Consider the following 106,223-nt stretch of genomic DNA (forward strand, 5'->3'; position numbering starts at 1 on the left):
TTTTGGTCTTAGTCACCTAATAACAATGTTTTTACTTCAAGGTATGATTCAGCTACTGCAGGTGGTTCTTCACCTGAAGTTCTCTGTGAGGCTTGGGAGATGATGGCAGAGAAGGCTTCAGGAGAGTTACATGGTGTGTGCTTTGTTTGGGCTTTGATATTTAGCATCTCCTTGGCTGTTAAACACAAGCAAAAAAACTTAAAAACAAGTCCAAACCTCAGAGTGCTAACAGTCTAGGCCGGGAGATTAGCCACTCCCTGAGGTTTCCTTTTCTTCCTAATGGAACTTGACTACATTAAAAACATGTTTTTCTATCCAGCTTCCTAGCATTAATTTTTTTCTTTGCATACATCAGTCTCAGAGTTACAGAGCTCTATCTTTTTGTATGGGTATATGTGATTATTACTTCTTGAGTTTAATGACAGCTTTGACAACTAACTGCTGCTCTATTCCTTGAAAAAGGCAGTTAAACCCTCTGTGCATTGTGAGAGTGCTGCATTCAGCCCCAGAAACAGCCAGCTAAATATGAGCTGAAGGGAGAGAGCACCAGCTTGTGACAAATATCAAGCTGCAAGGCCACAGAGCTCCAGACTCTGCACTGAGCTGGTTCCTGAGAGGTTGTTTCCCTGCCAAAATGTCACCTTGACAGCCAAGTTCCCTGTGTTACAGCAGAGCAGGGCTGTGTCCTCATTATTAATTTTCACAGTGTGCCATGCAGTTTACATCATCTTGTCATTTATTCGTAGAATCATAGAATACACTGGGTTGGAAGGGACCTTTAAAGGTCATCTAGTCCAACCCCTCTGCAGTAAGCAGGGACGTGCCCAACTGGATCATGTGGCTCAGATCCCCATCAAGCCTGACCTTAAATATCTCTAGGGATGGGCCTTCCACCACATCCCTGGGCAACCTATTACAGTGTTCCACCAACCTCATAGGAAAGAACTTCCTCCTAATGTCCAGTCTAAATCCACCCTATTCTGCTTCAAAACCATTGCCCTTTGTCCTAGTGCTACATTCTTTGAAGCTGGGTGCAGGCTGTATATGTGCTTGGCAAATTGAGCTTTCACATGAAATTCATTTCGTGTGCACATCATCCCGAGCAGTGGAGTCTTGAATCAGACTCTGCTTTGATTAAATTCCTCCATGCTTTGACAATATTTGCAGCTGGGAGCAGATCGAGTTGCTGTGCCTGATCCCACTGCTGCTCTGTAGCTGTAGTGATGCTGGGCCACAAGCTGGGGCAGTTCTTCTGGGGGGGCATCTTGCCCTGGGTTTGATGGGGGTGTGCTTGTGTGTCTATGTGAGGTGTACCCCAAAGTGTAAATCATGCCCAAGGTTGTGGAGGAAAACAGGAGCTGAGTGCAGGTCCTGGGGCTCATGCAGTGCCCCATCCCATCCCTTCCAGGTCCTGTGGTGCTGGATGGATTCATCTGTGCTGCAGCTGCATCAAACTGGGGGTGTCCCAGGGATTTGGGGGAGGGACTTGCAGCCCCCCAGCTGTGGCCAGGGCTGCTGCCAGTTGTGCTGTTTCCTATTGCCCTCCTGGTAGGGGGCTGTTGTAGAGGTGGAGCAGTAGAACACCCCCTGACATGAATCCTTCCTTGGCTGTGGAGCACTGTGGTGTGCTGAACTTGGTAATGTGTTCCTCAGGCAATGACTTTCCCTCTTCCCTCTGACTCATCCCATCATTGCCTCCCACAGATGTATGTATTGCTTTCCCAGACACACAAACAGCAGAGTCGAGTCTGCTGCCCTGTGATCTGCCAGGGGTGGTCATTCCGACTCGCTTGGGGAGTCACAGACTGAGGGTTTGCCTTTCTCAGGAGCCCTGCGCAAGCTCTCCCCATGCTGCTCTCTGTGCCTGGCTCTGGTCTGGAGATCTGTGCATGCACATACAGCACATGGCTGTGCAAAGAGTACTTGGCATCCCAGGGTGTGCCCATTCCCTGGTATGCTGTGGGAGACAGCCCTTGGAACATGGGCTCCTCTGCTTCAGGGTGCAATGGGGAATGGTGGGATGCTGGATGGGTCTCCGGCAGAGCTGCAGGGGGCTGAGTGGGTCATGAGGAGGATGAGAAGTCATAGTGTCACAGTGGACACATAAAACCTGATTGATTTTACTTTCTGTTAATAACATAACTGTTGGGAAATGAGGACTTGTAGCATTGATGGTGCTTTGGGGAGCACTGCTGCTGAAGGCAGGGAGGACCAGCACTGCCGTTGATGACAATTCCACCTTGCCTTTCACCTGCCTTCCCCCTGCTCTCTCTCCACCTTCCCCTTTGGCTTTAGGAGCATAGGGCAGTTGTGACAGCCCCAAGACAACACCCTGCCCCAGCCCTCTGACATCCCTGGGGCTGAGCAATGATTAAAGATGGTGTTAAATGATGGCAACTGGGAAGGAAGTCTTTATCCCAGGCTGCAACCCCGAAGACCTAAAAGATAGCTTTGAAAAATAAGTGAATTTTACTGCTGTTGATCATGGAAGAGTAGAGGGGAAGAGCAGCAGCTCAGATGAGCAGGTGGAAAGGGGAGAGAGTGAAAAGAGACACCCCCCCCCAATTACCCAGAGGCTGGAGAAAATGCCCTGGGGAGGAGTGAGAGCACTCAGCTCTGGGTGAGGCAAGGGAAGAGGTGTTTTGTGTTGCAGTGTATTTTCCTAGGGAGAAAACGCCAGATAAAAGCAGAGTGGGAAGAGGCTTTGCGGCGGCTGGGAGCTGCAGGCAGACAAATGAATCCTCGTTAGTGGGAGGGGATGCAGCTGATTAACGAGGGAGGCAGCGGGTGGGGAAGCCATGGGAAAGCAGTACCAAGGGAGGGGCACGTGGTGATCTCAGCATCCCTAACTGTGTCTCTGGAAGTCAGATGGTCCCAGAGCTGGCCAGGGCCATAATGCCACCACCTCCATGTGTTGGGCAAGAGACAAGAGGGTTGGAACAGCCTCTCTAGGCTCTGGCACAGCCAGGTGTCCTCTGCCAGGGAGAGTGTGAAGTGGTCTTTCCTGGTACCACAAGAGAGTAGAAATGCACCATGGACCCTGGCCTGAGCATCCACCTGTCCTAAAGGAACCCAGCTCCCAAATACATCCACCCTCCAAATACACCTACCTGTGTGGGCTCTGACCTGGAGGTTAGGACAAAACCAGCCTGTGCTCTGCTGAACAGTTGAGGAAGAGCAAACAACCCCAGCCTGGGGTCTGCCACTGCTCCATGACAATACCAGAGCATGAAGAACCCCCATCCCCTGGCCTTCTCTGCTTTACAGCACACACTATGAAATCCTTCCTGGAGTTGAATGATAGCAGGGCAAGGAAAAATAACCAGTGGGGAAGGAAGGACGGCGTTTTGCTTTTTATTCAGTTAACTACAGGTTGCAAGATGGTTTGTTATGGAGGACGGTCTTGAGCTGTGTTCAGTGGGAGAAGTAAAGGCTGGAAATTCTGCAGAGCAGTGGAACTGACCCATGCTGCAACTGGGAGCAGTCCCCAGGACAAGGGATCTCCTTTCTCAGGTAGGATCCCACCAAGCACCACCACCAGCTTGTGTCTGTGCCCAGTGGTCAGGACTCTGCCTCCCCCCTGCTGTGTGGCAGGGCTGGGGAAGCACCAGTGCTCTTCCAGACACAGCTCCATGACCAACCCGTCACCAGTGGCTGTGCTGGGTGGGACTGGGCCAACCTCACCGCTCGAGCAGCAGCATTTGGATGGGGAGGTTCTCTTCTCCTGGCTCTTGTTCATTTGTCATTTCTTGTTTCTCACCACCCCACCCTCCCCGTAACTGTTTTAAATAATTCCTCCTCCACTCCTGTGTTATCACCTCTCATGTCAATACGCTGCTGTGCCACCCACCCCTCTCCTCTCAGTGCTTCATGTTAACATTTTGCACCCGATAATGTGAAGCAATTAGTGAATGAAGAATAACTTTGGTGCTTAAAAGCGTGACGGGTCGGGAAGCAGCTCAGGAATGGATGGCACGGGGAGCATTAATTGCTTTTCTCTCAAACGACTCCTGGTGTAGGAGAGTCCATATGGAGAGGGAGGAGGAGGAAGAGATGTTGTGGGAGAAACAAAGTCTCTGGTCCTAGTGAGAAGTGTAGAGCCCAGCCCGTGTGAGTGGGCATGTCCCTCTGGAGTGGAGGCTGCGGCAGTCGACGGGCACCGTGTGCCAATGCATCACACCAGCACTAGAGCTCCTGGGAGCAGCTGCTGGGGAGGGCGAGGGTTAGGGGCAGCCTGAGGGCAGCCTGGAGCTGTTGGAGAGAAACCATCAGTCTGGAAGTGGTGAGCTCCTGACCTGAATGGCATCACTCTTCCCTGGGGACTGACTGTGAAGGCTTTGGTGTTTTGGGTGGCTGAGGTGGCAGAGGAGCATTATGCAGGTCACAGGAGCTGCCTGGCTGCTGTCTGCAGGAGCAATAAATAACAATGTAATAAATGGTTGTACTAAATGGTTCTGGCTGGGGATATCTGCTCACCCACACAGCCCTGGGATAACATGGTGAAGTTTGAAGAGGATGGGACTCTTTTCAGTGATGCCCAGCAACAGGACAAGGGACAATGGGTATAAACTGAAACCCAGGAGGTTTCACTTGAATTTGAAGAGAAAATTCTTTGCTGTGAGGATGCGGGAGCTGTGGAACAGGCTGCCTGGAGACATTGTGGAGTCTTCTTCTCTGGAGAGATTCCAAACCCACCTGGACATTGTGATCCTGAGCAATCTTCTGTGAGTGACCCTGCTTTAGCAGAGCAGTTGGTCTAGATGATTTCCAGAGGTCCTTTACAACCCCCACCATTCTCTGAAGTTCCCAGCACCCACACAGCAGCGTGGTCTTCAGAAGAAGGATAAAAACAGGAGTAAAAGAGATGGGGAAAGTGCCAGAAATGGGGCTCTGCTGCCCTTGTGTGCTGCATGGCCACCCTGCCACAGAGCCATAGTCCCCACCATGACCGTGGCCCAGCTTGGCAATGGGCACTTTGTGCACGGTCACTTGCATCTGAGGGAAGGACCTCATTTTGGGGTGCTTTGGGCTTGGCTACGTGATTGTGGAGGGCATCTCCTGACTCCTGGCTGGAGGGGAGAGGAGACAGCTTGGACTCCATCCCATTAACCCTTTCCTGGAGGCATCTGGCTTGTGTCCAGGCTGTTCCTGCTGTCCCTGGGGCGGGTACCTTCCCGCAGCGGGGAGGTGTTATTGCAGCAGGGCCCCCCTGGAAGATCAACGCTCCCAGCCCAGCTTCCCAGCATGGCTCAGGAATTCCCCAGCAGGCTGGGGCTCAGGCGGCCTCTTTGCTTTCGGCATGGTCAAAACACAAATATTTGTGTGGCTAGAAAATTAAAATATAACATAAAAAGGTTAATGAAAGGGAAAAAGGGGAAAAAAAAAGGAAATTTAGAAATGGGAAGAAAAGGGAGAAAAGAAAGAAAAAGGTGAAAAGAAGGAAATAAGGAGAAAATAAGTAAAGGGAAAAATGGAAAATAAGGAAAGAAGAAAAAAGATAAAAAGAAGGGAACAGGAGGAAAAGAGGGGAAACAAGGAAAAAGGAGGAAATGTGGTAAAAAAGGAAAACATTTTAAAAAGGAAAAGGGGGGAAAGGAGGAAGAAAAAAAGGGGATAAAAAGAAAAAGGGGGAAGAAATGAAAAAAAGGGGGGGGGGGGGAAGGTGAGGCGGCGTGTAGGAAACGGGAAAATAAAAAATAAAACCTAAGCCCCAGGGAGTCGGGCGGGCAGAGGGAGTGGCCGTGCTCCGTGCACCCGGTATCGGGGTGGGCTTACGGCCCGGCGCACGCAGCCCGACGGTTCGAGGGGTCCCGGGGCCGGTGAGGGGGGCGGCGGGAGGTGCCTGCGGGGCCGGCAGGGGGCGCCGCGGTGTAACGGCAGGACCGGGGTTAGGGGGGAGGCGGTGGCGGTGGCAGCGGCAGCCGCACGGTGTCGGGTCCCGCCCCGCCGCTTCGCACCGCGGGCCTCGGCGGGCAGCGCGGTAGGGGGAGGAGGCGAGCGGGGCCGTCGGTACGCGTCGGGCAGCACCCCCTCCCCCCTCTCCTCCCACTCCCGCTCCGGTGCATCACTCCCCGACCCTCAACTTTCCGGTACCTGTTGCTGCCCGCACGCCGCCGGGCTTCCCCGCGGCGGCCGCCTAGTCCCCGGCATGCAGAGCTCTCGGGCGGCCCGCGGGCTGCTGCGGCGGCGGCGGGGCACGCCGTGATGGGCTGCCGGGAAGCGAGAACCGGACGGCGGCGGTGGCTGTGCCCGCGGCAGGCAGCCCCCAGCCAGCGGCTTCGGCAGCCCGGGCCGCCCATGCTCTGCTTCGCCTCGTCCCTCCGGGCACCCGCGCCGCTTCGCCGATGCCGTTCTCGGGAGAAGAGAGGAGCTTGCAAGGCATCTACAAGCCGGCGGGACCGGCGGAGGGCCGGGCGGGTGGCGGGGCGGCCGTCTGCACCGAGTGCTACACCAACCGCTCCTTCGTCTACGACGATGGCAGTGCCCACAGGTACCAGGTGGCGGGACGGGGGGTGTCTGGGTGCGGGAAGGTGTCCCCGGGTCTGCCTGTGCCGCTGTCGTGGTGAGCCTCGGGACTGGGGGACGGCAGAGTTCCTCTGTGCAGAACCGAGGGCAGCCCCTTCCCCTTCCCCCTCCGCCGGCCGCGTCCGAGGGGGCTGGGACCCCGCGGGGAGAACAGCTCGGCTGTGTGGATCATGCAGTGATTTGGAGGAGCTGCTTTATCTGAGCCCTGAAGCCACCCCAAAGCAAAAAGGCAACATTTACATAGGTGCGTAGCAGCCCATGCGCTGGCATTGGGCTGGTTTTGTGCCAAACTTAGGATGTCTAGTATGAGGGAGGGGCTGAAGTGAAGAGCTGCTCGAAGGGGATGACAGAGACCCAATGCCATTTTCCTTCCATGCCCATGCAGCAGCAGCAAATGTGTCTCCCACAAGGGACAAGCCTTGTGCTGAAATATCTGAGCTTCCTCTGACAATTTCTTTATGTTATCATTGCTCTGATTACATTTCCTAGCATGGCTCTCCTGAGTGTCACATGCATCAAATGTCAGCTGGAATGAGCAAATGAAGTGTGTGTATCAATTAATTCTTGGCAGATAACGACCTTAGCTGTGTTTGTGCCCTGGGCTGGTCAGCTGAGGTGTTCTATCTTGGCATTGGCTTACTATGATTTAGAGTAACCATTCTTTATTCCTAAAAGCCTAGGTGGAAAAAGAAGGAACATTCTATTTGGTGAACTTACAGTACCTTGCCACTGACCTGGTAATTGGTAAAATCCTTGGATATTGGTTTTTGGGATGAAGTCCCTCATGATTTCCCTTGCTATCCTCTGTGTCAGAGGCACAACATCCAATGTGGCCAAGGCATTGTGTTGCCTCAGGAACCAGGACTACCTATTTTGTGAGAACACCATTCAGCTGCCTTGGGCTGCTCAGGGAGGGCTCTGGAGCCACAGGCCCTTCACCAAATCCAATTGCCTCATTTTGCATCTGTACTTGATGTGTTTGCAGAAATGACATCCTTCAGGAGGTTATCAAACATGACTGTGAGACCAGGCCAGAGATGGCAGCTTGCAGTGGGTTTGGGCTCCAGCACTGTGGGAAAATGATGAGTTGCTCAGCATGCCCAGCAGTTATTGCTCCTTAGTATTTACACTGCAGTACTGCTCGGGGTCATTTATCCTCATCTTATGTGCAACAACAAAATGCTTATCCAAAGGTCTTCCCCTCTGTCTCTTTCAATCTGAATAGAAGAGCTTTGTTTTCTAATTATTATTATACAGCTCAATGTGTTTCTAACCCCTTCTGGCTCTAGAGAGGTTAAAATGCCATTGCTTTTTGTGGCTCATCTTGCCTTTGTGTTCATCCCCTTTGCTGCCCTTCCAGAGGTACTGAACAAGCTGGTTGGAGCCCTCAGGACTCGACAGCTTCGCCTGTGGCTGCCTGTTTGCCCAGCTCAGAGCAGCCTGGATATCTAATGAACTTTTCCAGTGCTTGTTCAGTTTTAGAAACAGAAAATGATTGTTGTAAAATGGCTAAAGAGGACTGTGCAGGAGCAGGCAGAGAAATAAGCACCATCTCCTGCATTAGAAGATCTCAGGAATCCACTCAGGAGCCCCCTGATTTCCCCTCTGCAGCTTGGACTGGGGGTGCTCATCCCCTTTCATCCCCATGTTTAACAACCTGCTGTTACTCAGCCTCAGCCTGCTACAAGAGTTTCTTCCTCACCTTCCATGGGTTTTACCTCTGTCCATTTGAAAGGGCCATGAAGGCAGCATCCTGCCTGTGTCTGACGTGGGCTTTGTGTGTGATGAGTGTGCGCTTCCCAGGGGGAGGGACCAGGGCTTGGGAGTCCTACACAGGCTCCTCAGCTTGTCTCCACTCTGTGCTCCCAAGTGTGTACTTTTAGGGGTAGGTGTGATGGCAGACAAGCAGACCTGTCACCAGAGGTGTGTGTGAAGGATGGGAAAGCCAGCATGTATCTGAGCAGCAAAGATGTGGAATGTGTTCAGTGTGCCTTCTGCCAAGTGTTCAAGGGGACTTTGGCTGTGCTGGCCCCATTCAAATAGTGGAAGCCTCAGTTATCTCCTTTTTTAGCAAACCTAGATTTGGATTAAAAGCAGTTGAAGAGAAATTCCAGCTTCTCAGTTGCCTGAGCATGGAGGTGTGTGTGTAGACATCTGTGTGCTTTCCCTGGCCCTCTTTGTAAGGTGACAACGGTCCTAAAAGTCCCAGAAAGCAAGGAGTTAACTGTAAAAGCACTCAAAAGTATGTTTGGAGAGCAAATACACATTTCTGGGCCCCAGAGGGTACAAATAACCTAAATTTTCCTTTCCTACCTCATGGGAAATCTGGTAAATGTTTGTGTAAGGAGCCAGCCTGTCATTTAGGGGAACAGAGGATTTCCTCTGGCCAGCCACTCCGCTTCCTCTGCCTTGCCCATGTAAGGGCACGCCGAAGAACAGTGATGGATGAGCAGCCATATGGAAGGGCTCACACAAAAATAACCTTCACAAACGAAGGGGCCTGTGGGAGAAGCAGGGAGACACGAGAGGAGGCTTGGGTTTGCCATCCACTACCTCCTGCCACCATGGCTTATTTAAGAAGAAAGAGGTGAAAGAAGGCGACATGCACAATGGCACCTGGAGAAGCTGTTTAGGAGGATCACATCTTGTTGTTAGACGTATGTGGCTTTTCTTGTGTGTCTTGTGTCTGTCTGCTAGCTTAGTGCTGCTGTTTATAATTGGAGCAAACAGTAGATGTTCTGTGCTGAGCAGGGTGGGTCCAGGTACCTTGAGATGGATTTGGGAGCAGGACATGGAGGGAAGGTGGGTCTCAGCTGGAGCAGCTGCTCCACTGCAAGTGCTTGAGAAGCTGAGGTTGGAGGCAGGAGAGCAGCAACCAAAGAGACCTGTTGGTAAGCAGATCTGAACATCCTTCTGCAGTGTCAGCTAGAAAGGGCTTGGATTATTTGGGCTTGGCTTATTTGGGCTGTGCTGTGGTGGGGTCTGTGCTCAGTCCCACCCATCTGGGCAGCCAGGTTATACTTCCTGGCCTTAGAAATGACAGCAAGATTTGGAGCAGTAACAGCAAAGTTAAAAACGCCTTATAGGCACTTTCTGCTGCTCTGGTCAAAACTTCTGAGTCCAAAGGCAGGTGTTTGCCTGCTGTCCTTGCTGAACTCGAAGTGAGAGGTGGGTTCTCAGAGCTGTGTCTATATGAGAGAGCTGATCTGGATCCTTGAGGGATATGAACACCAAAAAAAAAAAAAAAAAAAAAAAAAAAAAAGAAGCATTGATTCAGCTAGAGTCTCATCCAGACATGGGCTGGCTCTCCCACAGTTTCTCTTGGCACACTTCAGATGGACCAAATGGACTGTCTCAGTCTAGCACAAGGATGGTTCCTGCAGCTGAGTGCCTGTTGTTGTCTCTTTAGTGTTCCATTTGGTGGAAATGAATGGGAAGATGCTTCCTTTGGCAGAGCTTGTGCTGAACCAGACTCTGTAGATAATTAGTAACCAGTTCCTCCAGGCAAGATCAGTCGTTTATCAGCTTCCAAAAAGTCAGCCTGGTGGATTGCAACAACTGCTGCTCTGACTGCCAGTGGGGATCCTGGCCTCACTGTTCCAAGAGAAATTGCAATAGGAGCCACAAAACTGCAGGGCCAAGCACCTTGTATTTTCAGAGATAAGGAATTCTGCTCTTGTTTTCCTCAGCTGATTAGGAAAGGGAAGCATGCAGCTTTGTCATGAGTCTTGACAGGGTTGTTAGCAAGTTGTGCTGTGAAAACTGCTGCAGGAGAGTGTCCACCTGGGTCAGTGGGAAGAGGTTTTCAGGACCCACCCCTGCTTTTCAGTTTAAAAATTGACTTCTACCATTCTGAATGTCTTCCTTAGAAGGTGACGTTGGGTTCTGGCTTGTCTGTGTCACCCTTTGCTAGAGAACAGCAAAGTAGGTCACTGCCTATGCTCAAGGCTCTTTCTGCTTTGCAAAAATATTTACAGCATCTATTTGAATCCTCCCTGTTCTCCATCAGTGACCTTTTTCTGACCTCCCCTCCATGCCTGGTTCCCAAGTGCTGTATGCAATTTGTTTTGGAGCCTGTTAGCGTTTCTCTTGCATCCATGCCAAACTGTGCTGGAGTGTGGAACATCTCATTCATCCTTCTTATGAATAAAAACAGGCAATGAGCCATCCTGGGTCTGAGCACAGGTGCCTCTGGCCTGGTGTCCTCTGACAGGACAGCCCCTTCCCTGGGCTGTGCTGCTGCAGCCTGTTGGATTGGGATTCTCAGCTGGCAGTTGTACGTTGTGGTTGTGCTTTGAAGACCTGGCTGGATGCTTCCTCTTGGATTTGCCTAGTTCCTCTTGAACCCAGTGGTACTTTCTGCCTGTATGAGAGGATGTGACTTCTCTCATGCAGCTGCTCTTTGTGCAAACATGCTGCTTTTCCTTTGAGCCTGCTGCCCTCTGATTTCCCTGGGCTGCTGCAGCTCTTGTGATGTGCTTGCTCCCTGGTTGCCTGCTCTGATTTCACCTGCCTTTCATCATGTCTCTTTCCAGGCTAAAAACTCCTCCTGCTCTATTTAGTGTCTCCTTGAACAAAACACTTTATAACCCTGAAGTTATCCCTGTTGCCCTTCTCTGTGCCATATCAGCTCTGAAGAGGGGAACCAGAACTGTGTGTGGTTCCATGGTGGCTTTAGCTGAGCCTCTCCTAACACTTTGGGTTTTGACCACCACTGACAGTCAGCTGTTGGCATTTGTCTGCTGTGACTTTAGCTCTTTTCTGAGTGCTAATTTGCAGACCTTCTAGTGCCTGTGCAGGAAAGTGATTCCCCCCTCCACACTTCTGGATTTGTTGGCATTTATTGATGCTGATTTTTGGTTTATGTTTTATCACTGGGTCAGTCAGTGCTGCAAGCTCCTCCTGCAGCTGTTCACAGACAGGTTTAATTTGATCGTGGTGGATAATCTGGGGTCATCAGCATCACTTCTGAATCCGTGGAATAGCAGAGAGCCTTGTGGGATCCCTTGGGAGATATTTGCTTCAGCATTCTCCTGTTTGTCTCTTGTCTTCTAACCCAGGAGACATCCCCCTCTCCATCCTGCTGCATCCTGGTCTGGCAGGAGACAAGCTTGCCTCTTGGGGTTTTTTCTGTAAGTCTTTGTATCCTTGAACAGCGTGAAAAGACTTTTCCTCCTCCCACGTCTTGCTATTATTTTCTGCTTTCAATAGAAGGGAGTGTTCTGCAGTGGTCTGAAGTGTAGAGAAGTTTCTTCTCCATGCCTCATCCCTAGTGGCTCACAGCAGTCTGGGGCTGTGCAGAAAGGACAATTTTCCCAGCAGAGCATTAACAGCAATTAGCACTTTCCTGATATTGCAGCCTTTATTTTTATGGCATGAACCTGAAAAACTCTGGCCACTGGCAGGTTTGGTGGAGGGTGTAACAGCTTGGAGTGAGGGGGAGTAAGGCACTGCCAGGCTCGTGTGCAGTGGGATAAGCAGGTACCCTCCTGTGAATAATGATTCTGGAGAGCCATGAGCTCTGCCTTGGGAGCATCTCCTTGCTCACCCTGATGAGAACTAGGAAATAGGTAACATTGTCCTGCCTGTGATTGGTCATTAACTGAGATGAGGGTTTGGCTGGTTCCCAAGCTGGAGAGAGTGACATTGGTCCCAGGCAAGCTCCGTGTCAGAGGGAAAGGCCCGGGAAAAAAAAATTGGATTGGGCAACAGCAGGAGGGCAAAGGATTTGAAGTGTCACTTCAGCTCAGGGTGAGCTTTTCTGTCCCCTGGGTTGGAGGCAGGAGGCAGGAGGGCTGCTGCCACCTGGAGAAGGATGCACTGGCAGGAGCCAGACTGCCATGGAGCGATAGGATTCATAAGGACTACAAAGATTCCTCATGGGGGAATTCTAACTGGCCAAGAGCCACTTGGCTTTCTGGCCTTCCTCATGATGCCAGCTGTGGGAGCAGGGACCTGTGGGATAACTGAGGGGTCAGTCTGAGTGGTGAGTGGAGCTGCACTGGGGTTAGATACCTGATGTCTGTGAGCAGAGGAGGGGCTGAGGTGTAGAGACCTGCTGTAGTGTGGACAGGAATTACATTCCCCTTCTTCAGCAGGGAGTAGTGGAGGGTTGGCTGTTGGCTCCCAGAGCAGAGCTGAAGGCTGTGACAAGTCAGTTGCTCTGTTTTTAGTTTAATAATCTGTTTAGATTTAAGATTCTTCACGGTTGCTTGGCATGAATCATGAGCCTGGTGTTATCACTGTGTGCAACAGCACCCTGTCATTGAAGGCTGGGGGATTTCCCAGGGAAGCCTGATGTGCACAGCCTCTGAAATCCCCAACAGGTTTCATGTTGGCTGTGAGGGATCACTGCAGTGAGGGATCACTGCTCACTCCTTGAATCCCCTTTTTCTGGTCCTGTGCTGATGGCTCTCCCAGGCAGATGGTGTGCTCTGGTCCCTGGTGTTTGGCACAGCAGTGACCTGTGGGTGATAGATACTGCTCACAAAACTGAAAACCTGGAGAATTCAGTGGCATGTGGAAGCTGCTGGGCTTGGGAGCTGGAATTCAGGCTGGTTCCCTGCACTAGACACTGCAAACACTTTCTTCAGCTTTTTCTCTTGATACTGGTTGATATTGCCAAGCAAAGATGAGGAGATAAGTTCCTCATCCTTCCAGGAGGCTCTTTGAGAGAGGCTGAAGCCTGTTTGCTGCCAGGAGCTGGGGGATGTTTTTGGATTTGCAGTGATAGCTCCAATGTACTCTTGCAAAAGGACAGGGCTTGAGGTGGCTCTGGGGTGGCCCTTAATGCATACTGTGCTCCTTATCCTCCTTTCCACCAGCCCTTATCTCCCATGTCCAGCCTGTTCTTTGCCCCATTTGGTTGCAACTCTCTCACAAACCTCTACAAAAGGGAAGGATGGGACATGCAATGGCACAATTAAAATAGCAAGGGTTAAACTGGAAGCTTGGTGCTTGTGTGGAAAGAGCTCTGAAGGCTGCAGATGACCCTTCTGTCACCTTCCCACCATGGCACATACCTGTGCCTCTGCCAGAGGAACAGGAGTGCAGGGGCTGGGTGCTCAGGAAGGCCCTGGAATGAAGGCAGTGTGCTGCAGAATGAGTGGCATGTCAAGAAAGGAAACCTGGCTATGTGCTGCTGTTTTGCTTCACCAGTGTGGCAGCCCCAGCCCAGGCTTGAGGAGAGGGAGCTGATCCTCTCAGCCACCACTAATCAAGAGTTCCTGCCTCCATTATGCCAGCATTAACGAGGCTTTGCAGTCACCAGGGACATCAGCACGAACTTCTCTTCTGCTGGGACCCCCTCAGCACTGCCTTGCAGAATGCTCTTGAGGAGGGGTCTGGCTGCAGCTTGCTCTTCCCAACTTCTTCACCCTTGGCAAGGCCACCAATGGATAACAACAGCAACCATCCAGCCGCTGGGGCTGGATTTGACCAGGGCACTGCCTGCCTGTGCCACCTGTGTGCTCTGTGTGCTGTTGCTGGGATCAAAGAAGAGTGAAAAGGCTTCTCAGCAGGGCTTTGCTTTCTGTGAGCTTTACCTTGTTGTACAAAGTGTATGTGAGCATCAGGCCAGAAGGGAATGGGGAGACGTGGGGCTGAATTGCTAATACAGGGCTGTCTAATAAGAAAAATGGCTCTGGACCTGGAAGGTACAATTTTGACTTCTATCTTCAAGAAAATAACATTGCCAGCAGGGGGAAAGGCTTGTGGAGCTTTGCACTGACTCACGCTTCCTGTTCCTTTTCAATGAGAAATACACAAAATGCTAATTTTTCAGTGGGGCCTGTGGTGCTAAATTGCCTCTGCTTGTTGAAAGCGAAGAGATGGATGGATGGATTTGTCACAGGGCTCACTGCTTCTGTGGAAGTTTAGAGCAATAGCAGCCCCTGATGTGGACAGTTTGGCTGTCCATAGAGGTGCAAATTTGGATTTAAGTGTTTGATCTGGAAGACAGAGTGCTTGAAAGACTTCACAGAATCACAGAATGCCAGGTTGGAGGGGACCCCCAGGATCATCTGGCCCAACCTTTCCAAGTGAGGTGGCTCAGTACCCTGTCAAGCTGAATCTTAAAACAGTCATTGGACTACTTCCCTTAGGAGATGATTCCAATGTCTGACCTCATGGTGAAAAATTTTCATATGAAGTCCAACTGGAATCTCCTCAGGAGTAACTTGTACCCATTACCCCTTCTCTTTTCCATGTTAGTCCTTGAAACAAGTGAGTTTCCCATCTTCTTAGTAGCCACCCTTTATGTGTTGGTACTTAGAGATGTGATGCTGGCCTGGATTAACACAGCCCTGGGTTAGCACAGCCCACTCTCACAAGCCTCCATCTGTCCCCACACAGATGGGGGGGAAATTAACACACAACTCCCCCCTCCCTCCTGTGTTGAGATAAAGAGTTTTTCTGGGAATGATCCGGTGCAGAATTACCTGGGCCTATTTGCATGTTGCAATCTGAACTTCAAGCCCCATGATACTTTGCCCCAACCAGCAGTTTCATTTTGAAGCTGTTGTGATGGCAGCATGGAACTGAATATCATCAGCAGATTCAACTAACCCCATGACAGATGCTTAGGGACATGGTTTAGTGATGGACTCGGTGGTGCTGGTTTTCTGGTTGGATTCAATGATCTTCAAGGTCTTTTCCAAACTAAATAATTCTATGATTCATGTATTTTGTGTGTGTGTTCTGCAGCTGTTGTACCCACCAAACAGGACTTGGGGCAAAGCTGCTCAGAGTATCTGGAAATAATTACTGGGATGCCATGATGGGCCCATTCACATCCCTTGGAGCACTTTAAACTCTTTGAATCAAGAACTATTAAACCCACGACCATTGTACAAGTGACAAGAAGCTGAGAAAACAATTAAATGAAATGGAAGGCTTGTGGACACAGAAGTGTTAGTGAAGTAGAGAAAATGACCCTATTAAAGGAAATAGACCTCCCCCATCTTTCCCTGCTTCCCTTTTCCTGTACCAATTTCAGAGCATTAGTGCCTGGGGCTTTAGTGCTGGGCTGTTTAGCTCTTTTCCATACATTACCAGAAAGTAACTTTGTGAGTTTGATCTGTGGATTGCCATGCAGGTGTGGCAGGGACAGGCTCTGCTCATGCTGCTGGCGGCATTTCTGCTTCTTGTTGGTTATCTTTAAGGTTGGAAGTCATTCTGATTGCAACAATTTATCACTTGGTCTTGGGACTTATGCTGAGAAAATGGGAGAGGTGTTTTTAGTGTTGCATTTTTTGGGGAAAGAATCCTGCCACATAGCCTGGGTGTGTGTTTGTCCCCAGCATGGCCCCACTCAGGCGGCCACTCAGGCCACATCTTGATGCAGAAGATCCTCCTGTGTCTCTGTGGTTCCAGGACTGCTGATCTCTATAGATGACATCAATGAGTTACTGTATCACCTCTGGGAAGGGAGAAGGGATGGTGGGATAAGAATCTGGGGCTCTTCCTCCAAGAAGCTGGGACATAGCCAAGAGTGATGTTGGCTGGTGCTCACAGCGAGATGAGGAACACATGCTGCTGAGACAGTGGCAGGGAGAGCAGCTCTGTGCCTGAAATGAGCACCCCAACTCCTCCACAGGGACATCCTAACAGGGAAATCCTACCATGAAGGCCGCTGAGGTGTGGTTGGTGTCTGGGGAAGGGTGGTGCTGAGCCGGGGCATGAGGCATGCCCATCGTGGGACCTACCCTGCATGCGTGTTTGGCCACTCCTCTGCAGATCTGCTGCCTTCCTCCCCATGGTCTCTACCCTGCCTTCCATCGGGCTGTGCGATGCTGCCGTGCCAGCTCGCTGCCCCTCCGTGCCAAGAGCTCAGTGCCAACGCCCACAGCAGTCGTGTGTTGCCGGCACAGGTGGGGGGTGCTGCTTCCAGCCTGGCTCTGGAGACCGAGCATGCGTCTCCCCACGTGCTGGGGCCATTAGGAGACCCCACAGGGATGTCACTCAGAAGCAAAAAACAAAAAGAGAAGGGGAAACAACTGTAACCCGGTAACCATAAGAGTGTGGGAGGAGAGGCAAACAGAAGATGATTGCATGTATTTTAATAAATATAGCAAAAGAAAGGGCAGAATTTCCTGTGCAGCTTCGCTCATCGGAGATGCTCTCAGAGCCTCTCAGTGGCTGAGCTTCCATCTTCGTGCATGGACCAGAGATGCAGGGCCAGACTCCCAGCCATAGCTGGCAGGAAGGAGAGGACACAGCAAGGTCCTTGCTGTCCTGAGGCAGCCAGGCTCCAGGTGAGAATTGTCCTATCCCTTAAGTGCAATCTAGACACCATTGCCCTGTGATAGGTCTTGGCTGCTTTCCTTCATAAGACAGATGTTCCAGTTCCCTCATCATCCTTGTAGCCTCTGTTGGACTCTCTCTAGTATTTCCCCATCTCTCTTGAACTGGGGAGCCCAGGACTGGACAAGGAGGAAGCTTACTGAAGAAATCCAAGGTTGATGCATCCCTGAGACTCCTGCTAGAGCATGCTCCAAGAGGCAGCTCTGTTGGCTGAGCTGGGATGGTGATGGAGTCTAGCTGCAGTTTAATAGTAGGAGAGATCAATGGGAAGATCTGATTTGGTTCAGACTCAGCTTGATCCCAATTCCCATGTTCCCAAGAGGCTGAGCAGGAGGGTGTCCCCCTCCCAGCGTGCTGATTGCTGCCGGGGAGCTGGCCAAGCTGGGGGAGAGACGGTGTCGTAGCGAGAAAGTGGAATAGTGTTGAGGTTTCCATATGCTGATTGCAGCATGCAGTTTTAGTGGTACATGGTTCTGGAGGAAGGAAGGAAAAGGAAGATAAAAATAAAGCTGCAGTCCTGTATTTAGCTATAAACCACTCTGGGATATATTTTTTTTTCCAGTAGTATTTGAAGACTATGCAATAAACAACTTGTTCATGATTTTTTCATTTTATACCACTACTGCTTTGAAGAAGTAGCTGAGTTGCTGTGGCATTTTTATAGCTCAGAATCCCAATGTTTGGGCGGAGAAGAGGGTTGCAAATCCTCTGTGCCAGTGTCAGGAGATCTGTGAGCACTGCAGGAGCACTTTTTTTCTAAGACTCTCATGTGCAACATATCTTAAAGTCCCTGGGTAATTGATGAAGACATCTCTATCAAATAGATTCCTTATCTCTCTTAATGAACTTTTTGTCTTACTGAACTTTTTTGTCTTACTGATTTCTCTTAAAGACCATATTTTGAATCAGTTCATCCAGAATAAACAAATGTGCCAAATCTTTAAAATTCTGAATGACTTCATATGCAAGAATAAGAGATAATATATTCAAAATGTAGCTGCTGCCGCAGCAGGAGAAGAGATTCAGATGCAAATACAAAGCAGAAATTGTGTTTCCACAGATACTGGTATAATTGGATTTTACTACAATTTCTTAATGCTAATAAAGGACAGTGGTAAATATTTGCTTTGTTTCCTGAATCTGACACATTGCCTGAGGCCAAAAGAGGAGGATTAATTTGGTTTGAAAGAATTGTGTAGAGTTTAAAAAAAAACCCAACACATCCAAGCCCCAAAGACAAGTGTTTGACATTTGAGGAGGGTGGTTTGGTATAGATATGAATGTCCTTGACTTTTGGTGGGTGCAGGGCTATGGTGGTCCTGCCTGCCTGCACCTCAGGCTGTGGGAGCTGTGAGGAATGTAGGACAGGGTGGCAGCTCTGTGTAAAGGTGCCCTTTCCACATGGCAGTCAGTGTGTCCGTGGCTGTGCATCCGTAGCACTTGGTCTTTCCTCCAGGAGAGGAAACAATGTGCTGCTTTAAACAGGCCCTTCATAATCAACGGAGATCACTGTGTGTGGCAGAGTCCTTCAAATGCAGTTCTAATGCCCATGTTTGGAGTTAGACACCTGAAATTATGTGTTATAATACAAGAATGGATGAATGGATGATCTTTAAAATTTATCTTTTTATCTTCCTGAAAGTCCAGTTTTATGATGCTTTCCTGGCCTCTCAGCAGCAAGAAATCCCAGCTGGGCTAGAACTTTGCTGGAGCTGGCCTGGAGAAAGTGTGCTTTTGGAGTAGTTTATCATAGTTAAGCTCTAAGAGGAAAGATTTAATTGTGGCTTTTTCCTTTGTGATTAGATGAAGGTTAGATCCTCCTTTGCGATGTGAGTTAAAGGTGGTCAGCTAACTTTTGTGCTTATAGCACTTGATCCAGAGGGAGTCCTTGAGTTGACAGGAGTTTGGCTTGATTTCTCTTAAAGACCATGTTTTGGATCAATGTGTATTGTAGAGTAACATCCCTGATGCCCAAGGCCCTGCACAGATGTGTGCAGTGTGCATATGGCAGCTAAAAAGAATTGAAAAGCTCTGAGGGTACAGAATTAAGTGGTGAATAACATCAGTGAGAAACATCTGAAGTGCTGAGAGTGAGCTGCTTTGTCTTCTGGGGCTGTGTTCAGCAGAAATTTTGCATGCTGGTTGCTCTTCCAGAAACTCAGGAACAGCAGCTGAACAGGACTTTGGAGCCTGGTCAGCTGGGAACTTATTTAGTGGGGCTTGAGTTGTTAAAGGTAGAAGATGATCTGAGGAGCCTCAGATCACATCTCTGCAGCCAGCAACAAAAGCCCTACATGTCCACTTATTGCCAAGTTAGTATTCAGCTGTTTGAAGCTCTCTCTTTTTTTTTTTTTTTTTTTTTCTGCATATAGCTTATGCAGTATGTACTGGAGGCAAAGCTGTGGGAAGGTGGCAGGAGTGGGTTGGAGAGGGTTTGGGTGAGACCCTTGGAAGTACATCTGACAGGAGTTGGAGCCTTTCAGCTATTTGCCTGATTCACACTCCAAAGTTACATGTGAGGGACAAAGAACCATCTCGTTGCAGACGCACGTCTCCCCTTCCAGGATTTCCCTATCCTTCCCACTTTCCACAGAAGGTCTGTGAAACTGGAGTTCTTTTCATGGCACAGATAAATTCCACTGATGAAGCCAAAACTCAAAGGATCAGGAGCTTTGATCTTTGTGTGTCTGCACACTGGCTTTAGGGCATTGAATGCCTTTGTTGCCTTGCAAAGGGAAGTTTTAGCTTAACTCTGATTTGCTGAAATTAGTAACTCTAACTGGCATGGGACAGCAATACCATACCTGTGTTCTGGTTGGTAAATGTTGTTTGAAAAAGGAGACCAAAGACAAGCTCTTAACCCTCTGAAATGTTAATCTGAGAGCTGGTTGAGTTTCATCTCCTTTCTGTGTGGCAGGGCAGACTGCATGGAGCAGGCTGTACATTGCTGTCTTTGAGTTATTACCTTGGGTCTCTCCCAGGCGTCGCGATCCCCCCACCCTTGCTCAGAGGCATCAGCATGCCAAGGGATGGGTGATACATCCTCCTGGCCACGACACTTGGCAGCTGGACAGACGACTGACTCATCAATGTTCACGGTTTCTCATTTAATACCAGGACTGTTCAGATGATTTAAGAACTGGCAGGCCGGAGGGGAGGTTGTGCTTTTGCCTCTAGCACAGCTGTGGAGCCGTCGCCTCGTTTGCCTCCCATCCACACTTCTCCTTGCGGAGGGAGGCTGGGGGTGGATCTGGGTTTGGTTCTCAGCTGTGGATCTATCTTGCGAGCGGTTTTCTTTCCTGCTGCTGATTGGGCTGTTCCATTGGCTCCTCTTGCTCTCTGTTGTTTGCCTGCTGAGGAACAAATGTCCTGTGCGCAGCGGGCTGCGGGGCGCTCCGGGGGACCGGGCTCTGCGCCGTGCCCACCCCGCCGGCCCCTCACCTGAGGCTGGCTGAGTCCTCGGCTACTCATGCCCCCGGGGGGAGCTCTCTGCAGTGGGGGCACCGCCGCCTGCCCCGCAATGTAATTGCATTTGGGGGGCTGCCAGCCTCTCCCGGTGCGGGGGGCGGCGGTGCGGGGCGGCAGCGGCCGGTGCGTGCCGGGGTGCGGGTTGTGCGGGGCCGGCCCCAGAAGGAGGTGCCGAGGCGGGGGCGGACGGCAGGGGCGGGCAGGGCAAGGAAGGGCGTCCCCCCTGTCCCTGTTTTATCCCCCCACACACCATTGCCACTGCCCCCTTCTTTCCCTCAGGCTCTCGTCGCCCGGCGGCTGCGGCGGCGGGGACGGTGGCGGGAGCCGCAAGAGCGGGGTCATTCTGGACATCGCCGCCTTGAAGATGACGGAGCTGGAGTCCGAAGTGCTGCCTTTGCCGCCCCGGTACCGCTTCCGCGATCTGCTGCTGGGGGACCAGTCCTTCCAGAGCGACGACAGGTTCGGGGGCACTAAAGGGACACACCCCACCCTCCCCAACACATCCTCCGCGAGTGGGGTAGGGAGGGAGACGCATACCCGGGACAGGCAGTCCCCGGGGTTGGGAACACACAGAGCTTGGGTGGAGGACACATACCTGGGGTTGGGGACACATACCTGGGACCCCCACTCTGCTGGGAGGCGGGGGGGGGTCCGCGCCTGGGGTGGGTGCGGATGCGGAGCTGTACGCGGTGCTGAAGCCCGGCCGGCGCGGAGCTGTCTGCGGTGCTGATCCCGCCGGCGCGGAGCTCTCCGCGGTGCTGGCAGCCGGCTCGCACCGTAGCGGCCCCGGCGGGCCGGGCTCAGTGCATGCACAGAGCGACCGGAGGGCATCGGGATGCAGGAGTGCTCGGGGTCTGCGGGCACCGGGCTGTGTTCGCAGGTATCAGTGATCAAGGGGCACTGAGATGTGTGTGGGTGTGCTGGCACTCGAGGCCGTGGGGGATGCATGTGGGTACATTTCGGACAGTAGGTACCAGGAAAGTGTGGGTGTTCCAGGGTTGGTGGACATGCCAGAGCTGCTTGGTAGCGGCAGTTCTGGGTATACTGGGCCAGCAGAAATTGAGATGTGTGGCAGCTTTCTGGGCAGCTTGCTGAGTCCCATCGGGGGTTGGTGAGGAGAAACATGACTGCTGTGTCAGAGATGCATGGGGGACAGCTGGTGAGGAGAGGGGCTGGTGAAACTCCATCTTAAGCCACCTGCAGATTTTAGGTTGAGCTCATGCATTTCTTGGGGAGTAAGGCTCATTCAGGCTATTCTCAGAGGCTCTCTTTGCAGAAGGGGGTGTTGATGGGAGTAAAGTGTCCCTAAAGGGATGCTGTGGAAGTGGCACAATTCTCCCTTTCTTGGGCTGTCTAGAGAAATGGCCTTTATAGGTTGAGCACTAAGCCTGATATTTCTGACTAGCTGGCAAGGATTTAGTATCAGGTTGAGTGAGCTGAAGCAAACGAAGGAATGCCATGAGTGGAAAGTGAATTCCATGAGCAGAGCAGTTACATGAAGTGGAACAAGAACAACCCTGCCTTCAGCTCTGTTCATAGCAGAATAATCAAGGAGCTACAGTGCTAATGGGGAGCCAGTAAGATGGTCATCTTTTCCCAGCAATTAATTGCATGATGTATACAGAGAGAGATATAGCTGTATACAGATGTAGCTCTTGCTGAAAGTAACACTTCAGTTGCTTGTGATTAGCCTTTGGGTAGCTGCTGTGCATCTGGTACACCTGCATCAAGGCTTTTGTGCATCTGTTAAAAGGTAATTTCATTTTTTCTAATGAGTACAAGGTGCCATGCCAAAAAAAAAAAAGAGTGTATTTGACTTTGAGAATGTTAGATTTACAAGTGTTCTAAAGAAGTGTTCCTAACTTTTATAGCTGCATTAAAATTGAGCTGTCTTGGAAATGAATCTGTGATCCTCGAGATTATAAAGCCTGGATTTCCTCAGCAGGCACTTAAATATTAATAAAGTTTTCTCGCACCAGATGAGAGGCTGATAGGAAATTCCTGCTGCAGAAAACGTTTAGATTTCAGAATGGTGATGGTGTGGCTCATCTGAATGAACGTGGAGTTTACAGGCTTAGTAGTTTTCATATTTAAGTGATTGAATTGATCTGAAATACAGAAGATAGCAATTGCAGACTGTGGGTTTTCTGCATTTCACTGGTATAACCCTTAACCTTCATCTTTCATCTGGATTTGAGTGCTTCTGATCCAGAATCTCTCTTTAATTTTAGTGTGGGGACACTCTGTATTACTTTGTTGAATTAATTACCTTTGTTATTCATGATACCTTTATTTCATTTTCTTTATGTGCTGCTGTCTTTAGTTGTTTGACTTTCCCCTTCATCCAGCAAATACTGAAAACTTCACAGTGTGTTTGGAAATGCAAATCTGTGAGCACACATTTGTTAGTCACATGGAGTCCTCTTGCCTTCACTGGGAGGTGAGCCACTGCCTCAGGATTTTGGAAATGGTGCTGTTAGGCCTCAGTTTCAGTCCAAGTCATTAATGACACTGGCTGAAGCAAGCTCACTGGAGTAATTATGACTAGTAGATCAGGCTGTTCCAAACCAACTGAATAAAGAGCTGATTTAGGCTAGCAGAGAAAAATCAGAAATTGGCTTTGCTGTGCTTATAAATACTAAGCAGCTCAGAGATGTGCTTTGAAGTGCTTTGTTACAGCACTGACAGGAATGTGCTGGGGAAAATTCCCCACGTCAACAGTGTGAATGGTACAGTAGAGTTCATTGGACTTACAGATGTAACACTGAAGGAAAACACCCCTAGCACTGAATATCTCATTTATTTACAAAAGCAATGCTAAAACCATTAGCATCTCAAATAGCTGCTTTTGAAAAGCTCCCCTAGAATGATGGTGTGCTGATGAAAGTGAGGTTTCTGGGGTCAGCAGAAGACTGAAAGAATGGAAAACTGTAGAGAAATCCAGGTTTTGCTGCTTCCTGGGAAATGAGAACCACTTCTGTTAGAAATGTATTAATCCATCCTCATCACAGAGGATGCTGAGGAGACACCAACACTGGCCTGAGGTAAGAGAATGAGGTAATGCTGGAGCTTGAGGAGGCAAGAGCTTGCTGGAACAAGTGGATAATTAGAGAACTGTGGTATGGCAGGAGGAGGGAGTATGTCCAGATAATTCATGGAACTGAAAGGGCTAATCAGTGATTATGAGGTGGAACAGGTATAATAGGCTGTCTCTATTTGACTTTTCTTTTTAGAAAGTAAGAGGTGAAGACAATCAGTCAAACTAAGGCAGGCTTGCTCCTTGGCATGTAGGCTGATTGACATGAGAACTAAAATAATACTATGAATTTTCTGTGGTGAATGGTAATAAATCAGCCAGGGAGCAAAGAGGAAAAGACTGGCTGGAAGAGGAGAGGGGGAGGAAAACGGATTTGTGCACTGGAGAGAGAAAAGCCTAATGACAAGCAAATATAGAGGTATGGAAAGCAATGGAAGTGTTCCTTCCAACATCTTATTCATCTTTAGAAGTCACTACCATGAGACACTGAGAAGGCTTTGGGCTGAGCTGTCTCAGTGCAGTGCAACTATATTTAAATACCAAGCTTGACATTTTTGCAAGGCAAGTCTTTAGGTTATGGAGACAGGATTAACTGCCACACAGCAATAAATTTCCAGAGGGCACAAAATGCAGTCTCAGTGTAAATCTGACTAATGGGGATAGGGAGATAATTTTCCCTTTGGAGAGAGAAGGTTCTTTTTGTGAACATGGAACTTACCTCAGTTTTCTGGCCTAAGTCCTATCTGATTCAGAAGTTTCTTTCCCTCTGTTTGGAAGGTTCTGTCAATGTCAATACTGGGAGAAAAAGAGACCTGTTCTGCTCTCTTGTGGCAGTATTGCATTTCTCATCTCCCCAGTGTTTTTTGTTGTTGTGAAATATTCAAAGGCAATGAAGGCAGAGTTTAAGGTGTTGAGCCTGTAACAAAAAGAAGGTGAAGAACTGAGGGCATGAATGCTGATGTTTCCTGGCTGCCCTTTCACATGCTTGGCATCTGGCTCCTCCAGCCATGGGAATCCTCTGTGCAGTGGTACCTGGTGTGGGAGCAAGGCCAAGGGATGCTGCTGGAAGGGAGAAGGAGCTGAATTCAGCTTCCCCAACTCCCAGCTGCGAGTTTGGGCTGTGTATGGAAGGCTTCTGTTCTCAAGTGATACTGGTATTTGCTGATTGAAGGCAGCTGAGAAAGCACATCTGCTGAATTGATAAATATTGTTCCATACCACAAGCTGTGGCATCGCTTTGATCTTTACTGTCCTGACTATGGCAGTTTTTGATCTGCATTCCCTTTCCTTGGACAATGCTGACAACTGAGTTGGGAGATGTATTAAAAAAAAACCCATAAATAAAATTAAACTGTATTTCAGAGAAGTGCCATTACAAGCTCATTTGAGCCCAATTTAAATAGCCTGAACACTTTCCAGAAAATTGTTGTCAGAAGCCACAGTCCTATTTACAGTAGCAAGAAGTAATGGATGTCACTTTGATTAAGTGCATTTTTCTGAGGCTAATTATCAGCAAAGGATCATTTTGATGGATGAGGATGTTTGGAAAAGCTCCTTGTGCAGAAGAATTCAGCAACATCTGCATGAGAATTGTAACCTCTCCCGTTTCAAATAAAAGATTTTTCAGATGTTGCATAACTGAGAAAAGAGGCTTTGAACAACTGGAGCAATTCCTTTTTAGTTTCTACTTCCAGGTTAGACTTTGTAAGCTTCTTTGGCTTTTAACTGACATTTGGTCTTTGTTGAGTTTGTCACTGAGTGGTGGCTCTGAATCATGGGTTGGATTATAGTTGGCACAAACAGACCGGAATGCTGAAATACCAGGCTTGGAGGATCTGATCCTTGCAGTTTTCATGCTAACATGCCCCAAGTGACTTCCTCATCAAATGCATCATTACATTAATGGATCTCAGCAGTTTTGTGTCCCTCTGTCAGGTTCCTTGAATATGTCTGCAGCTGAGTCCCCACTTCATTGCCATTTGATTTAATGGGCAATTTCTCTCGTTTTATTTGGAAGATGCAGATGCTCATTTGAAAAATCCAGTTTGTGAAGAGAAGTTAGAGAGAGACATTTCTCTCTGTGATGGTGAGGTAATGGCCAATATTTTAGCTTCTGGACTGCAATGTCTGTTTGGGCTGTACCATCTGTGCTTGTGAAGGTTTGTATTTAGGATTTAGGAAATACAACTCTCATGCCCGTCTGCCTCAAAATTTCTCTGGGAAAGGCTTTTCACCTCCCTGCAGTTTGATCCTTTGCTTGTGAAGGCAGGATGGAGGTATTTATTGTTTAATACCTATTCCCTCAATAACAGCATTAAGACCCAGTGCCCCCCAGTCCTGTGTGCTACATCTCTCAAGGGATGGCTCAGTCTCAGTTGTGATGCCTGAGCCCAGCTCCAAACCAAGTGATAAATAACACTGGTGAGGATGGTGGGAGCTGAAACAGAACCTCAGGAGTGGCTGTGTGACCACTGGAACTGAATTGTTCCTCCTCTGCTTTTGCCACCTGGCAAAGCAAAATCAAAACATTTATTAATTTGATTAGGCTGTTTTCCTGAGTCAGTGCTTTGTCAGGAAGTTTCTCTGTGACAGAACACAAGCAAAATCCTCAGCCAGCCTGTGGCAGTGACCCTGCTCCCAGGCAGAGTGACTGCTGCTCTGTAGAGGCTCCTGCTCCTGGGCCAGGCAGCAGAGTGAGCCAGGCAGGTGACACATAGTGGTGTAGCTCTTTCCCAAGTAGATCCCTACAGCTCCTCTGCGTCAGCCCAGGCTGTGGACAATTGCAGAATCTCAGCATGGTGGGGTTGCAAGTGACCTATGGAGATCATGCAGTCCAACCCCTCTGCTAAGGCAGGGTCATCCAGAGCAGCTTGCCCAGGGTCACAATGTCCAGGTGGGTTTGGAATCTCTCCAGAGAAGGAGACTCCACAACCTGTCCTTGCTGAGGCTTGCTCCTGCTCTCTGAATGTGTGGACAGGGGTACCTCAGGCCACCAGACATGGCTCTGAAACGTGGCGTCTTAGGTCTAGACAAGCAGACCTTGTAGTATTGTAGGATAAAAGCACCTGGGGCACAGTGTTGTTGCACTTAGAGCTGCTGCCAGTCCCATTTGCCACCTTGCAGGGAAGAGTAACCAAAAAGACTGCAGTCCTGGGTGGCCCAGTTCTCTCCAGCAAGGGTGACAGCAGCATATCCTCTCCCTTGACGGAGGCAAACTCAACTTATATCACCACTGGATTCCTCAGCCTGGCTCCAGATGGGATATACCTGTGTGAAGAGTGTGTTGGAAGGCTGGGACACCTTTGTAGGGGGGATTTGCTTTTTCTTCTGTTTGTAGATCTTTTCTTTTAACAACAGATAACGTTCCTACCTGCACTTTGCTTTTCCAGATGTTCTGAAAGGTTGCAGGGATGATTACTAATGCAGTGTCTTAATTGAAGTGTTCTTTGGAGTTCTTTAAATGGATGTTTCCTTCTAGCTATTGGTGTGCCTTTGACTACTCACTCTAAGGCAGGAGCCCCTGGACATCAGCAGGAATATTAGGAAAGTTATGAAAGTAATAGACTAAGGGAAGAAGAGCACTTCTTTTATAATTGTATATATTATTTTATTTAAAAAATGTCATTACTCTTTTCAGGGATATTGCTTTTACTGTCAGTAACAGACCCTTGCTAGCAATAAAAGTGCGTGCACGTAGCAGTCTGGTGGAATGAGCAGAGGTGTCCCTGGAGTTCTGCAGCCTGTACAGCTGTACCCTGATGAGAAGGAGAAACAACATTGATTTTCAGTTATTTAGTGCAATTTAACACCATGGGCTCAAATTTCCATCCCTCCCTGGTGGCTTTGCTTGGTTTATTCACTTTCACTTGGGTTTCTCTTCAATTTATTGGGCAAATGGGCTGGCAAGTGAAAGCAGTGTTTCAGATTACCTGAAAGGGAAAGCATGGCCAGAGGTGGCAGAGGGCCATGTCTGCCATGGCCATGGGTGTAATCCCAGCAGAGACTCATACCAGTTGCAGATCTGAGGTTTTTTTTGGCTCAAGTTGTCTGCAAGAGCAAAAGGGGAGAACAGGGCCATGGGAAGGAGCTAGTGCTGGTTCTCCAGGTGCTCTGCAAGATGGGCATGCTGCCAGGGAGGACCTGAGTGGCTGACACAGACCTTACAGAAGGAAAATTAAACACATTGCAAACCAAATATTTTTTACTTCTCTTGACCAAGTTACACAGGAAATGTGGAAAGTCCAAACTGAAAAGTTGCCTGCAGTGAAGCTGAAGGCATGGAATGCAGAGTGGTGTGAAAAATGCTGGAACCTTGGTTCCTACCATGGTTAACTAGGGGAAATCTCTTTCCACGTGTTCCTTGAATGAGCCTGAAGCCTGGTGGGGACATTGCTGGTTGCTCCAGCTGTGTGTGCACCTTTATGCCTGGGGCTTCTTGGAGCTGCTGTGCTCAGATGGGCAGCTACTTAAACTGCCCAGTAAAGAGCAGAGAACAGACATCACATGTTAGCTAGTGGAAGGTTGATTGCATATAAAATCTTGGCAGAGATCACAAATGTGGGTTTCTGTCCACAGATTTGGTGAAAAAAAATTATGACTTTTGTTATCTTTCTTTTTGTTGTTGTTGTTAGGTCTGTTCAGCCTGGAAACAAGAACACTCTGGAGAGGCCTTATAGTAGGCTTTCAGTACCTGAAGGGGCTACAGGAGAGCTGGAGAAGGACTGTTTCTAAGGCCCTGTGGTGACAGGACAAGGGGCAATAGTTTTAGACTAGATCAGGGTAGATTTAGACTGGACATTAGGAAGAAGTTCTTTCCTATGAGGGTGAGACAGTGGAACAGGTTGCCCAGAGGTGGATGCCTTATCCCTGGAAGTGTTTAAGATCAGGCTGGATGAGGCTTTGAGCAACCTGGGGTAGTGGGAGGTGTCCCTGCCCATGGCAGGGGTTTTTAGAACTTGACAATCTTTAAGGTCCCTTCCAACTCAAGCCATTGTATGATTCTATGGTCAGAGCAAACCCCCGTGTCTGCAGAAATCAACGGAGTGCTGCTATTGACTTGGGTGAGGGTAGAAGGTCAGGCTGTCACCACTGCCTTAGTGACAGCATGAAAAACAACTTGGCAGCTGTAGCTGTAATTGCAGAGAATGCATTAAATTTTTCTGCTATGTTTTCCCACTGCCTTATCTCGTCACAGTTGCATCTTTGTTCCCTAGGGAAATATTGCTTTCTGAAGGTGGTGCTCATTCCTTTTCCCCTGCACAACCTGTTCAGTGACTGATGGTGTGTAGGGAGTTTTAGCTCAGACTTCCCCCACTGGCAGCCTCGGGAGAGATGGGGGCCCAGGTGCTGCCCCACCATCACTGCCTTCTGCAGCCAGTCCTGTCCTGACGCTGGCTCTGCTTGAGTAAGTGGCCTTCTCATGGACCCCACTGTGGTCATGGTAAAGGAGGTGGCAAGCAGAGCCTAAACTAAGCGGTGAGTAAACGTCTCCCCCTGTAAGGCACAGCATCTCAGACACTTCATTTGTGGCAGGCTATGCAGCAGAGGGGTTTAGAGAAGAAGAAAAGCCTGAAGTCTGAATCCGAACATCTCAGTTTCTGAGCAGTTCTGCCAATAGAGAGGATTAATTCTTTATTGTCTACTGTTTTCAGTCCTGCTTATCAAGAGAGACGTGAACACATTTCCTGCTGAAGCCCTTCAGCTAGTGAAGATTTGCTTACCATGCTGCATTTGCCTCTGCTTCACTGGCACTTGCCTGGATCTGTAGCAAAGCTGTAGGCATTTGTTTGCAAAGAAAACACCTTGGTTATTCCTCCTGACTGACAGCTCAGTGAATAGGTCACACCAGCACTGTACCAACCTTTTGCCAGCTACCTACAGAGCTGCACCAGCCACAGTTTGTCCATGAAAAGTTGGCACGGCAGGCTGCTGGGCAGCGTGAGGCTGAGCAGCACCAGCCTCCAAGCCCCTGAGTCGGGAGATTTCTTCCATTAGCAGTCTATTAATTTGCTGCATTGCTCTAATGAAAATAATTTTCTCTTCCATTCTTTCTTATCTTTCAAAGAGTGCAGAGTTTAGATCACAGTGCTACATGACACTTGGTATAAAATGCTACTGTTGAAGTTTTATCTGCTATCATGACCTTATTTCCTCTCTCCATCACTGTTTTTCCCTGCCTGCTTTTGTGCAGCAGTTGTGTGGGTGTGCAGACACACATAGCACCATGTACAAGTAGCCATGGCCGCAGCCTCCGAGAGTTCAGAGCCAGACCAGGACGTGGGCGCAGCCGGAGGGAGGGAAGGAAGGAAGGAGGACTTGTGCAGAAGGCTGAGGACAACAGCACATGCTGATGGAGCCCGGGGGTGGGTAGCTTCATGGGGTCAGCTGGGTAACATAAAGACTGAAACAGCATCAAATTAAATGGGTGAGATCAGTGATTTGCTTCAAGGGCAAAGGGCCGAAGTGTGGCTGGAGTGGGGACACAGAGTGCAGTGTCATCTTGGTGAAGCTGAGAGGTTTGTTCAACTCTTGCCACTGTAGGGCTACTGTGTTGATGTATTAGTCTGGCCTGATAAGAGCTAAAAAACACAATGAAGGTTTGTCTTGTGCCTGAAGCTGGTGGCTCAGAAATAGCCTGCTTTTGCTCAGGGTGCAAGTGCTGCTTGCAAAGCTGGGCACCAGTGAGGTACTGGCTGCTGCCTTCTGCTGTGCCACCAGCATGCTCTGATGGGCTGGAACCAAAGCTGCCCCAGCTCCCCGCACTGGAGTTGTTCCCAGCTGGGGTGTGAGGAGCAATGCTGAGCCCTCACCTCTTCCCTCGGGGAGGGGAGCAGCCTTCCACCAGCCAGGGACTGATCTGTGTGCTTGGATGGGCTGTTTGGTGTTGCAAGGAGCTGATAGAGAAGAGCACAGGTACTCATTGTGGTCAGTGCAAACCTCCTTCTGTTGTTTGGGGAGATCCACCTCAGACACCATTCACTTTCTCACCCTTATGGCATTGCTCCTTTGACCCGCATGGGGCTGCCCAGTGCCCGACCCTTGCTCTGTGCCCGACCCTTGCTCTGTGCCCGACCCTTGCTCTGTGCCCCACTGCAGTCGATTTACTGAGGCAATTTCATGTCTGCTGTTGTCAACAGTTTCGTTGCCACAGATGATTTTTGCTGCAGTCTCATAACACTCTGGTAGAGCCCTCTTGAGGACAACACAAACATGACTCCTACCCAATAGAACTCCCTGAACTCAGGGCAAAATTGCGATTTCATTATTCTCCCCAGGACTCTTCACTGTCAGTTGCTGTCTAGCTTTGGTTGTAGCCTTGCATAAAGCTGACTGGCAAGGTGTGTTTGGTGCTGGAGGAGCTGTCTGTAGGGTGGACCAACCCTGAAAGGGTTGTCAAGCCCTGGAACAGGCTGCCCAGGGCAGTGGTGGAGCCCCCATCCTTGGAGGGATATAAAGGCTGTGGAGATGTGGTGCTGAGTGGTCTGGCTTAGTGGTGACCTGCAGTTCTCAGTGAATGGTTGGACCTGATGATCTTAAAGGTCTCTTCCAACCAAAACTGTTTTATTCTGTGATCTCCTGGGACTGATCCGTGATTGAGACTGGCTGGACTTCGTTACATTTGGGTGGTGATTTCTGCTGCCTAGTGAACACTCTGTGCTCTCTCCTTTGCAGGCTGTGGCTGTTTTGCAGGTTGTTTGGACTCTGCACTCCTCAGACCTGCTGGGTCTCTAGCCAAGGGGCTCCATCCACCAATCATAAGTGCTGCAGCTTGACAGGACTGCAGCAGCTTTGGGAAGGAATCGTGGGGGAGTGCGGCAGGGAGGCTGCGGAGCCAGCACCGGTACTACAGCGACTGTGTTTGCATTAGTGACTCTGCTGCGCTTCCTGCAGCCCACGCAGGCTCCACGGCAGCAGCAGCGTTGCTCTGTAAATTTAGCAGCTGCCTTTAAGCAGGGAGCAATTACTTTTGGGGCTGTGGGTAGAGTCATCAAGCCGTTCCGCGTGTCTCAGATCCATTCCCGCTGCGCTGGTGGGGACTGTTCGCTTTGGTTGAGTTTTGCTGCAGTTGTGTTCTGACTTCAGAGCAATACAAGCAGATTTGTTGAGGACTTGGCCTTCCCAAATACCTGACCAGCCCTCTGTGAGCCTTGGCCAGTGCCCCAGTGAATCCAGTACCCGTTGCTGGGGTGCCACGGAGCAGTTAGAGCATGAAGCACGAATGTGGTGGCTCCGTGACAGAGTATGTGATAGCTCCCTGATGGCAGGAGCTGTCAAGAAAAACGTCTCCTCTGTCTAGGAGAGAGGAATGTTTCTGGGGAGCAGGTGGTGAAGATGTTTAGCAAATGTCAGCCTGAGACCTTGCCATCCCGTGGGCAGCAGTGACATTGCTGAGAAATGTGTTATCCTGTCAGGAAGCAGCAAAAAATCCACCAGTGAAATGTTTACGAGCAAGGCAGGCCCTTGCCAAAAGTGGGAGTTCTTCTACTCCTGAGACTCACAGAGTGAGAGCTCCTCAGAGCACTGGGAATCCTGCTCCTGTGCATGTGGAGGCTGAAGGCAGGAGCTGTTGGCAGTGGGTGGACAGGAGATTGCTGTCCCTCCTGGGCCAGCCTCTGCTGACCCTGAGCCATGGCTCCTGCCCTCTCTTTGGAGTTGGTTTTGCTATTTTGGCTCTGGGTTTGAGAAAGGAGCACTCGGTGAGCTTCCCCCTGCCTCTGTGGGGATGGTGGGAGGATCTTGTCTCTTTCCCCTTCTGCACTGATCAGGACCCAGCAGGGGCAGTGCCAGGTGAGCAGCTCTGGTGAGACACAGATGCCTCTGCCTGAGGAGGGAGACTTGGCCTTGCCGCTCGTGTAACTTGGGTTGTGACAGAGCTTGTGTGGCTGGGGCTCAGCCAGCACTGCCTTCACCACTGGTCCCAACATGGTATCTTTATTTTTACTGGAAAGAACAGGCAGCTTCTGCCTAGCTGTAGGCAGAGGGGAAGTGAACACTCTTGGTGTAGCTTGTCTTGAGTCTTCTCTTCTGTTTCAGCTGAGCTGGTCTTGTAGCTGCAACCATCAGGACAGCAGCATCTGGCCAAGCCATACTGCATTCATTCTGGAACTACCTTAATCCACTTCCCCACAACTATTTAATTTGAACTTTGCTGTGTGCATTGTACTGATTTGTATGTGAGCAAAAAGGCTTCAACCGAGAGGACAGGCTAAGGGAATTGGCTTTGTTCAACCTGGAGAAGAGAAGGCTCTAGGGAGACCTTGTAGTGGCCTTCCTGTACCTGGAGGGGGCTACAGAAGAGCTGGAGAGGGACTATTTGTAAGGGCCTGTGGTGATAGGACAAGGGTCAATGGTTTGAAACTAGAGTGGGGTAGATTTAGATTGGACATTAAGAAGAAGTTCTTTACTACGAGGGTGGTGAGACACTGGAATGGGTTGCTCAGAGAAGTTGTGGATGCCTCATCCCTGGAACTGTTAAAAGTCAGGATGGATGAGGCTTTAAGCAACCTTGTCATGCAGAGGTGTCCTGACCATGACAGGGGATTTGGAATTTTTAAGGTCCCTTCCAACTCAAGCCATTCTATGATTCTATGAACTTTCCTGTAGACAGGCACTAAATGCAGCTTTTCAAAGCTAAAACACTGCCTAAAACATTTTCTTGCTGACCAGCTATGGATATGATTGGATGGCCAGGAGTGGGGAGAGCTGCAGAGACCTAAAGAAGCTCCTTTGCCCCGTGCCCACATGTCAGTGTGTGAAGTGCATAATCACATCTGGGCTAACAGCTCTGTATGGGAGTATTGTTTGAAAAATTTCTAATTTAATCAAATGGATAGTAATTGATGATTAGAAGAGAGTTTAATTGAAATAATTGGCATGCACAGTAGAGTGCTAATTTCGTTTGGCATTTATAATGCAGAGTCACAGTGTTTGTTCAAGGACAGAGGAATGGGAATTAGGTGGTGCCCCTATTTCTCAGTGAGAACTTACAGCTGGTCTCTGGAAAGACATTTATTGGGGGAGGCTATTTAGTCACTGTTCTTCAGCTTGGGTTTTGAAGATGGATTTGCTTCATTACAGTTTGATGCAATTACACCCACGCTGCTGAGAGTGAAGACCTTCTCTGACACTTCAGTTCCCACTTAGGATGACTTGAGAGATTGGTCTTTCTAGTCATCTGGAGCAGCTCCACGTCTTTGGCACAGGGACATACCCTGCTCAAGGAGTTCACACACAGAGACTTGCATGAGGGTGCTCGCCCATGTGCTGGTGTGCAAGCAAGGAAGGGGATGCTGCTCCTCTCTATACATCCTTTCATCCCCTCCTGTCTGAAATTCCTCAAGGCCAGTTCCAGCATAGCAAAATAGTACCATGAGGTTTCCCATGTGTAGAAGGACTTTATAGTCTCATTCCAGGGTGGAGGTGTCTCAAATTGCCATCTCAGAACTGTTGTACAGAGACTGCCATGAACTGCAAGGTTCTGCTGCAGAAGTTGGTAATGTATTGGGTTACTGAAAGTGTTACATGGTGAGGAGATAGTGATATGAAAAAACATTACATCTCATCAGCTTCTTCCAGAGCTGACATTCATGAGTTGCTCCTTTTCATCTTTCTCCAAAATGCTTTTAGAGTTCAATATTGTCACTAGGTTTAGGTCCTTCCCACGCAGTATCTGCACTTAAAACTGCCCAGTGCTGATGGAGAGGTTTGTTGCTGGCAGCTACTGAGCTAAAATCAAGAGGAAAAACAATTTCTAGTCAGCTTTTGTTCTAGTCTCTAATGGGAGATATTTCTTTCTTGCTAAGAACTTGTAAATGCGTTTTAGTGCTGGATGCAGTGCTCTGTGGCTAAGAACTGTTCAGCCTCCCAGGACTCAGCAGTGCAAATATTTCTGCCTACAGACATGTACAAAGCACATTGCACTGTATGAAGGGTAGAAGCCTTCCCAATGGTGTGAACTAAAATACCCCAATCAGCAGTGATGAAAAAGAGCAAAAGCCACAGCTATCAAGCCCCCAGACTTGCTATCCAACACCCAGGGACATGCCTTGCTCTGCTTTGTGAAGGAATCCTGGCTGCAGAGCTGGGCAGCAGGCTCAGGCTAAGCCCAAAAGGTTAAGTAAATCCAGACCCATCCTTTTCATGGACTGCTGAAGTTTTTCCAAGAGAAGCTGCCCCAGGAAGGCAGACAGAGCTGGAGGTGAGGGACAGCCTTTGTTCGCCATGTAAGTGTGCTGAAGCAGATGGCATGGTGCCAGGCATAGCTTTGCCTGCTGAATGAGGTTGGCATTCACGCCCCCAGGGATTTCTTTGCCATCCGTGTGCATGTTGCCGAGTTCCTGAGGGACTGCACTGCTTCAGAGGGAGCAAGTGAGAGCCTGATGCTACTTTTCTTGAGCCATCTTTTGAGAGCTGGAACAATGACCCTACCTTTTAAGGCTTTTTCCCCCCTCTAGGCTGCCCTATTTCCCACTACCACATCTTAGGAAGAGAAAGGAGTGCAGCTGAACCTGCTGGTGCAGATATTAACGCAATCATGATCTAATTGAATCTTGATCCCATTAAACACCCTTAATAATCAGAGAGTTTCTCGCTTGGTTTAATGAACTCTTTTCCAGATGACGAGGCTGCAAGATCAGACACTTGGTATAAATGTCTGTTTATTAAACAATCTTTCTTTCTCAAAGCTTCTGCCTGGTCAGAATGAATATAAATGGAGAGGGTGGTGTTTGCAGTTCAGTCTTTAAGGACACACTGGGTTTAAAAAAAAAAAAAAAAAGGGCTTTTTCCTTCTTGTTTTTGTGTGTCTTTAGATGAGAGATGTGTAGAGGCCAGGACAATTTTTTTTTAAGTGTGCTTTTTACTTTAAATGTATGAGGCAGTTGAGAGCTGGTGTCTGTGAAATAGCATCTGCTGTCAGACTGACTCCTGGAGTGGTTATTTCCTTCCCAACAGATGATTTGGTCATGGGAGTTGAACCAGAAGCTGACAGGCAAGATAAGTCCAACCATGTCCAATAACCACGCTTAAAATCCTTTTCTGGGGCTGTAGCTCACCTTCTGCTTGTGCCTGGCCGTGCTTGGCAGAAGGCAATGCCTCTGCTGGCTGCATCGGCAGTGCTCGTCTCCTCTGGGGAGGATTGCAGGGGGGTTTAGTGCAGAAGAGGCCTCTGGAGGTTCTCACATCAGTGACATAGGGTTTAATGCAGTCATCTGCACACTTCACTCCTATATTTCAGAGTACATGAGGTGGCTGGGTACCTGACATTGTAAAAGACCTTCACCATCATGCAACTGCTGTCTTTAAGGCTTGTAGGACACGGTGCCTGTTCTTGCTGGTGGTTTGGATGGCCTGAGTATGACACATGAAACCTTTCTTTTCACAGAATCCCAGCATGGTGGGGTTGGAAGGGACCTCTGGACATCATCTAGTCCGATCCCCCTGCTAAAGCAGGGTCACCCAGAGTAGGCTGCACAGGATCTCGGTGTCTAGCCGGGCTTGGAATCTCTCCAGAGAAGGAGGCTCCTCAGGCTCTCTGGGCAGCCTGCTCCAGGGCTCCAGCAGCCTCCATCACCTTTTCCTTTTAATGTCTTGCTGCTGAGCCTTCGTTTTGGCTGAATGTGTACAGAGAGACCATGCTTGTCAGCTCCCAAATGGCATCTGGGTGCAGTGTGAGCTTCAAGTTGGGTACTGCCCATCCCATGACTGGCAGGACCTCCTGTCTGATGGCAGAACTGCCAGCTACAGGTTGGTAAGCAAATTTTTCTCATTGAAGTTAAAATAAGAAGCATGCTTGGAGATCAATGGTCTGGTACAACCCCTTGTTCTAGTCCTTCCCACACACTGTGATGAGGCTGTCATAGACTCCATGGAGTTCATGGCTCATTTCTGCAGCTCATTGTGAATTTGTTTTTATATGGATTTGCCATTTCCTCTGCCTTATATAATGTCTTACAAAATGAAAGGTGACATTAACAGAAAAAAACATGGCAAATGGTACCTAGCATCATCCAGTGACCCTGGGGAAGTTAAAAAAGAGAGAATTATTATCATGACACATGGTTGGCAGAGCTGCCGGTGAGCCCCAAAGTTTCTGCTTTGAAGATTCATCTTAAAAAATCCCAAGCCAAAGCAAACCAAAACCCCAAACCAAAAATCCAACAACAACAAAGTCCCAAAAACCCAAACAAAAAAATCAAAGAAGAGAAAAAAAGTGTTAAAATTTGTAGATGCTAAAATTCTCCACACTTTAAGCAGAAACTCTTTGAGCCATTTAATAAGCAGCCACTGCTTTGCAGTTTAACAGATCATTTCATTAGAATTTTAATGCTTTGGTAACAAAGTTGTCACAAGAAAGTAATTAAAAAAAAGAAAATCTCAGGGTCCCTTAAAACTGCAAAGTAAGGATCACTTTGGAAGCCTCTGTGAAATTGCTTCCTGGTGAGCTCTGCTGGAGGAGGTCTGTGAGGTGTTCTGCAGCTCCATCCAGAGCATCACAAGCTCCTGAAAGCACTTCACTGCTGGGCTGGAATTAGCAAGTGCTCAAAGGGCTTTGTGGGGAGGCACAAGGTGCTTTTTCAGCCCTTGCTGTCTGTCACAAACCCTGGAGGAAGCCAGGATGAGGCCCAGGGGAGCAGGGTGGCCCCTGGAGTGGAGTGTTGTTGGACAGCGTGCTGCAGGAGCTGGAGCTGAGCATGCTGCTGTGGTCTGCCCTGTCCTTAGCTGCTGACCAGGGATGCTCAGAGCTTCCTTCGGGTCTTGGCTCAGCTGCCAGTGGAAAGAAGGCAGCAAGGGGAAGGTCCTGGCCTTGGAGTGGGGCTGCAGGGCTCCATCCATTGGAAAAGGCTGGAGGGGAAGTTAGAGACACCAGAGAGGTGGTAGATGCCTCATCCCTGGAACCATTCCAGGTCAGCTTGAGCAAGGCTCTGAGCAACCTGCTGTAGTTGCAGATGTCCCTTCTCACTGCAGGGCAGTTGGACTAGATAAGCTTTAAAGGTCCCTCCCAACACAAACCAGTCTGTGATTCTATAACTGCTGTGGTAATTACTCCCCACATGGCTTTATTGCCTGACTGACAGCTTGGGCATGGAGACTTCTTCATCCCTGCTCCTCCTGCGGGTATCATGAGTGATTCCCTGGGTGTTTACAAAGTGTTTGCACATTCCCAGGGGAAGCAGAAACTCTTAGAGTAAGAAACATTTATAGTGTAAAGATCCTTACAGCTGGGAGGCAACAAACTGCAGCTGCTGGCAGCGGAGGGCAGTCCCCAGCCTGCTCATCCCTGGGAAGGTTGCTCTGCCAGCCCCAAACTCTGAGTCAGGGAACAGCCCAGGAGCCCAGGGTGTAGATCCTGCCCTGCCACTCCTCTGAGCATCCCTGCTCCCTGCATTGCTCCGGCTCTCTGCACAGTGCCACGGCTGAGTCATGCTCTGGAAGCTCTGCCCATCCCTGCCAGTGCTGGCTGTCAACTCTGCTGGGTGAGACCCCGATGCTGGGCTCATTAAATCTTGGGAAGCAGCTTGTGACCCTGTTATGTACTCATCTGGAAAAGTGACTCGGCTCTGCCTGACTACTTTGCTCTGCCTGAAGACTTTTCATGCTTCCCTTGCAGATACATATTTAGGTTTCCCCAAGGGCTTTAATTTCCTTGCTGGCTTGAACAGCTGTGACAGGTATACAGACACCTTCCCTTTTCCTCTGGCCATTTTAACCTCTTTCCAGCTTTGTTAAGAAGTGGGAAGAGTTTACAAGTGACTGGAAAGATCCAGGGTCTCCTTGCTCTGCCTGTAAGCACGTAAAGTGCACCCCAGACACAGGAAGCGGGTCGGAGGTAGCGTGGCTCTGTAGGGATATTCAGCATCTGCTCAGGTCTGCTCTATTTCTCCTGCTCCCTGCAAAGCAATCCCAAGTTAACATTCTGGGTTTGCAGCTTTCATGTTTGTCGCTGATGAGCCACACTTAGAGAGGTAAAAATGGGTTTGCAAAGGCTGCGATGACAGTTCTGGGATTCAGCGCGCGAGGCTCCTGCGTCGCAGTTACATAAGGACTCTTGCCAGCTCCCCGGGGAGTTGGGCAGTTTCTTGGCCAAGAGGACCTTCTGTCCCTCCTCTGGGCTGGCCAGGAGGGGACTCGTTGGAAAACCCACCCACAGTCACCCATGGGGGCCAGGGTGTAGCTGTAGGGGGACTGGATGAGCCCCCAGCACTCAGAGCCGTGGGGTGCTGGGGCTGGTGTGGGTGCTGGGGCTGGTGTGGCTACTGGAGCTGGTGTGGCTACTGGAGCTGGTATGGCTGCTGGAGCTGATGTGGGTGCTGGGGCTGGTGTGGGTGCTGGGGCTAGTGTGGGTGCTGGGGCTGATGTAGCTGGTGTGGGTGCTGGGGCTGGTGTGGGTGCTGGGGCTAGTGTGTCTGCTGGAGCTGGTGTGGGTGCTGGGGCTGATGTGGGTGCTGGAGCTGGTGTGGGTGCTGGGGCTGATGTGGGTGCTGGGGCTGATGTGGGTGCTGGAGCTGGTGTGTCTTCTGGAGCTGGTGTGGGTGCTGGGGCTGGTGTGGGTACTGGGGCTGGTGTGGGTGCTGGAGCTGGTGTGGGTGCTGGAGCTGGTGTGGGTACTGGGGCTGGTGTGGGTGCTGGAGCTGGTGTGGGTGCTGGAGCTGGTGTGGGTGCTGGGGCTGATGTGTGGGTGCTGGGGCTGATATGGTTGCTGGAGCTGGTGTGGGTGCTGGGGATGGTGTGTCTGCTGGAGCTGGTGTGGGTGCTGGGGCTGATGTGGGTGCTGGGGCTGATGTGTGGGTGCTGGGGCTGATATGGGTGCTGGAGCTGGTGTGGGTGCTGGGGATGGTGTGTCTGCTGGAGCTGGTGTGGGTGCTGGGGCTGATGTGTGGGTGCTGCTCACTGCACAGGGTTGGGGGAAGCTGCAGGGCATGACCAGGCAGTTTCTGAATCCTGGGTCAGTAAGGATGCTGCTCTTCCCTCTTCTAAATACTAACGTTTTGAAATTGTTAACATTTAAAATGTTGATGCAGAGCACTTGGGGAAGAGGAGAGAAATCAAAGGCTCTTCCAGTATCAGGCACACCAGCCCCGCCCCAGGCTCACAGCCTGCCTGCAAGCTCTGTATGTATTTTCTTACTTTACATAATTTTGCCATCTCTCTCCATCAGCCCAGCTCTTCAAAGGCTTCCTTCTGTTTCCAGCTCTCTTGCTACTGCTAAATATGCTCTCTAAAATGTTCCCTTTTCCCTGAAACTCCAGTGCTCTGGTTTATTAGAGAAGCCTCCCAAACTCAGCTGAGGAGCTGCTGGGTGAGGCAAGGAGCTGCTGCCAGGTGCTGTTCTCCGGGCTGCCTGATTGAGCTGCCAAGATTAAATAGGGGAAGTGAGGAAATAAAACCCAGCCAGTTAATTTCTGCCTGTGTCATGCAAATCTTTCAGCTGCCTTGAGTGTCTGTTACAGCACTAGATGGCCAAAGGTTTCTGCAGCTGTGGGATGGTGCCAGTGAATCTTGGTGCTTCCCTGCTCCAGGCTCCCTCCCGCTGGGTTTCTTCTGTTGGCTGTGGTGCCAAGCACGCCACAGAATCACCATGGGGATGGAGCAGCCCCACAAGCCTACCATGATGGGACAAGGTGCCACAGGGTGGTGCAAGAGGGAGATCCTCCGAGGTTGATACCCTTCCAAAGGTGGATATGGCTGCAGCAGGGACATTGCCTGCACTAAATGTGCTTCTGGAGACTCCTGAATGGAGACAGGGACTTAGGTAGAGTCGTGGTTTTGGCAGTGAGCACTCAGCCCAGTTGCTGTCCCAGCCAGCTGCTGTGACGACAGAAATCCCTGCAGTTTGTGAACTTTTCCTGAAATGCTTTTAATGACAGTTTAATAAGAACACTTAGTGCTTGGTACAGAGCTTCTCACCCCTGGAAATGAAATGCTTTACTGCAAAGGGTAAGGACCATTATCCCCTGTGGTCACAGGGGGGGAATAGCTGGATATTATTTGTGAGAGTAATTATAACAAGTGGAATTAATCAACTTTTCATATGAATGGTGTTGCTTTTTAAAGGCAAATGTTGGGTAAGAGTCCTAGATACAAAGGAGAACTCACAGTGGTGAAGAACCCTCTGACGGCTTCTCGGGGAACTCATCAGTGCCTGTGGTGCAAAGACATTAACCCTGCCAAGGCAAGGTGCAGAGGGAGCAGAAAGCAGTGGAAGTAAAGGCAAGACAGGGCTTGGTATTGGCTTACTGGTGCCCTAGATCTTGATGAGCAGGCATTGGAGGGAGCTGCTCTTACCCCAACCTCTGCGTGTGTCGCTCCCTCTGCACATCGCCCCTGCAGCTACTCCGTGCCCTTGTTACTTGGCAGGACTCTCCCAGCTCTTGAATGTCCCCTGGGTCTTGGTGAGCTCTGTGCAGTGCATGGAGAAATTCCACTGAAATAATGGAGTGTTTCCTGTTCCTTAGCTGGAGGACTCAAAGAGGCTATAACTTCTTGCAAGCTCCTGTGAAGTCATTGAGGGTTGGGCTTTCTTTTTTTTCCCCTCCTTCCCTCTCCTGCTTTACATCAACCTCTTACATCTTGGCTCTCTTCAGACTGCAGGGGGAAAGGGCTTGGTTCTTCTGCTGAGTCCAGGGAAGCAGAGGCTTGTTTTGACTAGGACCTCTTGGTGTGATGGTGATGCACACGGTCAATAATAATATCTCTGTGCACTGTGAATGCAGGTGGGAGGGTAACTGAGATGCTTTCTGGTGCCACTGTCCTGCTGCTTGCAGCCAATTACTGGTTCTGTTTGTGAAGGTGCCAAGCCATGGATTCACCTCAAAGAAAATGAAATCCTGGGAAATCCTCCCATTAGCTTTGGCAGATCTGCTGCTGAGGAGAGGGGAAGGCAGGAGCTGTGATCCATAAGACACAGAGGTGCAGGAGCTTAAATGCAGACTGTGTTTGTCCTGCTACAGACTTGTCTGGCCCTGACCTGGTGTAGCAGTGCTCAGGCAGCACCAGACCCCATCTGCTTGAGGAGATCCATGTCTCTCATGGGGAGCAATCTCTGAGAAGTCCATGTCTCTGTGAACATCAGGTAAGAGTCACCATCCATCCCTGTTTTTTCCCCAGCCCCTTCAGGAAGGATTTGATCATCTGTGTCTTTGAAATGCTGATTTTCACTGCCCAGCTCATCTCTGAGAAAGATCTCCTTGCTCTTTGGCAGCAGCTGAGTGCTGAGGTCCTGCTGCCATGCCAGTGGCCACATGCCAGGGAGGACTTTCTGCTCCATGCTAATGGAAAGAAAACGGAGAGAACTTTTAAAATTGACTCTGGATCAATACCAACCACATTTTGTAAGCACTTTTGTTAATAAATACACAAATCCTTACTGTCCAGAGAGGATTCCCAAGCATCTAATCTATATTCTAATATCTCTGCAGTCTGAAGTAATCAGTGTATTGGGATCATACTTTTGACTGTAAAAGGAACCAAAACTCTTTGGATTCAACCCCCTCATTAACTGCAGCTCCACCTGCTGATCAATAGTCAAAAATATGGGCAGAAGGACCTATCTTGTTAGGAAAATTTTACTTGGGCCACCCTCGTGCAGGGTGTGCTGTTCAGGAGAGCAGGCAAGGGGCCCCAGGGTCAGCATGGTGGTATGAAAGGACATCTGACCCAGTCCAACCACCCTGCTCAAGCAGGGTCACCCTGAGCAGGTTGCCCAGGATCACAATGTCCAGGTGGGTTTGGAGTCTCTCCGCAGAAGGACTCCACAACCTCTCTGGGCAACCTGCTCCAGGGCTCCAACAAAGTTTTTCTTCCTGTTCAGATGGAACCTCCTGGGTTCCAGTTTGTGCCCACTGCCCCTTGCCCTGAGCACCACTGAAAAGAGTCTGGCCCTGTCCTCTTGCCCCTCAGCCTTTAGCTCTTGCTGAGCATTGAGGAGATCTCTTCTCAATCAGTTCTTCTCCAGGCTAACCCATGCCAGGTCTCTCAAACTTCCTGCATCATAAAGATGCTTCACTCCCCTTGTCTTTGTAACCCTCAGTCATCTTTGTAGCCCTTTGTACTCCTAGGCAAAGAATGAGCATGGGACACCAATATTAGGGGATTTTACTTTTTTTTTTTTTTTTCTTGTTGGCAAATCTGTTAAGGTCAGAGTCAAAAATATTCTAGTGAGGAATCATTTCCTCCAAAATAGTGACATTTCCAGCCAATTCTCTTGTAGAAGGTGCTTAGACAGAGCTGCTGTGCATGGCTTGGTGCTTCTCTGGCTGCAGGAGCCTTGCAATGAGTGTGGAGCTGCTTTTGCAGGGCTGAGCCTGAGCCTTGGCAACCTCAAAGCTTTGGCAGCTTTTGCAGAGCTCTTTGGCAAATCTCACGATGACAGTGTAGGGCATTCCCTGGCCACCAAAGGGCAGAACTGGAGTGTGTGCAGTCCTGGAAAAACACTTCAGCAAAGAGCTGGGCCAGAGGGTTTGTAAGGTTTGTCAAAGAATTAGTCATGCTCTGAAGTTTATTAAGCCATTAATGTCATCCTGTTACATTTGTTGGACTTTTGAAATATGGGAAGCCTTTTGTGGTGGTAATACAATTGCTGGGACTCTCCTTTGCCATGCAGTTATTGAATAGCAGGAAGTCAGGGCTGCCCTGAGGCAGCACAGAGCCAAACCTGCCCGATGAGGAGCAGCTGGAGGATCTGAGTGATAGCCCCAGTGGAAAGGTGATTGTCCTAGAGCAGCTTGACAGTGGGTCCATAGAACCAGGGAGCTCGTTGGAGAGATGATAACGAGCCTTGATATGTTGTCAGCTCAAGGCCCCTTACGTTATTGCTGTGCTTGGGTGAACACAGCCCCTCCTGCAGAGCAGCAGCTCTGCCAGGGTGATAGTCTCACATGAGATGCTGGTATGGTTGTGTGCTCAGATGAGCCGAGAGATGCATGGCCAGCAGGTCAACGGAGGTTGATTCTGCTCTCATGAGACCCCCACCTGGATTATCAAGTCCAGGTCTGGAGCCCCCAAAATAAGAAATATGGATCTATTGGAGAGGGTCCAGAGAGGGGCCACAAAGGTGCTCAGAGGGTTGGAGCACCTTTCCTACCAAGGCAGGCTGAGTCTGTTCAGCCTGGAGAAGAGAAAGCTCCAGGGAGACCTTAGAGCAGCCTTCCAGTACCTGAAGGGGGCTACAGGAGAGTGGGAGAAGGACTTTTTATAAGGGCCTGTGGTAACAGGACAAGGGGCAATGGTTTTAAACTGGAACAGGCTAGCTTTAGACTGGACATTAGGGAAAAGTTCTTTACTATGAGGGCAGTGAGACATGAGACAGTGGAACAGGTTGCCCAGAGAAGTTGGGGATGCCTCATCTCTGAAAGTGTTTAAGATCAGGCTGGATGAGGCTTTGAGCCACCTGGGCTAATGGGAGGTGTCCCTGCCCATAGCAGGGGTTTTAGAACTTGACAATCTTTAAGGTCCCTTCCAATTCAGGCCACTCTGTGATTCTTTGCAGAATGTGCTCTCCTACACGAGTTACCTGCTTCTGGAAGTGTCTTTGCACAGCTGATGCCTTTCAGGGTGACTTCGGCCGTGGGACTCAATGATCTTAGAGGTCTTTTGCAACCAAAACAATTCCATCATTCTATGACTTTTCAAGATTTTAAAAGATACTACTCTGACTGTTCTTCCTGAAGGCTTTGCTGACACTTTTGGGTTGTATCTCAACATAACAGGTTTGTTTACCAGGAGAATCTGCAATCAACCCAGTGCCTGCCTGTTTCATCAGCTGGTTAGAATGGGCCAGGTCATGCTTTATTAATCATGAGATGGATAGGGGTATAAAAGGAGGTTTGGCAGTCAGGACTGAAAGCTTACCTGGATCAAAGGAGAATATTTAACAATGCAGTTGCTGCAGATTCAATTAAGACTAATGAAAAATCTGCTTCTTTCTAAATCTTATTTTCAGAAATGTTATTACCACTGCAACTGCTGCTCAGCAGTTGCCAGCCAGCTCTTCAGCCCCCAGCACAGCAGTGGTCTCTGCATAATGCAGACACTGAAATGAGAAATCAGCAGTTTGTAATGGGCTCTCAAACTAAAATTAAGCATTGATTTCCTGGCTTACAGTCAGGTGGTTGGCATCCAGTGAGCCAGGTTGGACCAGAGGAATTCCTGTTTGGACTTTGATGTTACCAAGGTTGGGGTTTGTTGATTTTTCACTCCTGGGTTCCCTTGGAGAATGTGCTGTACAAACAAGGTGTTTGATGTGCATCTTATCCTTGTATTCCATGGGTGGGAATACAGGCAGAGCAGACTCAGAGTTGTACTTTGGATCACCTGTGCAGGTGTGGCTCTTTCCAGGAACACAGAGTTCCTCAGCAGGAATGAGCATTTTGGATGTACAGAGCAAAGTGTTTTGCCTGTGGCATTGAGTTCAGGGTAAGCACACAGCAGCCATGAGTGGGCAAAGGGAGCTGAAATTCATCTTAAATGTCCTTTCCTAAGACACAGCCCTTCACTTGCTGAGTTACAGGGAAGTGTCTGTACCTGTTCAGTGGGATCCTTTACCTTTTGGCAGACAGTGATGTACTCCACCAACAATCCAGCATTTGAGGACTTCTGGTTTTCATTATGAGACCCCAGCTGCAGTGCTGTAGGTCCAGCTCTAGAGTCCTCAGCACAGGAGGTATATGGAGCTGTTGGAGTGGGGCTAAAGGAGGCCACAACAATAATTAGAGTGGGGAACCCCTCTGCTGTGAGGACAGACTGAGAGAGTTGTGGTTGTTCAGCCTGGAGAAGAGAACATTCCAGGTTAGGTTGTTTGGGGCTCTGAGCAACCTGCTCTGGTTGAGATGTCCCTGCTCACTGCAGTGGGATTGGACTAGATGAGCTTTATGGATCCCTTCCACCCCAAACCAGTTTGTGATTCTATTTCTCCTTTTCTTTCACCAGAGCCCTGGCTGCCCATCTCCCAGCTGAGAGGACCAGGGTGCTTTTCCTGCATTGCTGGTGGCTCAGGGACACAGGCAGCTACAGGTTGCCTTTGCCCCAAGTTTCTGCTTTACTCCTTCTGCTTCAGCTGCTCTTACTGTGCTCAGTGACTGGCTGGGAGGTGGCTTGGCAGGACAGATGCTGCAGGGGCTGTAGACTTTTTAGGTGAAGTGTGGAACACATTGCCTTGCCTGAAAGAGGAATATTTTTCTGACAAAACTACAGCAAGGGAAGAGCTTCAGCAGCCCAACACAGACCTGAGTAGCTCTGTGGTATTATCCAGCCTTGGAGAGGTTCTCCTCAGCATCAGGCAACCTCTTTTCTCCCTTGGAAGGGAGGTGGCTGTTCAAACCAGCAGCCTGTTTGCAGTTTCTCATGACCCTTTGTCAGATCATTCCCCTCTCTGCTGGTTTTTGTGCCTTTTACTTTTTTTTTGTGCTTAACAGAAAAGGAATCTTCATGTAGAGGCTCCCGCAGGCAGGAACTAAGTTTCTCAAGGGGTTCTTTGATGTGGTTTTTGTCACCTTCAACACTGCTAAAGTATGAAGGGAGAGTCTCCATTTTCTGGTAGAATTCTCCATATCTTTTCTTAATAGCTCTTCTGTTCAGTGCTGCTACTCAATGGCATTAGTGCTGAGATTACAGTTGAAACATAAGCCACTTTAAACATCAACCCTCAGTCCTGATGTTAATGTTCTGCTGGAATTAGGAGTCAACTTTGCAAATAGCTCTCTAAAAGAGAGACCTGACTGCCCCACTCCCACTGACTCCAGTTGTCCAGTAGGATTCATCAGTCCACTGTAGTAATTGTCCTGGGGTTTGGGAACAATGCCCTGAAGGAAGCAGATAGGGAGCAGTAAGCTGAGGCTGAAGCCTCAGAAAGGATTGACTCTGTTAGGAGCTGATTGCATTGAGCTAATGAATTATTTTGAGGCAAAAGGAGAAATTAAATGTGTGCTGAAAGCTGGCAGAGCAGCAAATGGGCTGTGGGGTTTTATCCATTTTACATTTCAAAATGCTGAAATAAAGGATGTCTCTGGGTGAAGTCCCATTAAGAAATAATGCTCTGAGTGGGGAAACAAGGGGCTGGTTAACAGGAAACAGGGACCTGGTTTCTCTTCCCAGAGCACCAGGGGACAGCCTCAGTGTCACAGGGTAAGTCATTGCTTGTGTACTGATCTTAGGGGACAGAACAGGAGGAGAGTCCTGGTGGGAGACAGGAAGGAAAGGACTTGGCTTTTCCACCCAGAGCTTGGAGCAGGATGGTGGTGCCAGGTACATTGATGGCCTCACAGGGTGGTGGCAGTGTGGTCAGGGCACCTTGCTGGTGCTGGAGGAAAATGTCAGGCTTGTCATTCCATAAGTGAAGTACTTGGGATGCCAGAGTTCCCATTTCAGGGCAACTTCTGCCCCTACCTCAGAGACAGCCCTCACACAGCTGTCCATTCTCAGACCCTGGGAAGACCCTTCCAGCGATCACTGTGGTGACTCTTGTACACCCTGTTCATTTTACAAAAGTCCTGTGGTGAAGTTTAATCATTTCCAGTCGTCTTCTCATGGTGTGAGGGCTCACTGGTGAGCACTCAGCAAATGTACTCTTTAGTTCAAGTACACAGTGGGGCAGCACTGGAGCACAGTGTTGGCATGATGTGGGGTGATGTTGGCATGCAGTGGGGTGGTGTTGACATGCTACATGGTGATGTTGGCATGCCAGGAGTTGGTGTTGACATGGCATGAGGTGATTGTTGTTGGACCATGGGGTGATTGCTGTTAGACCATGGGGTGATGTTGGTGTGTCATGATGTTGGTAGGCAGTGAGGTGATATTTGCTGTTATACTGTGGGGTGATGTTGGCATGCCATGGGGTGATGTTGGCAAGTCATGGCATGGTGTTGGCATGCCATGGGGTGATGTTGGTATGCCATAGGGTGATGTTGGCGTGCCATGGGGTGATGTTGGTATGCCATGGGGTGATGTTGGCACGTTGTGGGATGGTGTTGGCATGCCATGGGGTGATGTTGGTATGCCATGGGGTGATGTTGGCACGTTGTGGGATGGTGTTGGCATGCCATGGTGTGATGTTGGTATGCCATGGGGTGATGTTGGCACGTTGTGGGATGGTGTTGGCATGCCATGGTGTGATGTTGGTATGCCATAGGGTGATGTTGGCAAGTTGTGGGATGGTGTTGGCATGCCATGGTGTGATGTTGGTATGCCATAGGGTGATGTTGGCACGTTGTGGGATGGTGTTGGCATGCCATGGTGTGATGTTGGTATGCCATAGGGTGATGTTGGCACGTTGTGGGATGGTGTTGGCATGCCATGGTGTGATGTTGGTATGCCATAGGGTGATGTTGGCAAGTTGTGGGATGGTGTTGGCATGCCATGGTGTGATGTTGGTATGCCATAGGGTGATGTTGGCAAGTCGTAGGATGGTGTTGGCATGCTGTGGGGTGATGTTGATGTTGTGGGGTGGTGCCAGGCTACCGCTGTCTGTGGTGCTGAGCCCTGTGCCCCTGGGTTTACAGTTCTGGCCCAGCTATGCAGTACCCTTGTGGCCCTCCTGAAGATGCTCAGTGTTGAGGGCTGCCATCAAGCACGAGCAGGAGTGGCTATGGACTGGTGGTATCCCAAGAAGAGAGCAGGATGCTTGACCCCCCACTCTGGTCCCACCTGCTCACCAGGGGACTCATGTAGCTCCTGCTTGGGTCATCCCTGGCCGCAGCAAATTCCTTTTTCTGTTTGATCTCTTGAGGAATCAATGCCAAGTGTGTCCAAGGAGCAGCAGCATTTGTTCTTACCTGCAGAGGGAAAGTTGGGCTGTCTGGGGACACCTCTCCAGGCACTGTTTCAGCTGGGCAGGTGAGCAGTGCCTGAGCCCCATGGCCGCTCAGAGGGAAGCAGCAGCAAGTTCCTCTTTGCTCCGTTCCCAGGGGGTGCATTTCGGAGGGGACCTTGCTTTGCTGCTTTGTGTCTGCGAGCCAAGCTGCTGAGTCTGTTCCCTGGCATGCAGTCCACACTGCTCTCCTTACACAGAGGAATACGATAAAATAGCTTCCTCCCCCTCATGCTGCTACTGAAAAACAGGGATGGGGAAAAAAATAATCCCTCAGCCTCTGCCCTGCTTGTGGTGATAAGAGCAATGCAAGCATTTTGTTAGAGGAGGCAGCCAAGGCAATTACATTTTTTGCTAAACAAAGACAGTTCAGAGCTTCCTGCATTGTGGAGGTTTTCTCAGTTGTCTTGCACCAAATTTGTTGCAGCAGCAAGGCCGTGGAGTTTGCCTTGACTCCCCTCACTACCAAAATAAATGTACAGGGCAGGATTGTTCCACTGAGCAGCCATGAGTGGGGAGAGAGAAGAAGGAAGGAGATGGTACATGCCGACAGCTCTAAACTGAATGCGGTGAGGATTGCTATGTATGAGAGAGTTCAGGGGGGAAAGAGGAGGAGGAGGAGGTTGGAGAGGCAGCCAAAGCGTGCAGATGGCAAGAGCCAAGCTGAAGAATTCCCCTTCAGAGAGCAATTCCCACGTAAAAACTGTCCCACCAGCAACGACAGAAGATGTCCATGGGGTGAGCCCCTTGTTACCAGCTCGGAGGATGGGATCCTTGGGGAGTGATGTCGGACAAAGGTATTGCAGGACTGCAGTGATGCATGGGGCTTTGGGTGAGGGGGGGGGAGGCAGCACCTTTTATCTCTTAAATGAGAGGGAAAGGATTAGTGCCACTGTGGACTGGAGGGATGATGGATCAAATGCTTCCACTAGCGATGTTAAAGAGCCACACCAGCTCCAAAGTTGTGTTATGAAAGAGGTAGCTGGAGCAGAAAAGGGCTAGTTCCTTTAAATTTTTTATAAGTTCTTCTTGGGTGTTTGTTTTTTTGTTGTTGTTTTTTATATGTCCAAAGCATGTCTGAACAGCAGCCCTGAGTCTGTGGGGCTGCCACCCAACACTGCTCACTTGCACTGCGCCTTATCTGTGCAGTACAAGGCTGAAGCTTATTTCCCCTGCCACAGCATGCACAGTACCTCAGCACCATGTTTGCATGGCAGAGGAGATGCTCAGCCTCTCATCTGAGGAATAATTTATTTACAACTGGGGAAAAAAAAAAAAAAAGAAAGGGAGCTACTGTGCAAAATGCTGCAGCCTCTTCCTGCAAGCACACAGCTGATGTGTGGAGAGGGAAATGGGCTGGTTGTCAGGAGGATGCAAATGCTTTCCATTGCTCTTGAATTACAGTGTTTCAGGTCCCCTAGTTACGATGAGGGTGCATCTGTCAGTAATTCAGTTCTTGTTCTGTTCATTTCATTTTCTGTTTCATTTCCCCCCCATCTATTCAGCCTTTCAGCTCATCCATGCTGTCTTCCTTCTTGGCACCAACTGCCTTCCCTGTGACTGTGTACTGTATATCTTCTAGGATGTAATTTGGTGCTGTTTCCAGCTCCGCTTTCCAGTGCAAATTACCACTGTAGGAAAGCTTCTGCTCACCAGATTTTACTCGTTTGGCTTTAGATCGGAAGGAATTAACCACCTCAGCTTCAGGACCGTGGTGTGTTTCCCTGGGAGGCTGGGGGGGAGGATGGCAACAAGCCAGGATTAGCAGGTGTGGTCCCCACTGGGGAAGCCGAGGAGGGAGGTGTGTGTTGCAGGAGCGAGGCAGGGACATCAGCATGGTCGTTCCCCCGGTGCTGAGCTCTCTGCAGGTCTGGGAGGCAGAGTCTTGTGCACTTGCAGAGCTGAGGGTCTGGTCTTGGTCTGATGGGTGGTGTGTCAGCTCTCCAGATGGCACTGATGCCAGTTCTCTGGTGAGCAGACACTTGGATCCTGTGGGTCGTTGCTTTCTGACTTCGTCAGGCGAGAGCTTGGATGTGTGGAGAGCTGCAAATGGGCAGTGTGTGGGTGCGCTGGAGCTAAATCTGTGAAGCTTATGTGGTCTCAGCATGTTTGACAAGCAATCTGTATCTTCTCCCATGATTGATCAGACTGCTCTCATTCTGGTTTTGTGTCTTGTTTTCATTGTTTCAAAGAGACATCAAAGATAGATCTGTCCTGGGGGCACCCCCTTCTCTGAGGGCATGTCCTGAACACTGCTGGTGGTGAAGCTTCGTTCCTTCCCCGTCCCCTTTCAGGTACTGTTGATGTTCCCCTCGTGTCAGCACTCACTAATTAGCCATGAATCAAGACTCAAGAGAGGCTTCTCCTCTCCTGTGCTCAGGAGCTTGGCAGATTCCTGCTCAGGGCCAGACAGCCAAACTTCATCCCAGGGCTGACCATGGCACAAAGGAGGGATGCTGCAGAGTATCACTGGATCTGGGGGGGCAAGGGACAACAATTCCCAGAACTGCATAGCTGCAGTGTTTTAGTGGAGCCTTGCCAGGAGGCCAAGCATTCAGAGCACACCAGGGTGCTTCAGGGCTTGATAAAAGAAACCAGTTCCCTGGGTTTCACCAGAATTCCAGGTGTTTTGCTGCAGTCTTAAGGAACTGCTGCTGCTGAGAGGCAGGGAAGTTGATGGCAACACTTTTGCACTCCTCTGGCGGCGGGCAGAGCCCTGTGAGCTGCCGCTTGTGGTGTCTGAATCCCCAGCTGCCAGGCTGTCCTCCTTCTGTGTGTTGATTCCCAACAGTGGAGCTGACAATTAAGATTTGTGCTCTTCTTTCTTCACTGCCTGTGCAGGCAACAAAGGCAGGAAGATTGCTGTGGAAAGGATGAATAGCATGGCTGAGCGGCTTTGTCTCCTCCAAAGCCAGACACAAGCAGTGTTATCAAGTTAGCAGTGACAATTGTCACTGGGAGTTTGGGAGTGCAGTTGCCAGGTTATGGTGGAATAAGATTCTGGGTTTCAAGATGTTCTCAGGGATGCAAACAAATTCTTCAGGTGATTAAAGCCAGAGAAGTTTGTTCTCACCTCCTTTATTTATCTCCTTACTCTGTCTCTTACTCATTGCAGCATCTCAAAGCTCTTAGGCATTCCCAGTCAAAACAGGAGGAAAAGATTTGAATTGATGTGGAAAGAAACCACTCCATGGATATGTGTGATTGCACACCTGGAGGGGAAAAGGGAGTTCAGGGCTTGCCCTGGGTGTCCAGGACAGTGACACTTTCCTGTGGATGGAGAGATGTGGGCAGACTGGGACTGGCCCAGGTGCTCATCATAGAATCATAGAAGGCCAGGTTGGAAGGAACCCCAAGGATCATCTGGTCCAACCTTTCTAGGCAATAGTGTAGTTGAAATGTGCTGTCCCTCGTAGGAGAATCCACTGCTTCCCCTGCGAGATGATTCCAATGTCTGACTGTTCTCATGGGGAACAATTTTCCTCAGGAATCCAACCAGGATCTCCCCAGGAGTAACTTGTCCCCATCACCCCTTGTCTTCTCCATATGATTCCTTGTAAAAAGGGAGTCTCCATCCTTCTGGTAGCCACCCTTTATGGACTGGTACATGGGAATAAGGTCTCCCCTAAGCCTCCTCTTCTCAAGGCTGAACATAATCCAGTTCTCTCAGCTTTTCTTCATATGTCAGGTTGTGTGGAAGTTGCTCTCACTGAAGATGCTTGGAGCTGCTTCTGTGTATCAGGGGCTGCTCTGAGAGGATGCAACAAGGGCAGGTTCCTGGGTGCTCTGGGTAGGGCAGGCTCTGCTGTCAGACCTGCTGCTTGAGTGCTGGATCTCTCCTGAAACACAGCAATCTTATATCTGGAGCAAGGTGTGAAGGATTGAGTCTTTCCCCTATGAGCTGGGCTTTTCCTGAGGCAGGCTGGTTCCATATAGTTTATGTTGGGAGAGATTTGAAAGGAAAAGTGTGAAGGGAACAAAGTCATCGAAAAACCAAATGTGCTGTGCTGTGCTCTCCATCAAGTGGCCCTGGTTTGGGAGGGAGCTGCTGGCAGGCATGAGGACATGTAAATCTCTGTGTTTGGATGCATCTCATGGGCTGGTGATCTCGCTGTGATCCGGGGGATGTGTGTTTGAAACACAAACATTTTTACGAGATAATCATGTCCTGTTCATGCAGCTCTGCTGGAAGCAGGGGAAGCTCGGAGCACTACCCCTCCTGGGGCACACTGATACTCTTAAGGGATTTCAGACCTTAAGGTATTTGGTTTTGGAGCTCTGCCCTGAGCTGTGGGAGGGCTGGAGGCTGATAGTGCTGCGTGTCCCCTCCATGCCCCACGTTTCCACCTTTGCCTCTGAGTCGCTCTTGCTGAGCTGCCAATAGCTGAAATCTGAACTGCTGAGGTGGGGGCAAAAAATTAGCATTGCAGAAGAGTTGAGGTTGGAGAAGAGCTCTGGAGGGCTCCAGTCCAATCCCTTGTCAAAGCTGGACTAACTTCAAAGTTGGCTCAGCTGGCTCAGGACCAGGCCTGCTGAGTTTCAAACATCTCCCAGGCTGGGGATTTCTCAGTTTCTCTGGGTTCTGGGCTTGATCATCCTCAAGATAAATAAATTTTCCTTTGCTGTATCTTGTACCTGTTCCCCCTTGTCCTTTTGCTGTGTGCATCCAAGAGGAGGCTGACTACACCTCACCCATCAGGTAGCAAAGGCCAGCAGTTAGATCCTTGCCTCCCCTTCTCTTCTCCAGCCTGCACAGTCCCACCTCGCTCAGCCTTGCCTTGTCTCTCAGTTGAGACATTTTTGGCAGCAATAAATGGGACTTGGCTTCAGCCATGTTACAGGCAACAAGGTAGCTGGAGACTACTTAGTGAGGAGCAGCAGCACTTGGCTAGGGTGAGCTTAGTGCAATGTTTCTTGGTGGTGAAGCTCTTTGGAGAGCTAGGAAGGTACCCCAATGTCTGAATACCCCAATGGCTGAAACCAGCTTCTGACCAGTTGCTGTTTGGCCCTCAATAGGGCAGCCAGACCTTAACAAACAGATCTCACTAAATGTGTTTTCATCACCTGACACTTGCACACAAGCAGACCAGTGGAAAGGTCCAGCCTGGCCATTAAAAGCATTACAACCACTCTGCCCTTGCAGCCAGGTTTCCTGGTGACGGTCTCCATCACAGGTTGCAACAGCAAGTGCCTGGTTTCAGCTTATGTTTCTGAATCCCCTCCTGGGGGAAAAATAAGAACTAATTTATTTATTTTTTAAATTTCTTTAACAAAAGCTTTTGCCAAGCAAGAGCTTTTGGAGATGTGTCTCTTTCTTCAGTGAACAGCATCTGCTGATTTGCCACTTCAGCTTTTGGTGAGGTGAAAATACTGTGGCAGGAACTTCCCAAGTGGGGTTTGCCCACATTTCCCCTTGCTGACACATGTGGTCCAGCCTCAATTCTTCTGCTTCTCTCAGCTTCCTGACGAGGGTTTGTATCAGAAATCAAAGGAATGCTGAGGCCAGGGGTATTGGGAGGATTTCTGTGTCTGTGCCAGACCTAGCTCCTGCAATTCTCTCTGAGCTGGGACCATCTGTACCACTCTGTGAATGTGGCACTGCTGTGTTTCCTCGAAATGGGTAGGAACTGGCATCACTGCAGCCTGGGTCTCTGCAGAAGCCTTCATGGAGCAGGCTTGAAAGAGAGCCCAGGGATTCTGGAGGGTTTAACTTGCAACGTGCTTTGCCCAGTGAGGTTGTGGATATGTCCTCCCTGGAATTGCCCAAGGATGGGTTGGATGAGACTTTGAGTAACCTGCTGTCATGGAAGGTGTCCCTGCCCATGGCAGGTGTGTTGGAACTGGATGATCTTTAAGATCCCTCCAACCCAAACCATTCTGTGGTTCTGTGATCCACTTTCTTCTGGCTGGGCTAGGCAGCCCCTCATGGGGACATATTTCTGGTGGTGAATATCCTTGTGTGGGGAGTGCTGAGTCCACATCAGGGTTCACTGTGCTGACAGGGTGCTGACATTCTGCAGTGGTTGCCTGAACTGGAGATGGTATCTCCAAGGATTCTCTCAGCAGTCACCAAGCCATGGGCTGGTCTTAGAGCTGGGGTTCAAGCACCCAGCCAGCCTGTGTGTCATGGCAAGGTGGCCTCTACTTGCAGCCTTGGGTCTGGTTTCCTTGGGCTGCTCTTCCAGGCATCATCCTACAGCTTGGAGGGGGGTGGCACTGCTCACATGCCCTTTCACCTGGGCACTTCTTTCCCATGTAGCAGAGGGCATAGCTGTGTGATGCTGAGCATGCTTTCCTTTAGGATCACTGCAAGGGGCAGGCAGGGGGCTGGGATGGTGCTCTCTCTTTATGAGGGCAATATGCAAATGCTCTGCTTGATCCTGATGAATGGGAAAGGATCCCAAATCCTGCTGCCAGCACAGCCAGCTGACAGCTGGCATCCTTCACACTAAACAGAGCCATCCATAAACACAGCCAGAGACTCCAGTCCAGACTGTGGCCTGGGGGCTTCAGCCTGGCTGCTGCTTCTGCTAGCCCCAGACCTGCACTGAGCTCTAAAGGCAATGAAGTTGATGCAGGTTGGATATTAGAAAAGATTTCTTCACAGAAAGGGTTCTCAGGCCTTGGAAAAGGCTACTCAGGAGGTGGTGGAGTCACCATCCCTGGAGGGATATAGAAGACACATGGATGTGGTGCTGAGGGATGTGATGTAGTGGTAGTCTTAGCAGTAGCGGTGAGGTTGTGAGCTCCAGGTGAGTGGTTGGACTTGATCTCAAAGGTTTCTTTCAGCCTCAACAGTTCTGTGATCCTAAGGGTCTTGAGAACAAGTCTCATGAAGAGTGGCTGAGGGGGCTGGGGTTGTTTAACCTGAAGGAAAGAAGGCTGAGGGGAGACCTCATTGCTCTCTACTATCACTGAAAGGATATTGGAATGAGGTGGGGTTGATGTCTTCTTCCAGGTCACAAGTGAATAGGACAAGAGGAAATGGCATCAAGTTGTGCCAGGTGAGGTTTAGGTTAGACATTAGGAAAAACTTCTGTACCAAAAGGGTTCTCAAAGACTGGAACAGGCTGCCCAGGGAAGTGGTTGAATCACCATCCCTAGATGCATTTAAAAGCTTTCTGGAAGTGGTGCTCAAGGATATGGTGTAGGAGTGTCCCTGGCAGAGTTAGAAAATGTTTGGATTTGATGACCTTGATGGTCTTTTCCAACCAGGGTGATTCTGTATGTGATTCTCTGCTCATCCTCCTCACTTTGTACCCACACAGGGACTAGACCCACATCACCATGGCCCTGGCAGGGCTTAGCTCTGAGCTCCCTCCTGCTGGTTTCGGATGCGATTCAGTGGCTGGTCCCCGTCCTGCAAATCCCTGACCCCAGGCACTCTTGGGCAGAAAGTGTTTGCCCTCTGGGCATGGGGTGATGGTAACCCTTGAGCTAGCAGAGCTGCAGCCATGTGTCTGAGGGAGCAGGCTGGGTTCCTCCCACGGCTGCTTGGTGAGATGCCAAAGCCACTGAAAAGCTCAGTGCCCTACATAGGCAGTGACACACAGGAGCCTCTCCTAAGGGTGCCTACACTCCAGACTTGGGCTTTTGCTCTGTTTATTCCCAATCAGGTCCTGTCAGGGTGTGGCATTATCATTATCCTTCTCCAGTGGAGGCTTTCCTGCCTGCAGTGGGAGCAGGATGCCAGCATGGCCATTTGTCTGAGTTGGCACCAGATGCCAATCTGTCCACCAGGGTTATGTGGGACTGTGATGGAGTGGGGTCCCACAGCCCTACTCCAAGCTCATGCACAGTCCTTCTTCTGCCACTTGACAGGGCTGCAGGGACTTGTTTAGCTCATTAGGAAAGGCCAGAAGATGTGCCTTGCTCCCCAGTTCAAGAGGGACAGGGAACTACTGGAAAGAGTCCAATGGAAGACCATGAAGATGCTGAGAGGATTGGAGCATCAATGTGAGGAGGAAAGGCTGAGAGGCCTGGGGGGGAGCAGATTGAGAGGGAATCTTTTCAATGCTCAGCAAAAGCTAAAGGGTGGGAGAAAAGAGGATGGGGTCAGACTCTCTTCAGTGGCAGGACAAGTGGCAATGGCACAAACTGGAACCCAGGAGGTTCTATCTAAACAGGAGGGGAAATTTCTGTGGTGTGAGAGTACTGGAGCCCTGGAGCAGGCTGCCCAGAGAGGTTGTGGAGTCTCCTTCTCTGGAGATATTCTAAACCTGCCTGGACATTGTGACCCTGGGCAAGCTGCTGTGGGTGCCCCTGCTTTAGCAGTGGGCTTGGACTAGATGATCTCCAGAGGTCCCTTCCAACTCCTACTATTCTGTGACTCTGGACATCAGAACAGCATCTGTAGGGCTTTTTCTCCCCAGCAAACAGAGTCCAGTGCCTTCCCATCTTTCACTCATCTGGGAGAGCCCAAACTCTCTGGAAGGTAATTGCTGACCATGCCAGGAGGTGCTGGGCACAGGGCTGGGAATGGCTTGTCTGGCTGCAGCAGGCAATGATGCACTTGGCACTGCACCTTGTTTGTTTCTAAACTGGATGTATTTCAGTTGTGATGTATCAGCAATAGTGTGGCCAGCAGGACCAGGGCAGGGATTGTGCCCCAGTGCTCAGCACTGGTGAGGCCACACCTTGAGTACTGGGTTCAGTTTTGGGCCCCTCACTGCAAGAAAAACATTGAGGTGCTGGAGCAGGTGCAGAGAAGGACAATGTAGCTCATGAAGGGTCTGGAGAACAGATCTTGTGAGGAGCAGCTGAGGGAACTGGGATTGATTAGCTTGGAGAAAAGGAGGCTGAGCAGAGACCTTCTTGCTCTCTACCACTCCCTGAATGGAGACTGGAGCCAGGGTTGGCCTCTTCCCCCACGTAACAAGAAACAGGACAAGAGGAAGTTGGCTCAGGTTGCTCCAGAGGAGGTTTAGGTTGGAAATGAGGAACAATTTCTTCCCTGAAAGTGTTGCCAAGCCCTAGAACAGGCTGTCCAGGGTAGTGATGGAGTGATTGAAAGCCCTGGAGATGTGGTGCTGAGGGCCATGGTTTAGTGGTGACCTGGCAGTGCTGGGTTAATGGCTGGACTGGACGATCTGGAAGGTCTCTTGCAGCCTAAACGATTCTGTGATCCTGTAGATTTTGCAGAAGAATGCCAAGGAAAACCACCTCTGTGATTGATGAAGAGCCCCCTGAGGTGCCCATCGATAGGAGGAGGCAGCTGTGCTCATGCTGCTTGCCTGCTGCATGGCAGGGCTTGCTGCTGCTGCTGCTGCTGGTGGGGGGTAGTTCGTGTGGCACTTCCTCAGACATCAGACAACTGTCAGTGTCTGCCTGAAGCAGCTGCTGCCTTTTGGTGCCTTTTTTGGTTGCCCATCAGCACAGCTTGCTGAGCTTCCTCTGGAGCAGGGGTGCTGGGAGCTGGAGTGCCTTCCCTGGTGTCATCCCTGCTCTGTCCCACAGCTGGGGGAGGGTTGCCCTTCCTCCATGCTGAGCATGCATGCGTTTGCATCTTCCTCTCCCTTTCCCCTTCCTCTTGCTCCTTTCTTCCTCCCCCTTCTTTACTTTCTTTTTTTGTCTCCTCCCATCTGTCCTTCTCACATCAGGCTATTTTGGGGGATGAGTTTCTCGCTGTCAGTATGGTAGGAACTGTGGTGCATCTCATGCCTTAGAGGAGGAACAATGCTTTGGGAGCCTTCTCAGGCAGTTACCTTGCTTGGTTCCTCTTAACCCCCATCCCCTGCCCCTGTCTCAGAGACGATTTTGAGACCAGGAGCTAACGAGCAGTAAATTTGATGACTCCCCTGTCTCAGTGCTGGAGTGGAGTGAGACTGAATCTCAGAGCCAGAGGAGGGTCATCAAATTCAGTGCTCTTCAGCCCCTAGTTTCAAAATGCCTCTGAGCCTTGCAGGTGGTGATTAAGCAGCCTGAAGTGTGGTGTTGGCAGGTCATTACCTGTGTCTTTGAAACTCCATTGAGCTATTAGTGAAAACAGGAATTTTTTTTTTTTTTAAACTTGAAAGTAGTAGGAACTGCAGGACCCAAAGTGAATTTTTAATGCTTTTCATTTACCAAAATTCCTCTCAGGAACATCAAGAGGCAGTGGTGCAGGCACAGAGCTGGCAGGGAGTTTACTGGGAGGCAGCAGCTCTCTGTGTGAGCCCAGCTGAGCTGCTGCTGTACTTTTCTCCACCTGAGCATCTTGGAGCAGTTGAAGCACAGGGACAGTATTAGCCTCTAATTACCTGCAGGAGGCAGATGAGCCAAAGCCACCCAGATCCTGCAGCACCCTGACAGATCTGGAAGAGGAGCTGGGGCTCAGGTCTGCTGCCTTCCCCTCCCGGGAGCAAAGGGTCACTGGGGCTGCAGCCCATATCCTTGGGGCTCAGGGAGTGCTGCCCACATCCCTGCCCAGGCAGGAGAGCTGCCTTTGCCAGGGTGTGCTGGAGCCAGAGTAGGGGAGGACAGCAAGATCACCATGAGCCAGCAATGTGCTCTTGTGGCCAAGAAGGCAAGTGGTCTCCTAGGCTGCATTAAGAGGAGTGTGGCCAGCATGTGGAGGGAGGTCCTTACCCACCTCTGCTCTGCCCCAGTGAGGCCATATCTGGAGCACTGGGTCTAGTTTTGGGGTCTGCAGTTCAAGAGAGTCTGATGGAGGCTACAAAGATGCTGAGGGGACTGGAGCATCTCTGTGAGGAGGAAAAGCTGACAGACCTGGGGCTGTTTAGCCTGGGGGGGAGCAAATCGAGAGGAAATCTTCTCAGTGCTCAGCAAAAGCAAAAAGTGAGGTGGGAGACAAGAGACTGAGGCCAGACTCTTTTCAGTGGTGCCCAGTGACAAGACAAGGGGCAGTGACACAAACTGGAGCCCAGAAGGTTCCATCTGAACAGGAGGAGAAATTCTCTGTGGTGTGAGGGTGCTGGAGCCCTGGAGCAGGCTGCCCAGAGAGGCTGTGGAATCTCCTTCTCTGGAGAGATTGCAAACCTGCCTGGACATTGTGATCCTGGGCAAGCTGCTGTGGGTGCCCCTGCTTTAGCAGTGGGCTTGGACTAGATGATCTCTAGAGGCCCCCTTCCAACCCTCAGCATGCCATGAGGCAGGATGGGTTGAAAAGGTGGCTGCTCAGCCAAGGAGCTGCTGTGCAGCGTGGGTGGGCAGGAGATTGCTCTCTCCTGTACATAACCAAGTTTTTTTAGTGGCTTTTGTTCTAATAATAAGTGCACCATTGTCTCTTCACCTTCTAATAAAACCTTTCCATTTTGGAAAGGGCTGCAGCTTGAAAGGCACTGACAGGTCTGTCTTTGTAGCAGTGAAGTTTCTTCCCCCTCTGCTCCTCTCCTTTCTGTCCTTCTTCCCTGCTCTGCCCTACTCTCAAGGAGATGCTGCTTGAGCTAACTGGGAGCTAATTGTGGCTTAATGTTTTGCAGGACCAAGACAAGGAGTCTTGACTTTCCTTGTCCTGGTAACAGACCCTGGACTCTAGAGGGGAGGGAAGGTTCAGCTCACTCCCTGTGTCATAGTTCTTATCCATGGTAGGAATGAGATGAGTCAAGGTTTGTCTGCAGAAGGTAATCAGGGGGGCACAGATCTGGTTGAAATTAAAAAGTGGATTTAAAGTAGATTATCTAAACCCCATTAAAAGCTCATGTAACCTTCCTGTCTCAGTTAAGTGGCTTTAATTCTGCCTGTTGTAAATCTACTCTTCCCTTCCAAGTGACACTCTGCACAAAAGGGCTCACCCTGTTCTGCTAATCCCCTCCAGCAGTTAACCTGCACTTAATGGTCAGATAAGTGACTCTGCAGACAAGTTCCCAAAGGCTGGGGTGGGATTGATGAGGAGCAGCCAAGAGAAGATGCTTGTGCAGCCCCTTGGAGGGGCTGGGTTAGACTCCCACTTTTAAAGATTTTTCTGGGACCTAGAAAACAAATCTTCAGATGAGAAGTGGAATTATTTGGGGGGTGTTGGTTGGATTTTGGTTTGGTATGGTTTTTTTCTGTTGGTTATTTTCTGTTTAATGAGCACTTGGCTGCCTGGTGGGAAGAAGGAGAAGTTTCAGTGTGACATCTCAGGGCCAGATCAGCACAAACCAGTCCATTCACTTGGAAGCTGAAGTCACCTTTGTGTTATCATTTTATCAGGTGTGCTTTAACCACAGCACAGAGTGGCCAGAGCTGCTGCTGCAGAAGTTTATGGTCTGTCCATCACTTTGGAGTCCCTTTTATTCATGGTGCCTTTTTGTGAGTGGGGTGTTTATTCACCTCTTAGCTTGCCTGGCTGAGGAAGGCGTCCCAGGAATCACACCAGGTCATCCCAGTGCTCCAGGACCCATAGTGATGTCAGACCTTTGGGGTCTGCAGGACCCCATCAAGCTGTGTGATTAAATGTTCCCTTGCTTGATTAAATGTTCCCTTGCTGTTTGGTTTACAGGATTGTTCTTCTACACTGGGGATCTGCAGGTGAAATAAGCCCCTGTTTGTACAGGCTTCTCAGTTGCCAGCTGGCAGCAGAGTAGGAGAAAACTGAATAATTTGCCGTTTCTTTCCCATAAACATCTCAGCAAGGCTCAAAATGATCCTGTGCAAAACCAAATGTGGAGTGGAGGGGCTTGAAGAGCCCCTGGTGCTCGTGTGGGATAATTCAGCTTGGCAGGAGGGAGGCTGAGCTGGCAGGGCTCCTTCCTGGGGCTGCACTTGCCTCTGCTTTGCAGCTGGAGCCAGTCTGGGATTGTTTGTCATGAATAAATGCCAGGGCTGCTGCGAGGGACAGCGCAGCTGATTGACCCCCCTCAGGCTTGTTATTGCTGGGAGATGATACAAGAGACCATTTGGGTTTCAACTGCTTTACTGCTCTGTGAGGGTCACACCAGCAAGCTAAAAATGATCAGGGCAGAGAGGGAAGGAGGCAGGTTCATGGCTTGCTTTCTGCAAGCAAATTGTTTGTGGATGATCACAGAATTATTTCAGTTGGAAAAGAACTCTTAAGATCATCGAGTTCAGCTGTCAACCTCACACCACTCTGGCCATTAAACCCAAAGTGCCATGTCTACATGGGTTTTCAGCACCCCCAGGGATGGGTACTCTGCTACCCCCCTGGGCAGCCTATTCCATAAGGCTGAGTGTGTAGCTCCAGGGCCACAAACCCAGACTGGGGATGCTGAGCTGTCGGCAGGACCCCCCTTATGCTCCTCAGGGGCCAGGAGCAGTGACAGAGGCTTGGCCAGGGCTAAGCCTGCAGAGCAGAGGTGGGAGTCCCCAGCTCTCCCCACAAGCAGCCCCAGCACCTCCTGAGCAGCTCCCCATGACAGGCTCCCACCCAGGCTCCCTGGGGTGTGGGGCTGCGTGGGGAACCTCGTCTAGACGGAGCAGCTCTGCAGCACCCACGCCGGCTCCCCAGCCGCCTTCCTCCCAAGCTGAGCATCTCCCATGGGTCTTCTGGGTGTAACGTGGGGAGATGTCACTGTCAGTGTCACCCAGGGTGGTGGCTGCTGCCAGCACAGCCTGTGCTCTCTGCAGGAGGTTCAGCTCTGGGGTGCTGAGCAACTCCTTGCAGCTTTTGCACAGATATTAGAAGCAGAGTTGTAGCAAAGTAAATCGTGTTGCAGGGAGGTTGCTCTGGGTGCCTTGTAGCTGAGGGATGAGGGAGCTTTCCCTTGGACTTGCATTTTAGTTGAAATGTGAATTTATTGCTTTTATTTAGTTTGAACTACACTGGAGTGCTGTGCACTCATACAGCACAAAGGAAAAGAAAAGAAAAATCTTCATGAGCTGCAACTGCCCTCTTTGCTTTGGTTCTATTTCTCAATTGTCCAGACTCACATTAGGTAAGGCCAGGAAAGAGGGCATTGGGAGGGAGGGAAGAGCTTCAGCTCCAGCTCAGGCAGTCTCAGCTAGTGCCCATGGTGATGGGAACCCACAGCCATCCACGAGGATGGGTTTGTCTCAAAGAGAGCATCATTTTTGCAAAGGAATTATTTTTCCTTCTCAGCTGCAGTTGCTTTGTTTCCTAGTGCTGTGCTGCTGTCTGTCTGCAGGATGTATACAGTACACCAGCACAGTCCTCTTGCCTCCTGCCTACTCTTGTACATCTTTATGTTGTTCCTTGTCTCCCTGCCATGACCCCCTGTGTCACCTCATGATTAGTTTCTATTATTTTATCTTTTTTTTTTTTTCCTGTTTCCCTTCTCTGGTCATCAGCAATGTCTGTAAAATCCACTCTCTGAAGGTGTGTGTAGGAGAAACCCAATATCCAGCTCCTAAACCAGCCCCAACCAGCATCTTTCAACATCTAAATCCTCCACAGGAAGTGTGACACTGATCTGAGACAGAGCAGTGAAGCCCTTTGCAAGACTCATTAAAAAAACAAACAAACAAAAAAGCATAAAAAATGTTTTTTATCTATGAAGCCGAGTCCTTAAAGGGGCTGCACACTGCCAAGGCCACCAGAGCATCACCAGGTCCCCAGTGTCCCCAGGCTGGGGGACCACAGCAGGGACACAGCCCCCAGCCCTTGGGTGGTCCCTCACTGCCCGTGGCACAGCTCTGGCTGTCCCACCAGTTCCTGCTGAGCAGCTCTACCTGTCCCTCACCTCCTCTGATGCTCTCGCTCTGTAGGCCTCACGCTGAGGACTTCAGCATGGATTCCTCCTTCTCACAGTAAGTTCACTGCATGCATTTCCCTGTGCTGGAACTGGGGAGGGGGTGAGGGCTGCTGTGACACCGTTGGCCCCAGGGGCCATCACTCTTCCAGCAGGGACAAGCCAACCACGTGCTCCAGAGAGCAAAACCTCCTTGCAGTTTCAGGGGTGTGTGGTGCATGCTGTCTCCTGAGCCAGGTGGTTTGGGTAGTTACACAGAATCCCAGAATGGGAGGGGTTGGAAGGAACCTCTGGAAACCATCCAGTCCAACATCTCTGCCAGAGCAGGATCACCCAGGGCAGGTCACACAGGAACACATCCAGGTGGCTTGGAAGTCACCAGTATCCCAGTCATGTTGCATTCTCATGGCAATAACCCTCCCCCCCTCCAGGTTGCTGCAAACACAGCACTACAGCAGACCTGACAACTTCATGCTCAGGCTCAAGCATCCTAAAAGTAACCATGATTGAAAACCTCCAGGCAGCAGCAGAAAATATCCCAGACCAGACAAGGTTGGTCTTTTGCTGCTCTTGGCACCTAGGAGTTATGTATGCAACCAGCAAACCCTTCTGAGACAGCAATGGTTCTCACCATGGGGAGAGCTAGCTACCCTCAGAGACAGATAAGTTTCCTGGGGAAGAAGTGATATCCTTGGCAGCAAATTGATGATTATCCATTAATGATGAGCTCCATGCGCAGGCTCTAATTAAACCATCCAGATTCATCAGCAGGAGCAATTATAGGAGCAGGCTCATGAATGCCAGGCTCCAATGTTGCAAAACAAATAAGCCCAACAGAACTCAGCATGTTATTCCATTGCCTCTTCTCTTTCTGGGCTTTAATCTTCTTTATTATTCTCATTTTATTAAGATCAAGTGGTGCCACTGCCTGGCCACGAGCAGCCTGGGGCCAGGGCTGGAGCTGCTCCATGCTTCCACGAGGCTGATGAGAGCTTGGGTGGGAGATGCAGCAGGGAGATGATTTGAGGGATGAGCATGTCCTTGCCCAGGGCACATGGTTGAGGATGTGTGTCCTTGGAGAGTGATGACCAAGAGCCCTCTGACCCAACAGGAGAGGCCTGGATCAGCCTCCCCCACCTCAACTTTTTAGCAGAGCTTTCTGTGACAGGACAAGGGGTGATGGTTTTAAACTAAAAGAAGGAGATTTAGGCTAGAGAGATGGATGAATTTTTTTACACTGAGGATGATGAGATGCTGTCCCAGGTTACCCAGATGCCTCAAGCTGGCAGGGTTGGTGGTTTGTTTGGGAAGGATCTTACAGCAGCCTTTCAGTACTTCAAGGGGTCTATAAGAAAGGTAGGGACAGACTATTCAGCAGATTCTGTTGTGACAGGACAAGGGGTGAGTGCTGTGACAAGAGGAAGATTTAGACTGGATACAAGGAAGAAACTGTTCACAATGAGACCCTGGCCCAGGTTGCCCAGAGAGGTGGGAGCTGCCCCATCCCTGGAACCATTCCAGATCAGGATGTTTGGGGCTCTGAGCAACCTGCTCTGGTTGCAGATGTCCCTGCTGACTGCAGTGGGGTTGGACTAGATGAGCTTTAAAAGTTCCAACCCAAACCAATCTGTGATTCTATGATCAGTGCTGGGTTAAGGGTGTACTCAATGCATTATCCTAAAGGTCTCTTCCAACCAAAATGATTCTGTGGCTGTGTGATTGTTTGATTGTCTGTACTCAGCACTGGTGAGGCCACACCTCGAATACTGGGTTCAGTTTGAGCTCCTCACTCCAAGAAGGACATTGAGGTGCTGGAGCAGGTCTAGAGAAGGGCAATGAGATTGGTAAAGGGTCTGGAGAACAGGGCTGGTGAGGAGGGGCTGAGGGAACTGGGGTTGTTTAGTTTGGAGAAGTGAAGGCTGAGGGGAGACCTTCTTGCCCTCTACAACTCCCTGGAAGGAGGTTGGAGTGAGGTGGGGGTGGTTCTGTTCAACCAGGTAACAAGTGACAGAACAGGAGGCAATGGCCTCAAGTTGTGCCAAGGGAAGGTTAGATTGGATATTAGGAAGAATTTCTTCACTGGAAGGGTGGTCAGGCACTGGAACAAGCTGCCCAGGGAGGTGATGGAGTCCCCACCTCTTGAGAGATTTAAGAGTTGTGTAGATGTTTAGGGAAAGGGTTTAGTCAAGGTCTTGTCAGTGTTAGGATAATGATCTGATGTGATCACCTTAAAGGTCTTTTCCAACTTAGACAATACTGTGATTCTGTGATCTTCAAGTCCAAGTTGTGACAGCATCCCCACTGCCTCCAGTGCTCTGCTTGGTGCCTCAAAATGAGCTTTGCAGCTGCTGAGTAGAGCTGGAGAGGGATTTGGCTGCCTTTGGGGAAGGGGGAAGTGATAAAAATCCCATTTCCATTGCAGTGTCCTCCTAATGAAACAAAACCAATCAACCAAAAAAAAAAAAAGAAAAAGAAATCCAGCAGCAGATTTCTTTCTGATTACTGCAGATTCCTGAAGCCCTTCCTGCAGCCTGTGTCAGGGCTGGACAACCCCCAGCTCAGTGGAGATGTTGTGGTGCCTCCTACCCTGTCTTCATCCCACCGAGTTCAAGGCATTGTTCATCTCATGGAGTGAGATGAGTGACCATGAGGACTGGCCTGTGAAGCCAGCCTGGGTCTTGAGCAGGGCTTTTGCAGAAGTGGCTGCTTAGAGCTGCTTTTTGTCCCCCAAAAAGAAAACTGCAGTGTTGGTGCTGGAGCCAGGGTGACATTACCTGGCATCCTGCTGGGTTTCATTTGCTGCAGAGGGGTTGGTAATCTCTCTCCTTTCTTTGGGCAAAATTCACACTCCATAATAAAGCAGGAGGTGCCTTTTTTTCAGGTTTATTCCCATGGTAAATGCAGGAAATCTTGAAGAAACAAGTTTTTGAGCTGGTCCTGGGGGGGAGTGCATGCCACAGCATCCTGATTCCCTGTGCAGCTTGTCTGTTGGTGTGAAACTCAGTTTGATTAATCACTGTTCTGCTGTGTCTCAGCACACAATCACAGAATCATTTAGGCTGGAAAAGACCTTCAAGATCATCGAGTCCAACCACTAACCCTGCTCTACCAAGTCCATCACTAAGCCATATCCCCAAGCACCACATCTACACAGCTTTTAAACACCTCCAGGGATGGTGACTCCACCACCTCCCTGAGCAGCCTGTTCCCATGCCTGACCATCCTTTCAGTAAAAAAGTTGTTCCTAATGTCCAGCCTAAACCTCATCAGGTGCAGGTGTGGCCATTCCCTCTCGATCTGTCACGGGTCACCTGGGAGAACGATGTGCTGGGGCATGTGTTGGCCATGTGATCTGTTTGGAGCCTCAGCAGCTCAGCAAACTCCTTCTTCATGCTGCTGGAGCCATGGCTCAGAGTGTTCCACCCAGGCAGCCTGACTGAGAGGCTGGAGTTGGCTGCTCTCCCATGGGGCTGCAGCAGTGCCATGGTGGCTGTGATGGAGCCACGGTGCCTTCAGCAGTACCATGGTGGTTGTGATGGTGCTGTGTTGGCCCCATGATGGTGCCATGGTGGTTGTGATGGTGCTGTGGTGACTCTGATGGTGGCATGATGGCTGTAACAGTGCCATGGTGGTTGTGATGGTGCTGTGTTGGCCCCATGATGGTTGTGATGGTGCTGTGGTGACTCTGATGGTGGCATGATGGCTGTAACAGTGCCATGGTGGCTGTGATGGTGCTGTGTTGGCCCCATGATGGTTGTGATGGTGCTGTGGTGACTCTGATGGTGGCATGATGGCTGTAACAGTGCCATGGTGGTTGTGATGGTGCTGTGTTGGCCCCATGATGGTTGTGATGGTGCTGTGGTGACTCTGATGGTGGCATGATGGCTGTAACAGTGCCATGGTGGTTGTGATGGTGCTGTGTTGGCCCCATGGTGGTTGTGATGGTGCTGTGGTGACTCTGATAGTGGCATGATGGCTGTAACAGTGCCATGGTGGTTGTGATGGTGCTGTGTTGGCCCCATGGTGGTTGTGATGGTGCTGTGGTGACTCTGATGGTGGCATGATGGCTGTAACAGTGCCATGGTGGTTGCAATGGTGCCATGGTGGCTGTGATGGTACCATGTTTGTTGTGACATTGCCATGGTGACTGCAGTGATGCCGTGGTGGCTTCAACAGTGCCACGGTGGTTGTGGTAGTGCCATGGTGCCTGCAAGGTACTGTGATGGCTGTGATGGTGTCATGGTGGGATTGATGGTGTCATGGTGGTGGTGATGGTGCTATGGTGGCTAAGACAGTGCCAACACAAGGCTGATGTGGGGAATGTTGAGCTCCTCAAGGATGGTTGCTGCCATAGTCCATGTGGTTTCTCTGAGCCTCTGCAGAGTGAGTGTGAAGTATCACATCTCCTAAGGGGTGGAGAGAAGAATAGTTCATAGAGCAAGGCCAGGTTTCCCCTCTTGGCACAGCTGACCTTTTGGACCATTCAGCCTCTCTCACTGGTCTCCCAGGTACCTTCCAGCAGCTGGAACCTGCCCTCCTGTTCCCAGCTCTTTGCCCTGGCACAGGCCTCTCCTCTCCCCTTCCCTCCATGGGTGAGAGGTGAGCCAGCTCCCAGCACCCAGTCCCTCTCCAGCTGCTTTGTGCTTTCTTGTTTAAAAACATGTCAGAGATTTATTGGAGAAGCTGCTGCAGTGAGAGCTGTTTGTGGCTGTTTGAGAATGCCCTGGAGAAGCTGAGCTCTTCATGAGGAAGCTCCTGGCCATGGTGCTGGTGAGCATGCTGCCTAAGTTGGAGGGTGACCACATGTCCAGCCATGTTTGGCTTCCAGCGTCAGTCCTGCCCAGCTTCCAGGCAGGAGGGGTGAACTTGTGCATCCCAAGGAGCAACAAGATGCAGCACCCTGTGAGCAGCATGGCTTGGGCTACCATGAGCTCCCAGCCCAGCCTGGAGCCTGCAGATGAGGCAGTGAAGCAAAACCAGGCAGCAGATTTTGCAGGATGGTCCCTGCATGGCTGTTGGTGCACAGGGGGGATGCAGGGGACAAGCAGGGCTGCAGTGGGAGATGCTTCCCCCCAGCTCTGCAGCCCCATGTGGTTTTGTGCCTGCTGTGGGTGACCTGTGCTTTAGCAGGGTGTTGGGCTAGATGATCTCCAGAAGTTCCTTCCAACCTATACCATGGTGGGACTGGATGATTCTGTGCTTCCATGACACTGTTCCCTTGCAAGCTTGACTTGTTGAAGCCCACAGCCCCCCTCCTTTGAGTAATTGTTCAATTAGTGCTTGGTGAGCCTAGGGGCAGCTTGTTCCCTGTTTCTCACTTTGGCAGGCACCCAGCTTTTCTGTACACACACAGATGTGCAGTCATCCCTCCTTTCCAACCCAAAACCCTGTGCTGGGATCAGCTTGGTGCGAGCCAGCAAGGCAGGAGCTCCGGTGGGAAGGACCATAGCTGCCTCCCATCCTCCACTGATCCCAGGGTAGATGGGTCCAGAGAGGTTGTAGATGCCCCCTCCCTGGAGATGTTCAAGGCCTCGAGTAAGCTGGTCTGGCTGAGAGGCATCCCTGCCCCCATGGCAGGGAGGTTGGATTAGATGATCTCTAAGGTCTCTTCCAGCCCAAGCCATTCTATGATGATGAGATGGCAACCACAGAGATCACAGACGTGGTGTCCTGTATGCAAAACTCACTTGGTGTCACCATCTAGCTGTCCCCAAATGCCTGTTCTCATCAAGAAAACAGCAAAAGAAAAGAGCATCTCTGAAGCAAAACAGGAGGTTGGCAGCTGCAGGAGATGTGTCTGTCTGGGTGATCTGTGTGGTTGCCACCAGCAGGTGCCTCAAGCTGGCAGGGTTGGTGGTTTGTTTGGGAAGGATCTTACAGCAGCCTTTCAGTACTTCAAGGGGTCTATAAGAAAGGTAGGGACAGACTATTCAGCAGATTCTGTTGTGACAGGACAAGGGGTGAGTGCTGTGACAAGAGGGAGATTTAGACTGGATACAAGGAAGAAACTGTTCACAATGAGACCCTGGCCCAGGTTGCCCAGAGAGGTGGGAGCTGCCCCATCCCTGGAACCATTCCAGATCAGGATGTTTGGGGCTCTGAGCAACCTGCTCTGGTTGCAGATGTCCCTGCAGACTGCAGGGGGGTTTGACCCTCAAAGGTCTCTTCCAACCCAACCCAGTCAATGATTCTATGATTCTGTGGCTTTTGGCCTTTGCTCAGATTCCCCTGATGCCCTATAGGTCCCAGCTGGCAGCAGCTGGCACCCTGGTCTCCCTTGAGCCCCTCTCTGGAATGCAGCAGGATGACTCTGGTCAGTGTCCTGGCACAGCTCACTCTTTTGGCAGTGGATTTTTGGATCTGTCTCAGTTTTCCTGCCATGCTCAGCTGTCAGCTGCTGCAGGAGTCAGAGGGGACCTGCCTGTGCCCAACTGCCCATGTAAGCCTCCCAAGTATGCAGAGCTTGGGGGTACATCTGTCTGCACTGCCTTGGAGTGGGGCTGCCTGTGGGTTGCTATTTTTCATGGTTTAAGGGGGGTTGTTCCTCCCCAGCTCTCTGGGGAAGGCACAAATACAGAGCTGGGGCCGTGCCCCTCCCTGTTTTTTTGGGTTTTTTTTTTTGTGCCAGTGAGCTGGGCTGTGCTCACCCTGGTCCTGCAACCTGTACTTTTACTGAACAAACCATTGTGTCTTTTTTTTGGGAGCTCGTCATCTTAGAACAAATTGCCTCTAATCTTAGATTAATAAAGCACAATAAATAACCGAGCAAAGAAAATGAAATTGCTGAGGCATTATGAAGTGCATAATAGCAGTAATTACACTTACAGGCACAGGGCTTGCAACTAAACTTGTACTCTGATGATTATCTGCAAGGCCAGGCAGGTTCAGCCAGAGTGAGGTGAGGTGAGCAAAGTGCTCCTTGCTCCCTTCCTGCAGAGCATCCACTGCCTGCACCCGTGGGTACTGCCCAAGCTGGGCTGGCCCCATGTTGCCTGGATGACACCGTGCTGCCTGGCTGGTGAGAGGGATGCTGGGTTAATGGGAGGGACACTGAGCCAGCAGGGAGGATGCCTGGCTGAAGGGAGGGATGCCCAGCTGGCAGTGGGGATGCCCAGTTGGCAGTGGGGATGCCCAGTTGGCAGTGGGGATGCCCAGCCATGGCATCTTGGCGAGGGCAGTTTGAATGGTCCAGTTTGGCTGAGCTGCTGTGAAGGGAGAGCCTGTTAAGGGGATGTGTTTTGGAGTGGGAAAGCAGTCAGAGTGTAGCTTGATTTTCATTTGAAGTTAACTTCTTGACAAGAAAATTAAAGGGTGTGTTTTAGATGATGTCATCTCCTTCCCTCAGCTGGAAACAGAGTAGAAGCTTTGATGCTTTCTGTTGGTAGCTGCTACCTGGTAGAAGCCTTCACGTGTTCAGCTGTGGGTTGGCTCTGGGGTGTTGGGTTAACGTGCAGAACAAGTGCCAGCACTGGAGTGGCAGCACCTTGGTCCCTCTCATGCCAAGCTCTTGCTCTGCCCTCCTTCCTCCTCCAGACAGAGGCCCCATGGGAGGGTCACAGAATCACAGAATTCATTGGGTTGGCAGGGATGCTTGAAGGTCATCTTGTCCAACCCCCTGCAGTGAACAGGAACATCACCAACTGGATCAGGTTGCTTGGGGCCCCATCAAGTTTGACCACTATGTGTGCCAGGGCTCAGCAGGGCATCAGTGGGGCCACAGCTGTGGACCCCCATAGAGCTCCAGGGGCTCAGCCTGGTTAGCAGCAAGGGCAGGCTGTCTGCACAGGAGCATATTGTTCCTGCATGCTTTTGTTTCTTCATCTCTTTGTGGTGCTAAATACCCTCCCCCCTCACCAAGACCTGCTTTAGTTGCTTTCCCAGTGTTTCTTCTTCCTGCAGCCCTGATGATGGATGAATGCCTGGGCTACTTTGTCATAAAAAGTTAGATCTCCTCTAATCATTCAATCCTTTTATTCATCAGCATTTATATTCATAGTCTTGAGGTGGGCTGCAGTGCTCTGGATCAGCAAACCATCTGTCTGGTGACAGAGATTTATATTGCTGTTGGTTCCTTGGGTATGGAGGCGAATGCCTGGGAGAGGAATCGTGCTCCCTGAAGTCTCCCTCGCCTCGACATGCTGAATCCTCAAGGATGCTAATGAATGGGGTGCCCAGTGCTCCTGATGCAGCTGAAGGCCAGTTCCTGGCATTTTTAATAGGGAGAAGGAACAATTAGCCTGTGGGTGCAGTGTCACAAGCAGTTGTGGTAGCTGATTTATGCCCTGGCACAGATAAATTATTTGCCAGGTCTGGCTTTGGGAACGATCAATTTTAAGAGGCATTAAAGTCGTGTTACAGAGCTTGTGGTTGTTGCTCCTAACACACCATGCTCCTAAATCCTCCTGCCTGCTCCCCAGCACTTGCTGTCCCTGCTCTGTTCTCGTGGGGCTGGTTAGCATGCACCAGGGTTGGTGCAAAGCCCCTGCTGGGCACTCTCCCTACCCCTCAGGCTGGCTGGTCCCCACGAACGTCAGAGCTGCAGGGGAGATGCAGGCTCAGCTCCTGTCCCTGCTGCTGCCAGGTGGGGATGTTTGTGATGAGCTGAAACTCCACAGCTGCTGCCATGGGTGCACTGCACAGTGTCAAATGGCTGGGGCCAGGCTTTTTTTCAGTGGTACCCAGTAACAGGATGAGCAATGGTCAGAAGCTGGAACCCAGGAGTTTCCATCTGAGCAGGAGGAGAAACTTTGCTGTGAGGGTGCTGGAGCCCTGGAGCAGGCTGTCCAGAGAGGTTGTGGAGTCTCCTTTTGTGGAGAGACTCCAAACCCACCTGGACATTGTGATCCTGGGCAACCTGCTGTGTGTGCCCCTGCTTGAGCAGGGGAGGTAGACTTGATGGTCTCCTTCCAGTTCCCACTGTGCTGGGATTGTGTGATTCTGTGATTTGTGGTTTAGCATTTTCTTGGTGCTGTGAAATGTCCTGGTGAGGAGCCATGTGCTCACACCACTGCTGATGGCTTTGCTGAGCACTGCCAGCCCTACCTGGGCATCCTTCCCCTTGGCATTGTAACCAAGCCAAATGCCTTGACAGAGATTGTTAGTGACTGCCCCACCAAGGCTGTTGGTTATGGTCACCTCTGCTAGAGGGCTGCTTGGTGCATGACATCCTGCCAAGGACCCAGGCAGGCAGAGGGTCAGCACAGGACATACCTACAGGTGGGCAGCAGGAGCTCAGCGTTTCCTTCCTGGATAAGACTCCTGATTTCTTTCCTTCCAGCACCACCAGTGGGGACAAATTGACTGCAGCATGGAGCCCCTTGGCTCTGCCCACTGAAACTGGAGGGACATTTCAGGTCAGCCAGGCTGCACCCAGTCCAGGCTATGCTGCTTCAGCAACATTAGGGAGGTGCTGAATGACAGGCTCTAGGAGCAGATCAGTCACCCCCAGCCTGTCATAAGTCCCTGCCAGCCACCAGACCAGGCAGCTGCTGGTGGGTTTCTGCCATGTCACTCCAAGGGAAATTAAACCAGAGAGCAGTTACTGGCTCATTGCAGAAGCATGCAGAGTTTGACAGCTCATAGAAGATTTTCTCCCAGCTGTCCAGCCTGGCTGATGGGCTTCTCACTCTCTATTTGCTTTTTGCACATAAGAGCCTTGTAAATTCAGAATCTGACTTTTCAGCCTGATAAGGGAGCCCATGAGAATCCCCAACGAGCTCTCAAGGGTATGCCATGCTTTTTATACGCCAGGCTGTTTCTCCCCGAGTTGCCAGGCTGGCTGTGAAATGCCAGTGGGCAGCAGTGTGCCAGGATGAAGGACTCCTGAGCAATGAGGGTCTCCTAAAATCCCTTCCCAAGTCGCTGCCCTATCAGCTCAGCATGAACACTCAGTAAAGATTTGTTTAGCCCTCTGTGGCCAGAGAGAGGAGCAGCTGCTTTCCAATAAATCAGGACTTGGTGAGGTGTGCCAGGCACCACACACAGCTGGAGCTGGCACTGCGTGTGCAGGGGACTGGCACAGGCAAAAGAAACCAGGGTGATGAGTTTAATGACTGTCACTGGGAATTAGCTCACCTTGGTCCCTGCCTTGGCTTGGTATTATGCCTGATTAATAAGCTCTTGATGATCTCTTTCAAGCAGTTAAAAAGATAGTAATAATAGTAGCAGTTCCTTAAGAGACTTGTTGAATGCAGTGAATTAGGGGAAACAGCTCATTCATGGCACTTAACTCCATTAGCAGCTGTAACTGCAGTGAGCAGACTTTGTCTTGCTCAGACCTGAAGCTGAGGCAGCAGGAAGCAATCCCTTTTCTCCTGCTCATAGCAGCCAGGAGTGTAATTTATAACCCTGCCCAGTGTGGGTGAGTGAATGAGTTTGCAAAAGGCTGCGAGTGGTTGTAAAGTCATAGGAGAGTTGGGTGGCAGATGAGCTGAGCAGGGACCAGTTTGCCTGGTCCTGCAGTCTGGGTGTGCCTGATCCCAAACCTTGCTAACATCCCTGGGGAGGATCCTCCAGCCTTGGTGAGCCTTTTCCCTGTCTGTGTGCTCGTGGGCATCCACCCAGCATGAAGGGACTGGTGGGAGGGCTGCTGGTGGGGATCAGTGATGGAGACTGGAGCCGATGGAGGTGTGCCTGTGGTGGTCATAGTGGTGGATGGGACATTATCAAGTCCACCTGCAGGAACTGGTGCTGAGGGATGTGGTTCAGTGATAGTGGTGGGATTGTGAGCTCTAGGTGAGCAGTTGGACTTGATGACCTCAGAGGTCTCTTCCAACCTCAATTGTTCTATGATGCTATGTTTCCTCCCTGGTGGTTTCAGGGTGATTCTCTGCCATGGTACTTTGTCCCTGTGCCACCAGCGGCTCCAAATGCCGATCGACGTTGGTTGGCAGCTCCTGGGTTTTTCTGGAATGGACAAATGTGGTTTCTTAGCAACAAAGGGAGGGTTTTTTTCCATTTAGATTGGATTTGTTTTTTTGACAGCTTCAATGCTGAACATTGCTTCTGCCCAGACAGAGCCAGGGCATGGGTGGAATGGGGACATCAGCCTTGCTGTCTCCTGCTCTGCTGCAGACGTGAGGGTTGGAGCAGATAAAGCTTTTCTGGAAGAGACTTCTCCAAGGCTTTGAGCATTGTAAAGTGTATGGAAAAGGAGAAGTTTGCAAGTCCAGTGTCAGCTGGTTGCATGTGGAGGAAAGCAAAGCCCTCAACACAAAGCAGACCTGGCCCTGTGGGTCATATCTGCTGCTTTGGTAGTCATCTTGGTGCTCATGGCTGGTGGTACCAGAGATTTGGTGCTGGGGGCTGCTGGGGGCTGCTCTGTGGGGGTCAGCCATTCCGGACAGGGGGAGGAGGCTCCTGCAGGGCTTTGGGTCCAACATGCCACCCCACTGACAGGTTCCTCTGGGTGCTTTCCCTGCAGGGTGCAGGTCGAGTTCTATGTGAATGAAAACACCTTTAAGGAGCGGCTGAAGCTCTTCTTCATCAAAAACCAGCGATCGAGTGAGTGTTCCACGAGCAGAGAGAGCATCTGCTGGAAGCCCTGAGCCCAGAGCCACGCTCCCTCCTCCTGGGACGAGAAGCCATTGCCATCTGCTGGTGGCTGTTCCCTGTGTGTCCCCAGCGCTGGCTGTCCAGCCCAGGGCTGCTGCTGCCCTTTGGCCTTTCTGCCGGGTGGTGGCCAGCTTGGTTCAAGTGGAGGAGATCCTGCCTGCCACCTTTGCTTGCTGGGGACAAACACAGCACAGGAACTGCTTATTTGTCCCCATCTGGGACAAAGTGGCCAGGAGCAGGGTGGGCAGTGGGAGCTGCCCAAGGAGGGGTCAGGAAGTAAATGTCCCTATCACAGAGCTGGGGATGCTCTGGTGCCTGCAGATAGGTGGCTGGCTGTGGGGACAGACAAAGCAGGCTGTGATCTACAGCCCCTGCTCCAGCCAGATTAGCCTCCACTTGACTAATGGTGTTTTTATTTTCTTTCTCCAAGATGTCATTAGCTGTCTGGAGGGAGTCTGCTCGTTAATTTATAAATTCACATTTGCTTTTCCCCCTGCATCCTGTCGCCTTGTTAAGGAGCTGGAGTGCAGCACAGCAGGGTGCCTGTGGGGAAGTTTTTAATGAAAATGTGATAAATTTCTCACTTGTAATTTGAGTAACAGCCCAGTGAACAGGCTGAGGAGAGTGAGGGATAAAGCAGCAGCTTTTGCTTGCTGTCCCTCCTTCTGCAAGCACTTGCATTGCAGCAAGTGGGACTCTGGCCTTGCCTGATGCTTTTTTAGTGGTTAATAAGGGGGATACACTCCAGCAGCTCCCTTATGCAGCAAGGAGCTGACTCAGCTGTATTTTTTTCTTTATTAGTTTCCTACGTGTCTGACTCTAAGTAGGACATGTAGAGCCCTGGGCAAAGCGTGAGCAATGTTTATGTGCTGCTCTGGGGGTCCTGCAGCTCCCCTGAGCTTCAGAGGGGTTTTGCAGGGTCCTGCAAAGCTTGAGAAGAACTAAAGGGGCTGTGCTGTGGGTGCCTGGGTTGCCCAGGGTACATGGGATGCATGGGGTGCCCTAGGTGCCTGGGGTATATGGGGTACATGAGGTACATGAAGTGCCCAAGGTACATGGGGTGCATGGACTGCCCTGGTTGCCCAGGGTACATGAAGTGCCCTGGGTGCCTGGGAAGTGCTGCCTGGCCCACACTGTGCTCCCCTCTGCTGCAGGTCTGAGGATCCGGCTCTTCAACTTCTCACTGAAGCTTCTCACCTGCCTCCTGTACATTGTCCGGGTCCTGCTTGACAACCCAGAGGAGGGCATAGGCTGGTGAGTGCCATCAATGCTGCCAGGGCCCCCAGTCCACCTGGTGCAGTGCAGAGCGTGGATGCAGGGGCAGTGAAGATGCATAACAGAGAGTTCTGCTCACTCCAGCTGTTTGAATTAATAGTTTAGCAAAGCTGGCTCATCCTGGTGGGCTTAGCTCCCTGCTCAGCCCCTGTGGACAGGCCTGTGTGGGTCTGCTGGCCCTGCACAGTGTGTGGCAATACTCAGAGTCACATTCATGCCAAGCACTGTGTAATGGTCAGGGGTGCAGAGTGGCCTTCAGACAGGCAAAAGCTCATGGGTTCAGTGCATCACTGTGCAAGTATTTTCTGCATCCTGATGCCCTTGAAGACACTTCTGCTAAATCCCATTTAAGTGTTTGGGAAGGGAATAGGCTTTGCCATTTAGATCCCTGAAGTGGCAGATGATTGCATAGATCAGCTTTGCTCTGTGTTTCAGTATAAGCCTATTTTTAATATGTCCTTGCTTTGTTTAGCTCATGTACAGTGTGGGGCTGTGTTGTTGGGTTTTTTTTTGTCGTGTTGTTGTTTTTTTTTTTCCCAAGAGCTAAGGAGAATTAGCAATTTGATTTTCTCTTTGTAAAGGTTACAGACTACTAAGTACATCTGCGTGGTCCTAAAGTGGTTTCGAGCCTGTGAGAATTAAACGTGACACAGACACACGTCCTGGAAAAGTTTCAAGGAAGTTCACTTTCCTGAGGGTGTGTGGAAAAATCAGTGTTGGCCAGTGGGCATGCACCCCTGGCAGCAAGGCAGGGAGATAGAATCATAGAATGACTTGACTTGGAAGGGACCTTAAAGATCATCTAGTTCCAAACACCCTGCCATGGGCAGGGACACTTCCCTGGCTCAAAGCCTCATCCAGCCTGGTCTTAAACCCTTCCAGGGATGAAGCATCCAGAACTTCTTTAGGCAACCTGTTCCAGTGCCTCACCACCCTCATAGTGTAAAGAACTTCTTCCTAATGTCCAATCTGAATCTACCCTGCTGTAGACTAAAACCAGTGCCCTTCACCCTGTCACTGCAGGCCTTTATAAAAAGTCCCTCTCCAGCTTTCCTGTAGGGCTCCTTCAGGTACTGGAAGGCTGTTCTAAGGTCTCCCTGGAGCCTTCTCCGCTCCAGGCTGAACAGACCCAACTCCCTCAGCCTGTCCTCACAGGAGAGGTGCTCCAGCCCTCTGATCAGCATTGTGGCCTCCTTGGAACCCTCTTCAACAGATCCATATCCTTCTTGTGCTGGGGGGTCCAGAGCTGGACACAGTCTCCAGGTGGGATCTCACCAGAGCGGAGAAGCAGAATTACCTCCCTTGACCTGCTGGCCATCCATCTTTTGATGCAGCCCAGGATATGGTTGGCTTTTGGGGCTGCCAGTGCACATTGCTGGCTTGTGTCAAGTGCCTCATCCACCAGCACTCCCAGGTCCTTCTCTGCAGGGCTGCTGTGGAAAGCCCTGGCTGTAGCGACCGGTGTGTGTTTGGATCTACAGAAGCATGATCCAGGGGCCAGGGGCAGGCCATAGTGGTGAGGACAACCCAGCAGTCCATACCAGCATCCCTTTCCCTTCCTGCCCCTCACTGACTGCTCCCCCCTGTTTATCTCTTCTCTTAGCTGGGAATGTGAAAAGCAGAATTACTCCACCTTCAACCAGTCCACAAAGATAAACTGGTGAGTCAAGTGTTGCTCCAGTGCTGGGGTCTGGCTGTGCTGGGACACAAGGATGCAGTGATGGACATGGCTGGTGCTGGCAGCTGTGGTCATGGAGCTGCTCGAGGGATGTAGAGCAGGATGAAATCAATTGGCAAATGCTGTGGCTGCACTTTTGGGAATGGTTTATTCCTGGTGCAGAGGCTGCTTGAACAAACTACTCAGTAGGGAACACCAGTACCAGTCCTGTGCTGTGTCCTGCTTCTGGGATGGTCCCAGACTGGCATTCAGTGTGGGATGAAGGCACTGCTGGTTGGGCTACAGTTTAGATCCATTTTGAATTTTCTTTGCAGGTCACACATCTTCTGGGTGGACAGGAAAATGCCACTGTGGGCTGTGCAGGTGAGTGCCCAGTCCTCAAGCAGGAGTACTCAGGATGTGGCATTTGAGCTCTGTTGCCAGTGGGTTTCTGGGCATCCTCTGCCCACAACAAAGCAATGGCTTCTCCTGGGCCAGCAGAAAATGAGCTGTGGCTAATGCTGGGAGCAGCCACCTGGCCCTGGGTGAAAATCCTTGGGGCCGATAGGAGAGGATGAGCTGTAGGAAGATAAAACCATGAGGGTGGCTCAGCTCCTGGCTGCAGCTGTACAAGTAAGAGGCTGTTTGCATGCTGGGCAGCTGTCTGGGAAATCGTTTGCAGCAGAGTCCTGCCCAGGGCTCCCTGCAGAGCCCTGGCTGGCAGATACTCACCTGTCTAACCCAAACAGCTGCAGGGAAAGCAACGAACAGCTCTGTGAGACCCGCAGGCTTCTCACCACCCCAGCAGGGAGGGCTTAGCAGAGCTCTGATCAACTGGCTCTGCATCGAGGGAGCCCTCAGCAGCCTTTGCCTGTCTGTCTCTGCAGGTCAGCATCGCTTTAATCAGCTTTCTGGAGACCATGCTGCTCATCTATCTCAGCTACAAGGTAAGTGCCACGGGGCAGGCAATGGACAGTGATGCTCAGCCTGGGTCTGAGCCCCTGCTGTGAATTCGTTTCTTCTTCTGAGCTGTTTGAAGCTGAACCATCCCGGGAGGACATCTGGCTGGGTGATGTCTGCTGGCTGTGGCTGTTTTCCTTTCTCATTCCCCCTCGGGCTGCTCAATAAGCGTTGGAAGAGCAGAGCTGAGGGATCTCTTCTTTTCCCACTTCCCTGTGCATTCAGTGCTGTTTCACAAAGGTTTGCTGGGTTTGTTGACACATGCAGAGTTTCCTGAGATTGAGGACCTGGAGCTGAGCTCAGCAGCCTGACTCTGTGCTGAGGTCTGCTGCCTCCGGAGGTAGCAGGCACCGCTCCAAGCCAGACAGGGAGAGGCACAGGCTGACAGCTTTGGATCAAAGCCTCTTAAAATGGCCAGGAAAAGTGACCTTAACAAATGGCATCTTCTTGAGTTCCCTGGGCCAGTTGGCAGAGGAAACTCAGACCCTGCGTCACCCACCTGCTTCGAGTGCCAGCCATCTGGATCAGTCACTCTCATTCTCCATCCATGCACAAAGCATTGTTGTCACCCAGCTTTGGGCAGCAGCAGTGATGGGCAGAGGGATGTCATGGCTGTGGAAGGGACTGAGCAGTTTGGGAAGGTGTTCCCCACTTCAGCACGCCTGCCACCAGCAATGCCTCCGCTGCTGGCAAACCAGAGTATCTCTCTGGCTGCTCTGATGTGCTTCCCCCATCTATCTGCATCTGTGGCAGAGTGGGAGCTTTTTAATTGTCCTCTGGCACGTTTTGAAGCTTATTTAATTATTATTTGTATTTCATTCCTCAGGGGAACATCTGGGAACAGATTTTCCGCATCTCATTCATCCTGGAGATGATCAACACGGTGCCGTTTATTATCACGGTGAGTGTTTCCTGGTGGTATTTTAAAGCAGCTTCAAGTTTAATAAGTGCTGTAGTTTGGGTGGTGAAATAAAGAAAAGTGGATGTTTGGCCAAGTAGTGTTTAAAGCTGGCAGGATGGTTTTTTTGTTCATTATTTTTAACACAATGACTTTCTCTGGAGTGTTCTCCCCAAAACCATCCTCCCCATTCAGCTGCTCTGCTGCAGCCAGGGAAGCAAGGCAGCTTTCAGTGGCAGAGGCCAGGGCTTGGTTTGGAGATGGACACTTCCCAACAGGGCTTGAATTGGCTGTGTCTAGCTTTTTCTGGTAGAGGACCTGGATTTTTCTCCAAATAACTCTTGCTCTCATAGATATTCTGGCCTCCTCTGCGGAATTTGTTCATTCCTGTGTTTCTGAACTGCTGGCTTGCCAAGTATGCCCTGGAGAACATGATTGTGAGTGACCAGACACATCCCACCCCTTTTGCCCTGGGTCTCTCTGCCCTGGGGATGCTGAGGGTGGCATGGCTGGGAGAGGGGTCCTGCCTGCTGCTGGCCCACAGGCAGGTTTTGTTCCTTGGTGTGTGCAGCCATGATGGGGTTGGTAGGAGGTGAGGCTTTGCCAGCTGGTGATGCTGGGAGGTGGACCTGAGCAAGTGGTGTCTGAGCCACACTGTTGGCTGTGTACAGACAGGGATGGCCACTGGCTGTCCCTGGGATGTGGTGTTTCAGCAGGATGAGATATCCACCCATTCCTACATGCCCACTTGAGCTGTCTCTCCTGGCAGAGCCTAGACCTGCTTGCAGAAGTGCACATCCCTTTTCAAGAGCCACATTCTGGCCTGACATTCATCTGGGGTGGGGGTCAGTAAGTTGGTACTTGAATGACTACCCTCAGCTTCTCTGAGTTGGTGATTCTTCTCCTTTCTTCCCAGAATGACCTACACAGAGCCATACAAAGGACCCAGTCGGCCATGTTTAACCAGGTGCTCATTCTGATCTGTACCTTGCTGTGTCTCGTTTTCACAGGGTGAGTGTTGATCTTTGTTTACCTTCTTCATCCAGGGAAACAGCTTTGCATGTCCCAAGGGTGACTGGTGGGACCAGGCTCTCTCAGAACTTGTAGGATGGGGATGTGGGGTGGAACCTTCCTAGCTGTGGTGGGATGGCACTGCCAGGATGTAACTTGGTTATTTGGGAAGCTGGAGGAGGGCCTGCCTTCAGGTCGTGTCTTCTAGTTTGATTTTTTTCAGCCTGAGAGGTTTGTACAACAGAGGAAAGCTGTTCAGGGCTGCTGATTGGATTGAACTCCCACATGTCTGGCATCCTTCCTTCTCTAATGGGACAAGCCCCAGTTACTTGGGCTGAGTGTTGGCACTGGCAGAGCCATGGCAAGGGGTGGGGCACAGGTTTCCACTCTTGTCCATGGGCTTTGGCTTGGGCACAGCCACATCTGCTTGAGCTTTGGGAGGACCTTTGCTCTACCAGCCCCTAGTGCTGGAGTCCTCTGTGCTTTGCTTCATTCCCCAGCACACTGAATGCTAGGAGGATCCATTCCTGGTTTAGAAGCTAATGATCCTCCCTAATTACATGATTTTAACTGAAACTTTTTAACGAGCATTGTGTGAGGGAGGTGAGTGATGTGGACACATGAGTTTCAGAGCAGGGCTGCGATTGCTGCAGGGTCAGTAGCTTCTCACAGCAGGGGTGTGTGTGATGCCTCATTCATCATGACCCACTGTGCTCCCTGCCTCTCACCCTGCTCTTCCTCCCCACCCAGTTACCACAGCTGCTTGGCTCATTTCTGTAATGGGCCACAGGGGCTCCTGCTAATGAGTTGCCCACCACCACCAAGGGCATCTCTTTATGAAGGAACCAGTTCTGCTCACTGGGCACTTAGCTGTGAATTAGGCTTCTTGAATCTTCCTCTGGCTCCCTCGGTCTGGCTTTGAAGCCTGTAATACCATTATGTTGCTGGAGGGACAGGAAACGATGCTCTTAGGCCCATGAGTCTTTGGCGATAATGATGATCCACTGATGGGAATTTGGAGCTCAGCAGTGATCCGTGCCTGTGGCACCTCCTGCCTGCCACAACCATGGAGGTGTTTCTTGGTGGACGTGGCAGGGTTACAGTTCAGGTCCTCAGGTCCAGGATGGGTAAGGTGACACTTGTGTTTAGCAAGGTGGCTTTGAAACTGCAGGTCTGTGGAGTTATGCTGCCTGCGTGCCCATGGGGAACTGCGAGGGCAGCAACACAGGGCTGGGAGTGGGTGATGGGATCTGTCTCCTGCCTGCCAGAGCACATCCTTCTCTATAAGAAAGGAAGCCCTTCCCCCAGGCCAAGTCCCTCCAGAGCCTTTCTGGGACAGCTGATTGCTTCTACAGTTTGGGCTTTTGCACTGCAAAGGCATTGATGTTCAACATGCTGCCCATGGCGTGACCTTACTGTGTCACATCACCCTGCATTAGGCTTCCCCATGCTGCTTCGGTGAGCAGCCACAGCAAACTAACTCCACCTGTAAGCACCACTAGCTGAATAATTTCTGGTGGTGATATAAATCCACTGCTGATGCTCACAGTGCATTACAGACACATTTCCTCCGTGGCCATGGGTGTAAGTCACCTTCTGAGGGTCCCCACTGCCTTCAGCAGGTGCCATGGGCACTGCAGGAAGCCCTTGCTGTGACGTCTGCTTTCTCCCTTCAGGACCTGTGGCATCCAGCACTTAGAAAGAGCAGGTGAGAAGCTCTCCCTCTTCAAGTCCTTCTATTTCTGCATTGTCACCTTTTCCACCGTGGGCTATGGAGATGTGACACCCAAGATCTGGCCTTCCCAGCTCCTTGTCGTGATAATGATTTGCGTCGCCCTGGTCGTGCTGCCACTCCAGGTTAGACCTGCACAGCTGAGGATGGAGAGGGATGCAGAGCCTGCCCCGGGGCAGTCCTGCAGATGAGGACATCAGCTCTCTGCCTTCTTTTGCAGTTTGAGGAGCTTGTCTACCTCTGGATGGAGCGGCAGAAGTCAGGAGGCAATTACAGCAGGCACCGTGCCCAGACGGAGAAGCACGTCGTCCTCTGTGTCAGCTCCCTCAAGATTGATCTCCTCATGGATTTCCTCAATGAGTTTTATGCCCACCCACGCCTGCAGGTGAGGACCAGGCATGTTCTCATGTGCTTAGTCAGTGTTTGCCCTTGTCAGGCTCACAGCATTGCTGGGCACGACCAGAATCCTGCTGGTGGTCAGTGCCCTGCCCAGCTATGGTGGATGTGGCACAGAACAAGGTAAAGCCATCCAGCCTGGCACCTGCAAGCGTGTGCTGCACTGGCCAAGGAGAGGTGACAAGCAGTACCTTAGGGCCATCTCACTTTGCCATCTCTGGGCTCTCTCTGCCTTATCCACACCAATTTCTGGCCAGGCCTGTTAGAGCACTGTACAAACACATGGAGAGGGACCAGAGGGACTTTTCTGAGTTTAAGGATGTCTCTGCTGAATGAAGAATCTCAGACAGAAGCAGAGCATGTAATTGCTAAACCTCTGTGGGATTTATCCAGCTCTTCCTGGAGTATCCTCACATAATAAGTGATCTTCTTGCAAATGACAGTGCCTTCCCTGCTCCCCAGGATCAGAGCTTCGCAGACGTTGTTTCAGATTTGCATTTCATTCCAGCACTTACATGCTCTTCATTCCCATCACCCAGCCCTGGTTCCACACTTTCAAGCTTTAAAATCCTACTCATTGCAGTAACTGGAAGAGGCTCCACTTCGATGTGGGCGTGCAGCTGTGCCTGCATTGGCCTTACAGTGGAGAACAGGGTGGAGAGGATGCTGAGGTGTTTCCCAAGACCCTTTGTAGGAACTCGGGACAGGGGCAGGGGGTGTCACATGTGGGAGCAAATGCCAGAAGCCCCAGAGGAGCAGTTTGCTCAGGCAGCCAAAGCCCTTGTCTGAGCTTGCTGTGGCAGTTGTGTGCAGGCCCACCAGCCCACCTGAGCATCTTCTCTTGCAGGATTACTACGTGGTGATACTTTGCCCAACGGAGATGGATATCCAGGTGCGGAGGGTCCTACAGATCCCTCTGTGGTCACAGCGAGTGATCTACCTCCAGGGCTCTGCACTGAAGGACCAGGACCTCATGAGAGCCAAGTAAGCAGAAGGATGCTGCACATGGTGAGGCTGGTTCTGCCATGCTGCTGAAATGCCCTCAGGCCTTGGAGCCATGGAGGGTGGCCCCATGTAACAGCCCAGATGCATGACAATGGGCTTCCCTGCATGCCTTTGCTGGAGTCTTGGAGAGGGCTGGCAGCACCATGACTGGTATGGGCAGATGCCCAGCTTTGCCAGCCCATGCAGTTCATGAGGTCACTGCTCTCCTTTTGCAGGATGGACAATGGGGAAGCTTGCTTCATTCTCAGCAGCCGAAATGAGGTGGACCGCACTGCAGCGGTAAGCCAGGCCCGAGGGGGGGCACAAGTGGAGAAAATTGATTTATCAGGCCAGAAGGGACTGGGGTGAGCACTGGGGTAAAGGTGCACCCCCCAGTGCTGGGCTTTGGGGAGCAGGAGAGGGTAGCTGTTCCCTGTTAACAGTAGGGATTGGAGGAGCCCTTGCTGTACATCTCCATGGTGGCTGAGTGCTTTGCAGTTCATCCTAGGTGTAGAAGTGTTGGGGAAAATAAGCCACCGGACAAGTAGCTCTTGCTCTTCTCCTTGGCTAGGACCACCAGACCATTCTGAGAGCCTGGGCTGTGAAGGATTTTGCTCCGAACTGTCCTCTCTATGTTCAGATCCTAAAGCCTGAAAACAAGTTTCATGTTAAGTTTGCAGGTGAGTCGAAGGGACTGGGTGGCAGTGGGCAGCTCTGCTCACTTCACTGGTTTGGGACTGTCTTATCTGCCATCACAGATATTTCCAGTGGTGTCAGTCCATGAGCTGGTACTGAGAGTCCTCCCAGATTCTGGAAGATGTTTTAGGGCTCTCAGGCCCTTTAGCATGATCCACACTAAAGCCTGCAGCAGTGTGTCTGAGGCTGGGGGAGAGCTGACTCAGGGCTGACACAGGATGGGCTGCATGTGGGCACACCAGTCCCATGTGTGTCTGGGTGTGCATCCCCATGGATGTGACAGTGGTGGCCTCAGTGGGCTGGTGTCCATCTGGCTGGTTTCCAGCCTACATCCCTGTTTCCCTGCCTGCTTTAATCCCATTCGTGCTGTTCCCAGTGGGCTGTTGGTCAGCTGAAAGCCCTCCTGGACTGGCAGGAGGTGGAAGCTGCCAGCCACCACCCCCCCCAAGAAAAAGTTCTTGCATCTCCAGGCACTGCCACGATGGTCCCCTCTGCCTTTCAGATCATGTTGTCTGTGAAGAGGAGTGCAAGTATGCCATGCTGGCACTGAACTGCGTCTGTCCTGCCACCTCCACCCTCATCACGCTGCTGGTCCACACCTCCCGCGGCCAGTGAGTGCTGCTCTGCCTGCCCCTGCCTGCCCCTGCCTGCTCCTTGCCCAGCCAGCCCAGTAAAACAGTGGCGTGGGTCCTGTGCTCCTTAGCCAGCCAGAAATGCCTGAATTGTGGGTACAGTGCCATCCAAAGAGTCAGGGATCAGCACTGCCAGATGACTCTCACCCCAAGCTCAGAGCTGGTTGCCCACACTGGCTCTGAAATCAGCCTGCAAATGCCAGCAGCTCCTGGAGACTTGTCGCTGTGACCTCACCAGTGTTGTCTATGTGGCAGCTTCAGTGCTTCTGAGCACTCCCACAATGCAGGTCTGCCCTGGGAGCTGGCTGGTGAGCCAGGGTCTGTGCCAGCACCAGGGTGTCCTGTCCTGGCACCGTGATGGTGTGCCATCCTGGCACGATGTGGGAATCGCAGCACAATGGGAGATCCCATCCCAGCACCTCAAGGTCCCATCCCAACACTGGGAGGGTCAAACCAGCAGGCTGCTGCTGTCATTGCAGGGAGGGCCAGGAGTCCCCGGAGCAGTGGCAGCGGATGTACGGACGCTGCTCGGGCAATGAGGTCTACCACATCCGGATGGGCGACAGCAAGTTCTTCATGGAGTACGAGGGGAAGAGCTTCACCTACGCTGCCTTCCACGCACACAAGAAGTGAGTTCAGGGGTGGGCAGAGGGTGTATCTGCCAGTCTGCATCCCTGGGGGTGTCTGGGCTGCAGGTGGAGCCTGCTGCAAGGTCCTTTGTGCAGAGACAAAGCCCTGAGAGGGCTTTTCTCCAGCTCTGAATGCCCACCTCCTGCTCCTGGCACAGGTACGGCGTCTGCCTGATCGGCATCCGGAGGGAGGAGAACAAGAGCATCCTGCTGAACCCTGGCCCACGGCACATCATGGCAGCATCTGACACCTGCTTCTACATCAACATCACCAAGGAGGAGAACTCTGCCTTCATTTTCAAGCAGGAGGAGAAGCAGAAGAAGAAGGGCTTTGCAGGGAGGGGCACCTACGACGGCCCATCCCGCCTACCTGTGCACAGCATCATCGCCAGCATGGGTGAGTCAGGGGGCACAGGGGCAGTAGGGCTCCCTAGGAGGTGGGGGGCACACACCACTCCACCTCCTTCCCCCAGTGCTGGTTTCCTTCTCCTGGTTTGGTCTATTTTGCTTTCTGCAAACTCCTTGGTTGAACAAGATGATCTTGAAGGTCACTTCCAGCCAAAGATACTCTGTGAAATACCTAAAAGGTGGAGGTCCAGTGGATGGGGCTGGGCTTTTTTCAGTGGTGCCTAGTGACAAGACAAGGGGCAGTGGGCACAAACTAAAATGCAGGAGGTTTCATTTGAACTTAAGGAAAAACTTCCTTCCTGTGAGGATGCCAGAGCACTGAAACAGGCTGCAGAGAGAGGTTGTGGAGTCTCCCTCTCTGGACACTTTCAGGACCCACCTGGATGCGTTCCTGTGCCATCTGATCTAGGCATATCTGCATTAGCAGGGAGGTTGGACTAGATGATCACCAGAGGTCCCTTCCAACCCGTACTATTCTGTGATTCCTTGCCATGCCCCCATAGAAACCCCTTTCTGTCCTTTGTCCTAGTTGCCTCACCAGTAAAATCCACACTGCTCCTTTCACCCGGGGTGCTCTCAGCAAACTCAAGTATCATTATTCAAGCTTGTGATGTCCATTATCATTAATGTTATTTGCATAAATCCCTCAAGCCCTGGCTGGAAGAATAAATGCCATCGACCAGGTCCTAAATCATATGTATGAATCAGAGCCTTCAGAAGAGCAGTTTGCTCTGCAGCCAGTGCTGCATTCTCACAAATAAAAAATGCCATGAGTCATTGCCTCCAGCTCATATCGGGGGAGAGAGGGTTTTGGGGAGGCTGCTCTGCACGAGCAGATTATATTTCAGGCAAATAATTGATGGGTTTGTACTCATAAGCAGCAATTTGCATAGATTATCCTCCAGCAAGCTGCAGAGCACTTTGCTTGGCAGCATTTGTCAAGTGTTCTCCTCCCATGGCTCTTTTGCAGAGGGACCTTTGGCAAAGAGCAATGAGAGGAGGAGAAATGGTGTAAGTGCAAGCAGGGCAGCAGTGCCCAGTAAGCCCAGTGCCTCAGGTGTTCTTGCTGGGAAATTCCCTGTTTCCCTGACCATCTAAAAACCACTGGCCAAGACTCAGATGGCAGCCTCAGTGAGGGGTTTCTGATGATGATTTGGTGGCCTCAGTCAATGCTCTGTAAATGTGGTTGATTTTTCAGAAGCTTCTGGAGGACAGGATGGGGAAGCTTCTCTTGTTCCATGTGAAGACAAGGGAGTTGGTCTGTTCTTCAAACTGACAGGAGATGGGACTTGGAAATGGCCTCAAGTTGTGCTCAGGGGAGGTTTATGTTGGACATTAAGAATGATTTCTTCCCCAAAAGGGTTGTCAAGCCTTGGAACAGGCTGCCCAGGGCACTGGTAGAGTCCCCATCCCTGGAAAATTTACAGGACATGTAGATGTGGTGCTGAGGGACATGGTTTAGTGGTGACTTGACAGCACTGAGGTAATGATTGGACTTGATGATCTTGAAGGTCTCTTCCCACCAAAACAATTCTATGATTCAAAGATCTGGAGCTGATCAGAAGGGATGCAGGAAGTGGTTGAAGGTATTGTGCTGCATTGGGGGCTGCCCATCTGCCTTTCCCTGGGGGCTCGAGGATCACAGGTGTGAAGGAGCATCTACAGGGAGAGCAGTGTCCCAGCAAGGGGCAGGCAATGTGGCATCAGCTTCTTCCTAACCTGGCTGGTGTCTGCCAGAGCCTGCAAACCTCTGCAGGAGGGGTTCTCCTGAAGGGCTGTCATCTCTAAGATGCATCAGAATAATAAAAACCACTATAAAGGCAGGGTTTGCAAGTATGAGCAGAAGGTGGGCAAGGGATTTAGTCAGCACAATGGAGATGTCCACAGCTGGGGGATGGAGAGGGGGACAGTCCCGAGGGCCAGCAGCCTACACCCACCATTGGGGGGGCTTATCTGTGCCCTCATGGAGATGCTCCACACAGCAATGCCCAGGTGGAGGTCACTGGTGGGTGCTTTGCCTGACTGGTTTAGCTTCATCTAGGTTGTGTTTAACAGGCACAGTGCATGGCCCCGAGTGCTCTACCTCATCCCCGTGCAGGGCTGAAGGGCATGATCCCACACGTCCCCTATGAAGAGAGACTGAGAGCCCTGGGCCTGTTTAGTCTTGAGACTGAAGAGGGGATCTCATCAATGTGTATAAATGTCTGAGGGGTGGGGTTCAAGTGGAGGGGGGCCAGGCTCTTTTCGGTGGTGCACAGCAATAAGACAAGAAACAATGGGTTCAAACTTGTACATAGAAGATTTCACCTCAACATGAGGAGAAACTTATTTACAGTGAGAGTGATGGAGCACTGGAACAGGCTGCCTAGAGAGGTTGTGGAGTTTCCTTCTCTGGAGACTTTCAAAACCCACCTGGATGCATTCCTGTGTGGACTACCCTAAGTGAGCAGGGGCGATGGACCTGATGATCTCTTGAGGTCCCTTCCAACCTCTAATATACTGTGATACTGTGGTGCTTTGCTCTTCACCTCTTTATAGCATGTCTGCTGTCCTTCCTGCCCCACCGTGTCCAGGTACAGTAGCCATGGACCTGCAGAACACAGAGTGCCGCCCTGCTAACAGCAGCAAGCTGGCACTGCCAGCGGAGAATGGCTCTGGCAACCGCCGGCCCAGCATCGCGCCCGTGCTGGAGCTGGCAGACACCTCCTCCCTGCTGCCCTGCGACCTGCTCAGCGACCAGTCTGAAGATGAGATGACACAGTCAGATGAGGAGGGGTCGGCGGTTGTGGAGTGAGTCACCCACCTTTGGTCCCTCCTTTCGCAGAGATGGGCACTGCTGTAAATTCTTCCCCAGGAGGGTGGTGAGACACTGGCACAGGTTGCCCAGGAAGGTGGTGGAAGCCTCATCCCTGGAGGTTTTTAAGGCCAGGCTGGATGTGGCTGTGAGCAACCTGCTGTAGTGTGAGGTGTCCCTGCCCATGACAGGGGGGTTGGAACTGGATGATTCTTGAGGTCCCTTCCAATCCTAACAATTCTGTGATTCTAGATAACAAGTGGTCAGTGGTGCCTGAGGGGTGCTCACCTCAGCCCCACTCAGCATTTACATCAGCACACGAGCATCACCCCTTGGCCATGAGCCTTCTGAGTTGCTTTGGAGATGTCTCCTTTGGGTATCAGCACTGCTGGGGGTGGACATGTTGTTCCAGCAGTCTTCTCACCTCCCCTCACCCACTGAAGTGGAGAGGAGCCTCTTCTCCTTTGCACATACATGAAGGATACAGCAGTAAATTTCCTCCAGCTTTAAAGCTGTTTGTTAGTCCAGGACAGCCAAGTAAGCAAGTTTGGTAACCTGGTTGGGAACCAGTTGCTGTCACAACTATGTGGGGAGTTTACTGAGTATCTGTAAATCCTCTCAACTTGGCTTTTCATTCATGTTCACTTTTAGCTGCTCTTTAAATGAAAATTTTTACTTTTGTTTCCATAAAAATTACAAATGGTGATTTTTTTAAAGCAGCTGTTCACCAAAATGGACTCTACAAAGGGACAGTGAGGAGGTTTTTTTTTTTTTGCTATTTTATATGGCTCAGCATTGGTCCTCTCCTGGAGCTCACTGCCCTGTCTTCCTTCAACCATGCTTAATGGTCTATCTGCTGCCTTCTCCCCCTGTGCTGAGAAGATGGTGTATTCACCATCTCATGATCCTTTGCATTGCAAAAACGATTCCTAAATCTTTGTATTTTGAAGAAATCCCAGCTGCTGCAGGAGAACTTTGCAAAGCACTTGCCAGTGATGTGCTTGATTCTTGGGCTGCTGCTCTTCAACATGTTTCCCAGTGTCTGAGTGAGGAAAGTTCTCCCCATGTCCTTAAGCTGCTGGCTTGTCTCTCTGCTGCAGGTATGTGAAGGGCTACCCACCAAACTCCCCCTACATTGGGAGCTCCCCAACTCTGTGCCACCTTTTACCTGAGAAAGCCCCATTCTGCTGCCTCAGGCTGGACAAGGTACGATGGGACTGCAGGGGACTGCCTGGGGGACTGCACCCCATGGGAGCTGAACAGCTCCATGCCTGATGGGTGGGTGGCCAAGAGCTGCACACTGAGTCCCTGTGCTGCCTTCTGCCACACAGGGCTGCAAGCACAACAGCTTTGAAGATGCCAAAGCCTATGGGTTTAAGAACAAACTGATCATCGTTTCGGCAGAGACGGCTGGCAATGGGCTCTATAACTTCATTGTCCCCCTTCGTGCCTACTATCGGTCCCGCAAAGAGCTGAACCCAATTGTCTTGCTGCTGGACAACAAGCAAGTACTTTTCCATGGATATTTCCCACCTCACCAAGCCCTCCCCTGTGTTTTCATGGCCATCTCCTACTGTGGGTGGGGGCATCAGGGGATGGCAGTGCCACTGTTGGGTACTTGGGCTGATGTTGGCCCTGGTGACTCCTCTGTGGGCCCTGGGTCTGTCTTTGCGCCATGGACTTGTGAACCACCTTGCTCTCTGTTGCTCTTCCTCCAGGCCTGAGCACCACTTTCTGGAAGCCATCTGTTGTTTCCCCATGGTTTACTACATGGAGGGCACGATCGACAAGTAAGTGTTCTCACGTGTGGCTGTTGTCACTTACCTAAATCATAGAATTGTTGTGGTTGGAAAAGACCTCTAACATCATTGAGTCCAACCATCAACCCAACACCACCATGGCCCTTAAACCATGTCCAGAAGTGCCATGTCCACACGTCTTGAACACCACCAGGGACAGTGATTCCACCACCTTCCTGGGCAGCCTGTTCCACTGCCTGACCATTCTTCCTGTACACAGTTTTTTCCTAATAAATGTGTTACATTTGCCCCAGCCCAGACTTTTAGCTCATCCCATGAGAAGCCTCAGGGTTGGTACCATAGAGCTGAGCCCACTCTTGACTTCTGAGGTGGTCAAACCCCCTGAGTTGATGGGAGCAGGTGAAGAGCTGGTGGTTGGGAGCAGCCTGGGCTTGTGTAGCGCTGCTTGTCGCAGCGTGCTGCTTCCCTGTGTCCTTTCCAAGGGCTGACCCTGCGCTCTTCTCTTTGGGAACTGCCCAGCCTGGACAGCTTGCTGCAGTGTGGCATCATCTATGCTGACAACCTGGTGGTTGTGGACAAGGAGAGCACCATGAGCGCCGAGGAGGACTACATGGCAGATGCAAAGACAATTGTCAACGTCCAGACCATGTTCAGGTGAGGGGTGACCACTGCCCCAGCCCCATCACGGCCAACTCACCTGGAGACGAGACTGAGAAGGGTTTTGGTGGCTGGAGTGATGGCTACAGGCAGTGGGACACATTTGCAGATGTGCTCACTCTAGGAAACATCTAATCAGCTCTTTCTGACCTTAGACAGGCACAGGGGTGGTTTTGGTCTTCCTGGGGCTTTAAATGCAGGGAGTGCTCTCACTTCTGAGTGAGCTGCAGGACAACAGATCTCTTTCCATTGCAGGCTCTTCCCCAGCCTCAGCATTATCACAGAGCTGACCCACCCCTCCAACATGAGGTTCATGCAGTTCAGAGCAAAGGACAGTTACTCTCTTGCCCTTTCCAAGCTAGAAAAGGTAAGAGAAGATGTTCCTCTGCATGTGGGGCCTGGGAAGTCAACACTGAGAGTGACATTTGAGCTCCTCAAGGTCCTGTGCTCTTCTGTATGCTGCAGTGACCACAGTGTTCATCTTCCCAAGGTAACCTGCAGCAAACAAAAAGGGGACAGCTGATTTTTGGATTAACCACCTCCTACTTATTTATGTATTTATTTGGTGGCTGGACTTTGTGCTGCTTTGCCTACTGCTGTGTTGGGCAGTAAGGGGGGCAGTGAAGTCACTGTGCTGAGACAAATCTTCTGACAAGGGAGAAGGTACCTCTGAACCAGACACTAGGATGGGTGAAAGGGCCACATCCAGCCCATGTCAGAAAACCCCAACCATGTCTTACACATTTTCATGGAAAAAAACAAAGCTCTTTTACCCAGTGTAAGGATGGTGCCCTGGTTCCCTTCTGGCACACCCACCAGAAACTCCATGCTGATGACCTCTCATTTTCGTGAACCTCCTAGTTTCTATGCAACCTGTTTGTGAGAGAGGCTGCCTGGTTTTGCTTTGCTAAATGCTCTGGAAGGATGTGAACAAGCTCCTGCCAATGTTGTTTGCCTGTGGGTGCTCACATCTCCCCTTCTTCCTCCAGAAAGAGCGGGAGAATGGCTCCAACCTGGCCTTCATGTTCCGGCTTCCCTTTGCAGCAGGGAGGGTCTTCAGCATCAGCATGCTGGACACGCTGCTCTACCAGGTGAGAGCCCAACAGGCTCTGGGTCATGCACCCCTGCTGCTGGGGCCAGCCCTTCACATCGCCCAGTGAATTACTGAGCAAACCTTTTCTCTGGCTTCCTGCCCAACTGTCTCTCCCCAGTCGTTCGTCAAGGACTACATGATCACCATCACCCGCTTGCTGCTGGGCCTTGACACCACGCCGGGCTCTGGCTACCTCTGTGCGGTAGGTGCCAGCTCCCTCTGGGTTCAAACACTTGGCCAAGTCATCGTGGATCTGGTGGGATCTGTCACCCTGCCCATGGGGGTGGAGGATTCCCCTCTTCTGGGGAATCAGAGACAGGCAGCATTGCCAGGTCATCACTCCCCTCCATTGTGTGTGGGGAACCAAGAGCCCAAAAGCTGAAGAGCTGCTGAAGACCTAAGTTCCTACTCTGAGGACTGAGGTCAGAAACTGTCCCTGGTCCTTTTGTGAAGTCCAATTTGCTTTTGGGATTGACATGGAGGAGCTGGGGTGAAGCTCAGGGGCAGCCTTGAGGTGCTTCTCAGCAGGCTTTGCACAGCACTGGAGGGTTGATGTTTGTGCTCTGGTGCTCAGATGAAGATCACGGAGGATGATCTGTGGATCCGCACATATGGCCGCCTCTTCCAGAAGCTCTGCTCCTCCAGTGCAGAGATTCCCATCGGGATTTACAGGACAGAGTCACACATGTTTGCAACGTCTGAGGTATGGCCACGGTGATGGCATGTGCCAGGAAGGGGCTGCTGCTGGTTCTGGCTCAGCAGAGGTGTGGTCCATGAGGATGGCTGGGTCCATGAGGCACCTCGGATGCGGCTGCAGCAGCAGTGGGGAGGAGCGAGGGGAGGGGAAACTCTGCCCTGCCTTTGTGGGTGGCATTATGGTGCTGGTGCCCTGATTCCCAGCTGGGTCAGTGTAAGTGCCCATCTCTGTGGGCAGCAGCCTGGCTGTGGCAGGTGGGGGAATGTTTTGGCACAGCTCTGCAGTGCCACATGGCACCAAGTCCCTGGGCATCAGGGGGATGTGGCACAGCCAAGCTGCCTGTGTGCTGTGCTGACACTTTCTTTTTCCTTCCTTTTCCCTGCTGCAGCCCCACGACATCCGAGCGCAGGTGAGTGCTGCTTGCATCCAGCTCTCTGGCATCACCAAGCTGCCAGCGCTGCCTCCTGCTCCCCACAGCTCCAGCCTGGCCCATGTGCATTGCTGGGCTGGCTTCTGCCAGTGGATTCTCTGGTCAGCACAATCCACCACACACCTTGTGCCAGTTGTCATCCCAATGCCAGCATGAAGCTGCCTGTCCCTGTGAAAGGGCGATGCCAGCTGAGCCTTGGCACTTTGAGAAGACTAAAAGTCCTCAGTGCCCCAAAGTGTAATGAGCTGGGATAAGGAGCAGGGGGGGAGCCAGGCTCTGATTTGAACACCTTCAGCTTTCAGCTTTGTAGGCAGGAGGCTAAAGCTGGTATATAATTAACTGCATCCTCCTCTTAGAGATGCTCTAACTCACTTCATTAGTGAACTCCTGCCCACCAGTGGGATTGCTGTGAGATCAAAGAGAGGAGACAAGGGCATGGCTGTCCCTTGTGCAGCCCAGAGATAATCAAGTGAGGGACATTTAGCAGAGCCTGTTGTCACAGGACAAGGGGTGATGGTTTCAGGCTGAGAGAGATGTAGGCTGGATAGAAGGAAGACATTTTTGACACTGAGAGTGGTGAGACTCTGGTCCATGTTACCCAGAGAGGTACCCATCCCAGGAACCATTCCAGGTCAAGCTGTCTGGGGGTCTGAGCAACCTACTCTAGTTGAAGATGTCCCTGCTCAGTGCAAGGGGGGGTTGGACTCAATGAGCTTAAAAAGTCCCTCCCAATCCAAACCAGTCTGTGACTCGCAGTCAGGCACCTGTTAGGCTCCACTCACCAGTGCTTATCCCAGACCCGTGGGCCAGGCAGCTTTAACAGCACAGAGGTGATGTGCTGGAGGAGTGCATGTGGGTCAGGGGAAGGTCCCTATCCCTCGGGAGAGATCCCATCAAGGACAGGACAGACACTTTTTGGCTCCCTCCCCTCCCGCCCCCGCGTGACCTGCTGGGCTTCCAGTCACAGATCTCAATCAATGTGGAGGACTGCGAGGACACAAAGGACGTCAAGGAGCACTGGGGCATCAAGGGCAGCCACCACAGGAACTCGTGCTCCAGCGACCAGTCCGAGCACCCCCTGCTGCGGCGCAAGAGCATGCAGTGGGCACGGCGGCTGAGCAGGAAGGGCAACAAGCACTCCAGTAAGACGGCCGAGTGGATCAGCCAGCAGCGCCTCAGCCTCTACCGGCGCTCCGAGAGGCAGGAGCTGTCCGAGCTGGTCAAAAACCGCATGAAGCACTTGGGCTTGCCCACCACGGGGTACGGTAAGTGCCGCTCGGCTGCGCTTCTCTGCGGCGCTGTGTCCCGCCCGCGGGCTCCCCAGGTAACCCTCTGCTGAGCCTAACCCTGCAACGAGCCTGACCCCATGCCAAGCCAAAACTAACCCCAAGCCAAACCTAACCCCATGCCAAGCCTCACCCTGTGCCAAACCTGACCCCGCGCCAAGCCAAACCCTGTGCCAAGCCTAACCCTGTGCCAAACCTCACCCGTGCCAAGCCAAACCCTGTGCCAAGCCTAACCCCGCAGGCACTGCCGAGCCCAGCTCTGAGCAGCGCCTCATCCCCCAGCTTGCTTGTGCTTCTGCTGATGAGTGTGTTCAAGGCTGGGGTGCCACAGCAACAAAGCCCCCTCACCTGTCACTCCGCAGCTGACTGCAGGTGGCTGCCCCCATTTCGGGGCTCTGGGATGGGTCCTGCAGGAGTTTGCAGTGGCAGAATAACTCTCTCCCTTCTGCCTGCAGCTGGACTGAGCTTTGCCCTGCAGCCCTGGGGCATGATGCCCTGCTTGCCCCCTGCTTTCTGGCCATGCAGCAATGGTGGTTCAGGACGCTCTGACTCCAAGTCAGCAAAACCCTTCATCCACAAGCCCCTCGAGTGCAGCAGGGAGAGGTGAAGCCCCATCAGCTGGTGCAGACCCCTTGTGTTGTAGCCTTTAATCCTTCATGAACCTCTTCCACAGAAAACACTTCGGTAGCTACAGGGCTGAGTGGTTTGCTTCGTTGTGTGTGAAACCAGTGTCTCCAGCTGTGATGAGCTTGCCCAGCCCCGGGGTGTCCCCAGGTTCATCCGTGCAGCCACATTTCTTGTGAAGCTTCCTTCTTACTTGCCTGTTGGTGCTGGCATCTATGTCCCCTCCTGGACAATTCCCCACCCTTTGATTACAGCAAAGTCTATAGCCCACAGCTTCTTTGGTTTGTTTAGTTTGTTGGCTTTTTTTGTTTGTTTTTCCTTTCTTTCTTCGAAGCCATCTTGTGCTGCTGCCTGTTTGCTCCATCTTTGAAGAGCATCCATCCACTCTGCACCAGCCCCTGCCTGCATATGGGCTGGCACAATAGAATCACAGACTGGTTTGGGTTGAAAGGGACCTTTAATCTCATCTGGTCCATCTCCCTCTGCACTGAGCAGAGACATCTTCAACTAGAGCAGGTTGCTCAGAGCCCTGCCCAAAACCATGTTCCACCTGGGACAGGTCCAAGGGAGGAGGATTTTGGGAGGTGAGGGGAGGGCATTCTTCCTCTCCCATCTTGGCTTCTCCCTTGCAGCACTTCAGGGATGTGAAAGAGAAGGAGAAACTGTGAAGAAATGGAGTGCAGGAGGAGGTTTGGAGTGGAGGGCAAAGGGGATGGCTGTGGGCATCAGCCACCCTGGGGCTTGTCTCAGGACAGAGCAGGAACAGGGTGCAGCAAGTAAGAGCTTGCAAGAGTGCATCCCCCACTCTTTTTTTTTGTCTACGTTGCTAGTTCTGAAAGTTCCTACTGCTTTTTCTAGGGGACTTCCAGCTCCCTGCAGCTCTGTTGCAGAGTCCAGAACAGGGTTGATGGCACTCACTGTCTGAAGAAGCTGTTTCACACAGAGGCTGGTTGGGGGAAACTGGGAAACGGTGCACCCAAAGCACAGCCTGGGCACCCAGACCACAGAGTGGGCACCTGAAGCAAGAGATGCTGCAGTGTGTGCCAGCCACAGTGTGGCATCCCACGCAAACACCAGCAGAGGTTGAGGCAGATGCACCTTTCCTGCCTGTATGGCCCCTGTTGAGGATTCCAAGGGGCCACCCAGCAGTCAGCCCTGCTGGGCTGCTCACTGCACCATTGGCTGGGTTAGCATCAGGGTTTGCAGCCTTCTTCCAGCCCATCCAGCAAGTTTTGGCTGGAGCAAACCAAGGAGGAGCTTCAGCAAGGGAAGAGGTAGCAGAGGGTGCAGGACCCATCTCTTGTCCAGGGCTGGGGTGTTGGGCACAGCAGGGGAGGCCCAGCAGCTCCCTCTGTGTCTGGCTGTGCTGGGACTGTGCGTTGTCAGCGTGTGTCACCGTCAGTGTCTGGACACCCATGGCGTTTTGAGGAACACATTGCTCTGCCTTCTCCCCCTTTTTTCTTTTGCTCATTTTATTGCTGCAGTGCAGGAGCTCGTCTCTGATATTTGCCGAATCATGGCTTGCTGACCTCTCTCTCTCTCTCTGTTTATGTCTGTGCCTTTCCCTGTATGTTCTGTAGAGGATGTAGCAAATTTAACAGCCAGTGATGTGATGAATCGGGTAAACCTGGGATATTTGCAAGGTAATTCCCTCTCCCTGGGAGTCCCGCGGGACTCACGGCGTGCAGCGTACAACAAGATCATGCCAGCTAAGCCCAATCCACACCCTTGCCAGTTTTCACCTTAGATGCCAGAGCTTTTTTGAGCACTAATTTGTTGGGTGGTGTTGGAAAACAAACGACTGTCCTGCAGTGGCAGTGCAAGCACAGGGCTCGATGAAGTCGTGGAGATAAAAATCTCAGGGATGGTTTTCTAGTCGAATTCTTGCAGGGAATTCACAGCCTTTGGCTGTCATGAAAAGAAACCCTCCTTTCATTGCTCTGCTAGTTGGTTTTGGTCTGTAAAGCCAGTTAAAATCCATTTCAGGAGGGGATTCATGGAAGGACAAACAGAGCAGACCTGCTGGTGTGTGCTGTGATGAGATGCTGGAGCTCCTGTAACAACAGCCATACCGCTTCGTGACCACACATGGGTCAGCCACAGCTCAGGGACCAGGCAGCACTTGGAAAGCCCTTTGCAACCCTTGGTTTGTGTTCCTGGAGAACACCCCTGGGTTTGTGTTCCTGGAGAACTCTCCTGGGTTTGTGTTCCTGGAGAACTCTCCCGGGTTTGGATTTCTGGAGAACACTCCTGTGTTTGTGTTCCTGGAGAACACCCCTGGAGAACACTCCTGGGTTTGTGTTCCTGGAGAACACCCCTGGAGAACACTCCTGGGTTTGTGTTCCTGGAGAACACCCCTGGAGAACACTCCTGGGTTTGTGTTCCTGGAGAACACCCCTGGGTTTGTGTTCCTGGAGAACACCCCTGCGTTTGTGTTCTCTAGCATTGTCAGACCCAGTTTTCTAACTCGAAGAGCATTGGGGTCAGATGTCCCAGGACACTTTGTTGGCATCAGAGATTGCTGCAGGGTTATTGCATCATCTGCACCTTCATGGAAAGGCCCTTTTTATTGCAGCAGCCTAGAGGTCAGTGGTAGCCCACCCTAGCTGTATTTTAGGCTTCACTATCTCACACTTAAGGTGAAAAGTTGGCATTTCCCTACAAACGGTGTCCTTCATCAGAGAGGCAGCCCCAGCTGGGGCTCATGGAAGCCCCACACCAGCAGAGTATATTGCCAGCTGGGAGGTGGGTGCTGGGCAGAGCTCAGACCCCACTGGTATCTCCCCCTCCCCCAGAAGAGTCGGGGCTGAGTGAGACTCTGTGTTCTGCTGCAGAAGGGTCCAGAACTGTCAATTCTCCCCAGTCCCCTGCTAAACCAGGAGACCCCAGGGGTGAAAGTCTGATTTGGTGGTGGCATTGCTGCCAGGAACTGCATGGGTACAGGAGCTGGAGCTCAATGCTGGCTTTCCCCCTAAAACAATCTCTCAAATTGCTGGAGGGTGCTGCTGGGCTGAGCCCTACCAGTGTGCCGCGGGGAACAACATGGCAATATACTTGGTGGGGTCAGCAGTGCCTGGCTCCGGCTGCATGGGGGTCGGCAAAAGGAGCTTCCATGGAGCAGGGAAACCTGCCGTGAGCCAGGGTCCTTCCCCACCTCCCTCCGTCATGGCAAACCCTGTGTCTCCTGTCGGTCCCAAAGTCTGCGTGCCACCCATGCCCCAGCATTGCCACCCCTGTCCCTGCCTCACTGTAAGGCTGAGCACTGGGATGGTCAGCACCTGGGGCTGAGCATCCCAGCACAGGTCTGAGGATCCCCATAGAGAATCTCCCTGTGGTCCCAGTCCATAGGCTGTGGCACCTACTGTGTCCTCAGATGTGCCAGGGAGGTGCCTCAGCATCAAAACAAGGAGCTTGGAGCGCCCTGCAAGTTCTGCTGTGTGCAGACCTGGTGTGGTCTACCCCAAGGGATGCCCCAGAGGTCCACCTGTATGTGCACTGGCCAAATGCATGACGAAGGCAGCCTGGAGCGGGGACGGGATCTGTTTGCATCCTATGCCAGGCTAGGCTGTGGTGGCTTGAGCTGCTGTGGCTCATCTCCTGGCTGGAGGAAAGCAGTGGTTTGACCCCAGTGCCAAGGCTGAAGAGCAGTTACAGTCCTTGTCTGTGGGCTGACTTGGCCACCTCTCCATGCCTGGGGCAATGGTGCACCCATGGGTGTTGTTAGAGCAGGAGACTCAGCCTGGAACTCACTACAGGGCAGGGCAGCCTTTGAGTGGGGGATCTCCCCCAGCAGGACAGGGTGGTGGTAGTGGCAGGACAGGTCAGAGGGAGCAGGCCTCAGTCCCAACAGCTGATCCCTGGTCTCACTGCCTACCAAGCCAAGCTCCATTTGTGCAGGACCATCAAACATCTGCTGTGCACCACTGCTGCCCTGGAGCCTTTCTAGCAGCTCAGACGTCCCAGTGACAAGCCTTGCAGCGAGCTCCTGGCCCCTGCTGCGCTCATCATGCTGCCCCTGGCATCTGTCTGTCTGTCCCCTCCCCATCCTGTCCATCCACACCCCATCACTCAGTCTGTAAATGATGTTATCTGTTGCAGCTTCCACCCAGTCCCCAGCCACCCACAGCCTTGCACCCCCATTCATGTCACCCATGATCTTGTTCTCAGCTATTTCGGAAAGCACAGGGCCCCCCTTAGCCTTGAGGCCACCTCTTTGTCCCACACAGCAGCTGTGGGTGCAGCTCTTGGTGGCCTCAGGTCCTCTGGGAAGTCATCAGTTTAGAAGTCTCCCTGAATGGCATCAACAGCTCTGAAACTCCACAGAGGTGGTTTTTTCCCCTTGGGCAGGAGAAAGAAGCAATTGTTGAACCTAAGCCTGTTGCTGGCTGGTGCTTAGATTAAGTAATTCAAGATGGGGAGAGGTGGGTCAGAGCGTTCGAGTGGCCTGGGGGGAGGTTTGGCTGCCCTGACCCAGTGGTTGGAGTCGTCGTGCTGTACCTGATGTGGCAAGACTAACCTGTTCCCTTTTTTGCACTAAACCAAGGTAAGACATCTTACTGTTTCTTAGGAGGGAATGGGCACTTTGAAGAGTTGTGTCTGCCAGTCCCTTGGGCCATGCTGTGATGAGGGAGCAGCTGGGGAGGCACAGAGGGAGGTGGCAGAGATGTTCTCAGCAATGCCATTGCCTGTGGTCTCTCCCAGTTCAGGGACCCATTTGCTGCTCTTGGGGACAAGCCAAGACCCCTCAGAGCCAGATGCTCAAGGATGCTGCAGTGGGGCTGTGGAAGTGAGGGCCATAGGGTGTCTGTTGGGGCATCCCTCATCAGCCCTTTCCTCTCCTCTTGCAGATGAGATGAATGACCACCAGAACACCTTGTCCTACGTCCTGATCAATCCACCCCCAGACACACGGCTGGAGCTCAACGACATCGTGTAGGTGCTGCCCCCACCCACCCATGGTCTCCCCCCAAGGCAGGAGTTTCCCATGCCCCTCAGACCTGCCCTACTACCTTGGGCTTCCTCTGTTTCAATGCTTTCCTTGATTTCTCAGAAAAACCAGTGATTTTTGCTTCCCTCCCAAGCCTTTTCCCTTCCCCATGTTCCTGAGCAACGCCCAAACTGCCCCAGCCCCAGCTTTGCTCATCACTGCTCCAGCTGAGCAGCAGCACAGAGATTTTCCTTTGTGTAACATTCCAGTCACCCCAAGAGGGTGGAGGGAAGGGGAGTGACTCAGACTGGATGGTTTGCTTGGGCCAAATTAAGGAGACTTCCACCACAGGGCCATACAACAAGGGATTTCGTTATTAACTGCCTGACTAAAGCTGTATGTATATAGATGTGATGTGACAAAGAGAATAGCTACAAGTCTGGATCACCACCCAAGGTTCCAGAAATGTCATTCCCCGTCCATTCCTTGGGTCTTCACTGGTGGACACATCTTAACTCGTTTGGGCTTTTGCTGTGTAGCACCAGGAGAAGCAACCCCTCATTATTTATTGTTTTAAATTACAGCAGGGTAGATTTAGGTTAGACCTTGGAAGGAAGTTCTTTACAATGAGTAGGGAAATAATCAAGTTAGCCAGAGAGGTGGTGGAAGCTCCATCCCTGGAGATATTCAAGGTCAAACTTGATGGGGCCCTGAACAACCTGATCTGGTCGGAGATGTCCCTGGTGACTGCAGGGGCATTGGACAAGATGACCTTCAAGGGTCCCTTCCAACCCAATGCATTCTGTGATTAACAGCAGCTCCTAGCACAGTGCTGTGGGGCATCCCCATGTCTCAGCCTCAAGGATGGGCCAGACCCCAATTTAGGGGTTGTACAGCTCTCTCCTGCAGGAGAGGTCCCAATGGTGTAACCAGATTGTGCCCTACAGGTACCTGATCCGCTCTGACCCCCTGGCCCACGTGGCCAACGATGGCCACAGCCGCAAGAGCAGCTGCAGCAACAAGCTGGGCTCCTGCAACCCCGAGACACGCGATGAGACCCAGCTATGAGCAGCACCCCTGTGCCCCTGCCAGGGGCCGGCAGGCTCTGGGGAGAGGCACTGAAGAGGAGGACGGCCTGCCAGAGAGGAAGGCTGCTGCCACCCGTGGGCGCCGTGGCTGCGGGGGAAGGCGATGCCCAGCCTGGCTTTGTGCTGTGGAAGGGATGCTCGGACCCCCCCCAGGGAAGGACAGGACAGCTGGACAGACCAACAGGCCACACGTCCTGGGGCTTTTAACTTTTTATACCAATACCGCAACTAGTGAGAAAGTCTTCGCTGGTGCTGGTGAGACGTGGCTGAGCCCAGGTGACAAATGCCCCTGTGTGAGCAGGGGGACTCATTTCATACTGCCCCCAGATGATGCAAGGGTGTTTGCATTTGATGGGGCTGGTCAAACTGCACCGCAGCCCTCCTCCTCCTCCTCAGACAGGTATCCTTTGGGGTACCCAAACCTCTGCCCCTTCACTCAGCTCATGTTCTTCATCCGTTGTTGGTTCTCCATTGTGGGCACAGCTGGGAGGAGCATGGAGCAGTGCTGGTGGCTGTGAGATGGATGGGATGGGATGGGGTGGTGAAGCCCCTGCAGTGCCATGGTGTGGGCTGCACTGCTTCCAGTGCACCTTGGCATCTCACAAACCAAACCAACCCAAGTCCAGGTGACCAAAAGCTGTCCCACTCCTGTGACAGTTGCTCTTGGCACATATGCCCTGAGGCCTGAGCTGTGGCTGTGGGCACAGTATCCCAGGGCTTGTGTCTCCTGACAAGCTCATCCCCCATTGCTGCTGCTATTGGAGCTGCCTAGGGCCGCCCCAGGGGATGCAGGATGGAGAGGTCCCTGTACTGGGGGTGGAGGCGGGATGGGGCAGGCTGGCATCACTGAGTGGTGTGATTTGGTGTCTCAGCTCAGCCCTTTTCCCTTTTTCCAAGGGCAGTTTGGGACTAGACAACCCCCAGCTGCAGAGCCTGGACATGACTTTCCCCCTTCCCCTTGCCTGGCTCATGGCCCAGTGACACCATTAAAGGCAGCAGGTTCTGCCCAGCCCTCCATGCCCACTGTGGGCACCCTGGCAGCTCCCTCCAACCTTGTTCAAACCTAAGCCTCCAAGTGGCTTTGCCTGCAACAGAGGTGCCTGGATGCACAGCAACCTGCCTGTGCTGGCCAACCACGCTTGGGCTGCGTCCACTGACCCGGAGAGAGCTGCTGAGAGCAGACACAAGCAGAGGATGTGTTTTCCACCTATTTTTTTGCACACTTTACAACGTGTCAAGCTTTATTTGCCTGCCAAATGAATAACCCAGTTGTTAACTTTCAATTACTTTTACATTCATCTATTAAAACTCCCATGTGTTTTGGTTCTCCACGAGGAGCCTGTAAAGCACAACGTCACCTTGAGACCCTATCAGCCATGCCAGACTTGCTGCCAGCTGAACCCTGTATTGCCATTAACATTAGCAGTTCCTTCCCAATAACACCCCCAAGAAAAATTGTTTACAACAACCACCAAAACCAAGCAAACAACCAAATCCCCCAAACCAACCAACCCAAACCGATTTTAAATTGAATTTCAAACAGTTGGTGAAAGGTCCTGGGGCAGCCCCAGCCCACAGGGACAAGCAACCCTGTGAGGAAGAGGATGCTCAGGGTAGACCCATACCAAGATGCTCCTATGACCCATACCAAGGATGGGCATTGCCTTGAGAAGGTGTTGAGCAAGACCTTCTGTACCTGGTTGGAGTTTGGAAGGGGTCTCTTTTTATTTTATTATTTTTTCCTGATGGTGTAGCATGGACATGGAAAAGAACCACAGGTAAAAGCACTGAGCCTGGGCTTTCTGCTATGCTTAGATGTAGGCACAAAGAGAACTGTCTCTGATGCTTTTTTTGGGTTGTTCTGGGCTTTTAAAAATTTGTTATTTTAATCTATTTGGTTAAGGCAGATCCATGTTTTATTTATTTCTGGTTGTAACTTTCAGCGTGCCAAAAGTATCATTTAAAAGGAAAAAAAAAAACAACCCAAATCTTAGTTGTTTTAGGCTAAAAAGGGAGAGCAAGTCCCAAAGAAAACATTGGGCCTGTGCTAATTTAAACCCTCCAGCAATAACTCCAGAAATGCTTCTTCAAGTGTTAATAGATTTAATTGTTTAGAGTTCAGACAGGTGATTTTTCCAGCCCTCACTTAGCTTTCAGGAGAGGGTAGAACAAAAGATAGTACAGGTTTGAAACCCCCAAACAACAAATCTCCAGCAGTGTGGATGATGTGAGCATCCCCACCTGTTTAACTGCTCAGAACTCAAGGTTTTAACATTATCTTCCATTTGACCAGGTGCTGGGGTAACAGACCCAGTTAGCTCAGCCCTTGAGAGCACAGCTTCTGCTCTGTCATGTTTCTCAGCTAAAGCCACCCAGCCCTGAGTGTGACCTGCCAAATGTCACAGCCTCCAGGTTGGCCAAGTGCTGCCAAGCGAAGGCTCCTTGTGCCAGCAGCCCCACCCTGGCTGCAAAGCCATCAGGTGCCAAAGCCAGAGCTTGGCTTTAGGTACCTCTCCTCCCTCCTTGGGCCTCTGAATTCTTCTTGAGGAGATAATCAAAGGAGGAAACTGACATACCAAAAGAAGTGTCGACTCTCTGTGGTTTGTGAGACTATTACAATAACACCCCCTCCATATTCTTGCATTTTGACAATGCTTCTGTTTGTTTAATGTATAAATGTATTTAAAAGGAAAGCTCTGTGTATAAAGCCTTGGTGTTTTGCAGATCTTCTTTCTATGGTGTACATTTCTAGCAGACATTCTAATGGGATGTTGAAATAAATACTGTAGATACTTACCTGTGGTTGAGGCAAGGCTAAGAACAAAGGGTTAATTTTTCTAATTCTCTAGACTCAGTTATGATACTAATGTAAAAAAGAAAAAAAAGTATTTTATTTTTGTAATGGTCCTGGCAAGGTTGATGCATCAAGGACGAGTCGTTTCTGCTTTTAAAAGGGCTGTCAGGGAGGGGGCACAAGAGAAAACCTGCCCCTGGAGGCACCTGCTTCAACCCTTGTCCTGCGCTTCCCAGGTGGAGAGCAAACTAATCACTATTGCTTCCCAATGCCGATGGGGGAAAGGGGGGGTTTCTGAAGGACATGGTTGTGTCCCAGTGCAGAGACAGGACAGGCCCTAGGGGATGCAGAAACGAGGCCAGCTGTGGTACTTTGAGGTTTAGCAGCAAACGGCTCCATCGCATGTTCCGCGCCCACTAACGGTTTCATACGCTAAATACGGACTAAATCCCTCTATCAACGCAGTACAACCAAATACTAAACCCTCTGCTAGAGTATGTTTGGTCCCTGTTATGCCCCTTCTGACTTCAGTCTACAGAGAAGGTTTTTATTTCCCCTGACTGAGAGACCTGCCATCTCTCCAGGCCAGCTCGTGCATGGATTTTTACCAGCAACAGCAGATAAAGCTCCCACTTCCCCTCTCCGAGCCCTGAGCTTGTGCCCTGTTCTGCTGGGACACACTGCAGACAGCCACCCGGAGATGGTTTTGTACAATCCTTGTGAAGATGCTTCACACTTCTGTACAGACAAACAACAATAAAACAGCTGCATGCAGCAACACTCCAGCCTGCTGTCGTCTGTTTGGGAGCACACTTCTGTTTTTAAAGCCCTGAAGGCAGTTCAAGTTTTCTCTTTGGTAAGATTTCCAAGTAAGGCTGTGGCAATTCTGGGAGGGTTGGGTGCTGCAACCTGTTCTTTCAAGTGCCTCGTTTGAATTTTACCAAACACTGTATATTGAATATTTAATCAGCCCTGCTGCACACAGCAGTTTAGGATGTTTTCTCCAGAGTGTTTTCCCTCCACAATAATAAATCTGGTGTCCCTGAACAAGTTCAGAGGGATGGATAAGGAAACTATGACACGATTGCAGTACCAAGATGGAATTTGAAAGCTGATTTATATTTAGCACAGAAAAACAAATCAATCCATTCTGCAACAGAAACCTGACTGTGTGCAGCACTTGGGGTGCGTGCACCAGCAGTGCCCTGGAAAGGCACAAGGCAGAAAGTGTAGTTGAGTTCTGATCCCAGCAGAGCTCAGTTTGTGTTCTGGAAGCAGAGAAGGCTCCAGGTTCACTTTGTGTGATGCTGCTGTTTGCTAGACAAAGGCTTGCAGCAGGCAGACTGCAAAGGGAGCTGTCGCTGAAGGCAGTATCATAGAAAGGTTTGGGTTAGAAGGGATCTTAAAGATCATCCAGTTCCAATGCCCCTGCCATGGGCAGAGACACCTCTCACTAGCCCAGGTTGCTCAAGGCCCCATCCAGTCTGGCCTTGAACACTTCCAGGGAGGGGGCATCCACAGCCTCCCTGGGCAACCTGTTCCAGTGTCTCACCACCCTCACTGCAAAGAATTTCTAATCTCCAGTCTAAATCTGCCCTCTTCCAGATTCAATCTATTCCCTCTTGTCCTGTCACTGCAAGCCTCTGTAAAAAGCTCCTTCCTGGCTTTCTTGCAGCCCCTTTCAGGTACTGGAAGGCTGCTGTAAGATCTCACTGGAGCTTTCTCTTCTTCAGGCTGAACAGCCCCAGCTCTTGCAGCCTGCCCCCATAGCAGCCCTCTGATCATCTTCTTGGCCTCCTCTGGACTCACTCCAACAGCTCTATGCCCTTGTACTGTGGGCACCAGAACTGGATGCAGTGCTGCTGGTGGGGTCTCACCAGAGCAGAGGGACAGACTCACCTCCCTGCTGCTGGTCACACTGCTTTTGATACAGCCCAGAGCACAGCTGCCTTTTGGGCTGCAAGGGCACATTACTGACTCTTGTTGGCTTTTGCATCAACTGACACCCTCAAGTCCTTCCCCTCGAGACTGGTAGAATTGGTAACTCCAGTCTGGGTTGCACCAAGTATGGCCAAGGCTTCCTGGGAAGTCTGGGGAACAAAGAAGGGTCTGCATGAATGCAGACAGATCATTTCTTCTCATATATCAGGACTGAATCACCTCATGGTTTTAAAGACAAAAAGATTAATGATGTCCCAAGCCAGATTGCAAAGAATAAACACGAATGTGAGCATTAAGCTCTCTTTACTAACCTATAAGCTTTTACTGAATAGCAAAAGCTCCCCAATTCTAATAGAAGTACTAACCACATGGTTAAATATAGACCAGGATTATCAGAAAGGTCTTTAAAATACTCTTATATCAACATGGATTATTATAGGCCACTGTGAAGAACTTGGACATTGGCTGTCTCTATGTACACACACACACAAAAAAAATCCCTGAATAAATCACTACTGCTCACTCTAACACATCAAACCAAGCTTCAACAAGCATCATACTGAAGAAAGGTTAAGAGGCAGG

General features: G+C 51.0%; 1 protein-coding gene across 3 annotated transcripts; it reads left to right on the forward strand.

Annotated features, from left to right (window-relative positions):
* The first annotated feature begins 6,344 nt into the window (after positions 1-6,344).
* Positions 6,345-100,886, forward strand: KCNT1 (potassium sodium-activated channel subfamily T member 1). 3 transcript variants are annotated; one of them, XM_054393361.1, is made up of 32 exons: positions 6,345-6,490; positions 20,575-20,754; positions 74,142-74,221; positions 75,427-75,526; positions 77,151-77,207; positions 77,540-77,588; positions 78,092-78,151; positions 78,991-79,065; positions 79,416-79,499; positions 79,979-80,073; positions 81,750-81,930; positions 82,026-82,190; positions 83,049-83,185; positions 83,422-83,485; positions 83,757-83,865; positions 84,384-84,492; positions 84,993-85,142; positions 85,301-85,539; positions 88,124-88,340; positions 89,445-89,550; positions 89,676-89,848; positions 90,063-90,134; positions 90,624-90,758; positions 91,017-91,128; positions 91,751-91,852; positions 91,973-92,056; positions 92,429-92,557; positions 92,940-92,960; positions 93,943-94,246; positions 96,472-96,534; positions 99,739-99,823; positions 100,766-100,886. In XM_054393361.1, exons 1-32 carry the CDS (start codon positions 6,345-6,347, stop codon positions 100,884-100,886), a joined length of 3,804 nt encoding a protein of 1,267 aa, XP_054249336.1. The 3 variants fall into 3 exon arrangements, with proteins under 3 accessions (XP_054249336.1, XP_054249337.1, XP_054249338.1); XM_054393362.1 differs by lacking the exons at positions 6,345-6,490; positions 77,151-77,207; positions 92,940-92,960; positions 96,472-96,534 and having other exon boundaries at positions 20,660-20,754; XM_054393363.1 differs by lacking the exons at positions 6,345-6,490; positions 77,151-77,207; positions 90,063-90,134; positions 92,940-92,960; positions 96,472-96,534 and having other exon boundaries at positions 20,660-20,754.
* The last annotated feature ends 5,337 nt before the right edge of the window (positions 100,887-106,223 follow it).

Source organism: Indicator indicator, chromosome 28 (assembly GCF_027791375.1).
Source record: "Indicator indicator isolate 239-I01 chromosome 28, UM_Iind_1.1, whole genome shotgun sequence".
In the NCBI taxonomy this organism is placed as follows: domain Eukaryota; kingdom Metazoa; phylum Chordata; class Aves; order Piciformes; family Indicatoridae; genus Indicator; species Indicator indicator.

Excerpts from the sequence above, each read along its gene's own strand:
- KCNT1 (XM_054393361.1), top strand. The coding sequence starts at position 6,345 with ATGCCGTTCTCGGGAGAAGAGAGGAGCTTGCAAGGCATCTACAAGCCG. Across the intron at positions 20,755-74,141 it reads TCCTTCCAGAGCGACGACAG|GGTGCAGGTCGAGTTCTATG; the intron begins GTTCGGGGGCAC and ends CTTTCCCTGCAG. Across the intron at positions 74,222-75,426 it reads CATCAAAAACCAGCGATCGA|GTCTGAGGATCCGGCTCTTC; the intron begins GTGAGTGTTCCA and ends CCTCTGCTGCAG.